The sequence below is a fragment of the Dendrobates tinctorius genome, unplaced genomic scaffold (genome assembly GCF_039654945.1).
Source record: "Dendrobates tinctorius isolate UK_male_01 unplaced genomic scaffold, ASM3965494v1 ptg000230l, whole genome shotgun sequence".
In the NCBI taxonomy this organism is placed as follows: Eukaryota; Metazoa; Chordata; class Amphibia; order Anura; family Dendrobatidae; genus Dendrobates; species Dendrobates tinctorius.
The window spans coordinates 8,326,478-8,470,656 of NW_027361897.1; the positions used below are offsets into that span (position 1 = coordinate 8,326,478).

At 45.3% G+C, this 144,179-nt stretch overlaps 1 long non-coding RNA gene across 1 annotated transcript; it reads right to left on the minus strand.

Moving 5' to 3' along the window:
* Positions 1-51,874: 51,874 nt before the first annotated feature.
* On the minus strand, positions 51,875-111,674 carry LOC141059703 (uncharacterized). Its single transcript, XR_012222584.1, has 2 exons — positions 111,181-111,674; positions 51,875-52,038 (listed from the first exon to the last, which is right to left on the minus strand). It is a non-coding gene; the product is annotated as an uncharacterized lncRNA (long non-coding RNA).
* Between the last annotated feature and the right edge of the window lie 32,505 nt (positions 111,675-144,179).

A 144,179-nucleotide genomic window follows, 5' to 3' on the forward strand; every position in this document is an offset into this window, starting at 1 on the left:
TTTTGATACTCAAGTAACGTTGCAGCTCTGAAATATGGCAAATCTGGTGGCAAATGGCATCTTGGCAGGTTGACACTTGATTTTCCACAATTGGGCAGTTATTTTGCACCTTTTTTTATCAACACGCTTCTTGCGACCCTGTTGACTATTTGCCATGAAACACTTGATTGTTCAGTGATCACGCTTCAAAAGTTTGGCAATTTCAAGACTGATGCATCCCTCTGCAAGACATCTCACAATTTTTGACTTTTCAGAGTCCGTCAAATCTTTCTTCTGACCCATTTTGCCAAAGGAAAGGAAGTTGCCTAATAATTAAGCACACCTTATATAGGGTGTTGATGTCATTAGACCACACCCCTCCTCTTAAAAGAGATGCAAATCACCTGATTTACATAATTGGCAGTTGGCTTTCAAACCTATACAGCTTGCAGTAGGACAACATATATAAAAAGGATGTGATCAAAATACTAATTTGCCTAATAATTCTGCACAGTGTATATATATATATATATATATATATATATATATATATATGTATATGTATAAATACGTGAGTGTGATCCCTTAAGCTGAGACCTTTAAAATCTAAACTGCCCCGGAGCAGACCCCAAAGGAATAGATAGTCCCCAAACATATATTGTCAGTGAGACAAGATGAAAACACAAAAGCAGACAGGAAAATAGACTGAGCAAGCAATGGGGTCCACACTGACTAGACAGGACAGGAAAGGAAAGACACTCTCTCTTATCACGCAAAAAACCCTGCAAAAAGTCCAACACGTCTGATGCACAAAAACACTGAAGTTGCACGACTTCGCCCCCACTATATCAGCACTCTGGCATATTCTGAAAGCAAAGCAAAAAGACACCAATATAACAGGGGACAAAACAAGCTGGCACATGCAGTAACATATGGGCGGTGATTCAGCACAGCCCCAGCCGGAGCTGGCTGACCCGCACAAAGCAGAGATAAACATAACCAGATAAAATGCAAACAGAATAACAAATGAACCACTTAGCTTAACATGCAGGGAAAGAGCAGGAGACATCAGACCTTAGAAGGAGCAGGAAGAAAATCACCAGCAGGGATAGAGGGAGTCAGCTGTCTTAAATCCCAATCAGAAACCCCAGCTCTCCAATCATCTTCCTCATTATCAGGTGGCAAGTCTCTGTCAATCAGATCAGCTCCACTACCTCGAGTAACCACCAGAGGGAGTCAAGAAAGAGAACTCGCAACCACCCTGTCAATCTGACTAGCTCAACTACCTTTAGTAATCACCAGAGGGAAGCCAGAGAGAGAATTCACAACACACAGGGCTCCGTACACCTCGTACACACACGGCTCCGCTCCATACACCTCATACACACAGGGCTCCATACACCTCATCCACACACGGCTCCGCTCCGTACACCTCATGCACACAGGGCTTCGTACACTTCGTCCACACACGGCTCCACTCCATACACCTTGTACACACAGAGATCCACTTCTTACACCTCGTACATGCAGGACTCCGCTCCATACACCTCGAACACACAGGACTCTGCTCCATCCACGCTATAAACCCCTCCTGACCCCACACATACACTGTGTTCCAAATTGTTATGCAAATTATATTTTTCTATGATTTTCCTAAATAGTCGGTACAAATGACAGTCAGTCTAATAAAAGTCATCACCTGTTAGATTATACATCGAATTTTATTGAATAAACCTCCCAATGATAACAGTATAATCTCCAAAATGAATAAAAACTCAAATTGCACTGTTCCAAATTATTAGGCACAGTAGAATTTCTAAACATTTGATATGCTTTAAAGAACTGAAAATGCTCATTTGTGGAATTTGCAGCATTAGGAGGTCACATTCACTGAACAAAAAAGCTATTTAACGCCAAAACATCCTAACAGGCCAAGTTATATGTTAACATAGGAACCCTGCTTTGATATCACCTTCACAATTCTTGCATCCATTGAACTTGGAAGTTTTTGGAGAGTTTCAGCTTGTATTTCTTTACATGGAGTCAGAATAGCCTCCCAGAGCTGCTGTTTTGATGTGAACTGCCTCCCACCCTCATAGATCTTTTGCTTGATGATACTCCAAAGGTTCTCTATAGGGTTGAGGTCAGGGGAAGATGGTGGCCACACCATGAGTTTATCTCCTTTTATGCCCATAGCAGCCAATGACTCAGAGGTAATCTTTGCCTCATGAGATGGTGCATTGTCATGCATGAAAATGATTTTGCTCCTGAAGGCACATTTCTGCTTCTTATACCATGGAAGACAGCTGTCAGTCAGAAACTCGATATACTTTGCAGAGGTCATTTTCACACCTTCAGGAACCTTAAAGAGCCCTACCAGCTGTTTCCCCATGATTCCGGCCCAAAACTTGACTCTTCCACCTCCTTGCTGATGTCGCAGCCTTGTTGGGACATGGTGGCCATCCACCAACCATCCACTACTCCATCCATCTGGACCATCCAGGGTTGCGCGACACTCATCAGTTAACAAGACTGTATGAAAATTAGTCTTCATGTATGTCTGGGCCCACTGCAACCATTTATGCTTGTGAACACTGTTTAGGGGTGGCTGAATAGTAGGTTTATGCACCACAGCAAGCCTTTGAAGGATCCTACACCTTGAGGTTCGAGGGACTCCAGAGGCACTAGCAGCTTTAAATATCTGTTTGCTGGTTTGTAATGGCTTTTTAGCAGCCGCTCTCTTAATCCGATGAACTTGCCTGGCAGAAACCTTCCTCATTCTGCCTTTATCAGCACAAACATGTCTGTGCTCAGAATCAACCACAAATCTCTTAACAGTACGATGATCACGTTTAAATTTTTGGGAAATATCTAATGTTTTCATCTCTTGACCAAGGCATTGCACTATTTGATGCTTTTCAGCAGCAGAGAGATCCTTTTTCTTTCCTAAATTCCTTGAAACCTGTGCCTTGCTTAATAATGTGGAACATCATTCTTAAGTAGTTTTCCTTTAATTGGGCTCACCTGGTAAACTAATTATCACAGGCGTTTGGGATTGATTTCAGTGATCCAAAGAGCCCTGATGCACAATACCATCTATGAGTTTATTTGAAAAACAAAAAATTACATCTTTATGACACTTAAATCCAATTTGCATAATAATTTGGAACACAGTGTAAACTTACCTTCATCCAGTACCATGACAACCAGCACACAGACAGCAGCGTCCGTCCTGTACACACTGAGGCCCCTGATCATGTGACCCCCTGACTCCTCCCCATCCTGTGACCTCATCACAGGTCCTGTGCAGTGTATGCACACAGAACAGCCAATGCCATCACCACTCCTGAATGCGTGCCTTCCCCCTGCCTCAGGGAGTGAGACATGTGGTGCACCACGGGCCGCAGATGCCTGCCTTAGGGTCCGCATGCGGCCCACGGGCTGCGTGTTTGAGACCCCTGCTCTACAGTCCCGCTGTCTTCCTTCCTCCACAGCCCAGCTCTCCATGCACCACAAGCAGTGACCAGGAGAGAGGTGCGCAGATTGTTCGTTCGGCCGGAGTGGGCAGAGCAGGACAGAGTGGGCGGAGCTAGAGAGGAGCTGCAGTGCATGTGATTGGGCAGCCTGTGGGGGGGCTAGTGTGGTGGCCGGAGTGGGTAAAGCTTGCCAGAGTAGGTGGAGCTAGAGCAGTGCTGCAGCGCGTGTGATTGGCAGCCTGTGGGTGTCATGGCCTAGCCCTGTAGTAGGCCGCTGTAGAAGCCAAGGACTAAACTTAGGCCGGGAAGCTGCAGGGGAGATAGCGCAGTTGGCGACGGGGAGCGCCGACTGTGCCGGGACAGGGATGGGAGGGTGCCAACACTATTCGGCCCCTATCCTGAAGACTGTCTTCCTCACAGCCCCGCTCTCCATGCACTGTCCTGCTGTATCCATCCTCAGCCCTGCTCTTCAACCATGTCCCACTCTGCTGCTTCGTGATTGGTTGGTGTCTCACTCTGCTGCTTCGTGATTGGTTGGTGATACACACACACATTCAGATTTTTATATAGAGATACACTGTGTTCCAAATTATTATGCAAATTGTATTTATGTGTCATAAAGATGTACATTTTTGTTTTTCAAATAAACTCATAGATGGTATTGTGTATCAGGGCTCTTTGGATCACTGAAATCAATCTCAAACGCCTGTGAGAATTAGTTTACCAGGTGAGCCCAATTAAAGGAAAACTACTTAAGAATGATGTTCCACATTATTAAGCAAGGCACAGGTTTCAAGGAATTTAGGAAAGAAAAAGGATCTCTCTGCTGCTGAAAAGCATCAAATAGTGCAATGCCTTGGTCAAGAGATGAAAACATTAGATATTTCCCAAAAATTTAAACGTGATCATCGTACTGTTAAGAGATTTGTGGTTGATTCTGAGCACAGACATGTTTGTGCTGATAAAGGCAGAATGAGGAAGGTTTCTGCCAGGCAAGTTCATCGGATTAAGAGAGCGGCTGCTAAAAAGCCATTACAAACCAGCAAACAGATATTTAAAGCTGCTAGTGCCTCTGGAGTCCCTCGAACCTCAAGGTGTAGGATCCTTCAAAGGCTTGCTGTGGTGCATAAACCTACTATTCAGCCACCCCTAAACAGTGTTCACAAGCAGAAATGGTTGCAGTGGGCCCCGACATACATGAAGACTAATTTTCATACAGTCTTGTTTACTGATGAGTGTCGAGCAACCCTGGATGGTCCAGATGGATGGAGTAATGGATGGTTGGTGGATGGCCACCATGTCCCAACAAGGCTGCGACATCAGCAAGGAGGTGGAAGAGTCATGTTTTGGGCCGGAATCATGGGGAAACAGCTGGTAGGGCTCTTTAAGGTTCCTGAAGGTGTGAAAATTACCTCTGCAAAGTATATCGTATATCGAGTTTCTGACTGACAGCTGTCTTCCATGGTATAAGAAGCAGAAACGTGCCTTCAGGAGCAAAATCATCTTCATGCATGACAATGCACCATCTCATGCTGCAAAGAATACCTCTGAGTCATTGGCTGCTATGGGCATAAAAGGAGATAAACTCATGGTGTGGCCACCATCTTCCCCTGACCTCAACCCTATAGAGAACCTTTGGAGTATCATCAAACAAAAGATCTATGATGGTGGAAGGCAGTTCACATCAAAACAGCAGCTCTGGGAGGCTATTCTGACTCCATGTAAAGAAATACAAGCAGAAGCTCTCCAAAAACTTCCAAGTTCAATGGATGCAAGAATTGTGAAGGTGATATCAAAGCAGGGTTCCTATGTTAACAAATAACTTGGCCTGTTAGGATGTTTTGGAGTTAAATAGCTTTTTTGTTCAGTGAATGTGACCTCCTAATGCTGCAAATTCCACAAATGAGCATTTTCAGTTCTTTAAAACATATCAAATGTTTAGAAATTCTACTGTGCCTAATAATTTGGAACAGTGCAATTTGAGTTTTTATTCATTTTGGAGATTATACTGTTATCATTGGGAGGTTTCTTCAATAAAATTCGATGTATAATCTAATGGGTGATGACTTTTATTAGACTGACTGTCCTTTGTACCGACTATTTAGGAAAATCATAGAAAAATATAATTTGCATAATAATTTGGAACACAGTGTAATCAGGAGAGTAAAGCAGTGTCAGATTAAGTTTAAAATGTAATACATACTTTTGACACTTTACCTTTATTTTTATTTTAATTTATACTTAATATAGTGTATACATTTTACATAATCACCCCTTAGTGGATGAGAGAATCCATATTGCCAGTGAACAAAACCACTGTACTGATTCCATTATTCCTACCATGAGGTATATATCAGTTCCTCACCAGTGTTCTAAAGAACTTAAACGTTCTTTCTGATCATAGATGTTAACTTTCCATTTTGTTCTCCATTTGGTTCAGGTCGCCATTATGACTTTTTTTCATCCATGACTTGTATCTGCAGAATATACAGTACTGGGCAAAAGTTATAGGAAAGTGTACAAGAAATGCTTGAAAAAAAAAACACTTTTTTTTCTCGTAATCCCAGGGTAGCATTTATGCTGTAGAATAAGTCATGAGCCAATCAGAAGCCTCGTTAATATTCCTTGCATGATGGATGAGTATCTGCTCATATTTTTTTCAGCATTTAGGACCCCAAGAAATTGGCAACATAGAAGAAGGTAGACACAGTTTTTGGCCAAGGAAACATAATGAAATAGAAGAAAGACACATCATGCTTTCTTCCCCTACAAATTGGAATATGTTCAGCAGTTCCAACCACTCAAGACTGTCAACAACCAGTGGGGAGCAACTACATCTATCTGAATCTTCAGAGAAAAGGTAGTTTCAAGAGAATAATGACTGTATTTTTTAATACTAATTTAGAATAGGCTGATGAACATCACAGGGTTTTGCAGAGTCAAATGCTCAGAAAGTGACTGATGCATTAAAAAAGTGATCGGTGCAAATCCTTACAAAATGTGTTGTACAAAATCAACATGAGAATCATGAAGTTTGGTCAAAGTTTAGAGATGGTACTCACAAAGTGTAAGTGTCATGTGCATAACTCCTGGCTGCTCTGTGCTCCTACCCCGACAGCGCCGTTTCACTAAAGAGCTTCTTCTTTCATTAGAACTTATAATTAGAGTTGAGCAACTTTTGTTTTTTTAGGGTCGCGTTTCGTTTCGTGAAACCCGACTTTTACAAAAGTCGGGTCGAGCAAGATCGTCCGATTATAGGGAAAAGTCGGGGTCGTCCCGAAACACGAAACTCAATGTAAGTCAATGGGGAATAAAAGTCGGCAGTGAGAGGAGGACAGGAAACACACCTACAGTGCCCATTTGAATGCCAAAAGCATCAATTCTTCTTACTTAAGCTTGTCAACCTTAATTAACTTCATAATACAAGTTACGCACTGAAAAATGGGGGTTATTTGGCTAAAGTTGTGGGGGGGGAGGGCTGGCTGCAGGTTTTCATGTGCCCTGGGCGAAAGAGCGCCCCTTTAACACATACCACAACTCATCATGCTCCGATACGGCAGAGAAATAGCGGTATAGTACAATGAAAAATACCTCACTTTTTACATCTCATGACGAGGCCCATCTATTTCTCCATACAGAATCATTGGTCCCATATAATGTTTGAAACAGTATATGATGAGCTCCACATAATGCTACAGTATATGTTGGTCCCCATGGATGAAGCTCCACTGTCTTATGGGCCCAAATAATGCTCCAAACATAATGGGCCCCATTTCTAATGCTCTAGTGTATAATGGGCCCTGTAAATGCTGCTCCAGTGTCTGATGTCCACCTTTGGAATGTTCCAGTGTATGGTGGGCCCCATCTATCATTCTCCAGAGTATAGTGCTCCCCAAAAATTGCTGTCCCAACATTGAAAACAATCAAATAAGTCTCCTCGCTAGGGAATCCCTGTACTAGTCTAGACTCCTCGTCGTCCCCATCTTCCATCTCACTGCACAGTATTTCAACTTTGCAAGTGCTGTGATCTTGGGCAAGCAGGGGGGGCCCACTCGTTGGCGACGGCACTGGCACAGGGCCCCTGATAGTACGGTGGTGTGTCTGATGGCGGGTGGGCCGAACCTGCACTTTCATCTGCAGCTTCCTCTTTGTCACCGTGTAAGATGGAACTGTATATGGGAAGGGTAACCTGAGTTTCATCAGGGTCAGATTCAGGCCGGGTAGCGTGCGAGGGGAATGTAGTGGTCTGGGTCAATGTACCAGCAGATTCATCGAGCAGTGGCTGGGCATCAGTGCACTTGTGTCGCCCCCAGGAGTACGGTCGCCACAGTGGCATTACCTTCTTCCTAGGGAGTGTGATGTCATGCTTGGGAGCAACGAAGGATCTCTCTAGCAGGTTAACTGATTGGGCGGCGTTATTCCCACGAGTCATGACCCTCCAAACAGTGTTCATGAAGGCAAAGTGTTTGTTTTACGTGGGCAGTATGGTTGCAAAGCTGAACCTTAAAGGAATGTCCAGAAGGGCACCACCAGGAGTGGAGCCTACGGTTAAATTCGACTCCACCTGGGAAACCTCAACCATGCCAGCTACAGAACAGATGCACACATTGCAAGCTTAATTCCGTTAACGAACGAGACTCCGTCATGCCCCGCGGTCTGAGTCCGGCTTACTAGAGGGACACGTGAGGCTCTGGCACATGAGATTGGCCAATAACTGGTGTGTCATGCCCTTACATGTCCGTGGCTGCATGTGCGCTACACTGAAAAGGCCAGCGTTTGTTGCTTACAAGTGCAGATAACCCGCTGAACAACGTTAGTGATGGGGATCACTGATTACAATTATTACCCGCGAACAATGATTTCCCAGTAAGTGCAGGTCAACCGCAGTTCCGGAATTAGGCCTAACCGTCATTCCTGAAAAAATGAAAAACTTACGTGTGCAAACCACAGGTGCTGTAGCTTGCTTAACAGCTCGCCAGCCGTTCTCACGCCCAGTATGGATTACACGTGGTTGCACAAAGGTGAGAAAGGGTACCGTATCCCCGAATAACATGTATGGATAGCGTACACATTGAAAATATATGTCTATACATCAGGAGGCAGGCTCAGACGGTGTTAGGCCCAGTATGGATTGCACGTGATTGCACAAAGGTTAGAAAGGGTACCGTATCCCCGGATAACATGTATGGATAGCGTACACATTCAAAATATATGTCTATACATCAGGAGGCAGGCTCAGACGGTGTTAGGCCCAGTATGGATTGCATGTGATTGCACAAAAGTTAGAAAGGGTACCGTATCCCCGGATAACATGTATGGATAGCGTACACATTCAAAATATATGTCTCAGGAGGCAGGCTCAGACATGTTAGGCCCAGTATGGATTGCACGTGATTGCACAAAGGTTAGAAAGGGTACCGTATCCCCGGATAACATGTATGGATAGCGTACACATTCAAAATATATGTCTCAGGAGGCAGGCTCAGACGGTGTTAGGCCCAGTATGGATTGCACGTGATTGCACAAAGGTTAGAAAGGGTACCGTATCCCCGGATAACATGTATGGATAGCGTACACATTCAAAATATATGTCTCAGGAGGCAGGCTCAGACGGTGTTAGGCCCAGTATGGATTGCACGTGATTGCACAAAGGTTAGAAAGGGTACCGTATCCCCAGATAACATGTATGGATAGCGTACACATTCAAAATATATGTCTCAGGAGGCAGGCTCAGACGGTGTTAGGCCCAGTATGGATTGCACGTGATTGCACAAAGGTTAGAAAGGGTACCGTTTCCCCGGATAACATGTATGGATAGCGTACACATTCAAAATATATGTCTATACATCAGGAGGCAGGCTCAGACGGTGTCAGGCACAGTATGGATTTGACGGCCCAGATTACACAGCGGAGGAGCAGGGAGAGGTAAAGATTGCAAATGCTGGGGCCCTGCCCAAGCAAGGGGGGCCCACTCGTGGGCGTCGGTACTGGCACTGGGCCCCTCATAGTACAGCGGTGTGTCTGACGGCGGGTGTGCACCACCACCGTCAGAGACACTTGATTGCACTATGCGGGACCCTGTGCCAGTGCCCGTGCCCAAGAGTCGGCCTACCCACCTGTCCAGGGCAACGGCACTCGCACGGTGTCGTGCGCTAGGTGGTGACCCCGGCCATGGGGGGGGAGGCAGCACAGTTAGGGAGTTTTAGAAAGTGGCATATGTTGATGTTGGACATTCAGCTGATGCAAAAGGCGAAATAGGTGAAGTACCAGGAAGAGGTGGACCAAAGCAAGCCATTTTTCTGTCACCCTATGTGTCATCAGGGGAAGGTGGGACAAAATCCTTGGAAACCCATGCATGGTTCATTTTAATGAAGGTTAGATCATCCACATTTTGGGTTGACAGACGGGTCCTTTTTTCTGTCAGGATTGATCCAGCTGCACTGAAGACTCTTTCCGATAGCACACTTGCAGCTGGGCAAGCGAGCTCCTGTAAGGCATATTGGGCCAATTCAGGCCAGGTGTCCAGTTTAGCGGCCCAATAGTCAAAGGAGAATGACCTGTGTGGGAGAACATCGATATGGGAGGAAAAGTAGTTTGTAACCATAGTTGACAACTGCTGTCTCCTGTCACTTTCCATCGATGCAGTATTACCAGTTGTATGAGCGGTATTTGAAAAATCAGTCCACAACATTGTCATGAAACCCCTGTCTCCAACGCCACTTCTGCTGTGTGCACCACGAACACCTCTGCCAAGCTGCCCCCGGCCCGTACGGCTCGTGTGAGAACCATCACCGCTGCTGTGTGCTGGGAATGCCTCAAGCAACCGATTTACCAGAGTTGCTTGTTTATTAGCCAATATTAGGTCAAGGTTCTCCTGTGGCATGATGTTTTGTAATTTGCCTTTATAGCGTGGATCCAGGATGCTGGCCAACCAGTAGTCGTCATCGTTCATCATTTTGGCAATGCGGGGGTCCCTTTTTAGGATCCGCAAGGCATAATCTGACATGTGGGCCAATGTTCCTGGTGTCAATGATGCACTGCGAGTGCTGGGAGGAGGAGCACTTTCTGGCAAATCCACATCCCTCCAGTCACGCACAAACCCTGTACCAGACCTTGCCACGCCAACATTTTCACTTGCCCCACGAGATGCATCCTCCTCCCCTAAGTAATCATCCCCATCATCATCCTCCTCCTCCTCTTCTTCCTCCACCTCGTCCAGGAGAGGTCCCTGAGCAGACAATGGCTGAAAGTCATCAAGGATTCCCTCCTCCTCTTCCTCCTCATCAACATTTGCTGCAGACGCCTGCTCCTTAAGGTGCGTCAAAGTTTGCATGAGCAGACGCATAAGTGGGATGCTCATGCTTAGGATGGCGTCGTCTGCGCTTACCAGCTGTGTGCATTCCTCAAAACACTGAAGGACTTTACAAAGGTCTTTCAGCTTCGACCACTGCACACCTGTCAACTCCATGTCTGCTCTCAAAATGCCTGGCCGTGTATCCTCCCACAAATGCATTATGGCCTGCCTCTGCTCGCACAGCCGCTCCACCATGTGCAGGGTGGAGTTCCACCTTGTTGAAATGTCGATAATGAGGCGGTGGTTGGGAAGGTGGAGCAATCGCTGCAGCTTCTGCATATGAACGGAGTGTACAGGCGACCGGCGGATGTGCGCGCACAGTCTTCGCACCTTCTGGAGCAGGGCTGTTAACTCCGGATAATTTTTGAGGAAGCACTGCACCACCAGGTTCAAGGTGTGAGCCAAGCAAGGTATGTGGCTGAGTTTTGAAAGGGCTATGGCTGCCACAAAATTACGGCCGTTATCACTAACTACCTTGCCTGCCTCAAGATGTACACTGCCCAGCCATGACTCAGTTTGTCGCTTCAAGTACTCGGCCAGCACCTCGGCGGTGTGTCTGTCGCCCAAACACATCATCTGCAACACAGCCTGCTGACGCTTTCCACTAGCTGCTCGATAAGGGGACACATCGTGTGCAACAGTGGCAGCTGCAGATGGAGTGCTCGTACGACTGCGCTCTGTGGACGAGCTTTCGCTTCTGGAGGAGGAGGAGGGTTGAACGCCTACAGCCAACTGCTTCCTATACCGTGGGCTAGGCAGCACTGTCCCACCACCGCTGTCCCCTGTGGACCCTGCATCCACCATATTAACCCAATGCGCAGTGATGGACACGTAACGGCCCTGGCCATGCCGACTGGACCATGCATCAGTTGTGAGGTGCACCTTTCCGCTCACTGACTGCTTGAGTGCATGGACAATGTGGTCTTTCACATGATGGTGGAGGGCTGGGATGGCTTTGCGAGAGAAGAAGTGGCGACTGGGTAGGTCATAGCGTGGTACTGCATAGGCCATGAGTTCGCGGAAAGCTGTGCTTTCCACCAACCGAAAGGGCATCATCTCAAACGAGATTAGTTTGGCAATGTGGGCGTTCAAACCCAGTGTATGCGGATGAGAGACTGAGTACTTTCTTGATCTACTCAAAGTGTCTGGGAGGGTGAGCTGGACTTGAGAGCTGCATATGGTGGAAGTAGCGGTGGACAGGGCGGACTGAGAGAGGGTTGATGATGGTGATGGAGTTGGTGTTCTTTCTGATGGCCTAGAATCAGTCTTTCGTTGATATAACAGTGGGATTCCCTGACTGCTGTGGTCTTGCAACGACACCTCAACATTTGCTGCTGTGCTAACCGGTGGGCTTACAGTGGGGGAAACAATGTAGCGTTGCTGACTACCTTCGTTGTGATCAGTTGCACATGTGGCACTTGAGGTTTGGTGTTGTGTCCACGCTTGCAAGTGCATGCTGGTTAAATGTCTAAGCATGCAACTGGTATTCAAATTTTTCAGATTTTTCCCTCGGCTAAAGGTCTTTGCGCACTTCTTACAGATAACCTTGGCCTGATCATGAGGATTTTGGTCAAAAAAGTGCCACACTGCACTCTTCCTACTTTGGCAGACATTTTGCGGCCTAGCACGCTGTGATCTTTTGACCCTCTGGACAAGCTGTCCAGCAACTCTTTTGATGTTTGGAACCTGTCTTTGGAGTGCTCCGGGCCTGCCAGATAACAGCTGTTGCGATGTCGATGTCTGCTGTGGATGCTCCTCATCTGAGCTATTGGAAGCAGCACCCTCTTCCCCCAATGGATGCCAATTTGGGTCAACAACTGGGTCATCCATCACCTCCTCTTCTATGTCATGTGCACCTTCCTCTGTGTCACCGTGTATGGTGGTATAGTGTGCGGGAAGGGGCACCTGAGTCTCATCAGGGTCAGAATCTGGCTCTGTACACTGCGAGGACAATGTAGTGCTCTGAGTGAATGTACCAGCAGAATCATCCATCAGCGGCTGTGCATCAGTGCACTCCATGTCAGATTCATCTTGGCCTGGGTAATTCACCATTTCACTTGATAATCCAGGCATGGTATGTGAAAACAGCTCCATGGAGTAATCAGTAGTATGGCCTGCGTCATCCTTCAATCTTGGTTGCGGTGAAGGACACAAGGAAAGGTGTGGTTCATGAACATGAGCCTCCAATGACGACTCAGTGCTTTTACTTTTTACAACTGAAGAAGAGGAGGCGATAGAGCTGGAGGCTGAGTCAGCAATGTAAGACAAAACTTTTTCCTGATGCTCTGGCTTTAAAAGTGGTTTGCCAACTCCTAGAAAACTAAGCGTTCGAGGCCTTATGTAGCCAGACGATGACGCAGGGTCAGCACCTCCTGCATTCGGTCCTATTTTGCTCTTGCCACTACCATCAGATCCACCACCAACACCATCATTACCAGCTGCCAACCCCCGCCCAATTCCACGGCCTCTTCCACCAGCCTTCCTCATTTTTGGTAGAAATGTAGACAAAATCCAACAAACTATATAGTAATGTAAAACAAGGTACAAGGTGTCTATAGGACAGGGGAGATTTTGAATTTCTGCAGACACTTGTGGACACTGGACACTTTTGGATTGTGTGAGGCCCACTGATATCTGAGCGCTATGTGACAGGCTCGATGGCACAGCTGTGACCAAAGTGACTAGAGGATAAGGGAGATTTTGAATCTCTGCATACACTTTTGGACACTGGACACTTTTGGATTGTGTGAGGCCCACTGATATCTGAGCGTTATGTGACAGGCTCGATGGCACAGCTGTGACCAAAGTGACTAGAGGATAAGGGAGATTTTGAATCTCTGCACACACTTTTGGACACTGGATGGACACTTTTGGATTGTGTGAGGCCCACTGATATCTGAGCGCTATGTGACAGGCTCGATGGCACAGCTGTGACCAAAGTGACTAGAGGATAAGGGAGATTTTGAAACTCTGCACACACTTTTGGACACTGGATGGACACTTTTGGATTGTGTGAGGCCCACTGATATTTGAGCGCTATGTGACAGGCTCGATGGCACAGCTGTGACCAAAGTGACTAGAGGATAAGGGAGATTTTGAATCTCTGCACACACTTTTGGACACTGGACACTTTTGGATTGTGTGAGGCCCACTGATATCTGAGCGCTATGTGACAGGCTCGATGGCACAGCTGTGACCAAAGTGACTAGAGGATAAGGGAGATTTTGAATCTCAGCACACACTTTTGGACACTGGATGGACACTTTTGGATTGTGTGAGGCCCACTGATATCTGAGCGCTATGTGACAGGCTCGATGGCACAGCTGTGACCAAAGTGACTAGAGGATAAGGGAGATTTTGAATCTCTGCACACACTTTTGGACACTGGACACTTTTGGATTGTGTGAGGCCCACTGATATCTGAGCGCTATGTGACAGGCTCGATGGCACAGCTGTGACCAAAGTGACTAGAGGATAAGGGAGATTTTGAATCTCTGCACACACTTTTGGACACTGGACACTTTTGGATTGTGTGAGGCCCACTGATATCTGAGCGCTATGTGACAGGCTCGATGGCACAGCTGTGACCAAAGTGATTAGAGGATAAGGGAGATTTTGAATCTCTGCACACACTTTTGGACACTGGACACTTTTGGATTGTGTGAGGCCCACTGATATCTGAGCGCTATGTGACAGGCTCGATGGCACAGCTGTGACCAAAGTGACTAGAGGATAAGGGAGATTTTGAATCTCAGCACACACTTTTGGACACTGGATGGACACTTTTGGATTGTGTGAGGCCCACTGATATCTGAGCGCTATGTGACAGGCTCGATGGCACAGCTGTGACCAAAGTGACTAGAGGATAAGGGAGATTTTGAATCTCTGCACACACTTTTGGACACTGGACACTTTTGGATTGTGTGAGGCCCACTGATATCTGAGCGCTATGTGACAGGCTCGATGGCACAGCTGTGACCAAAGTGACTAGAGGATAAGGGAGATTTTGAATCTCTGCACACACTTTTGGACACTGGACACTTTTGGATTGTGTGAGGCCCACTGATATCTGAGCGCTATGTGACAGGCTCGATGGCACAGCTGTGACCAAAGTGACTAGAGGATAAGGGAGATTTTGAATCTCTGCACACACTTTTGGACACTGGACACTTTTGGATTGTGTGAGGCCCACTGATATCTGAGCGCTATGTGACAGGCTCGATGGCACAGCTGTGACCAAAGTGACTAGAGGATAAGGGAGATTTTGAATCTCTGCACACACTTTTGGACACTGGATGGACACTTTTGGATTGTGTGAGGCCCACTGATATCTGAGCGCTATGTGACAGGCTCGATGGCACAGCTGTGACCAAAGTGACTAGAGGATAAGGGAGATTTTGAATCTCTGCACACACTTTTGGACACTGGACACTTTTGGATTGTGTGAGGCCCACTGATATCTGAGCGCTATGTGACAGGCTCGATGGCACAGCTGTGACCAAAGTGACTAGAGGATAAGGGAGATTTTGAATCTCTGCACACACTTTTGGACACTGGACACTTTTGGATTGTGTGAGGCCCACTGATATCTGAGCGCTATGTGACAGGCTCGATGGCACAGCTGTGACCAAAGTGACTAGAGGATAAGGGAGATTTTGAATCTCTGCACACACTTTTGGACACTGGACACTTTTGGATTGTGTGAGGCCCACTGATATCTGAGCGCTATGTGACAGGCTCGATGGCACAGCTGTGACCAAAGTGACTAGAGGATAAGGGAGATTTTGAATCTCTGCACACACTTTTGGACACTGGATGGACACTTTTGGATTGTGTGAGGCCCACTGATATCTGAGCGCTATGTGACAGGCTCGATGGCACAGCTGTGACCAAAGTGACTAGAGGATAAGGGAGATTTTGAATCTCTGCACACACTTTTGGACACTGGACACTTTTGGATTGTGTGAGGCCCACTGATATCTGAGCGCTATGTGACAGGCTCGATGGCACAGCTGTGACCAAAGTGACTAGAGGATAAGCGAGATTTTGAATCTCTGCACACACTTTTGGACACTGGATGGACACTTTTGGATTGTGTGAGGCCCACTGATATCTGAGCGCTATGTGACAGGCTCGATGGCACAGCTGTGACCAAAGTGACTAGAGGATAAGGGAGATTTTGAATCTCTGCACACACTTTTGGACACTGGATGGACACTTTTGGATTGTGTGAGGCCCACTGATATCTGAGCGCTATGTGACAGGCTCGATGGCACAGCTGTGACCAAAGTGACTAGAGGATAAGGGAGATTTTGAATCTCTGCACACACTTTTGGACACTGGACACTTTTGGATTGTGTGAGGCCCAATGAATATCTGAGCGCTATGTGACAGGCTCGATGGCACAGCTGTGACAAAAGTGACTAGAGGATAAGGGAGATTGGATTGCTTTTAAAAAAGCAGTTTGCGGAGCAGTGGGTAAACTGCAATGCAGGAATGTCAGGAAGCCTTAGAAGGCAGCCCAACAACCAACACCACTGATGCACCACTATATAGCCTCCCCTTGCACTGCACACACAGTGACTGGTGTGTTGTGCAGGCCAAATTGCTAGCAGCAGAAGCAGTTTTTTTTTCTTCTCAGCAGGACAAAAAAAAAAAATTGGGATTGCTTTTAAAAAAGCAGTTTGCGAAGCAGTGGGTAAACAGCAATGCAGGAATGTCAGGAAGCCTTAGAAGGCAGCCCAACAACCAACACCACTGATACACCATTATATAGCCTCCCCTTGCACTGCACACACAGTGACTGGTGTGTTGTGCAGGCCAAATCGCTAGCAGCAGAAGCAGTTTTTTTGTCTTCTTCCCTGCCTAACGCTCTCCCTACAGAATCAGCAGCAACCTCTCCCTATACTAAGATCGGCAGAAGTAAGGTTGCGGTCGGCGTGCACGCCCTTTTATACCCCCTGTGACGCCCACCAAAGCAAGCCAATCACTTGCATGCCCTTCTGAAAGATGGTGGTGACCCGTGCCTATGTCATCACGTTGCCCACAGTGTCTGTGGATCCTGATTGGCTGAAAAAGAGCGCAAAACAAACTTTTGAAACACGACTTTGGCGCGTAAGTCGCCGACCTCGTGGCCGACCTCATCCTAGGGTCGGGTTTCGTTTCATGAAACCCGACTTTGCCAAAAGTCGGCGACTTTTGAATTTTTTCGACCCGTTTCGCTCAACTCTACTTATAAGGTCCAATAAATCTTGGCTTAAACTTTGGAGATGCAACCTTCATAGGAATATTCTTAGACAACAACCAAATCATATCACCCACTTTAAACCGGGGACCAATGGTCCTATGCGGGTTGGAAAAATGCTGGGCTTTTTCCTGAGAGAGTGACAACTTTTCCACCACTTGGTCCCATATCTGCTGCATTCTCACAACCACAGTGTCCACACCTGGGCAGGATGAAGATTCCACTTGCCCTGAAGAGAATCGAGGATGAAACCCAAAATTACAGAGAAAGGGTGACATCAAAGTGGCAGAACTAGCTCTATTGTTGAGCGCAAATTCGGCCACGGACAAAAATGAGACCCAAGTGGTACAAGATGGACCATCTTCGAAAATCTAACACAAATCACCAAGATAACAGTGATTCTCTGAGGGACAGGAAGATCAGAAATAAAATCCATTGAGATATGGGTCCATGGCCTCTTGGGCACCGGCAGGGGCATCAGCAACCAACTAGAACGAGAACAGGGTTTAGACCGAGAACAAGTCCCACAGGACTGTACAAAATTCCTGATATCACGAGATAAGGCAGGCCACCAAAACGACCGAGTCACCAAATCTCTAGTACCAAAATTACCTGGATGACCAGCCAATGCGGAGCAATGGACTTCAGACATCACTCTCTTTCTCCACTGGTCAGGAACATACAATCTTCCCATAGGGCAATGCTCAGGTTTATCCTCCTGAAATTCCTCCAGGGCATGTCTCAAATTGGGCGAAATGGCAGAAAGAACTACCCCCTCACCTAGGATAGCAGTAGGCTTGGTCACATTAAGAGAATCAGCAAAGAAACTCCTAGAAAGGCTGTCTGCCTTAATACTCTTAGTGCCAGGAAGAAAAGAGTCCACAAAATTAAAACGCGTGAAAAACAAGGCCAATCTAGCCTGTCTAGGATTTAAGCGTTTGGCCGACTCCAGATAAATCAGATTCTTGCGATCGGTGAGGACCACAAATTGATGTCTAGCTCCCTCCAACCAATGTCTCCACTCCTCAAATGCCCATTTCATGGCCAACAATTCCTGATTCCCCACGTCATAGTAGCGTTCAGATGGGGAAAACTTTCAAGAAAAGAAGGCACAGGGATTCATCTTAGAAGTCACAGGGTCTTTTTGGGACAAAACAGCTCCTGCTCAAATCTCAGAAGCATCTACCTCCACTTGAAATGGAAGTGAGACATCAGGTTGCCGTAAAACTGGAGTTGAAGTAAATCTCGGCTTAAGCTCCTGAAATGCTGAGACAGCCTCAGGACACTAATTCAGCACATCAGCTCCCTTCTTGGTCAGATCAGTCAGTGGTTTGACAATACTAGAAAAATTACCTATAAATTTAAGATAGAAATTAGCAAAACCCAAAAACTTCTGCAGAGCCTTCAAAGAAGTAGGCTGAACCCAATCATAAATGGCCTGTACCTTGGCCGGGTCCATTTCAATAGTCGATGGAGATAAGATAAATCCCAAAAATGAAACCCTCTGTACGCCAAAGAGGCATTTCGATCCCTTAACAAATAGGGAATTCTCCCTCAAAATCCGGAACACAGTCCGGACATGTTCCACATGGGAATCCCAATCACTAGAAAAGATCAAAATATCATCCAGATAGATGATCCAAAACTTATCCACAAAGTCTCGGAAAATATCACTCATAAAGGACTGGAAGACAGAAGGGGCATTAGAGAGCCCAAAAGGCATCACCAGGTACCCAAAATGTCCCTCCGGGGTATTAAACGTCGTCTTCCATTCATCCCCGTGCTTGATGCGAATAAGATTATACGCCCCCCTGAGGTCAAGCTTAGTAAATCAGCAGGCACTCTTAACTCTGGAGAATAAATCAGACATCAGAGGTAACGGGTACTGATATTTAACCGTCATCTTATTAAGGAAACGATAATCAATACACGGTCTTAATGAACCATCTTTCTTGGCCACAAAAAAAAACAGCGCCTAAAGGTGACGAGGATGGTCTAATATGACCCTTCTCCAACGACTCCTTAATATAGGATCGCATAGCATCATGTTCGGGTACAGATAAGTTGAAAAGCCGACCCTTGGGAAATTTACACCCAGGCATCAACTCAATTGCACAGTCATAACTCCTATGAGAAGGCAAAGACGCAGAGTTACTCTCACTAAATACATCAGAGAAATCAACAAGATAATCAGGAATATCATGAGACTGAGGAGAGGTGGAGAAAACAGGAGCGTCCCTAAGAACACACAGACAACCCCAACTCACCACAGACACAGATTTCCAATCCAAAACTGGGTTATGAGTTTGCAACCAGGGGAAACCCAGAACAATAGTATCATGCAAATTATGCAGCACCAAAAATTTACAATTTTCTTGGTGGTCTGGGGCAACTCGCATTATCACTTGGGTCCAAAACTGAGGTTAATTTTCTGCCAAAGGAGTGGCATCAATACCCCTCAAAGGAAATGGCGTCTGCAGAGGAGTCATGGACAAACCACAACGTTTAGCAAAGTCCAAATCCATCAGATTCAGAGCTGCTCCTGAAGCCTTAGCGGAAAACGTGGACAAGGAGCAGATCAGAGTAATTGCCAAAAGGAACTTAGGTTGTACACTGCCCACAGCAAATGTGTGTGCAAAACGTTTCTCTCATTTAGGGCAGACAGAAATAGTATGAGAGGCGTCTCCACAGAAAAAACACAGCTTATTACGCCTTCTAAACTCCTGACGTTGCGCCCTAGACAACACCCCATTACATTGCATAGGTTCAGACATTTATTCAAAAGGTTGCATCGCCTCCCGTGTAGTTTTACGTTCACGTAAACGCCGATCAACTTGAATGGCTACTGACATAGAGCCATCCAGACCAGAGGGAACAGGAAATCCCACCATAACATCTTTTACGGTCTCTCATAAACCTTTCCGAAAGAGAGCTGCCAATGCACAATCATTCCATGTAGTAAGGACCACCCACATTCGGAATTTTTGACTGTACAACTCTGCAGGTTCCTGACCCTGGTCTAATGCCAACAGGGTTCTCTCAGCTTGATCAATGGCATTAGGTTGATCATACAACAACCCCAAGGCCTGAAAAAAGGCATGCACATTAGTCAGGATAGGATTTTCAGGTGTCAGAGAAAAAGCCCAATCCTGGGGATCGCCGCGCAGCAAGGAGATGACAATTTTAACCTGCTGCACAGAGCTCCCCGATGAGTTAGTCTTCAAGGCAAGAAATAATTTACAATTGTTCTTAAAATTCAGAAATTTAGACCGATCCCCAGAAAACACATCAGAAGTAGGGATCTTGGGTTCAGCAGCATGTGACTGAATGAGGTAGGTGGAAATTCCCTGTACTTCAACAGCAAGTTGCTCCACACGATCAGACAGTTGCTTAATTTCCATTAAGAGAAAAAAAAATCCTCCTACGGCCCCAGAAAAAAAGAGGAAAAAATATATAAAAAAAAAAATTCTGACACTTTTTTTTTCCTCTTTTTCTTTTAAACAATTTTTCCCTGCTTTTGAGTACCCTAGAATCTGCGGTATGGCTGGTGATTATGTTATGAATGGGTCACCGAGGAGGAAAGAAAACAACACAAGCTAAGTCTCAGAAAACCAGAGAGGTTGGTAACTATGCAGATCCCTGATTTTAACCACACAACTAGCAGCAGTCGTGGAGCGTAGCTACGATGATCCTAGACGCCTTGTCACAACCGGAGAGCCTAAAGCATGAAAAGAGGAAAACTAACTGCCCCAGAGCAGACCCCAAAGGAAAGACAGCCCCCCACATGTATTGACGGTGAAACAAGATAAAAACACAAACAAAGGCAGGAAAATAGACTGAGCAAGCAATGGGGCCAAACTAACTAGAAAGGACAGGAAAGGAAAGACACTGTCTGCAATCTGCCAAACAAACCCCACCAAAATAATGTCCAACACTTCTGATAGCAAATTTAACCCTGAAGTCACTAGACTTCTCACACTATATCAGCACTCTGAAATATTCTGAGACAGAGCAAAAAGAGGCCAATCTAATAAGGGACAAAAAAGGCAAATTGGCAAATACAGATAAATAAGAGTGGAAATTCAGCACAGCCCAGCCGGGGCTGGCTGACCACACAAAAAACTGAATTGACCAACAAGAGCAAGTGTGAACATTAGCAAAAACAAACTTAGCTTGAGAAGACTGGAACAGAGCTGAAGTCCAAGACCTGAGAAGCAGACTGAATTACCACCACCAGGATAGGGTGTCGGCTATCTTATATCCAGTCTGATACTCCAGAGATCCAATCGTTATCCTCCTCATCAGGTGGCAGATCACTACCAATTAAACCAACTTCACTTCCTCCTGTCACCACCAGAGGGAGAACGGAAGGAGAACTGTTATGAATGAGTCACCGAGGAGGAAAAAACAAAAAGCAAGCTAAGCCCAGAAAACCAGAGAGATTGGTAACTAGTGGATTGCAGACCCATGATCCTATTCACAACAACTAGCAGTAGCTGTGGAGCGTGCCCACGGTGGTCCTAGATGCCTCATCACGGTCGGAGGACTAAATAAGCCTAAAGAAAGAAAGGGAAAATCTAAACTGCCTCAGAGCAGACCCCAAAGCAATAGACAGCCCCCAACATGTATTGTCGGTGAAACAAGATGAAAACACATACACTGATAGAAAGATAGGCTGAGCAAATGATGGGGCCCTCACTAAGTAGAAAGGACAGGAAAGAAAAGCTGCTGTCTGTAATCACGCAAAAAACCCTGCCAAAAAATGTCCAACACGTCTGATAAAAAAAGGCCCTGAAGTCGCTAGACTTCAATTCCCTATATCAGCACTCAGGTATATTCTGAAGACAGAGCAAAAGAGATCAACTGATCAGAGACAAAATGGGAATTCAGCCCTGTCCCAGCCAGGGCTGGCTGAACACAAAAACTAAGAAAACCAAACAAAAACTCATATGAACAATAGCAGAGAAAACTTAGCTTTAAGAAGGCAGGAACCAAACTGAAAACCAGAAGCCACAGTCAGGAGAAATCACCAGCAAGAAACTAGGGAGTAGGCTGCCTTAAATCCAATCAGAAACTCCTGACATCCAATCACAGTCCTCTTCCTCAGGTGGCCGGTCTCTGCCATTTTGATCAGCTTCTTTACCTCCCTTCATCAACAGAGGGAGTCCAGATAGAGAACTCACTACTCCTTTGTCAGCACAGCCAGCTCCATAATCCTCACCAGAAGCCAGAGGCAAACCCCATAATGAGCTCACAACAGAGAACTCTCAACTGGTGGAGCAGAAAATGAGTTCACAACATAGACTTTGCAACAAGGTGGAACTCCATCCTGCACATGGTTGAGAGGCTCTGCGAACAGAGGCAGGCTGTAATGCATTTGTAGGAGGATACATGGGCAGGCAGTTTGAGGGAAGACATGGAATTGTCGCATGTGCAGTGGTCAAAGCTGAAAGACCTCTGTAAAGTCCTTCAGTGTTTTGAGGAATGCACACGGCTGGTAAGCGCAGATGACACCATCATAAGCATGAGCATCCCACTTATGCGTCTGCTCATGCAAAGTTTGACGCACTTTAAGGATCTGGCATCTGCAGCAGAGGAGGAGGAACAGGAGGAGGAGGAGGGAAGTCTTGCTGACAGTCAGCCATTATCTGGTCAGGGAACTGTCCTGGATGAGGTGGAGGAAGAAGAGGAAGAGGAGGAGGATGAGGGGGATGATTATTTTGGGCAGGAGGATGCTTCTCAGGGGGCAAGAGAAAATGTTGGCGTTCCAAGGTCAGGTACAGGGTTTGTGCATGACTGTAGGGATGTGGATTTGCCAGAAAGTGCTCCACCACCCAGCAGTGGCAGTGCATTATTGACACCTGGAACATTGGCCCACATGTGCAAATATGCCTTGCGGATCCTAAAAAGGGACCCCCGCATTGCCAAAATGATGAAGAATGACGACTACTGGCTGGCCAGCATCCTTGATCCACGCTACAAAGGCAAATTACACAACGTCATGCCACAGGAGAACCTAGAGATAATATTGGCTAGCAAACAAGCAACTCTGGTAAACCGTTTGTTTGAGGCATTCCCAGCACACAGCAGCGGTGCTAGTTCTCCCACGAGCCGTAGTGGGCACAATGGAAGAGGTGTTCGTGGTGCACACAGCTGAAGTGGCGTTGGAGACAGGGGTTTCATGACCATGTTGTGGACTGCTTTCTCAAATACCGCTCACACGACTGCTAATACTGCATCGATTAAAAGTGTCAGGAGACAGCAGTTGTCAACTATGGTTACAAACTACTTCTCCTCCCATATCAATGTTCTCCCTCACAGGTCATTCCCCTTTGACTATTGGGCCTCTAAACTGGACACCTGGCCTGAATTGGCACAATATGCCTTACAGGAGCTCGCTTGCCCTGCTGCTAGTGTGTTATCTGAAAGAGTCTTCAGTGCTGCTGGATCAATCCTGACAGAAAAAAGGACCCGTCTGTCGACCCAAAATGTTGATGATCTAACCTTCATTAAAATGAACCATGCATGGGTTTCAAAGGATTTTGTCCCACCTTCCCCTGCTGACACGTAGGTTGCCGGAAAAATGGCTTGCTTTTGCCCTCCTTTTCCTTGGACTTCTCCAATTCCTCCATTTGCAGCTGCTGAATGTCCATCATCAACATATGTCATTTTTTCAACTGCCTCGCTTTTGTCCTCTTCTTCCTCGGACTTGCCCAATTCCACCATTTGCAGCTGCTGAATGTCCAGCCTACATATCAACATATGCCATTTTTTAAACCTCCCTAACTGGGCTGCCCACCCCTCCTAAGGGCTGGGGTCAACACCTGGTGCACCCGGGCAAGTGCCGTTGCTCTGAACAGGTGGATGGGCCCACTGATGGCCGACGACACTGGCACAGAGTCCCTCATTGAACAATACAGTGTCTCTGACGGTGGGAGGGCCCACTCACAGTCAGACACACCAGCGTACTATGAGGGGCCCTGTGCCAGTACCGTCGCCCACGAGTGTGCCCCCCTGCTTGGTCATGGCCACAGCACTTGCAAGTTGCAATACTTTCCTCTCCCTGCTCCACTGCTATGTAGTCTGGGCAGTTGAATCCTTTACAGGGACGGCCACTAGAAATTTGGTGTATTGATCGATGATGGTTAAGATGTAGCTATGTCCTGTCCTGCTGGCCTTTACCTTCAGATGATCAATGGCTACCATTTGTAATGGACGTCAACATACAAGCGGATGCAGTGGTGCTTTATGAACACCTTTCACAGTTGTGATAGTCACAGATGTGTGACATTCCTGCCACCATTTTTCAATGTCTCCTCTCATGCCAATCCAATAGAATCGCCTACGGCCTGTGGCTAATGTCTTTTGCACTTCAAAATGACCAGATACATTATGATAGGCAGTGTGGACCATGTCTACATCTCTTCCTGTGATCACAATTTGATGGAGACGAGTAACGGTGATGTGATCCACGCTACTGCGATAAAGCAATCCTTTCTTCTCAAAGAACCATTTTCGCTGTCTCCACAGACACAGTAATTGAGGGTCTGCATCTCCACTGCAACATCTACCAGGAGGTTTTCCTGCGATGAATAATTCCCAAATTTCTGCAAACACTCGACTTTCCGTCTGTACTTGTATCCATGTAGTTTCCAGTAGCGGAGAGTCTCGACTGGCTTACTGAGATTGAAATATATACGAAGATTTAAAAGTACTACAACACTGTATACTGGTGTACGATTCGAATACCTTTCCCTTTTTCTACTTTTTAATTTCTGGTGTAATACATACTGAGCCTGTGCGTGTCTGTGACTGACTCAGGAAGTATAGATGGAAATTTACAATTACCCCTAGACTGGATACACCTGGTATGTGCTGATACAGTACCTTTGTTCATAATTTTTTATTATGGTATCATGGATAGTGAGTGAGATGTGTGGTTTACGCCTTCTATATATACGGTGAATCGGAGACACCAATTTTTACCCTATACTCAATATAAGATACAAGCTTATCTTGTTATACAGTACCTTTGTTCGACATTTATTATTATGGTCAAATCCATACTGAGTAAGCGTCTTAGAGTGACTACGGGACTATGTATACGGAGATTTAAATTGTACCCTATAATATATATATACTTGCTATCTTGTTATCCAGTACCTTTCTTACAACATTTTTTATTATGGTCAAACCCAGACTGAGTGAGCGTCTGAGGGTGACTCTGGAAATATATACCGAGATTTCAAATTTGGCGAACACTGCATACAGCTGTATGCTGCTGATACAGTAACCTTTTTTGTTATTTGGATTCTGGTGTAATTCATAATGAGCCTGTGAACATCTGTCTGTTACTCTGGAAATATATTTGGAGATTTAAGATTACCCCAACACTGTATACAGCTGTACTCTTGTGTTACATTACCCATTTACAGCTTTTCGTATTCTTGTGTTATCCATACTGGGCCTGAGAGCGTTTGTGTCTGCCTTCTGAAATATATACAGAGATTCAGAGTGTTTACACTATACTATATATACCTTGTATCTGGTGATACTGTACCCTTTTTCAACTTTTTATTTTATTGTGTAATCCATACTGAGCCTGTGAGCGTCTGTGTATAACTCATGAAATATGTACGGAGATTTACTGTTATCCTTAGACTGTATACTGTAGAGCTGTACGCTTCTGATACAGTACCATATATCTGCTGGTATTTTGGGTCCATTTTCCAAAACAAGAGGAAGTATGGTGGAAGAGGATGCAGACGTGGGCGTGGGGGGCCACCTGTTACTGATGGTGGTGCATCTGCTGGTAGTGCCAAAAACACAATAGCAGCTAAGGCAGGAGGTGTTGAGCCTGCATCATGGTATAGCTCCGGAAGGCCTGTAAGGCTCCCTTTTCTGGGAGTAGGTAGACTGCTTTTAAAGCTGGAGCATCAGGAACTGTTTTTGGCATACAATGCTGAAGCAGCCTCCAGCCCCATCACCTCCTCTTCTGAAGTTGTAAAAAATGCAGGCACAGAGTCGTCAGAGCAGACTTCTGGTAAGGAGCAACCCCTTTCCTTGTGTCCTTCACCCACACCAAAAGTAAAGGATACGGCAGCAAACACTTCAGATTACTCCATGGAGCTCTTTTCACATACCATGCCTGGGTTCATTAAAAATGGGGCCCATCATATACTGGAGCATTCCAAATGGGGGACATCAGACACTGGAGCAGCATTTACGGGGCCCATTATACACTGGAGCTTTAGAAATGGAGCCCATTTTATATGGAGCATTATTTTGGCCCATCATACACTGGAACATCATCCATGAGGCCCATCATATACTGGAGCATTCCAAATGGGGGACATTAGACTCTGGAGCAGCATTTACGGCTCCCATTATACACTGGAGCATTAGAAATAGATCGTCTGATCGGTGGTGGTGCGACTCCTAGGATCACTGACGATCACTTGTTCCCAGGGTTGCAGGCGGCCGGACCTGCTCAGTTACAGAGCTGCACAGCACTATTGACTTCATAGTCATCAAATTAATCAATAGAGAGTTGATATGCAATACCCGGAAGCAGCCACTATTCAGTTGATGAAGCTGTACACATTAAAGGGAATGTGTTAGAAAGATCAATCCCACAAAATCACAAACATGGGCATAGAGATCTTTGAAATATAACTCCACTGACACCTTTCTATCGTCTATCTGTTGCTGCATTCCTCATAAAAGTGCATTTTCATTCATATGCAAATAAGGATTTAAGTGCTTTGTGTGCTGTTCCATCTAAGTTATGCTTCTATGGTTTCTATAGATTATTATTTCCATTCTGTGTATAATTGTCTTGCATTTGCTCTGCTGCCAACTGCTGGTCTTTTTTCTGTATGGCAGCCTGCAGCTAATTAATCCTCATGCATGCCTTCCACTTCCGGTTCAAAGTTCGGCTCTCCTCTTCCTCCTTCCAGCCATTGTTAGTTTCACTTTCTCTGGGAGAGACATGCTTGTACCAAGCTGTGAAAGGCATCAGTTTTTTGACTACTTTGTTAACACTGCAAATCTAGAGAACTTATTGTATTACCAATCATGCGCTGTATGTCCAGAATTCCAATTAAACAAGTCTGGACTGTACAATCCCTGATGTGCATCATCTCTCCGGACACTGGGCAACATGGTCCTGTCTGCCCTGCATTAAGGAAACCAAGGTAGCACCTCTTCCAGCCCCTATTCACCAGCCACATCTTCATTCGCCTCATGCGGGGACAGAGCACTTTTAAAGTGACAGATCACATAACAAAACTCTGTCTCCCCAGGTTGTTTCTTAGTTCAGCAAAAGCCTCTTTGGCTTGACTGATAGTTCACAATCTGTGTGACATCAAGCACAAAGCAAAGAACTCAGACAGTGACCTATTAATCAAGCTAACGTGTCTGCTGCTGACTAGACAAGCAACCTCAATATTCAGGAGCTTGTTAATTGCTCTATCATGCCCAGAGCACTTAAAACCTAATTTGCATATGAATTAAAGCACACATTTCTGGGAAATGCAGTTAGAAGATGCAAGGAGTAAATGGATTTGCACTTTAAAGATCTGCAAACGCAAATATTCATGTTTGGGGAGGTGAGAGGGTAATTATAACATACACTTTGTCTCCAACAACTATTCACAATATACATGGTGTTTGTAGTTCCCAGCCATTAATTATAATATACATTCTACCCCCAGCACTTATATTATACATATTGCCTTATGCAGTTTGCTTTAAGGGGGTTTTACACATAGTGATATCGCTAGCAATATCGCTAAAGCATCACCGATTTGGTGACGCAGCAGCGATACCGCTAGCGATATCGGTATGTGTGATACCTCCGACCGGCTCCCCCGCTGCCTGTCGCTGATTGTGCGAGATTGCGCAGCTCCATTTCTCGTATGGCACATCCTGCTGGGCTTCCTGTTGGCGCCGACATACAGTATGGTTTAGTTCGTGCTTACCCAGTATTTTTGGGCATGCATGCTTCAGCAGCCATAGAGATGCACTTCTACAACTACAACTTTATATATCTATGACCACAAATAAACTTTATCACTTTCTTTAACATCTTTAATCCCTCAAAAAAATGTAGACTAGAAGAGAGGAACTAGTGCCCTCAGTTAGAGTTAAAAATCATATCGTCAAAGTTTAGCTTCCTTTTTTTAAGAAGTGGCTTTCTAGTTTTTTTTAGTCAAAGTGCTTACATTTGTAAAATCTCCAAATTACTAATTTAACTATAGCCATCGTGTAAATTATTATCTTCTGTAAAGAACAGCAATTTCTTCAATCCATTGTAGAAACTACAAAGATAAGTCTGAATAATGGAGAGATAAGTAATAGAAACTTGTAAGCTGACTTTATTGATTTTTTTCTACTAACAATATTTTAAAAAATTTGATTAGGATATGTGGATAAAATGACTAAAAGTTATTTGTTTATTAAAAAGTCAATGTATATTAAATGCTAAAAGCTTTCTTTTGTCAATTATAGTTTTCCAAAATGTTTCTAGGGCAGTCTTTTTTATTTATTTTTTTAAAGTTGAACAAATTGGCCATCATATTTTTTAATTAGAACATTTATAAATGGGATCTGCCGATATGAGTTTTAATGGCAGCAGCTAAGGGGCCTTATCCCTCAGCGCCGTTTTTTATTGGAGCAGATAAGTAAGGAAATAGTGCCCTCCAGCCTCAGAAAATCCAGGCAATAGGGAATTTTTCCTATTGGCTCCTTTTGATCACTGTGATTGAACCTATCACAGTGATCAAAATAAAAAATGTAAATGCATTCCCCCTTTGTCACTCCTGTTATGATTGAGTCACCGGAGGATGAAAACAAAAATACAGGCTAAGTCAAGAACACCGAGAGGTTGGTAACTAGTGGATTGCAGACCCCTGATCCTATATACCACAACTAACAGTAGCCGTGGGGGGTTCCTACGGTGGTCCTAGACCCCTCGATCACAGCCGGAGATCTAAATAAACGTAAAGAAGGAAAGGGGAAATCTAAACTGCCCCAGAGCAGACCCCAAAGCAATAGGCAGCCCCCAACATGTATTGACGGTGAAAACAGGAGAAGCACAAACACAGATGGAAAGACAGGCTGAGCAAACGATGGGGCCCTTGCTAACTAGATAGGACAGGACAGAAAAGCTGCTGTCTGCAATCATGCAAAACTCTACCAAAAATATTGCCAACCGTCTGATAGGAAAAAAAGCCCTGAAGTCACTAGACTTCTAAATACCTATATCAGCCCTCAGGTATATTCTGCAAACAGAGCAAAAAAAAGAGCATTTGATCAGAGACCAAAAATGGAGTCCAGCCAGTCCTAGCCAGGCTGGCTGAACACAGACACTAAGTAAACAAGACAAAATCTCATGAAACAACAGAAGAGCAAACTTAGCTTTAGCAGACTGGAATAGACTGGAGGCCAGAGCTCAGAGCAGATTGGAATCACCAGCAACCCAGCAGGGCGTCGGCAGCCTTATATCCACTCAGAAATTCCAGATGTCCAATCACACTCTACCTGGTCTCTCCCCTCCAGATCAGTTTCACTACCTCCCTTCACCAGCAGAGGGAGTTCCTCGGACATCAGAGGTGAAGGAGAAAATGAGCTCATAACAGGTGAAGGAGAAAATGAGCTCATAACAGTACCTCCCCCTTGAGGAGGGGTCACCGAACCCTCATCCTTGCCACCAGGGCGATCAGGATGGGCCCGATGAAAAGCACGAACCAATCTTTTGGCATGAATATCGGATGCAGAGACCCAAGAATTATCCTCCTGGCCATAACCCTTCCACTTAACCAAATACTGGAGTCTCTGTCTAGCCAGACGAGAATCCAGTATCTTCTCAACCTCGTATTCCATATTACCATCAACCAATACAGGGTCAGTAGGTGCCACCACAGGAACCACTGGCTCAACAAACCTCTTTAACAGAGACTTATGAAACACATTATGGATCTTAAATGTAACAGGAAGAGCCAATCGAAAAGAGACCGGATTAATAATCTCCAAAATCTTGTAAGGTCCAATAAATCTAGGTTTAAACTTTGGAGAAGCCACCTTCATAGAGATATTCTTTGATGACAACCAAACCATATCACCCACCTTAAACCGGGGACCAATGGTCCTATGCCGGTTGGAAAACCGCTGGGCCTTTTCCTGGGAGAGAGACAACTTATCCACCACTTGGTCCCAGATCTGGTGCATTCTCTCCACCACAGTGTCAACACCTGGGAAGGCAGAAGACTCCACCTGCCCTGAAGAGAATCGAGGATGAAACCCATAGTTACAAAAAAAGGTGACATCAAAGTGGCAGAACTAGCTCTATTATTTAAAGCAAATTCGGCCAAGGGCAAAAATGAAACCCAATCGTCCTGATCAGCAGAAATAAAACATCTCAAATAAGACTCCAAAGTTTGGTTTGTTCTCTCCGTCTGCCCATTGGTCTGAGGGTGAAACGCAGAGGAGAAGGACAACTGAATTCCCAGCTTGGAACAAAAAGTCCTCCAAAATTTAGAAACAAACTGAACTCCTCTGTCAGACACAATGTTCTCAGGAATCCCATGCAAGCGAACCACTTGGTGCAAAAACAAGGGCACCAACTCTGAGGAAGATGGCAACTTAGGGAGTGGTACAAGATGGACCATCTTAGAGAATCTATCGCAAATCACCCAAATAACAGTCATTCTCTGAGAGACAGGCATATCAGAAATAAAATCCATACAAATATGGGTCCATGGCCTCCTGGGCACCGGCAAAGGCATCAATAACCCACTAGAACGAGAAGAAGGTTTAGACCGGAAGCAAGTCCCACAGGACTGCACAAAATTCCTGACATCACGAGACAAGGCGGGCCACCAAAAAGATCGACTCACCAAATCTCTAGTACCAAAAACACCCGGATGACCAGCCAATGCGGAGCAATGAACTTCAGACATTACTCTCTTTCTCCACTGGTCAGGAACATACAATTTTCCAATGGGACAACGCTCAGGTTTGTCCTCCTGAAACTCTTCCAGAGCACGTCTCAAATCAGGCGAGATGTCAGAAAGAACTACCCCCTCACCTAAGATGGTAGCAGGCTTGGTCACCATAGGAGAGTCAGCAAAGAAACTCCTAGAGAGGGCGTCTGCCTTGACATTCTTAGTGCCCGGAAGAAAAGAGACCACAAAATCAAAACGTGTAAAAAACAGGGCCCACCTAGCTCTGTCTAGGATTCAAGCGTTGGGCAGACTCAAGATAAATCAAATTTTTGTGGTCAGTAAGGACCACGACTTGATGTTTAGCTCCCTCCAACCAATGTCTCCACTCCTCAAATGCCCATTTCATGGCTAACAATTCCCGATTTCCCACATCATAGTTGCGTTCGGATCGGGAGAACTTTCGGGAAAAGAAAGCACAGGGATTCATTTTAGATGTCACAGGATCCTTTTGGGACAAAACCGCAATTGCACCAATCTCAGAAGCGTCCACCTCTACCTGAAACGGAAGTGAGACATCAGGTTGCCGCAAAACCGGAGCAGAAGTGAACCTCCGCTTCAGCTCCTGAAAGGAAGAAACAGCCTCTGGAGACCAATTCAGTACATCAGCACCCTTCTTAGTCAAATCAGTCAATGGTTTGGCAATACCAGAAAAATTAGCTATAAATTTGAGATTAAAATTAGCAAAACCCAAAAACTTCTGGAGGGCCTTCAAAGAAGTGGGCTGAACCCAATCATAAATGGCCTGTACCTTGGCCGGGTCCATTTCAATAGTTGACGGAGACAAAATAAACCCCAAAAATGAAATCCTCTGTACACCAAAAAGGCATTTCGATCCCTTAACATACAGGGAATTCTCCCTCAAAATCCGAAACACAGTCCGAACATGTTCCACATGAGAGTCCCAATCCCTGGAAAAGATCAAAATGTCATCCAGATAGATGATCAGAAATTTATCCACAAAATCCCGGAAAATATCGTTCATGAAGCACTGGAAGACAGAAGGGGCATTAGTGAGCCCAAAAGGCATCACCAGGTACTCAAAATTTCCCTCCGGAGTATTAAACGCCGTCTTCCATTCATCCCCCTGCTTAATGCGAATAAGATTATATGCCCCCCTGAGGTCAAGCTTGGTAAACCAGCAAGCACCTTTAACTCTGGAGAACAAATCAGATATCAGGGGTAACGGATACTGATATTTAACAGTAATTTTGTTGAGGGAACGATAGTCAATACAAGGCCTTAATGAACCATCTTTCTTGGCCACGAAAAAAAACCAGCACCCAAGGGTGAAGAGGATGGTCTAATATGACCCTTCTCCAATGACTCCTTAACATAAGATTGCATAGCCTCGTGCTCGGGTACAGATAAATTGAAAAGTCGACCCTTGGGAAATTTACACCCAGGGCTCAACTCAATTGCACCGTCATAACTCCTATGAGGAGGCAAAGACGCAGACTTATTCTCACTAAATACATCATAAAAATCAGCCAAATAGTCAGGAACATCATGCGACTGGGGAGAGGTGGAGAAGACAGGAGCGTCACCGATAGCACACCGACAACCCCAACTCACCACAGACACAGATTTCCAATCCAAAACTGGATTATGAATTTGCAACCAGGGAAATCCCAGAACATTGGTATCATGCAAATTATGCAACACCAAAAATCTGCAATTCTCCTGATGGTCTGGGGCGACCCGCATTACCACCTGGGTCCAAAACTGAGGTTTATTTTTCGCCAAAGGAGTAGCATCAATACCCCTCAAAGGGATAGGCGTCCGCAGAGGTGTCATAGGAAACCCACAACGTTTAGCAAAATCCAAGTCCATCAGATTCAGGGCCGCTCCTGAATCCACAAAAGCCTTGGTGGAAAATGTGGACAGTGAGCAGATCAGAGTAATTGCCAGAAGAAACTTAGGTTGAACACCACCCACAGCAAATGTGTGTGCAAAACGTTTTTCTCATTTAGGGCAGACAGAAATCATATGAGAGGCATCTCCACAGAAAAAACACAGCTTATTACGCTTTCTGAACTCCTGACGTTGCGCCCTAGAAAAAACTCTATCACATTGCATAGGTTCAGACATTTGTTCAACAGGCAACATTTCTCGTGTACCTCTACGTTCACGCAGACGCCGATCAACCTGAATGGCTAAAGACATAGAATCGTTAAGATCAGAGGGAAAAGGAAATCCCACCATAGTATCCTTTACGGTTTCTGACAAACCCCTCCGAAAGAGAGCTGCCAAGGCACCATCATTCCAGGTAGTAAGGACCGCCCACTTTCGGAATTTTTGACAGTATAGCTCTGCAGAATACTGACCCTGGCTCAATGCCAACAGGGCTTTCTCAGCTTGATCAACAGCACTAGGTTCATCATACAACAACCCCAAGGCTTGAAAAAATGCATCCACATTAGCCTGAATAGGATCATCAGGTGTCAAAGAAAACGCCCAATCCTGGGGATCGCCGCGCAGAAAAGAGGTGACAATTTTAACCTGCTGCGCAAAGCTCCCCGATGAGTTAGGCTTCAAGGCAAGAAATAATTTACAATTATTCTTAAAATTCAAGAATTTAGACCGATCGCCAAAAAACACATCAGGAGTAGGAATCTTTGGTTCAGCAGTGTGTGAATGAGCCAGATAGGCGGAAATTCCCCGCACTTCAGCAGTCAGCCGCTCCACACGATCAGACAATTGCTTAATCTCCATTAAGAAAAAATTCCTTCTACGGCCCCAGAGAAAAAGAGGAAGAAATATACAAAAAAAAAAATTCTGACATTTTTTTTTTTTTTTTTACAATTCCCTCCTGCTATTGAGCACCCTAGAATCTGCGGTTTGGCTGGTGATTCTGTTATGATTGAGTCACCGGAGGAGGAAAACAAAAATACAGGCTAAGTCCAGACCACCAAGAGGTTGGTAACTAGCGGATTGCAGACCCCTCATCCTATACACCACAACTAACAGTAGCCGTGGGGGGTTCCTACGGTGGTCCTAGACACCTCGATCACAGCCGGAGATCTAAATAAACCTAATGAAGGAAAGGGGAAATCTAAACTGCCCCAGAGCAGACCCCAAAGCAATAGGCAGCCCCCAACATGTATTGACGGTGAAAACAGGAGAAAGCACAAACACAGATGGAAAGAAAGGCTGAGCAAATGATGGGGCCCTTGCTAACTAGATAGGACAGGACAGAAAAGCTGCTGTCTGCAATCACGCAAAACTCTACCAAAAATATTGCCAACCGTCTGATAGGAAAAAAGCCCTGAAGTCACTAGACTTCTAAATACCTATATCAGTCCTCAGGTATATTCTGCAAACAGAGCAAAAAAAAGAGCAATTGATCAGAGACCAAAAATGGAGTCGAGCCAGTCCTAGCCAGGCTGGCTGAACACAGATACTAAGTAAACAAGACAAAATCTCATGAAACAACAGAAGAGCAAACTTAGCTTTAGCAGACTGGAATAGACTGGAGGCCAGAGCTCAGAGCAGATTGGAATCACCAGCAACCCAGCAGGGCGTCGGCAGCCTTATATCCACTCAGAAATTCCAGATGTCCAATCACACTCTACCTGGTCTCTCCCCTCCAGATCAGTTTCACTACCTCCCTTCACCAGCAGAGGGAGTTCCTCGGACATCAGAGGTGAAGGAGAAAATGAGCTCATAACAGGTGAAGGAGAAAATGAGCTCATAACACACTCCCGTAGTTATATAAAAATTAGAAAGGAATTGGAATTTTTTCTATTCTTTGCAGTTCGGGTTGAGGTTGGGGTAAGGTTGTGGTTAGGGTTAGTGTTAGGTGTTATGATTGAGTCACCGTAGGAGGCAAAAGCAGAAATACAAGCTAAGTCCAGAAAACCAGAGAAGTTGGCAATTATCAGATTGCAGACCCCTGAACCTATCAACACAACTAGCAGTAGCCGTGGGGGGTTCCTACGATGCCCTAGACCCCTCGATCACAGCTGGAGAAATACATAGGCCTAAAGAAAGAAAGGGAAAATCTAAACTGCCCCAGAGCAGACCCCAAAGCAATAGGCAGCCCCCAACATATAATGACGGTGAAGCAAGATGAAAATACTAACACAGACAGAAAGATAGACTGAGCAAAGACGGGGCCCCAAAACTACCTAGATAGGAAAGGATAGGAAGGCTGCTGTCTGCAATCTGCCAAAACCCTATCAAAGACATAAGCCAACCAGCTGATATGAAAAAGGCCCTGAAGCAGCTAGGCTTCAAAAACTGAATCAGCACTCAGGTATTTTCAGAAGACAGAGCTAAATGAATTCAGCACACCCCAGCAGAGAATGGCAGAAATCCAGAAAAACAAAGCAAAAACAAAGTCAAAGCACAAAAGCAAAAGGCCGAGCAGCAAACTTAGCTTTGGAGGAGCAGGAATTCAGACTGGTCTCCAAGGATCCCACAGAGAAATCACCCGCAGGGCAGAAGGGCGTCGGCAGCATTATATCCAGTCCGTAACTCCACTCAGCCAGTCACAATCATCAGCCTCAGGTGTTTGACAATCAGGCTCACTACCTTTCTTTACCAGAAGAGGGAGTTCCTCGGGCCTCAGTAATGAAGGGGAAAATGAACTCACAATAGTTAGGGTTGGTGTTGGTGTTAGGGTTGTGTTAGGGTTATGGTTGTGTTAGGATTAGAGTTGGGGTTAGGGTTGGAGATAGAATTGGGGTTTATTCAAACGTAAAAGAAAAATGATGATGACATGATGGCTAGTGTTGAGCGCAAGTCCTTGCTACTCTAGTCTGCATTGGGAACTCATGATTTTAACTGCTGCAAAATATGCGAAGCAGGGACTCGAGCATGTCACTTGAGCATCCATGATATTCGGTACATGCCAGAGCACGCCATGCAAACTGGATTAGTAAGCACTTGCACTCAACACTAATGCAATGATGACATATTCAATATGACAACCTAATGTTATCAAATTCTGTGTCGTACCTGTGGGTTCGAAATGCTCACGATACCACTTGATAAAATCCTTGATGGGTGTAGTTTACAACATGGGGACATTTGTGGGGGTTTCCACTGTTTAGGCACAGCAGGGGCATCCAAACATGACATGGCATCTGCTTTTTATTCCATCCAATTTTGCATTCAAAATACGAAACGGTGCTCCTTCCATTCCGAACCCTGCCTTGCAACCCATCAGTGGATTTCCCCCATGTATGGGGTATCAGCATACTCAGGAGAAATTGACCAACATATTTTGTGGTCCATTTTCTCCTGTTACCCTTGTGAAAATAAAAATGGTTGGGTATAAAATGTTTGTGAAAAAAGTTAAATGTTCATTTTTCCTTCCTTGTTGCTTTAGTTCTCGTGAAGCAACTGAAGGGTTAATAAAAATCCTGATTGTGATTTTGAACACCTTGCGGGGTGCAATTTTTAGAATAGTGTAACTTTTGGGTACTTTCTGTCATATAGGCGCCTCAAAGTCCCTTCAAATGTGATGTGGTCCCTAAAAAAATTGTTTTGTAAATTTTGCTGGAAAAATTAGAAATTGCTGGTCAACTTTTACCCCTTCTAACTTCCTAACAAAAAAATATATTTCAAAATTTGTGCTGATGTAAAGTAAACATATGTGAAATGTTATTTAAGAACTATTTTGTGTGACATAACTCTCCAATTTAAGGGTACAAAAATTAAAAGATAATTGCAAAATGTTCAAATTTTTTGCCAAATTTCAGTTTTTTCATAAATAAATGCAAGTCATATAGAACACATTTTACCAATATTATGAAGTACAATATGTCAGGAAAAAAAATTTTCAGAATCATTAGGATCTGTTGAAGCATTCCAAAGTTATTTTCACATAAAGTGACACGGTCATTATTGTAAAATTTGGCTTTGTCATTAAGCTCAAAATTGGCTCAGTCACTAAGTGGCTAAGTCATAACATATCATAACCTTACAGTATTCTGGATATATGGTGCATGCTTTGAGTAATACATGCCCTTTCCTTGTTAACAATGTGTTATTGATTTTATAGTAAAACATAAAAAGATGCACTTGCATCTAAACATTTCTGTTTAAATAAATATATACTGTATTTTGCAGATTATAAGACACACCGGATTATGAGATGCACCCCAAATTTTGAGGAGGAAAAATGCGAAAACCCCCCCCTTTTTTTTTAATAAAATGATGGTGCCTCTTATAATCCATGCGTCTTATTGCTTACCGGGGGTGGTGACTGCGGTGAAGGGGGTCCCAGGGTCGCTGCTGAACACCAACAGTGTGTGCCAACTTTGTGAAGACTTACAGAAAACGTTTGACCTCTGTCATTGCCAACAAAGGATAAACAGTATAACAAAATATTGAGATGAACTTTTGTTAATGACCAAATACTTACTTTCCACCATAATTTGCAAAATAAATCTTGCCAAATCAGACAAGGTGATTTTCTGGATTTGTTTTCTCATTTTGACTCTCATAGTTGAGGTCTACCTATGACGTCAATTACAGTCCTCTGTCATCTTTTTAAGTGGGAGAACTTGCACAATTGGTGGCTGACTAAATACTTTTTTTCCCCACTGTAGGTTTTCCGGCACCTGGGGCAAGAATTCAGTATGGCTCCCCCTGACAAGCACATATGTGATTTGTGCACTTATAGTCACGTGCCAACTAGCTGCTCTTCCTAATTCTCTCAATATTCAGTGAAAAACTGAGGGAAGCAGGAAGAAAAGCTAGTTGTCATGTAACCGTAAGTATGAAAATCGCATATGAGTGTAGTGGCCTTATGATGACTGCTGGAACCAGCAAGAGCTGAATCCTGACATATTCATGCCATAATGGTACCTTATTTGTGCTGAATTTATGTGTGACAATCGAGTCCGAACATATTCGGCCATTTCTACTCCCAATAACTCCATTCACGTTTGACTGTGTTCGGCGAATATTGCCAATACAATATTCTCTGCCGATCATAATCGGAACCGAATTTTGAAAAATTCGCTCAACTCTAATAGCGTTTGTGCTGACACTTTTAGGATGGTCATGTGAGCACAAACATGAGATTTGAATACTTCTTCTATACATTACGACTAGACATGTCTGACCTCACTTAATTCATTTTCATTGAGAGAGGCCACGCATGTCCAGTCGCTATGAAAGGAGATGGCGGGGATCCTCATGTAACTTCTCTCTCCTTAATGCTGTTCACCTGTGTCACATGCGGCACCCTGATGTTTTATTAATGTTTTACTATTGGATGCACTGTAATGTAAATGTATTTGTCATGCGTTGCTTATAGGCTTAGGGAAAGATTAGGAAGTAGTGCAGGACCATAAGAGGATTAGAATAGAAGGGGCACAGTAGAGATAGAGCAATAGGATGGATAAGAGAGTTAGATACAGGCAACATAGGGGTTAAGCAGATGGGAGGAGTCACACAGCAGAGCAGGGAGGAATAGGAAAGGCACTTCCTGATTAGAGACAGATGCCCTGGCACCTTGCCCAAGGGCAGGACTTGTGAGCAGAGTATTCCAGGCCATGGGGATAAAGCTATTTCAGTAAGGGGCCCCAGGCTGAGAATCATGCAACAAAAATAAAGTGATGTTCCAGCTCCTTAAAAAATTAAACTTTATTGCTCCTGGTTAAAAAATGTTGCAGCGGTGAAAAAACTCCCTGTACAATGTGATTCCAAGGGGTAAAAGCGACGTGTTTCTATCTGAGACCTGATCTTTATCAAATCGTGCAGGCGTTCAACAGAACCATTCCAAGGAAGGATCCGAAGCTAGCAGCTGGGATTAGGAGGCAGCTGAGTCAGCTAGCCTGTTACCCTATAACTCGCAGTTGGACCAGGGAATTCGTAGGAAGTTGGTAGGCCTGGAGCACAAGTGGGACAGAAATTGTCCAGAAGAGTGACAGGGATTGTCCAATAGTGAGTCAGAGATTGACCAAGAGTAAGACAGAAGCTACACGGATATAGACAGAGGCTGCAAGGATATAGGCAGAGTTGACAGGAATAACCGAGTCTGCCTGGAAGGCAGGGAAAGATAAGAAGACCTGTGCTGCCTATGTGATAAATACACTGCTCTCTAGTAAAGTTAAGCTGCTAGAAAAAGACATTGTCTCTAAAGTGATTTGTGGAGCTCATGAATGTAGAGCCAACAAGGCAGCAACTGAGGGGAATCTGAGAGAGCCTGTGAGTGTGCTGTGGTGCATGCTGCACATACAGTACAAGGGACTTTATTTATATTTTCATGTGCAAGGTGCCAGGGTGCTCATTGACTGTGGCTTAGGAAACTTGCCCACGACTACCACCCAGTGCCACCTTGTTACATCCACAAAACCTACAAAATACAAAATGAAAAAAACCCTGCTATAATTAAATAAGTAAAAAGCAAAAGTGCATTAAAATCATACAGAGTTCTTAGTAATACTGTATTTGATCAAACATAGCATAAAAGCTGTCCCACCATCGACAAGGTGACTCTGTGGTCGGGGCGGTCCTACACTGTCTAGTATTAATAACCTTATCATGTGTCAAAGTTGACATCTGTGTGAATAAGGGCAGACAAGGACCGGGTCCCAACCAGTGGACACCAGTCAGGGGAAGCCTTTAAATACAATTTCCAGCTCAGGAGAGGGAGGCCACACCCCAACTTGCATAGAATGCAAAAATACAAAGAAAAAACACAAAAATTGAGCTTGGTTTGAGTTGGTACACAAGCAGCATATAAATGCATGTTCACATGGCCAAAGAGTATACAAAACCTACAAAAGACAAAATGAAGAAAAACCCTGCTATAATTAAATAAGTAAAAAGCAAAAGTGCATTAAAATCATACAGAGTTCTTAGTAATACTGTATTTGATCAAACATAGCATAAAAGCTGTCCCACCATCGACAAGGTGACTCTGTGGTCGGGGCGGTCCTACACTGTCTAGTATTAATAACCTTATCATGTGTCAAAGTTGACATCTGTGTGAATAAGGGCAGACAAGGACCGGGTCCCAACCAGTGGACACCAGTCAGGGGAAGCCTTTAAATACAATTTCCAGCTCAGGAGAGGGAGGCCACACCCCAACTTGCATAGAATGCAAAAATACAAAGAAAAAACAGAAAAATTGAGCTTGGTTTGAGTTGGTACACATGCAGCATATAAATGCATGTTCACATGGCCAAAGAGTATACAAAACCTACAAAAGACAAAATGAAGAAAAACCCTGCTATAATTAAATAAGTAAAAAGCAAAAGTGCATTAAAATCATACAGAGTTCTCAGTAATACTGTATTTGATCAAACATAGCATAAAAGCCGTCCCACCATCGACAAGGTGACTCTGTGGTTGGGCGGTCCTACACTGTCTAGTATTAATAACCTTATCATGTGTCAAAGTTGACATCTGTGTGAATAAGGGCAGACAAGGACCGGGTCCCTGACTGGTGTCCACTGGTTGGGACCAGGTTCTTGTCTGCCCTTATTCACACAGACGTCACACAGTTACCTTATAGACAATGTTATCTCTGATTGGCGTCATTTTCATTCATATGAGAAGACCAATACTATTACAGGCCTGTGATTGCTAGGGGCCCTGTGGGAGATTTTTTCTTTGGGGCAGCTGAATTTCAAGTCATATCAATGGTCCTATGGATACATTTAGTGTGGTTGATAGCTTGTAGGGCAAAAAAACTTTTGAGTGAAGACCACTAACTTGACGTGAATATCACCTAATTTCTGAGCCCATCATCCACAAAATGAAAAGGCCATCTCAAATGGCAGCCACCATGACTCTCCTAGTTGGGTGTCCATCTACTGGGTTGGCTGTAGTGGAAGAGATGTCGTTTCCCATTATACTATTTCTATTGTGGTAAAATTGATGCCACTATATTGGTGTTTGCCACTAATTTTTGGAAAAGTGTATACTCCTGGTTGGGTGTCCGTGAGCTGGGTTGGCTATATTGTCAGATGTGTCAGTCTCTATTACACTATTTCTACTCTTGTGATATTGATGCCACATTTTTGGGGTCTGCCACTAATTTTTGGAAATTTGAACACTCTTGGTTACGTGTCCATGTGCTGGGTTGGCTGTATTATCAGATGTATCGGTCTCTATTACACTATTTCTACTCTTGTGATATTGATGCAACATTGTAGGTGTCTGCCACTAATTTTAGGAAATGTGAACACTCCTGGTTGGGTGTCCATCTGATGGATTTGCTATAGTGGAAGAGATGTCGCTCCCCTTTATACTATTTCTACTGTGGTAACATTTATACCACTTTAATGGTGTCTACCACTAATTTTTGGCAAAATGTAAACTACTTGGATGTTCATCTGTTGAGTTCACTTTAGTGGAAGATTTGTCCATCTCTATTTCTATTGTCAAGAAATTGATGCACTTTGTTGGTGTCTGCCACTATTTTTTGGAAATGTGAACACTTCTGGTTGGGTGTCCATCTGCTTTGTTGGCTGCAGTGGAAGAGATGTCACTCTCCATTAAACTATTTCTACTGTGGTAAAAATTGATGCCACTTTATTGGTGCCTGCCACTAATTTTTGGAAATGTGTACACTCCTTGTTGGGTGTCCATCTGCTGGGTTGGCTGCAGTGGAAGAGATATCACTCCCCATTTGTCATGATACCAGTGCTGGGTGACCGGCACTTCTGGGGTTAATGTTCTGATCTCAGTGCAGACTCTCACCTGCACACCTGGGACCTATTATGGTGGCCTCTCATTGGTTCTGGGGAGGCTTCTTATAGCCTCAGGAAGCTCCCATCCCCTGTCAGTTATACTTTCGCCCTTGGCATTGTGTGGTGACCCCTGAGTGTGTTTGTGCTGTGTTCTGGTTACTTGATTCTCTGTGTACGACTCGGTCTGTTCTCTGGATATCGCTTTTGGATTCTGCCTGGTACCTCCTATGTCTGTTTGGTTTTGATCTCTGCTTGGCCCTGATTATCCGTTCTGTCTCCTCCCTGGTACTGTACTGATATCTTGTGTATGACTTTTGGCTTTGTCTGACCTCCCATCTGTTTATCCCTCCTGTACCTCGCTGGTCTGTACTGTGCATGACCTCTGCTTTGCCTGACTCTGAGTTCTCTAGCTTCTCTGAAAGCAGGACGCTAAGCCCCGTCCCCTTGAAGTCACATGACCGTTCACATGACCATAGGTCCTTTGCCGGCTTGCTGAACTTCAGCATCCACAGGTCCTGTGCATCGGTACTTTCTGGCTGTACCTGACCCCTGTACCCCTACATTGCGGGTGAGTACCTACTCAGCGGAGGCTGCACGTCGGCGCTGACAGGATCCTGACACTCAGGACACGCGCACTGGCTCAGTGAGCAAGTACAGTGCGGTGTTCTTGACACCAATATACTATTTCTACTGTAGTAAAATTGATGACACTTTATTGGTGCCCGCCACTCATTTTTGGAAATGTGTACACTCCTTGTTGGGTGTCCATCTGTTAGATTGGCTGTAGTGGAAGATGTGTCAGACCCTATAACACTATTTCTACTGTCATGAAATTCATTAATTTTTGGAAATGTGAACACTTCTAGTTGGGTGTCCATCTGATGGGTTGGCTGCAGTGGGAGAGATGCTGCTCCCCATTATACTATTTCAACTCTTGTGAAATTGATGCCACTTTGGTGGTGTCTGCTCCTAATTATTTTAAATTTTAAGACTCCTGATTGGGTTTCCATCTTCTGGCTTGCTGTAATGGAAGATGAGTCAGTCCCAGTTATACTATTTATACTCTTGTGAATTTGATGATACTTCAGTGGTGTCAGGCCCTCAATTTTTGAAATTTGAAGACTCCTGGTTGGGTTTCCATCTGCTAGGTTGGCTGTAGTGTAAGATGTGTCTGTTCATATTACACCTTTTTTACTCTCATGAAATTTATGCCACTTTGGTGGTGTCTGGCACTAATTTTTGGAAAAGTGAACACTCCTGATTGGATGTCCATCTGCTGGGTTGGCTGTAGAGGAAGAGATGCTGCTCCCCATTATACTATTTTAACTCTTGTGAAATTGATGCCACTTTGGTGGTGTCTACTCCTAATTATTTTAAATTTTAAGACTCCTGATTGGGTTTCCATCTTCCCGCTTGCTGTAGTGGAAGATGAGCCGGTCCCTGTTATACTATTTATACTCTCATGAAATTAATGTACTGAAGAAAAAAAAGGTGGCACTCACCATTTCTAAAATCCAATCTTTATCGTGACAAATTAAAACATCTTCGGGGGGGGTACAACGGGAAGTAAAAGTCGGGCGATGGCCGTTTCGTGCTCCCTTGCGCTTCTACGGGTCCTGTTGGTAATGGTAAGGGATGAGGCAGAACAAATACCCTATGGCAAATTAGGCCCTCCCCATTTTTTCTCTCTCTCTTCCACCTCACTCCCTTACAATTCCAAAAATACCTATAAAATACCTAATACATTGATTATATACAATTTCACTTTAAAAATAGCATGATCCATACACAGAACATCAAGGAAAAAGAGCTTGTACATTTTTCAAAGAAATTTACAGAAAAACTTAAAAAAAAAAATTCACAAAAAAACAGACATGTCTAATTTGTTATTGAAGCCTGTAGCTTCTAACACCCATGTACTCATTATCCACCTGGCTTCTCTTCTCAGGAGTAATTTGTATAAATCTCCACCTTGTGGTGGTAAGGTAACTCTTTCCAAACCTGCAAAACGTAGGACACCTGAATCCCCTTCATGTTGTTCTCTAATATGATTAATGAGTTGTGGAACTCCTTTACCTGTACGTATTGAATTCACATGTTCCTGAAATCTAATGAAAAAAGGGCGAATAGTTTTCCCAATATAAAAAAACCTGCATGGGCAAAATAAAACATAAACCACATAATTGGTCCTGCACGAAATGAAGTCCCGTATAACATGATGAATGAAACCTATTTATAAAGAATGACCTACAAGGTGTTGAGGACAAAAAGAACAGCGGCCACATTTAAAATTACCCTTAGGGATGCCCATCCCTAGCCAATCTTTTTTATTAGCTCTCATGCGATTGTGAACAAGTACATCTCACAGACTCGTATTTCTCTTACAAATAATCAATGGTCCCCTATTGGCCATTTCCGCTATGTCTGAATCTCGGTCTAAAATATGCCAGTTTTTTCTAATATTCGTACGAATCTGTCTGTCCATTGGACCATACTTGAAGCAAAATACAAATCTCCTAACATCGGAATTTTTCTATTTCCTCTTACTATCGTGTTATATCCACTGAATTATCTGATGTTTCTAAGGCTGTATCTAATAATTGTTTGGGATACCCCCTTTCCCTAAACCTGTCATATAACTCAGCAGATTGTTTTTTAAAACCTTCAACATTATTATTGACCCTCTTAAGTCTAAGAAACTGACTAAACGGTAAAGATTTTTTTTACATGCAGGGGATGCGCACTATTAGGCTGAGTGCAGACGTACTTTTTGGCCCTGCGGATTCTTCCGCGCAGAATGGAAGAAATCCTCAGGTCAAATGACCTGCATTTTTCCTGCGAATTTCTTCCATTTTTCATGTGGTTTTCTTGCGGTTTTCCCCCTGCGGATTTAGTGACAGGGGAGATGGAAAACCGCACAAAAGAAGTAACATGCTGCGGATTTTGTACCGCAGGAAAACCGCACAGAAAAATCTGCAGCGTCTGCACAGCGGTTTTTTTTTTCATTGATTTTAAGGCTACTGTACATCACAATGCGGATATGCAACGTTTCTGCGTGGTAAAATCTGCTGCGGATCCGCTGCTAATCTGCATCGTGTGCACACAGCCTTATAATGTAAAAGGGAGTTCATCAAGGTAGGCTTGCAATAAATTTCCGTAGTCATTATACCCTGATTGACGTGAATTTTAACATCCAAAAACTCAAGGGATGAACCTCCAAAATAACAAGTGAACTTCATGTTCATGGTGTTGGATAGATTAAGGTACACCACAAATCCCAGGAAATCCTCCCTGCTTCCATCCAACACCATGAACAAGTCATCCACAAATCGCATATATAATTTGATATGTTTCAAAAAAACTGTTTTTTTTTCACAATAAACATATCTCTCTTTGAAAACTGCCAAAAAAGGTTAGCAAACGTACATGCTACCGGAGTCCCCATCGCAGTACTTGTTCTTTGAAGGTACCATTTATCAATAAACTGGAAAGCGTTATGTTTCAAAATAAATTCTAACCCCTCACAAATAAAATCAACAAAAATAGAAGTTTTACCTGTGTTGGATAATGCCTCTCTAACTGTTCCTACGCCCGTATCGTGTGGTATTCTGGTGTAGAGACTCTCTACATCTATGGCTACTAGTTGAAAACCATCCTGCCATGTGAAATCTCTCAAAGAATCCAAAAAATCTTTTGTATCTTTTATATACGAGGGAACATCCTGTAATAATGGGTGGAGGAGCCAGTCCATGTATTGTGACAGGGGTTCAGTCAAGGACCCTATCCCTGATACGATGGGGCGTCCTGGTGGTAAAGTGCGGGATTTGTGAATTTTGGGAATATGGTACCAATATGGTTTACGGGGGAACTCCGGTAACCGTTTTTCTCCCTTTTTTTTTAGAAATGATCCCAATTTCAACATATCTCCTCAAGAAGGTGCACAATTCATTTTTGAATTTAAACGTGGGGTCCTGTTGTAAAATCTGATAAGTAACCTCATCCGATAGCTGTTTAAAGGCATCGGTAAGGTATTGGTCCCTAGACAACAAAACTGTATTACGGCCTTTGTCAGAAGCTCTAACAACCGAGTCTAACCAACCCTTTATTTCCATCAGAGCCTGTTTCTCTTGCAAAGTTAAATTAGAGGGTAATCTTTGGTATAACTGAGCCTCCATATCCTTGACTATATGTTTCTCTTTCTCTAATAAAAATATTGGAGCAAGAGAAACTAATCACAAACTACTAAAATGTTTCTATACTAATGCACAAAGCATGGGCAACAAACAAGGAGAATTGGAACTACTAACACAGGAAAAGAAATATGATGTCAATGGAATCACTGAAACTTGGTGGGCCAATACACATGATTGGAATACAAGACTAGAAGGATACAACTTATTTGTAAGAAACAGACTTGATAAACGAGGAGGAGGTGTCACATTGTATGTTAGAAACGCGTATATCTGCACCGAGATTGAAGCTTCAGAGACTGGGAGTTCTGTGGAAACTGTTTGGGTAAGAATACAAGGACAGAACAATGGAAAGGACACCATTGTAGGCATTTACTACAGGCCTCCTGTGCAAGCTGAAGATATGAACTCTTTATGCATCAAATGGCCAAGTTCTCCAAAAAATGTGACATAGTTGTCATGGGAGATTTCAACTATCCAGACATTTGTTGGGAATCTCTCTCAGGCAAAACTAACAGGTTAAGGAAATTCTTATCCTCTCTTGCTGACAACTTTATCTTCCAAAAGGTAGGGGAGAAAACAAGGGGAACTGCTACCTTGGATCTAATCCTTATAAACAGGGAGAAAAAATGGTTGAGGAGGTAAAAGTGGCTGGGACCCTAGGAGGTAGCAACCATGCTATTTTAGAATTTTGGATAACTTGAGGCGGAAGACCTGTGAAGACTCAGACGTCAAGGTTAGATTTTAGAAAGTCAGATTTTAAGGGATTCAGAAAGAGAATTGGAGGGATCCAATGGCTGGATATCCTTAAAAACAAAAATGTCCAGGGAGGATGGGAAATCTTGAAAAATGAAATTCTCAAAGCACAGTTGTTAACAATTCCGAAAAGAGGGAAGAATAGGAAGCATTTAAAGAAGCCAGGATGGATGAACACAGAACTTAAGCACATACTAAAAAGGAAGAAAAAAATGTTTATAAAATGGAAAGAGGGAGGCATATCTAAAGAAGAATATAATGTTGTCTGCAGAACCTGCAGGGCACAAATCAGATTATCTAAAGCTAACAATGAATTGAGGCTTGCAAGAGATGTCAAAAGCAATAATAAAGGATTTTGGGGATATGTCAAAAGTAAAAGAAAAGTCAAAGCTGCTATAGGATTTTTACAGGATGAAAATGATGAAATGGTAAGACAGGATGTTGAGAAGGCCGAACTTTTAAATTCCTATTTTGCATCTGTTTTCTCTCAGAAAGGAAATGTAACATCAACTGTTCTTCACTGTCCTATTAAGGGAATAGAAGAATCCAGGATATCTATAAACAGAAAGATAGTGAGGAAACACTTAGCTAACCTAAATGAATTCAAGTCTCCAGGTCCAGATGAATTACACCCCAGAGTACTGAAGGAGATAGCAGAATAAATTTTTGAACCCCTCTCCATAATCTTTGAAAATTCTTGGAGAACAGGAGAAGTCCCAGAAGACTGGAGAAGAGCAAATGTTGTTCCTATCTTCAAAAAGGGGAAGAAGGTGGACCCATGCAACTATAGGCCGGTGAGTCTGACTTCTATACCAGGAAAGATCTTTGAACAAATTATTAAACAACATGTATGTCAGTACCTGGATAAGAATGAAGTGATTAACAGAGTCAGCATGGGTTTGTAACTAATAAGTCATGTCAGACTAACTTAATTTCCTTCTATGACAGAATCACTGATTGGGTGGATCACGGAAATGCTGTAGATATAGTATATCTTGACTTCAGCAAAGAATTTGACAAAGTATCTCATGCAATCCTTATTGAAAAAAATGACTAAGTATGGAATGGACAAGGCAACTGTTAGGTGGATTCATAACTGGCTTAGTGATCGGACCCAAAGAGTGGTCGTAAATGGTTGCACATCCAGTTGGAAGAATGTCTCAAGTGGGGTACCACAGGGCTCTGTCCTGGGCCCTGTATTGTTCAACATCTTTATCAATGATTTAGATGAAGGAATTGAGGGTAAACTGATTAAATTTGCTGATGACGCAAAGATAGGAGGGATAGCTAATACTAGAGAAGAGAGAGAGAGGATTCAGAAAGATATAAATAAACTGGAGAAGTGGGCAGCAACTAACAGAATGGTTTTTAACAGGGAAAAATGCAAAGTACTACATCTGGGCAATAAAAATGAAAAAAGCATATGCAGAATGGGAGGAATAGGGCTAAGCAACAGCACATGTGAAAAAGACTTGGGTATACTAATAGATCACAGACTGAATATGAGTCAACAGTGTGATGCAGCAGCAAAAAAGGCAAATGCAATTCTTGGATGTATTAACAGAAGCATACAGTCTAGATCACGTGAAGTCATTATTTCCCTCTACTCCTCTTTGGTCAGACCTCATCTGGAATATTGTGTCCAGTTTTGGGCACCACATTTTAAAAAAGACATCAACAAACTGGAGCAAGTTCAGAAAATAGCGACGAGAATGGTGACTGGTCTGCAAACCCTGTCTTATGAGGAAAGGTTGCAGGATTTGGGAATGTTTAGTTTGCAAAAGAGAAGACTGAGAGGAGACTTAATAGCTGTCTACAAATATCTAAAGGGCTGTCACATTGTAGAAGGATCAACTTTATTCTCATTTGCACAAGGAAAGACTAGAAGCAATGAGATGAAACTGAATGGGAGGAGACACAGATTAGATATTAGAAAAAACTTTTTGACAGTTAGAGTGATCAATGAGTGGAACAAACTGCCACGAGAAGTGGTGAGTTCTCCTTCAATGGAAGTCTTCAAACAGAGGCTGGACAGACATCTGACTGGGATGATTTAGCAAATCCTGCTTTGAGCAGGGGGTTGGACCAGATGGCCCAAGAGGTACCTTCCAACTCTACTATTCTATGATTCTATGATTCTTTGACTACTTGGGCCTCAAACAGATCAATCACATTCCCCGGGGATACTGGTGGCATATAAGAGGATTTAACTCCTCCTGTGAAGGGGGAAAAATATTTTTCCTGCTGTACTGTGTTTTTCTCACTCACAAATGGATTAATTAATTCCAATAATAATGTTGCATCATCTCTTATGTCAGCTAGGGAATTAGTGCCTGCCATAAATCCTAAGGGACCCACTGTACATGGACAATCCCCTTTTAACTGTAAATCTGTTGCTTCTTTGGACAAAGCAAAAGATTTATAAAGATGGATTTTCCTTATAGTTTTAAATAAATCTACTTTGAAATCAGTAAAGTCAAAGTCATCCGGCAAACAAAAATTAAAACCTTTTTAGAGAACAGACAAATGTGTTTGATTCAAAATGTGATCAGTTAAATTAATCACAGAAACTGATGAAACACGCTGCTGATTCTCTATCTCATTCTCTATCTCTAGGAGACTTGTTTCCTTTTGTGATATTTTCCTCCAGTTCGACCTCTTCCCTCCTCTCCGTGTACTGTGTCCAGAGATCTTAAAAAAAAGTCGGATGGGATCGTGCTCCATCAGGGCTCTAGGAAATAGCAATGCCATCCTGAACGCTTGAGTCAGAGTCCGTTGTCAGATAATCCTTCACATTTCTCTTTTGTCTCAGATTCCTATGTCTGGAGGAATTATAGGTATTTTGGTAATTGTAAGGGAGTGAGGTGGAGGAGAGAGAAAAAAAAAGGTGGAGGACCTTATTTGCCATAGGGTATTTGTTCTGCCTCGTCACTTCTCATTACCAACAGGACCCGTTGAAACGCAAGATAGCACGAAACAGCCATCGTCCGACTTTTACTTCCCGTTGTACCCCCCCGCTGAAGATATTTTAATTTGTCACAATAAAGATTGGATTTTAGAAATTGTGAGTGTCACCTTTTTTTTCTCTTCAGTATATGGATTTATGCAATTGTTTATATGGGTTGGCACCCGCGAACCCGTAAGGGTGGTGTATTTGACGGGGTTATCACACGTAGTGGATATTTGGGCTCAGGAGTTGCAGCGGTGCCGGATTTTCTCCTCTACAGTATTACTCTTGTGAAATTGATGACACTTCGGTGGTGTCTGCCACTAATTTTTAGAAAAGTGAACACTCCTGGTTGGATGTTCATCTGCTGGGTTGGCTGTAGTGGAAAAGATGTTGCTCTTTGATATACTATGTCTACTGTGGTGAAATTGATGCCACTTTGTTGGTGTCTGCCTCTAATTTTTTGAAATATGTACACTCCTGGTTGGATGTCCACCTGCTGGTTTTTACTGTAGTGGAAGATGTGTCGGTCCCAATTTTACTGTTTCTACTCTCATGAAATTGATACCACTTTGTTGGTGTCTGCCACTTATTTTTGGAAATGTAAACACTCCTGGTTGGGTGACCATCTGCTGGGTTGGCTGTAGTGGAAGAGATGTCGCTCCCTATTATACTATTTCTGCTGTGGTGAAATTGATGCTACTTTATTGATGTCTGCCACTAATGTTTGGAAGTCTGTACACTCCTGGTTGGGTGTCCATCTGCTGGGTTGGGTGTAGTGGAAGATTTGTTGGTCCCTATTATACAGTTTCTACTTTTTTGAAATTGATGCCACTTTGTTGGTGTCTGCCACTAATTTTGGTAAATGTGTTGACTCCTGGTTGGGTCTCCTTCTTGTGTGATGCCTGTAGCAGTAGGCCTCCGAAACCTGCAGGCCACCACCTTTGAGTCAACTGCCCGTATTACAATTCTTAGATATTTCTGACAATAGTATTCTACAAAACTGATATTTTTACCACCTCAGTGTGGCTGAGCATGAAAGGTGGTTGAGCGGTTGCATGTTGTGAGAGCAGGATTTATATTTATCAATCCTGACTTCATTTTAGTTTCTTTCTACTAGTATTTATTTCCTTCCAAGATGGAGTCTGTGATCAGATAAGGGGTCTCTAGAATGTCTTTGTTTAACAGACTTAGTAGAAAACATAGGAGGGTGAGAGAAACGAAATTTAGGGGCTAGTATGACCCTTAGACCACAAGCTGGGTTTTAACAGTTTTAACTTAGCCAATTAGAAGTGCCGGGTGCGGAGGTGTGTGCCTGTAATCCCAGCTACCAGGGAGGCTGAGGCTGATGGATCACCTGAGTCCAGAAGTTCTGGGCTGCCTTGTGCAATGTCATTTGGGTGTCCGCTCTAGGTTCAGCATCAGTATGGTGACTGTGGGGGATCTCGAAGCTACCAAGTTTGTCTGTATGTATGCTAATGCCAGCACATATTTAGTGATAAGATGATACAATTATATTGTTGCATTGAAAGAATACTAATAAACTATAAAACTCCTGACCAAGGTATGTAACACTAAGAGATCCGCTTTGACTCAACGTATTAGAGTGGCTCTTCCACACACATATTTGAATTTGATATTTCAATTTAAAACAGGCCCAACGTCTCAGAACGTCCCACATTATGTGGTGATGACAATGTGGTATCAGGGCTCCCAGCACAGCAGGCCTACACTGATCCCTCACCCACCTCGTCTTAATTTGAATTTCAATTCAAGGCTATAAATGCTGGCCCAGACCCTGATACCTCATGCATGGCTGATTGCTGCACTGACATTCTAAAATTTATACTGTGGGTGAATTAAGGCCACTTTCCTGATGTCTGCCGCTAATTTAATGAGTTTCGGCAGCTTTTGGGCTAGTTTGAAGGGGTTGTGCATGCTTTTGTTTTGCCTCCCATTGATTTGAATGGCGTTCGGCTATGTTCGGCGAATATTTGAGGAATAAAATCGGCGAATATTGCAAATTTGTTGATCGCAATCCGAACCGAACATGGAATTATTTGCTCATCTTTAGTTGAAAGGAACTCTTAAAGAAGCATGTACAGGGCATTGTACCAGCAGTCAAACACTAAATAGACACAGAGACTGCTGCTTGGGATCAAATATATAGATACACATATATTTAAATATATGGCACTTATGGATCTTTTCAGTAGTTACAGTAGTTGAATTGGTAATTATGAAAATGAATGACACTCCCAACACTATTTATTACTTTTACTCAAGCTGGCATGTAGATTTATTAATAATATGGTAAGTTTCATTTGATCAGTTCTGATTAGTAATACACAATAAGTCTTCTATTATAAAATCATATAAGCTCTTCCAGTAGCATGTGTGGATTTGTCGCTTTTCATTCCAGGTTCAATTCCTAAAATAAAAAACATTATTAAAAAAAATGCAATTTTTATACATATACACAAGTATTTTACTTTTTTACTCACAATATGCTATATGTTGGCTGTGGAGGTTAATTTCTAAAAGCTATTTATGTTATATATTTATATGTGTTTACTGGCAGGGCCGGTTTTAGGCAAAGTTTAAAATGGGGTCCCAAATGCTAACATATTGCACATCACACAGAAGCATTTTGGTGGTAGTTACATGCGCTGAGCTCAGGCCACTAAACAAGCGTGATCAACAATACGGAAATTATTCAACACTTGTTTCCTGGCCTCTTTCCACCATCTGAGAAAGAATGATGGGGACAGAACAATCACTGTTAGATCAATCTGTCCCCATACAATATTATGTTATCAGCAGCACATCTACAGTTTACACCGGCGATGTGCTGCTGAGAACAATGATTTTTGTTCCGGCATAAACAATCCAATCACTCGATGAATATGCAGCATTTTGCTTGTTTAGAATAATACATCCCATAGTCCACCATATATTATAATGTGCACCACAGTCCTCCATATTGTAAAATGCAAACCCCATAGTCCTCCATATAACATAATGTGCCCCATAGTCCTCCATATAGTATAATACACTCCCTATAGTCCTTCCTATATTAAATACACTCCTCAGTCCTCCATATAGTATTATACACTTCCCATAGTCCTCTGTTATGAACGGGTAGCCGAGGAGGAAATAAAAAACAATACAAGCTAAGTCTCAGAAAACCAAAGAGGTTGGTAACTATGCAGACTGCAGACACCTGATCCTTACACGCAACTAGCAGCAGTCGTGGAGCGTTCCTACAGTGGTCCTAGACGCCTCATCACAACCGGAGAACTAAATAAGCCTAAAGCAGGAAAAGAGGAAAACTAACTGCCCCAGAGCAGACCCCAAAGGAGAGACAGCCCCCCACATGTATTGACGGTGAAAAAAGATGAAAACACAAACAAAGGCAGGAAAATAGGCTGAGCAAACGATGGGGCCCGACTAACTAGAAAGGACAGGAAAGGAAAGACACTGTCTGCAGTCTGCCAAAAAACCCTACAAAATGTCCAACACAACTGATAGCAAAATTAACCCTGAAGTCACTAGACTTCTCCCACTACATCAGCACTTTGAAATATTCTGAGACAGAGCAAAAAGAGGCCAATCTAATGAGGGACAAAAAAAAGGCAATTTGGCAAATAAGAGTGGAAATTGAGCACAGCCCAGCCGGGCTGGCTGACCACACAAAAAACTGAAAAGACCAACAAGAGCAAGTGTGAACATTAGCAAAAAACAAGCTTATCTTAAGAAGACTGGAACAGAGCTGAGTCCTAGACCTGAGAAGCAGACTAAATAACCAGCACCTGGATAGGACGTCGGCTGTCTTATATCCAGTCTGATACTCCAGAGATCCAATCATTATCTTCCTCACCAGGTGGCAGATCACTACCACTTAAACCAACCTCACTACCTCCTGTCACCACCAGAGGGAGAACGGAAGGGGAACTCTCAACTGGTGGAGCAGAAAATGAGCTCATAACAGTACCCCCCCTTGAGGAGGGGTCACCGAACCCTCATCCATGCCACCAGGCTGATCAGGATGGGCCCGGTGAAAAGCACGAACCAATTTATTGGCATGAATATCAGAGGCAGAGACCCAAGAATTATCCTCCTGGCCATAACCCTTCCATTTGACCAAATACTGGAGTCTCCGTCAAACCAAACGAGAATCCAATATTTTCTCTACCTCATATTCCATATTGCCTTTAACCAACACAGGGTCAGGAGGTGCCGCCACACAAACTACTGGCTCAACAAACCTCTTCAACAATGATTTGTGAAATACGTTATGGATTTTGAACGTAACTGGAAGAGCCAATTGAAAAGAAACAGAATTAAGAATCTCCAAAATCCTATAAGGTCCAATAAATCTTGGCTTAAATTTTGGAGATGCAACCTTCATAGGAATATTCTTAGACGACAACCAAACTATATCACCCACTTTAAACCGGGGACCAACGGTCCTATGCCGGTTGGAAAAACGCTGGGCCTTTTCCTGAGAGAGAGACAATTTATCCACCACTTGGTCCCATATCTGCTGCATTCTCACAACCACAGTGTCCACACCTGGGCAGGACGAAGATTCCACTTGACCTAAAGAGAATCGAGGATGAAACCCAAAATTACAGAAAAAGTGTGACATCAAAGTGGCAGAACTAGCTCTATTGTTCAGCGCAAATTCGGCCAAGGGCAAAAATGAGACCCAATCATCTTGATCAGCAGATATAAAACATCTTAAATAAGACTCCAAGGTCTGGTTTGTTCTCTCAGTCTGCCCATTGGTCTGGGGATGAAACGCGGAGGAGAAGGATAACTGAATTCCCAGATTGGAACAAAAGGCTTTCCAAAATCTGGAAACAAACTGGATCCCTCTATCGGACACAATGTTCTCAGGAATCCCGTGTAACCGAACCACCTGTTGTAAAAACAAGGGTACCAACTCAGCGGAAGATGGCAACTTTGGGAGCGGTACAGGATGGACCATCTTCGAAAATCTATCACAAATCACCCAGATAACAGTCATTCTCTGAGAGACAGGAAGATCAGAAATAAAATCCATTGAGATATGGGTCCATGGCCTCTTGGGCACCGGCAGGGGCATCAGCAACCCACTAGAGCGAGAACAGGGTTTAGACCGAGAACAAGTCCCACAGGACTGTACAAAATTCCTGACATCACGAGATAAAGCAGGCCAACAAAACGACCGACTCACCAAATCTCTGGTACCAAAAATACCTGGATGACCAGCCAATGCGGAGCAATGGACTTCAGACATCACTCTCTTTCTCCATTGGTCCGGAACATACAATCTTCCCATAGGGCAACGCTCAGGTTTATCCTCCTGAAATTCCTCAGGGCGCGTCTCAAATCGGGCGAAATGGCAGAAAGAACTACTCCCTTACCTAGGATAGTAGCAGGCTCGGTCACATTAAGAGAATCTGCAAAGAAACTCCGAGAAAGGGCATCTGCCTTAACATTCTTAGTGCCCGGAAGAAAAGAGACCACAAAATTAAAACACGTGAAAAACAAGGCCCATCTAGCCTGTCTAGGATTCAAGCGTTTAGCCGACTCCAGATAAGTCAGATTCTTGTGATCGGTGAGGACCACAAATTGATGTCTAGCTTCCTCCAACCAATGTCTCCACTCCTCAAATGCCCATTTCATGGCCAACAATTCCCGATTCCCTACGTCATAGTTAGGTTCAGATGGGGAGAGCTTTCGAGAAAAGAAAGCACAGGGATTCATCTTAGAAGTCACAGGGTCTTTTTGGGAAAAAACAGCTCCTGCACCAATCTCAGAAGCGTTTACTTCCACCTGAAATGGAAGTGAGACATCAGGTTGCCGTAAAACCGGAGCTGAAGTAAACCTCCGCTTAAGCTCCTGAAATGCTGAGACAGCCTCAGGAGACCAATTCAGCACATCAGCTCCCTTCTTGGTCAGATCAGTCAGTGGTTTGACAATACTAGAAAAATTACCTATAAATTTACGATAGAAATTAGCAAAACCCAAAAACTTCTGAAGAGCCTTCAAAGAAGTAAGCTTAACCCAATCATAAATGGCCTGTACCTTGGCCGGGTCCATTTCAATAGTTGATGGAGATAAGATAAATCCCAAAAATGAAATCCTCTGTACACCAAAGAGGCATTTCGATCCCTTAACAAACAGGGAATTCTCCCTCAGAATCCGAAACACAGTCCGGACATGTTCCACATGAGAATCCCAATCACTAGAAAAGATCAAAATATCATCCAGATAGATGATCCAAAACTTATCCACAAAGTCTCGGAAAATATCATTCATAAAGGACTGGAAGACAGAAGGGGCATTGGAGAGCCCAAAAGGCATCACCAGGTACTCAAAATGTCCCTCCGGAGTATTAAACGCCGTCTTCCATTCATCCCCGTGCTTGATGCGAACAAGATTAAACGCCCCCCTGAGGTCAAGCTTAGTAAACCAGCAGGCATTCTTAACTCTGAAGAATAAATCAGACATCAGAGGTAATGGGTACTGATATTTAACCATCATCTTGTTAAGGGAACGATAATCGATACACGGTCTTAATGAACCATCTTTCTTGGCCACAAAAAAAACCCCAGTACCTAAAGGTGACGAGGATGATCTAATATGACCCTTCTCCAATGACTCCTTAATATAGGATCGCATAGCATCATGTTCGGGTACAGATAAGTTAAAAAGCCGACCCTTGGGAAATTTACACCCAGGCATAAACTCAATAGCACAGTCATAACTCCTATGAGGGGGCAAAGACGCAGACTTACTCTCACTAAATACATCAGAGAATTCAGCCAGATAATCAGGAATATCATGAGACTGAGGAGAGGTGGAGAAAACAGGAGCATCCCTATGAACATACTGACAACCCCAACTCACCACAGACACAGATTTCCAATCCAAAACTGGGTTATGAGTTTGCAACCAGGGGAACCCCAGAACAATAGTGTGATGCAAATTATGCAGCACCAAAAATTTACAATTTTCCTGGTGGTCAGGGGCAGCTCGCATTATCACCTAGGTCCAAAACTGAGGTTTATTCTCCGCCAACGGAGTGGCATCAATACCCCTCAAAGGAATAGGCGTCTGCAGAGGCGTCATGGACAAACCACAACATTTAGCAAAGTCCAAATCCATCAGATTCAGAGCTGCTCCTGAATCCACAAAAGCCTTAGTGGAAAATGTGGACAAGGAGCAGATCAGAGTAATTGCCAAAAGGAACTTAGGTTGTATACTGCCCACAGCAAATGTGTGTGCAAAACGTTTCTCTCATTTAGGGCAGACAGAAATAGTATGAGAGGCGTCTCCACAGAAAAACCACAGCTTATTACGCCTTCTAAACTCCCGATGTTGCGCCCTAGACAAAACCCCATCACATTGCATAGGTTCAGACATTTGTTCAAAAGGTGGCAGCGCCTCCCGTGTATTTTTACGTTCACGTAAACGCCGATCAACTTGAATGGCTAATGCCATAGAGCCATCCAGACCAGAGGGAACACGAAATCCCACCATAACATCTTTTACGGTCTCTGATAAACCTTTCCGAAAGAGAGCTGCCAATGCACTATCATTCCATGTAGTAAGGACCGCCCATTTTCGGAATTTTTGACAATATAACTCTGCAGGATCCTAACCCTGGTTTAATGCCAACAGGGTTCTCTCAGTTTGATCAACGGAATTAGATTCATCATACAACAACCCCACGCCTGAAAAAATGCATCCACATTAGTCAGAATAGGATTTTCAGGTGTCAGAGAAAATGCCCAATCCTGGGGATCGCTGCACAGCAAGGAGATGACAATTTTAACCTGCTGCGCAGTTTCCCGATGAGTTAGGCTTCAAAGCAAAAAATAATTTACAATTATTCTTAAAATTCAAAAATTTAGTCCGATCCCCAGAAAATACATCAGGAGTGGGGATTTTGGGTTCAACAGCATGTGATTGAGCGAGATAGGCAGAAATTCCCTGCACTTCAGCAGTGAGCTGCTCCACACGATCAGGCAATTGCTTAATCTCCATTAAGGAAAAAATCCTCCTACGGCCCCAGAGAAAAAGAGGAAAAAATGCATATAAAAAAAGAATTGTGACAATTTTTTTTTCCCCTGCTTTTGAGTACCCTAGAATCTGCGGTATGGCTGGTGATTCTGTTATGAACGGGTAGTCGAGGAGGAAATAAAAAACAATACAAGCTAAGTCTCAGAAAACCAAAGAGGCTGGTAACTATGCAGACTGCAGACACCTGATCCTAACACGCAACTAGCAGCAGTCATGGAGCGTTCCTATGGTGGTCCTAGACGCCTCATCACAACCGGAGAACTAAATAAGCCCACAGCAGGAAAAGAGGAAAACTAACTGCCCCAGAGCAGACGCCAAAGGAGAGACAGCCCCCCACATGTATTGATGGTGAAAAAAGATGAAAACACAAACAAAGGCAGGAAAATAGGCTGAGAAAACGATGGGGCTCGACTAACTAGAAAGGACAGGAAAGGAAAGACACTGTCTGCAGTCTGCCAAAAACCCTACAAAATGTCCAACACAACTGATAGCAAAATTAACCCTGAAGTCACTAGACTTCTCCCACTACATCAGCACTCCGAAATATTCTGAGACAGAGCAAAAAGAGGCCAATCTAATAAGGGACAAAAAAAAAAGGCAATTTGGCAAATAAGAGTGGAAATTCAGCACAGCCCAGCCGGGCTGGCTGACCACACAAAAAACTGAAAAGACCAACAAGAGCAAGTGTGAACATTAGCAAAAAACAAACTTATCTTAAGAAGACTGGAACAGAGCTGAGTCCTAGACCTGAGAAGCAGACTGAATCACCAGCACCTGGATAGGGCGTCGGCTGTCTTATATCCAGTCTGATACTCCAGAGATCCAATCATTATCTTCCTCACCAGGTGGCAGATCACTACCACTTAAACCACCCTCACTACCTCCTGTCACCGCTAGAGGGAGAATGGAAGGGGAACTCTCAACTGGTGGAGCAGAAAATGAGCTCATAACAGTCCTCAATATAGTATAATACACTTCTCATAGTCCTCCATATATTAAAATACACTGCTCAGTCCTCCACATAGTATAATACACTCCTCATAGTGCTCCATATAGTATAATGCACCGCCATAGTCATCCATGTAGTACAATTCACTTCCCATAGTATAATTCACCCCATAGTTCTTCATATAGAATAATGTATTCCCCCCATAGTTCTCGATAGAGTATAATGCAGCGCACATAAAGCATAATGCAACCACCACACAGAATATAATGTAACCCCCCCAAAGAATATAATGCAGCCCCCCTCATATGGTATAAAGTAGGCCCCTCATAGGGTATGATGCAATCATCCCTCATAGAATATAATAAATATAATACAGCTCCCCAGAGAATATAATGTAGCCCCGAATAGAATAGAATACAGCCCACCTCCCCATGGAATATAATGTAGCCCCAAAGACTATGATGCAATCCTTCATCGTAAAATCTAATACAGCCCCAAAGAATATAATGTAGCCCCTATAGAATATAGTACAGCCCACCTCCCCATAGAATATAATGTAGCCCCATAGAATATAATGTATCCACCATAGTATATAAAACCGCCTCCCCCATATAATGTATAATGAACCCCCCATAGTATATAACACAGCCTCCACTATAGAATATAATGTATATTGTACCCCCTATAGTATATAACACAGCCTCCCCCATAAAATATAATGTATAATGTACCCCCCATAGTATATAACACTGCCTCCCCCCATAGAATATAATATACCCCCAATAGTATCTGACACAGCCACATAGTATATATCTGGCTGTGTTATATACTATGTGGCTGTGTTATATACTATGTGGCTGTGTTATATACTAACACAACCACATAATATATAACACCGCCTCCCACACAGAGTATAATATACCCCCCAATAGTATATAACACAGCCCACATAGTATATAACACAGCCCACTTAGTATATAGCACAGCCCACGTAGTATAAAACACAACCCATGTAGTATATAACACAGCCCATATAGTATATAACACAGCCACGTAGTATATAACACAGCCACATAGTATATAGCATAGCCATGTAGTATATATCACAGCCCACATAGTTTATAACACAGCCCACATACAGTACTATATAACACAGCCCACATAGTATATAGCACAGCCACGTAGTATATAGCACAGATCACATCTCCCCCGAGAATGGCCCAGTCCAGTACTCACTGTTAAAAAAAACCCACAATCCTCACCTCTCTTGTGCCCGCGCTGCTCCCGGCTCCTGTCTCAGCGACTGCACTGCCTGGCACACAGTGAGTGCGTGATGACGTCATTGCGCACCTGCAGTGTCAGAGGCAGAGCAGGGAATGATGGGTGAGGTAGCGCAGCTGATGCTCTCTCCTCCATCATTGTTTTGAGCTGTACCGGCAGACGCCAGTATAGTTCAATGCGACGGCGGGGGCAGTCGGCACTGCAGGCAGGTGGGCCCTCATGCCTCCCGGGCCACATAGCAGCTGCGTGATGTGCCGCTAGCTGGGGTTCCCTGGGGGAGCGAGGGCCCTGGTCTGCCTGCCCCTAACGCCGGCCATGCTTACTGGTGGGAGTAAATCACTTGTATTTGTTTGTCCTTTCAAACACATGAATGATCAAAAACATGCAAAATTTTAAAAAACAATTGTTACTTCCCTGAAAATGTTCTAAGCACAAAGTATCCAAGGCCTGAGAGATTACTTTTTTATGTGACATTTTACAAAATTTAACAATGCAGTGGTCAATAATGTAATTATCAAGGTGAATTGTGTACTGTTGAAAATAGTTAAAATGGCAAAAATTCTGGTTTAAGGACTGATCTTGTTCTTAAGAAACAATCTTGCGCATGTGAAAGGCATGCAAGCGGGGGACCTAAGGATTGTAGTCTCAGCAGCATTGGGGATGCCTTGCAGTGAAGCAGCCAACTCTTTCAGTGAGAGAGGTGCTGCGCTGTTCCTGTACCTCCAGCCTCTGCTTGTAACGTTGGCTTCAGTGTGGCAATGCTCGCTATTGTTAAAGATAAATCAGGTGTTACTCTGACAGTTGGGCACATAAAGCATGTGAGGCAGAAGTGAGCCTCATCCCAGCACCGCAGTGTTTGCTCTGCTTCTCAGCTCTCCTCAGTGACCTTGAGTTTGTTTAGTAATGTGTGATCTTCTGTTGACAAGGATAACAGTAAGATATATTGCAGAAAATTGCAGCCATCCTTTCAGGCTGTGTGGCTGCAGCCTTTTCTGCAATATATCTGAAAATTTTCCACTGAGCTTGTGCTGATGTCTGAAAGGTAAAGTGAGTTCATTGGCTGTGAACTCTCAAGACCTGTCTGATGGCACCGCAAGCAGGAGAACTTTCTCATGTTCACGGTGCCATCAGACAGGGAATAGGATTTCACAGGGAGACACTGAGCATACGCTGCTCAGTGTCTCTGCTAGATGACAGGCTGTATGGTCACTTCATGCAACCATGCAGCCTGCCATCTAGATGTAGCAGAGCTAAACCTGTCATAGGGACAAATGGATTATCATCTTTTCTGCAGAAAGGTGAGAAATATTGTTGTATTTTTTTAACTTTTGCAGAATACAATGACTTCGGTGGAATGGGGCAAGGTTGTAAGTATGGTTTAATTAAGATTCATAAAAGGAGTCTGTGTCATTCTTTCAATTAAAGAACTTTTTTATGGGTGTGTGTGTTTTCATACTATGGGATTGGTAAAGGAGGCGTCTTATTGATGCCTCTCTATTACTAACCTTGGGGCTTGATGTCACCTAATAATACAAAGGTGACATTAACCCCCCAACTATCATCCCACTTGCCACCTCTACAGGGCAAACGGGAAGAGCGAGGCTAAGCGCCAGAATTGGCACATCTTAGAGATGTACCTTTTCTTGGGTGGCTGAGAGCTGCTGTTTTTAGCCTGGGGGGCCAGCATCCATGGCCCCTTCCTAGGCTATTAATATCAGCATGTAGATGTCTGCATAGCCTTTGGGGGTTATTAAATATAGGGGGACCCTACTTAATTTTTTTTAGGTTCAGCCAGTTTAATAGCCAGTAAATGCTAAGTATACAGCTATGAGTTAATATTAATAGCCTGGGAAGCTCCATCGTAATTACCCTCTTCCCAGGCTGTAAACATAAGCCCACAGCTGTTGGCTTTGCCTCTGTTGGTTAAGAAAATAACACAGGAGACCACGTCATTTTTTCAGAAAAATAATCTTTAATTAAATACATGTACAGTAAGCTGAACACACTGTACTAATTGTATTTGTCACTGACATCTGTTAACTATCCTATTTGTATTTACTGTATGTATCCATCTCTTCTATCCTGTTGGCTCCTGCTGTGATTTTACAGTAGTAGTTGCTGAATTGCCGGCTTTTCATCACTGCTCTAAAGGAGAGATCTGCATGGAGGAATAGGCCAACATACCACCAACAGTGTGTGCCAACATTGTGAAGACTTACAGAAAATGTTTGACCTCTGTCATTGCCAACAAAAGATATATAACAAAATATTGAGATGAATTTTTGTTTGTGACCAAATACTGATTTTCTACCATAATTTGAAAAATAAATCTTGCCAAATAAGACAAGGTGATTTTCTGGATTTGATTTTTCATTTTGACTCTCATTGTTGTGGTCTACCTATGATGTCAATTACATGCCTCTCATCTTTTTAAGTGGGAGAACTTGCACAATTGTTGGCTGACTAAAGATTTTTTTACCCACTGTATATATGTGTGTCACTGATATCTAGACAGGGTGGGCCATTTATATGGATACACTGCAGTGTGTCTGCAGTGTGAATCCTATAAGTGTGTTTCTTACAAGTGTGTGAGATATGAATTAATCCAAAACGATGTATACAGAATGTGCCCTGCCATCTGCCACCATCGCACTCTAACCAGCATGTCTATCTATTCTCCCTACAGGTACATCACTCAGCTTTCCACACAGACATCTTACCTTTGCTCCTAGTATTCACTCTGTACGTCACTCAGCTTTCCACACAGACTTATTACCTCTGCTCCTAGTATTCACTCGGTATGCCTTTCAACTAACCACCTGCTTTACCTCAGTGTTATTTATGACCTTGTTTACTTTGGCTTGATCATAGGTATCTGGTCCACTCTTAATTGTCTGACCAAGATGAGCACCATCTGGTCCACTCTTAATTGTCTGACCAAGATGAGCACAGACCACTCCTCTCTGCTTCACACCTGAATGCACTTTGTAGCACATACATTGCCTAGCATAAGTCTGCCAAGACTTTAGTCTGCAGTGTGTATCCTATAAGTGTGTGAGATATGAATTAATCCAGAATTGAACCAGAAGGGAACTGAAGGTAACTGGATAGTCACTGTAAACAATGTTTCTGTTTGTTTCCACTCTAACCCCTTTAATCCTTCACTTTCTGCTAACCCTCCTAATTCCTACACCAAGCAAGGAACTGTTCATTTCTTCTTCAATCCTCCCCATCCATCTCACCTCTTCCTCAGATCTGTCCTCAACATGAGAGTTGACTGAAACGGGTCGGTCAAATTCATAAGTCGCCGACTTTTGCTGAAGTCGGGTTTCATGAAACGAAACCCGACCATAGCGTGAGGTCGGCCACGAGGTCGGCGACCAGAGTGCCATAGTCGCGTTTCAAATGATGCCTTCAGCACCCTTCTTGAGCCAATGATGGAGGACGCACACTGTGGGCAGCGCGATGACATGGGCATCGGTCACCACCATTTTGAGAAGTGCATGCAAGTGATTGGCTTGCTTTGTGTGGCGTCACAGGGGATATAAAAGGGCGTGCATGCCGACCGCCATCTTACTTCTGCTGATCTTAGCATTAGGGAGAGGTTGCAGCTGCTTATTCTGAATAACGGAGAGGCAGGGAAGAAGAGCAAAAAAACTGCTTCTGCTGGTAGCGATTTCCACTGTACAACACAACAGTTTGTGTGCAGTGACAGGGGAGGATATATTTTTGTGCATCAGCTCTGTTGGTTATTAGGCTGCCTTATAAGGCTCCCTGTTAGCTGCATTGCTGTTTGCACACTGCTGTGCAAACTGCTTTTTTAAAAGCAAAAATACTTTTCTTCCTCTTTTCTGCACAGTTACCAAGCGTTCATTTTTCCACACTTTTGTGTGCAGCAGTCCTGCTTATTAGGCTTTCTGCTGCCATACTTGGACTGAGAGCATCATTGACAGCCTCCTAAAATCTCTAGGGAGCTTCCAATTCTTCCCAATACTATATACACACCTTGTGCCTGGTCATACATCTGCCTATTTCAGCCTGTTAAATTGAGGTGTAATCTATAGTGGGCCTGCGATAATAGTTCAGCCTCCTAAAATCTCTAGGGAGCTTCCAATTCTCCCCAATACTATATACACCTTATACCTTGTTTTACAGTACCATATAGCTGGTGGTATTTTGGGTACATTTTTCCAAAAATGAGGAAGTATGGTGGAAGAGGCCGTGGAAGTGGGCGGGGGTTGCCAGTTGGTACTGATTGTGGTGGTGGTGGTGCATCTGCTGGTACTGGCAAAAGCACAAGAGCACCTAAGGCAGGAGGTGTTGAGCCTGCGTCTTCGTCAGGCTCCACAAGGCCTCGAAGGTAAACCGCTTTTAAAGCCAGAGCTTCAGGAGCAAGTTTTGGCTTACATTGCTGACACAGCCTCCAGCTCTATCGCCTCCTCTTCTAAAGTTTAAAAAAATAAAAGCACTGAGTCGTCAGTGGAGGCTCCTGGTCAGGAACAACACCTTTCCTGGGGTCCTTCACCCCTACCAAAAGTGAAGGATGTGGCAGGCCACACTACAGATTACTCCATGGAGCTCTTTTCACATACCATGCCTGGGTTATCAAGTCAAATCGTGAATTCCCCAGTCCAAGATGAATCTGACATGGAGTGCACTGATGCACAGCCACTTCTAGATTACTCTGCTGGTACATTCACTCAGAGCACTACATTGTCCTTGCAGTGTACTGAGCCAGAATCTGACCCTGATGAAACTCAGGTGCCCCTTCCCGCATACTATACCACCTTACACGGTGACACAGAGGAAGGTGCACATGAAATTGAAGAGGAAGTGATGGATGACCCAGGTGTTGACACAGATTGGCATCCATTGGGGGAAGAGGGTGCCGCTGCCAATAGCTCAGGAGGAGGAGCATCCGCAGCAGGCATCAACATCGCAACAGCTTTTATCTGGTATGCCCGTAGCAATCCAAAAACGGATTACAAAAACCAAAAGAGTTGCAGGACTTCTTGGCCAGACGGTCAAATTAACACAGCGTGCAAGGCCTCAAAATGTCTTCCATAGTAGGAAGAGTGCAGTGTGGCACTTTTTTGAACAAAATCCTAATGATCAGTCAAAGATTATCTGTAAGAAGTGCACAAAGACCTTTAGCCGAGGGAAAAATCTGAGAAATTTGAATACCAGTTGCATGCTTAGACATTTAACCACCATGCACTTGCAAGTGTGGACAGACTACCAAACCTCACGTACCACATGTGCACCTGCTCCGAATGAAGGTAGTCAGCAACGCTACATCGCTTCCCCCACTGTAAGCCCAGCGGTTAGCACACCACCAGCAGCAAATGTTGAGGTGTCATCACAAGGCCAAAGCAGTCAGGGAATCACATTGTTATTGCTACGAAAGACTGAATCTATGCCATCAGCAAGACCACCAACACCATCACCATCACCAACCCTCTCTCAGTCCGCCATGTCCACCGCTAGTTCCACCATATGCAGCTCTCAAGTCCAGCTCACCCTACCAGAGACTCTGAGTATGACAAGAAAGTACTCATCCTCTCATCCGCGTACACTGTGTTTGAACGCCCACATTGCCAAACTAATCTTGTTAGAGATGATGCCCTACCGGTTGGTTGAAAGCAAAGCTTTCCGCGAGCTCATGGCCTACGCAGTACCACGCTATGACCTACCCTGTCTGCACTTCTTTTCTCAAAAGGCCATCCCAGCCCTCCACCTGCATGTGAAAGATCGCATTGTCCATGCACTCAAGCAATCAGTGAGTGGAAAGGTGCACCTCACAACAGATGCATGGTCCAGTAGGCATGGCCAGGGCCATTACGCGTCCATCACTGTGCACTGGGTTAATGTGGTGGATGCAGGCTCCACAGGGGACAGTGGCGGTGGGACAGTGCTGCCTAGCCTAGCCCACGGTATAGGAAACAGTTGGCTGTAGGCGTTCGACCCTCCTCCTCCTCCATAAGCGAAAGCTTGTCCACAGAGCGCAGTCGCATCTGCAGCTGCCAGTGTTGCACATGAGGTGTCCCACTATCAAACAGCTAGTGGTAAGCGTCAGCAGGCTGTGTTGAAGATGATGTGTTTGAGCGACAACAGACACACCGTGGATGTACTGGCCGACTACTTGCAGCGACAAACTGAGTCAGGCTGGGCAGTCTACATCTTGAGGCAGGCAAGGTAGTTAGTGATAATGGCCAGAATTTTGTGGCAGTCATAGCTAGTGTTGAGCAATCCAATACTGCAAATATCGGGTATCGGTCGATATTCGCTGTATCGGAATTCCGATACCAAGTACCGATATTTTTTCAATATCGGACACCGGAATCGAAAGTCCCCATAATGCAATGAGCCACTGTTGTGGCTGTGATTGGCTGCTGAAATTATGTCATCATGATGCGCGGTCTGTGCCGACTGCCGGGGGTCTGTATGGGCCTGCCGGGGGTCCGTGCCGGCTGCCGGGGGTCTGTACGGGCCAGCCGGGGGTCTGTGCCGGCTGTCGGGGGTCTGTACGGGCCAGCCGGGGGTCTGTGCAGGCTGTCAGGGGTCTGTACAGGCTGCCAGGGGTCTGTACGGGCCAGCCGGGGGTCTGTGCCGGCTGCCGGGGGTCTGTACGGGCCTGCCGGGGGTCTGTGCCGGTCTGCCGGGGGCCTGTGCCGGCCTGCTGGGTGCCTGTGCCGGCTGCCGGGGGTCTGTACGGGCCAGCCGGGGGTCTGTGCCGGCTGCCGGGGGTCTGTACGGGCCTGCCGGAGGTCTGTGCTGGCCTGCTGGGGGCCTGTGCCGGCTGCTGGGGTTCTGTGCCGGCCTGCCGGGGGCCTGTGCCGGCTGCCGGGGGTCTGTACAGGCCTGCCGGGGGTCTGTGTCGGCTGCCGGGGGTCTGTATGGGCCTGCCGGGGGTCTGTGCCGGCTGCCGGGGATCTGTACAGGCCTGCCGGGGATCTGTACGGGCCAGCCGGGGGTCTGTGCCGGCTGCTGGGGGTCTGTTCGGGCCTGCCAGAGGTCTGTGCTGGCCTGCTGGGGGCCTGTGCCGGCTGCTGGGGATCTGTGCCGGCCTGCCGGGGGCCTGTGCCAGCTGCTGGGGGTCTGTACGGGCCTGCCGGGGTTCTGTGCCGGTCTGCCGGGGGCCTGTGCCGGCCTGCCGGGTGCCTGTGCCGGCTGCCGGGGGTCTGTAGGGACCAGCCGGGGGTCTGTGCCGGCTGCCGGGGGTCTGTACGGGCCTGCCGGAGGTCTGTGCTGGCCTGCTGGGGGCCTGTGCCGGCTGCTGGGGATCTGTGCCGGCCTGCTGGGGGCCTGTGCCGGCTGCCGGGGGCCTGTGCCGGCCTGCCGAGGGCCTGTGTCGGCTGTCGGGGGTCTGTACGGGCCTGCCGGGGGTCTGTGCCGGCTGCCGGGGGGTCTGTACAGGCCTGCCGGGGGGTCTGTGCCGGCCTGCCGGGGGCCTGTGCCAGCTGCCGGGGGTCTGTGCCGGCCTGCCGGGGTCTTGTGTGTCTGCAGGCATCGTCCGATGGGACTACAAGACCCATCGGGCTATGCCTGCTACAATGACAGTGATTGACACATTGACACAGTAGTAGTCCCATCATCCGGCTAATGTGTTGAATGTAAAAAAAACCAAAAAAAATGCATACTACATACATACTACATATATACAACATTCATACAACATACATACTACATACATACTTCATATATACTACATTCATACAACATACATACGTACTACATATATACTACATTCATACAACATACATACATTCTACATACATACTACATACATACTACATATATACAACATTCATACAACATACATACTACATACATACTTCATATATACTACATTCATACAACATACATACATTCTACATACATACTACATACATACTACATATATACAACATTCATACAACATACATACTACATACATACTTCATATATACTACATTCATACAGCGTACATATATACTACATTCATACAACATACATACAGTACAGACCAAAAGTTTGGACACACCTTCTCATTCAAAGAGTTTTCTTTATTTTCATGACTATGAAAATTGTAGATTCTGAAGGCATCAAAACTATGAATTAACCCATGTGGAATTATATAATTAACAAAAAAGTGTGAAACAACTGAAAATATGTCTTATATTCTAGGTTCCTCAAAGTAGCCACCTTTTTCTTTGATTACTGCTTTGCACACTCTTGGTATTCTCTTGATGAGCTTCAAGAGGTAGTCACCGGAAATGGTCTTCCAACAGTCTTGAAGGAGTTCCCAGAGATGCTTAGCAATTGTTGGCCCTTTTGCCTTCACTCTGCAGTCCAGCTCACCCCAAACCATCTCGATTGGGTTCAGGTCTGGTGACTGTGGAGGCCAGGTCATCTGGTGTAGCACCCCATCACTCTCCTTCTTGGTCAAATAGCCCTTACACAGCCTGGAGGTGTGTTTGGGGTCATTGTCCTGTTGAAAAATAAATGATGGTCCAACTAAGCGCAAACCGGATGGAATAGCATACCGCTGCAAGATGCTGTGGTAGCCATACTGGTTCAGTATGCCTTCAATTTTGAATAAATCCCCAACAGTGTCACCAGTATTGCACCCCCACACCATCACACCTCCTCCTCCATGCTTTACGGTGGGAACCAGGCATGTAGAGTCCATCCGTTCACCTTTTCTGTGTCACACAAAGACACGGTGGTTGGAACCAAAGATCTCAAATTTGGACTCATCAGACGACAGCACAGATTTCCACTGGTCTAATATTCACTACATTCATACAACATACATACATAGTACATACTACATACATACTACATACATACAACATGCTACAGACACACAACATACATACAACATACATACTACATACATACTACATACAATACATTCATACAATACATACATATAGACATACAGTACATATAACATAGAGTACATACTCACCATTACTTGTCACTCTGTTCCCCGAAGCCAGTGTCATCTGTGAAAAAAATGAAAATAACAAACAACCGATATACTTCCTGATCCACAGAAATCCACGAATGTCCCACGACGATGTCCTGCACTGCATCACTGACAGGTTACTATCGTTCACTGTTCTCACTTTATGGCAAAAGCTGCGTGGGAACTTTCTCACACAGCAATGCCAAAAGTGAGACTAGGGACTATTTTTTTACAGTGGCGGAGGAATACAGTGCGGAAGGATACCTACCTCCCGTCATTGTATTCCTGGAGCCCCCTAGAGAGCGGTCGCATCAGCTGATGCTGCTGTTCTCCACGGGAGATCGTCGTGGGATACTCGTGGATTTCTGCGGATCAGGGAGTATATAGGTTGTTTGTTACTTTCATATTTTTCACAGATGACACTGGCTTCGGGGAAAAAAGTGACAAGTAAGGGTGAGTATGTACTCTATGTTATATGTACTGTATGTCTATATGTATGTATTGTATGAATGTATGAATGTATTGTATGTAGTATGCAGTATGTATGTAGTATATATGTAGTATGTATGTTGTATGTCTGTAGCATGTTGTATGTATGTTGTATGTATGTAGTATGTATGTATGTATGTTGTATGAATGTAGTATATATGTAGTATGTATGTAGTATGCATGTATGTATGTTGTATGAATATAGTATATCTGTAGTATGTATGTAGTATGTAGTATGCATGTACAGTGGGGAAAAAAAGTATTTAGTCAGTCAGCAATAGTGCAAGTTCCACCACTTAAAAAGATGAGAGGCGTCTGTAATTTACATCATAGGTAGACCTCAACTATGGGAGACAAACTGAGAAAAAAAAATCCAGAAAATCACATTGTCTGTTTTTTTTTCATTTTATTTGCATATTATGGTGGAAAATAAGTATTTGGTCAGAAACAAGCAATCAAGATTTCTGGCTCTCACAGACCTGTAACTTCTTCTTTAAGAGTCTCCTCTTTCCTCTACTCATTACCTGTAGTAATGGCACCTGTTTAAACTTGTTATCAGTATAAAAAGACACCTGTGCACACCCTCAAACAGTCTGACTCCAAACTCCACTATGGTGAAGACCAAAGAGCTGTCAAAAGACACCAGAAACAAAATTGTAGCCCTGCACCAGGCTGGGAAGACTGAATCTGCAATAGCCAACCAGCTTGGAGTGAAGAAATCAACTGTGGGAGCAATAATTAGAAAATGGAAGACATACAAGACCACTGATAATCTCCCTCGATCTGGTGCTCCACGCAAAATCCCACCCCGTGGGGTCAGAATGATCACAAGAACGGTGAGCAAAAATCCCAGAACCACGCGGGGGGACCTAGTGAATGAACTGCAGAGAGCTGGGACCAATGTAACAAGGCCTACCATAAGTAACACACTACGCCACCATGGACTCAGATCCTGCAGTGCCAGACGTGTCCCACTGCTTAAGCCTGTACATGTCCGGGCCCGTCTGAAGTTTGCTAGAGAGCATTTGGATGATCCAGAGGAGTTTTGGGAGAATGTCCTATGGTCTGATGAAACCAAACTGGAACTGTTTGGTAGAAACACAACTTGTCGTGTTTGGAGGAAAAAGAATACCGAGTTGCGTCCATCAAACACCATACCTACTGTAAAGCATGGTGGTGGAAACATCATGCTTTGGGGCTGTTTCTCTGCAAAGGGGCCAGGACGACTGATCCGGGTACATGAAAGAATGAATGGGGCCATGTATCGTGAGATTTTGAGTGCAAACCTCCTTCCATCAGCAAGGGCATTGAAGATGAAACGTGGCTGGGTCTTTCAACATGACAATGATCCAAAGCACACCGCCAGGGCAACGAAGGAGTGGCTTCGTAAGAAGCATTTCAAGGTCCTGGAGTGGCCTAGCCAGTCTCCAGATCTCAACCCTATAGAAAACCTTTGGAGGGAGTTGAAAGTCCGTGTTGCCAAGCGAAAAGCCAAAAACATCACTGCTCTAGAGGAGATCTGCATGGAGGAATGGGCCAACATACCAACAACAGTGTGTGGCAACCTTGTGAAGACTTACAGAAAACGTTTGACCTCTGTCCTTGCCAACAAAGGATATATCACAAAGTATTGAGATGAAATTTTGTTTCTGACCAAATACTTATTTTCCACCATAGTATGCAAATAAAATAAAAAAAAACAGACAATGTGATTTTCTGGAATATTTTTTCTCAGTTTGTCTCCCATAGTTGAGGTCTACCTATGATGTAAATTACAGACGCCTCTCATCTTTTTAAGTGGTGGAACTTGCACTATTGCTGACTGACTAAATACTTTTTTTCCCCACTGTATGTATGTTGTAGGAATGTAGTATATATGTAGTATGTATGTAGTATGTATGTATGTTGTATGAATGTAGTATATATGAGGTATTAATGTAGTATGTATGTATGTTGTATGAATTTTGTATATATGTGGTATGTATGTAGTATGTAGTATGCATGTATGTATGTTTTATGAATGTAGTATATATGTAGTATGTATGTAGTATGTAGTATGCATGTATGTATGTTGTATGAAAGTAGTATATATGAAGTATGTATGTCGTATGTATGTATGTTTTATATATGTAGTATGTATGTAGTATGTAGCATGTATGTTTTTTTTTTTTTACATTCAACACATTAGCCGGATGATGGGACTACTACTGTCCCATCATTGGCTATTGTGTCAATCACTGTCAATGTAGCAGGCATAGCCCGATGGGACTTGTAGTCCCATCGGACGATGCCTGCACACACACATGACCCCCGGCAGGCCCGCACAGTCCCCCGGCAGCCGGCACAGGCCCACAGCAGCCGGCACAGGCCCCCGGCAGGCCGACCCAGTCCCACGGCAGCTGGCATAGGCCCCCGGCAGGCCCGTACAGACCCCCGGCAGCCGGAACAGGCCCCTGGCAGGCCCACACAGACCCCCGGCACAGGCCCCCGTCAGTCCCGCACAGACTCTCGGCCGGTGGCACAAACCCCCGGCAGGCCCGCACAGACCCCCGGCAGCCGGCACAAACCCCCTGCAGGTCCGCACAGACCCCCGGCAGCCGGCACAGACCCCTGGCAGGCCCGCACAGACCTCCAGCAGCCGACACAGGCCCCCGGCAGGCCTGTACAGAACCATGGCAGGCCCGCACAGACCCCGCCCACAGACACACACAGTGTCCGCCCACGCACCGCCCACACTCTTCCCCCCTCCCGAACTGGATGTGCAAGGAAAGAAAGGGGGTTTTTTAATTCCGATATTTCTGTCCCATTGACTTGAATTGGCGATACCCGATACTTTTTGGGTATCGGGCTGATCCAATCCGATCCGATATTTCTCAATATCGGATGGTATCGCTCAACACTAGTCATAGCCCTTTCAAAACTCAGACAGATACCTTGTCTCGCTCACACCTTGAACCTGGTGGTGCAGTGCTTCCTCAATAATTATCCGTAGTTAACAGCCCTGCTCTATAAGGTGCGAAGACTGTGCTCGCACATCCGCCGGTCACCATACACTCCAGTCGTATGCAGAAGCTGCAGCGATTGCTCCACCTTCCCAAGCACCGCCTAATTATTGACGTTGCAACAAGGTGGAACTCCACCCTGCACATGGTTCAGAGGCTGTGCGAACAGAGGCAGGCTGTAATGCATTTGTGGGAGGATACACGGGCAGGCAGTTTGAGGGCAGACATGGAGTTGTCTGGTTTGCAGTGGTCGAAGCTGAAAGACCTCTGTAAAGTCCTTCAGTGTTTTGAGGAACGCACATGACTGGTAAAACGTAAACGACGCCATCATAAGCATGAGCATCCCACTTATGCATCTGCTCATGCAAACTTTGACGCACATTAAGGAGCAGGCGTCTGCAGCCGAGAAGGAAGAGGAGGAGGGAAGCCTTGCTGACAGTCAGCCTTTGTCTGGTCAGGGAACTGTCCTGGACGAGGTGGAGGAAGAAGAGGAATAGGAGGAGGAGGATGATGGGGATGGTTATTTAGGGGTGGAGGATGCTACTCAGTGGGCAAGAGAAAATGTTGGCGTGGCAAGGTCAGGTACAGGGTTTGTGCGTGACTGGAGGGATGTTGATTTACCAGAAAGTGCTCCTCCACCCAGCACTTGCAGTGCATCATTGACACCTGGAACATTGGCCCACATGTGTGATTATGCCTTGCAGATCCTAAAAAGGGACCCCCGTAGTGCCAAAATGATGAATGATAACGACTACTGGTGGGCGAGCATCCTGGATCCACGCTATAAAGGCAAATTCCAAAACATCATGCACAGGAGAACCTAAATCTAATATTGGCTAACAAACAAGCAACTCTGGTAAACCGTTTGTTTTGAGGCATTCCCAGCACACAGCGCCGGTGATGGTTCTCCCACGAGCCGTAGGGGGCAACATGGAAGAGGTGTTTGTGGTGCACACAGCCGAAGTAGCGTTGGACACAGGGGTTTCATGACCATGTTGTGGACTGATTTTTCAAGTACCGCTCACACGACTGGTTATACTGCATCGATTGAAAGTGACATGAGACAGCAGTTGTCAACTATGGTTACAAACTACTTCTCCTCCCATATCGATGTTCTCCCTCACAGGTCATTCCCCTTTGACTATTGGGCCTGTAAACTGGACACCTAGCCTGAATTGGCACAATATGTCTTACAGGAGCTCGCTTGCCCTGCTGCTAGTGTGCTATGCGAAAGAGTCTTCAGTGCTGCTGGATCAATCCTGACAGAAAAAAGGACCCGTCTGTCGACCCAAAATGTTGATGATCTAACCTTCATTAAAATGAACCATGCATGGGTTTCAAAGGATTTTGTCCCACCTTCCCCTGCTGACACGTAGGTTGCCGGAAAAATGGCTTGCTTTTGCCCTCCTTTTCCTTGGACTTCTCCAATTCCTCCATTTGCAGCTGCTGAATGTCCATCATCAACATATGTCATTTTTTCAACCTCCCTAACTGGGCTGCCTCACACCCAGAGCCGGAGTCACCACCTGGCGCACGCACCCATGCGAGTGCCTTTGCCATGGACAGGTGGGTGGTCCCACACTTGGGCGACGGCACTGGTACAGGGTCCCTCATAGTACAATCAAGTGACTCTGACAGTGGGGGTGCACACCCGCCGTCAGACACACCGCCTTACTATGAGGGGCCCTGTGTCAGTACCGCCGCCCATGAGTGGGCCCCCCTACTTGCTCAGGGCCCCAGCACTTGCAGTACTTACCTCTCCCTGCTCCACCATTGTGTAGTCTTGGCTATTAAATCCTTCACTGGGACTGCCAATACAAATTTGGTGAACTGATAGATGATGGTTAAGACGTAGCTATGCCCTGTCCTGCTGGGCTCTATCTTCAGATGATCAATGGCTTCCATTTGTTATGGACGTCGACTCACAATGAGATGCAGTGGTGGTTTATCATCAGCTTTTACGGTTTTCCTACTCACAGACGTGTGACATTCCTCCCCACATTTTTAAATGTGTCCTCTCATGCCAATCCAATAGAATCGCCTACGGCCTGTGGCTTCTGTCTTTTGCACTGCAAAGTTACCTGACAGATTATGGTAGGCAGTGAGGACAATGTCTGCATCTCTCCCTGTGATCACAATTTGATGGAGATGAGTAACGGTGATGGGATCCATGGTACTGCGATACAGCAAACCTTACTTCACAAGAACTGTTTTCGCTGTCTCCACAGACAAAGTAATTGAGGGTCAGCATCACCTCTGAGAATTCTCCCGGGAGTTTTTCCCGTAATTAGTAATTCCAAAATTTCAGCAATCACTCGACTTTCCGTCTTTACTTGCATCCATCTCGCTTCCACTTGCGGAGAGTCTGGACTGTCTTACTGAGACTGAAATATATATGAAGATTGAAAAATACCCCAAAAGTGTATACTGGTGTATGTTTCAAATACATTACCCTTTTTCTACTTTTTAGATTCTTGTCTAATTCATACTGAGGCTGTGAGTGTCTTTGTCGGACTACGGAAATATACACGGAGATTTTTAATTTTTAAACTATGCTACATATATACCTGTTATCCGGTGATACTGTACCCTTTCTCAACTTTCTACAATCTTGTCGAATCCATACTGTGCCTGAGACCGTCTGAGTCTGCCTCCTGATATATAGACATAGATTTTTAATATGTAAACTATGCTATATATACCTGTTATCCGGTGATACCGTACCCTTTCTCAACTTTCTACAATCTTGTTGAATCCATACTGGGCCTGAGACCGTCTGAGTCTGCCTCCTGATTAGAGATGAGCTGTGTTCGAGTCGACCTGTTCGCCAAGTTCAAATTCGAGCTGTTTTGGGAGGTGTTCGAGCCGTTCGTCGAACTCGAACACTTTGCTTAAAATTTGGCTGTTCGAGGTTCCGTTCGAGAACGGTTCATTCACCAAAAGTGTAACTTTATTTTCACATTAATATTGGTTTTCAATGTTAATAGACAGTTTCATGGCATAGTAGTGGTGTCTGGTAGCCAGCGGTGTAGTACACCTGTCAAGGAGCTACACCATGTGTGTTTCTAATAATTTTTTACCGCATCTTGTCCAGAAAATCCTTTTGGGTCTTGTAGAACTGTCTGCTAATCAGCAGAGGAGCCCACCCATGAACCTAGCTATGCCGCCTGTTTACGAAAGAATCAGTTTTTGACTGCATTTAGCCCAGTTAATACTTTGGTCCTTGTAACTGTGTCTGCTACTCAGCAGAGAAGCCCACCCGTGAACCTAGCTATGTCCCCTGTTTATGAAAGAACCAGTTTTTGACTGCATTTAGCCCAGTTAATACTTTGGGCCTAGTAACTGTGTCTGCTACTCAGCAGTGGAGCCAAACCTTGAACCAAGCTGTGCCGCCTGTTTATGTAAGAACCATTTTTTAGCTCTATTTAGCCCAGTGAACTTTGTCTACTGCTCAGCAGAGTTGCCCACCCGTGAACCAAGCTATGCCACATGTTTATGTAAGAACTGTGTGCTACTCAGCAGAGGAGCCCAGCTGTTAAGCAAGCTACAGCATCTGTGATTTGGACACTTAATTTTTTCACATTTTTTCTGGAATGCCGGTTAGGCCTAATTCCGGAATTCCGTTTGACCTGCACTTACTGGGAAATCCTCGTTCGCGGGGAAGAATTGGAATCCCAGATCCCCATCACTAACGGGGTTCAGCGGGTTATCCGCTCCTGTAAGCGACACACGCTGGTCCTTTCAGTGTAGCAGACCTGTTATTGCTCAATCTCGCATGCCAGATGCCAGAGCCTCGTGTGTCCCTCTAGTAAGCTGGACACGGACCGCGGGGGCATGCCGGAGTCTTGTTTGTTAACGGAATTAAGCTGACAAATCGCTAGCACAACTAAAAACGGCCATGCACAACCACCCACAGAATCGACAAGGCTTGCAATCTGTCCATCCTTTCCGTGGCTGGCATGGTTGAGGATGCCCGTGTGGAGTCCAATTAAGCCACAGACTCCACTCCTGGTGGTGCTCTTAAGGACATTCCTTTAAGGTTCAGCTTTGCAACCATACTGCCCCCGGAAACCAAACACTTTGCCTTCATGGACGCTGTTCGGAGGGTCGTGGGAATAACGCCGCCCGATCGGCAGTTGACATAATTTATGGTGGGAAGTCTGACGGTATATGATCATCTTCGATTTTAGAATTTTAGATTTTTTTTTATTTTAGATTTTTACTCCAGCCTTTCTTGACTTTATAAGGGCATGACATGCCTATATCTGTGTCTCTTCCTCCTTTTACTCCTCCACCTCTTTTCTATATGTAGTTGCCCTTTTCCATGTTATTTGTGTCTTCTGAGCATTTTGTCTGCTTTGGGACACCGTTTAAGGTGTTTTGTAATCGTTTTCTATGTGTTTGTATGTGTTTGTGTTTGCCTGCCATTCGACGAACTTGCCTCCTGTTACTAACTAACCGAACCGAACTCGAACACTAGCGGGGTGGCTCAACACTACTCCTGATATATAGATGTACATTTTTAATGTTTAATCTATGCTATATATACCTGGTATCTGGTGATACTGTACCCTTTCTGCCAGGAAGTCCTCCACCCACCACTCTAATGTAAGTGTATCATTGACACCTGGAACATTGGCCCACATATGTGATTATTTCTTGTGGATCTTCTTTTTATATTGTGGTGTGATCCATCCTGAGCGTGTGAGAGTCTGTGGGTTACTCCTGCAATTTATATGTAGATTTAAAAATTACCCCAACACTGTATACAGCTCTACGCTTGTGATACATTACCCATTTACTGCTTTTTATATTCTGGTCTAATCTAAACTGACCAAGTGAGAGTCTATTTCTGACTGTGGAAATAAATACTGAGATTGACAATGACCCCTACACTGTGTACAGCTGTATGCTTCAGATCCATTACCGTTTTATGGCTTTTTATATTGTGTTGTAATCCATACTAAGCCTGAGAGCGTCTGTGTCTGCTTCCTGAAATATATACAGAGATTTAGAATGTTTAAACTATACTATATATACCTGCTATCTGATGATACTGTACCCTTTTTATATTCCTGTCTAATCCATACTGAGCCTGTGAGCGTCTGTGTGACTCATGAAATATATAGGGAGATTGACAATTATCCTTTGACTGTATAGAGCTGTACACTTCTGATACAGTACCATATATCTGATGTTATTTTGGGTAGATTTTCTCCAAAATTTGGAAGTATGGTGGAAGAGGCTGCGGACGTGGGAGTGGGGAGCCAGCTGGTACTGATGGTGGTGGTGTATCTGATGGTAGTGGCAAAATCACAATAGCAGCTAAGGCAGGAGGTGTTGAGCCTGCGTCATGGTCTGGCTCCGGAATGCCTGGAAGGCTACCTCTTTTGGGAATAGGTTAGTAGAGCATCAGGAACTGGTTTTGGCTTACATTGCTGAACAGACTCCAGCTAATATGTCCTCCTCTTCTGAAGTTTCAAAAAATGCAAGCACTGAGTCGTCAAGTGCTGGCTCCTGGTCAGGAAGAACCCCTTTCCTTGTGTCCTTCACCCCCACCAAAAGTGAATGATGCAGCAGGCCACACTTCACATTAGTCCATGTAGCTCTTTCTCACATACTGTCACATCTGCCATGTCTGTTTTGCTTCATGACCCTGGAGCGGTGTGCACACGCATCTCATGTCTGCTATCCTGCATGTTCTCTAGAGCATTGTGCACACTCACCTCATGACTGTTGGGCTGTAAGATGCCTGCGTTCTGCTCTGCCTTCTGCAATCATCTCTGCATGTCTGAAATCTCTGATCATGTGACCTTTCCTAGGATCCTGCATTGTCTGGTTCTGTGATCATCTCATCATGTCTGAAACCCTGATCATGTGACCTTTCCTAGGATCCTGCACTGTCTGGTTCTGCAATCATCTCGTCATGTCTGAAACCCTGATCATGTGACCTTTCCTAGGATCCTGCACTGTCTGGTTCTGCAATCATCTCCTCATGTCTGAAACCCTGATCATGTGCCCTTTCCTAGGATCCTGCACTGTCTGGTTCTGCAATCATCTCTGCATGTCTGGAACTCTGATCATGTGACCTGCCTAGGTTTCAGCACTGGTTCAGCAAACATCCCCGCATGTCTGGAATTCTCATCATGTGACTGCGCTCTGTGATCCTGGAGCATCTGAACTGGAAGTTCTCCCCTGGTCCTGACCCAGAAGAGGAGATGCTATGCCCTATATCAGACCACCCCTTCCTATGCTCAGGGCCTGAGTATTGTGTTGCTTCCCTTCATGACTGTTTGGTCTGCTGGGTTGCTCCCTCTATTCTGTGCCTGTGCACTCTGTCCTGTCGTGCGTCTTTGCACACGCTCTGTGCTCGTACTCTGCCTCTTGTCTCGTGCCATGTCTTGTGTTGTCTCTCGTGCCATGTTTGTCTTTGCCTTGTAGTACTTCCGTTGTTTTCTGCCATAGTCTGTTTCCTATGTCTCACCTTAGCTATTCTTTGACTTGTAGTCCTTCCTCTGTTATCTGTCTTGCCTGTTTCACTATGTCTGGTCTTTGCTATTCTGAGCCTTGTAGTACTTCTAATGTTCTTGTCTCAGCCTGGTTTTCTGCACTCTGTCCTCTGGTGCTCTCTTGCACATTTCCAAGTCTAGTCCCAAGGTCTTCCCTTGGCCCGGTTCTGGGCTTCTGCCTACGCTCCGTTGCTAGACTCTGTCCTCGCTCTGACCTGGCTCTGTTTCTGCTTATGTTCCGCTCCGTGTTCTGCTCCGTGTTCCGTACCTTGTTTCTTGCCTAGTCTTGCCTTGCTCCTTGCCTTGTTCCTTGCCTTGTCCTTGCCTTGAACCCCGGCGTGGGTTCCCCTTGGCCATCTCCTGTGCCGTGGTAGGTGCCTCGTGTTTGTGTACAGCCGTGTGCACTGGCCAGTTAGGCGTGCCTCCTGTGTGGCTCCTAGCACGCAGCCCTTCCTTGGACCTTGGCGTGAGTCCTAGCACGCACCCTGCCTTGAACCCTGGCGTGGCTCCTAGCACGCACCCTGCCCTGAACCCTGGCGTGGCTCCTAGAACGCACCCTGCCCTGAACCTGGCGTGGCTCCTAGCACGAAGGTTCCTTTGCCCGCCTCCTGTGCCTTAGTCATGTCTCATGCTGGCGTTACAGCCGTGTGCACTGGCCAGTGATTTGTGCGTCCCGCGTGGCTCCTAGCACGCGTCCTGCCCTAAACCTTGGCGTGGCTCCTAGCACGCACCCTGCCTTGAACCCTGACCCTGGCGTGTCTCTTTGCACGTGCAGGACTGTCTTTTACCTTGTTCTTTGGCATGTCTCTACACACGCACTCTGTCTTGTACCTTGTGCTTTGGCATGGCTCTACACACGCACCCTGTCTCATTTTGTGAACCCTGGCGTGTCCCCTACACACGCACCTTGCTTGCACCTCGCTTTGAACCCTGACATGTCCCCTACACACGCACCTTGCCTTGCACCTAGCTTTGAACCCTGGCGTGTCCCCTACACATGCACCTTGCCTTGCACCTAGCCTTGGACCTTGGCGTGTTCCCTAAAATGCACCATGCCTGGATATCTGTCGTGCCTCCTTGCCTGAACCCTGGTTTGCCTGCCGGATTCCCGGAACCTGCCGATCGCTGCCAGAGATCGTAAGCTGGTCGACTGCGGCCTGATGTCCGGAGCTGATGTCCGCAGCCTGATGCCTTGATCATTTCGATCGTTGCCAGCGGTCCGGAGTCCGATGCCATTGTGCCTTTACCTGTACCTAGGTGTGCTACCTGGCACATACTATGCTATGGACCTTGGCGGGCCCACGCGCGCACCTTGCATGTTTTGCTTGTTTTCGTTTGCACTGAATGTTATCCTGAAGATCTTAATGAAGACACCTTGCACTTACATCTTGTCTTGTCTTGTTTCCTGCTTGCACCTGGTCGTCATACACTCCCATAGTGTCCCCTGAGCCAGCCGTCTGGTCCCAGCAGTCGTGGTGGCTCACCCCCTTGGTCTTGCCCCTGACACTCCCTGTATAGGTGGTGGATTCTCACAAGGTCAGCTCGCCCTCGGTGGGTGGGTGTCATGACCTAGAGGGCCCACTCAAAAAATGGGCTCAGCAGAAGCTGAGTCCGTCACACATATCATGCCTGTGTTATTAAGTCAAATAGTGAATTCCCCAGTTCAAGATGAATCTGACATGGAGTGTGGGTAGCCAGCCAGGGCAGTGGGGTTAATCGGTATCAGGCCGGTGTCTCAGAGGGATATGTTATGGTGGTGGTGACCCGGTCCGTGGCCCTAGGCGTCCACGCAAAGGGGTGAATAATGTTTATAGGTGAATGATATGTGACACCACCTGTGGTTTCTGATCAGATTGCCCAGCATTGCAGTGTCACTTCCCTGGGACAGATGTTGTGGTGCAGCTAAGATTTAGAAGCCCTGCACAGGTAGGGCCGTAGTCGCAGGGCAGATGAAAGAGTTGGTAGATGGTGTGCAGTGCAGGATGTAGCAGAGCCGTGCGGCAGGCGCAGGAAAAGGTGAAAGACACAGTCGTGCAGTTCCTTTACCTGTACTTGTTAAGTGCTGTCCAGGACCAAGAGTACAGATGGAGAAGGAGTTGGTCAGCCTGGAAGCAAATTAGGAATTATCTCTCTGCAGATAGGTAGTGTGGCCTCCGTTCTAGTGCTTATCTGAGGTACTCACAGTACTGAGTTCACTGAAGTTCCCCCTGTTGACTCTCTTTTGGAACTTTCTCGTATGGCAGGCAGCCGTAGCCTTTTCCTTCTGGCTCACACAAGTCGCTGCTGGGGCCGCCGAGCCTTAGTTGGGAACAGAGCATTTACAGCTGCTACTTCCTCCGGTTTCTGCTGCAGGACCATCAGAGTTCCTACAAACTCGGAGACCGGAATCCAGACCATGCACTCCAGCTAGGAGTGAGCCTTAACTCTGCTCATCCTCCAGCTCCCCTTCTCACGTCCACACACTTCCTCTTCCCTTCACAGACTGCCCTAACTTCCCTCCTCCTGACCACAGAGAGCAGCTCCTCAGCAGTCAGTTTCAGAGCTCTCCCTGCTGGCCTGGAGTGGGTACTGAGTTGTGTGTTGGTTTAACTGCTAGAGAGATCCTTCATTGCTCCCAAGCATGACATCACACTCCTTAGGAGGAAGGTAATGCCACTGTGGCAACCGTACTCCTGGGGGCGCCACAAGTGCACTGATGCCCAGCCACTGCTAGATGATTCTGCTGGTACATTGACTCAGACCACTACATTCCCCTCGCACTCTACACAGCCAGAATCTGACCCTGATGAAACTCTGGTTCCTCTTCCTGCATACTATACCACCTTACACGGTGACAAAGAGGAAGGTGCAGATGAAAGTGCAGATTCCTTGAGCAGGTGGGGGGGCATACACATGGACGATGGCACTTGCACAGGGCCCCTCATAGTACGCAAAAGTGTCTCTGCCGGTGGGAGGGCCCACCCGCCGTCAGACACACTGCCGCGCCCCACCCGCCGTCAGACACACTGCCGCGCCGTCAGACACACTGCCGTACCATGAGGGGCCCTGTGCCAGTGCTATCGCCAATGAGTGGGCCCCCCTGCTTACTCAGGATCACAGCACTTGCAAAGTTGAAATACTTACCTCTCCCTGCTCCACTGCCGTGACGTCTTCCACATTTGCTGACAGTGACATTCTGGTCAGAGAGCGCGATGACATCACGTCTGTACGCCCTCTGCCTAAACAGTCCAAGTGCAGAGAGATGGAAGATGGGGCGACGAGGAGTCCAGACTAGTACAGGGATTCCCTAGCGAGGAGACTTATTTAATTGTTTTAAAGGTTGGGAGCAATTTTTGAGGAGCACTATACTCTGGAGAATGATATATTGGGCCCACCATAAACTGGAACAATCCAAAGGTGGACATCAGACAATGGAGCAGCATTTACAGGGCCCATTATACACTGGAGCATTAGAAATGGGGCCCATCATATATGGAGCATTATTTAGGCCCATAAGACAGTGGAGCTTCATCCATGGAGACCAACATATACTGTAGCATTATGTGGAGCTCATCATATACTGTATCGAACATTATATGGGACCAATGATTCTGTATGGAGAAATATATGGGCCTCTTTACTCTGTATAGTGCACTATGCGGTGGCCATAATACTGTATGGAGTAATATGCTGTCCATTTTTGGAGCTACTGGAGAATTTAAAATGGATATCAGTCATGAGATGTAAGAAGTGAAGTATTTTTCATTGTACTATACCGCTATTGTTGTTTAAATACATGAACATATATGGGCGTCCGACCTAAGGTGACTTAAGAATCAGATGATATACTGGCCCTTGTATTCCAATGTCAGCAAGTCTACAATATCGGCTGGACCAACTGGCCTAAACTTCCTCTTCTGTGTGTCTGGAGACATGTCACAAGGCAATGCTATCATGAGATCACATCAGCTCCCCAGACTCTTGCATGGGGGGGGATAGCAGGTTATTTCCACCAACTAGCTATAGAGTTCAAACTGTAAATATGTATCTGTGTGCAGTATGGCTATATAAGAATACATGAGTATATAGCAGTATATGGAGTATATAGTAGTATATTGCCTATAGCAGGCAAATGACATCTAGATGAAATATATACATATATATATCCATAACACTATTTCTCTACCATATCAGAGGATCATGAATTGTGGCATGTGTTAAAGGAGCCCATTGACACTCTTTGGCCCGGGGCCCATGAAAATCTGGAGCCAGCCCTACCCACCCCCACAACTTTAGCCAACTAACCTCCAGTTTTCAATGCCTAACTATTATTATAAAGTAAATTATGGTTGACAAGCTTAAGTATCAAGAACTGATGTTTTTGGCATTAAAATGGGCACTGTAGGTGTGTTTTCTGTCCTCCACCCACTGCCGACTTTTCTTCCCCATTGACTTGCATTGGGTTTCGTGTTTCAGTTGGCCTTCGACTTTCAAGATAATCGGCCTATTGCGTTCGACCCGACTTTTGCGAAAGTCGGGTTTCGTGAAACCCGACTCGACCCGAAAATAGGCAAAGTCGCTCATCTCTACTCAACATACAATCCTCTGTCTCCAAACACAGACAGCCCTCTCATGCCCTCTCCTGCTCCCACCTGCTAACACTATCTCTGCACCTCCTCACTGCCGACGATATCTCTCCAAATCTTGGTCCTCCTCACCACATTCCCTCAGTCATTTCTACCTCCCATCCACACTCTATCACAACTTTCCGTAACCTCTCCAACCTTATACACATTCACCCGGTCCCAGCTTCCCCAGTCCCACTAACAGGAGCTCTGTGGAACACTTGCTCTGTCTGCAACAAACTTTCCTTCATCAATGATATTTTTATTACTAAAAAATTTTCTTTCCTCGCCATCACCGAAACCTGTCTCACCCCCTCTGACACAGCCTCTCCTGCTGCACTCTTGTATGGTGTTTCATCCCTTCCAACACCCCCCGCCCCAGCAGCAAGCATGGTGGAGTAGTTGATTTTCTCCTGTCAGATAACTGCTCCTTCACCCCAATCCCACTGCCACCCTCTGTTACCCTCCCTTCCTTTGAAGTGCACGCTGTGCGCATCTACTCCCCCTCCAACCTCCAACTGGCTGTCATTTACCATCAACCAGGTCCAGCCACCACCTTCTTTGACCACTTCACCACCTGGCTACTTCATTTCCTTTCCACTGACATCCCCACTATCATCTTGGGCAACTTAAACATCCCCATTGACACTTCCCTCTCAGCTGCCACTAAACTTCTACAGTGGAGGCCAAAAGTATTGGCACCCCTGCAATTCTGTCAGATAATACTCAGTTTCTTCCTGAAAATTATTGCAAACACAAATTCTTTGGTATTATTATCTTCATTTAATTTGTCTTAAATGAAAAAGCACAAAAAGAATTGTCCTAAAGCCAAATTGGATATAATTCCACACCAAACATAAAAAAGAGGGTGGACAAAAGTATTGGCACTGTTTGAAAAATCATGTGATGCTTCTCTAATTTTTGTAATTAACAGCACCTGTAACTTACCTGTGGCACCTAACAGGTGTTGGCAATAAGTAAATCACACTTGCAGCCAGTTGACATGGATTAAAGTTGACTCAACCTCTGTCCTGTGTCCTTTGTGCACCACATTGAGCATGGCGAAAAGAAAGAAGACCAAAGAACTGTCTGAGGACTTGAGAAACCAAATTGTGAGGAAGCATGAGCAATCTCAAGGCTACAAGTCCATCTCCAAAGACCTGAATGTTCCTGTGTCTACCGTGCGCAGTGTCATCAAGAAGTTTAAAGCCCATGACACTGTGGCTAACCTCCCTAGATGTGGACGGAAAAGAAAAATTGACGAGAGATTTCAATGCAAGATTGTGCGGATGGTGGAAAAAGAACCTCGACTAACATCCAAACAAGTTCAAGCTGCCCTGCAGTCCGAGGGTACAACAGTGTCAACCCATACTATCCGTCGGCGTCTGAATGAAAAGGGACTGTATGGTAGGATACCCAGGAAGACCCCACTTCTTACTCCAAGACATAAAAAAGCCAGGCTGGAGTTTGCCAAAACTTACCTGAGAAAGCCTAAAACGTTTTGGAAGAATTTTCTCTGGTCAGATGAGACAAAAGTCGAGCTTTATGGGAAAAGGCATTAACATAGAGTTTACAGGAAGAAAAAAGAGGAATTCAAAGAAAAGAACACGGTCCCTACAATCAAACATGGCAGAGGTTCCCTGATGTTTTGGGGTTGCTTTGCTGCCTCTGGCACTGGACTGCTTGACCGTGTGCATGGCATTATGAAGTCTGAAGACTACCAACAAATTTTGCAGCATAATGTAGGGCCCAGTGTGAGAAAGCTGGGTCTCCCTCAGAGGTCATGGGTTTTCCAGCAGGACAATGACCCAAAACACACTTCAAAAAGCACTAGAAAATGGTTTGAGAGAAAGCACTGGAGACTTCTAAGGTGGCCAGCAATGAGTCCAGACCTGAATCCCATAGAACACCTGTGGAGAGATCTAAAAATGGCAGTTTGGAGAAGGCACCCTTCAAATATCAGGGACCTGGAGCAGTTTGCCAAAGAAGAATGGTCTAAAATTCCAGCAGAGCATTGTAAGAAACTCATTGATGGTTACCGGAAGCGGTTGTTGGCAGTTATTTTGGCTAAAAGTTGTGCAACCAAGTATTAGGCTGAGGGTGCCAATACTTTTGTCTGGCCCTTTTTTGGAGTTTTGTGTGAAATGTTCAATGATTTGATTTTTGCTTTATTCTCGTTTGTGTTTTTTCCTTACAAACAAATTAAATAAAGATAATAATACCAAAGAATTTGTGATTGCAATCATTTTCAGGAAGAAAATGAGTATTATCTGACAGAATTGCAGGGGTGCCAATACTTTTGGCCTCCACTGTAAAATCTGGTTTCCGGCCACACCACTCCACTGAAACTGCCTTAACTAAGGTCACCAATGACCTATTAACCTCCAAGGCCAAGCGACACTACTCTGTCCTCCTCCTCCTGGACCTGTCCTCTGCCTTTGACACAGTGGACCATTCCCTATTACTACAGACCCTCTCATCTCTTGGTATCACAGACTTGGCCCTATCTTGGAATGCATCATACCTAACAGACCGGACATTCAGCGTCTCCCACTAGCACACCACCTTCGGCCTGGGACAGCTTATAGAGTCTCACGGCTTTCAGTATCACCTCTATGCTCATGACACACAGATCTACATCTCTGGACCAGATATCACCACCCTACCAAACAGAATCCTTCAATGTCTGTCTGCTATTTCATCCTTCTCCGCTAGATTTCTAAAACTTAATATGGACAAAACAGAATTAATCATCTTTCCCACATCTCACGCAACCCCCCCAATGGACCTATCCATTAAAGTAAATGGCTGCCCACTCTCTCCAGTCCCACAAGCTCGCTGCCTTGGGGTAATCCTTGACACTGATCTCTCTTTCAAACCACATACCCAAGCTCTTTCCACTTCCTGCCGACTTCAGCTCAAAAATATTTCATGGATCTGTACATTCCTCAACCAAGAATCTACAAACCCTAGTCCATACCCTCATCATCTCCCGCTTTGACTACTGCAACCTCCTGCTCTGTGGCCTCCCCTCTAACAATCGCACCCCTCCAATCTATTCTAAACTCTGCTGCCCGACTAATCCACCTGTCCCCCCACTATTCCCCAGCCTCTCCCCTCTGTCAATCCCTGCACTGGCTCCCTATTACCCAAAGACTCCAGTTCAAAACCCTAACCATGACATACAAAGCCATCCACAACCTGAGTCCTCCATAAATCTGTGACCTCGTCTCCTGCTACTTACCTGCACAAAACCTCCGATCCTCACAAGATCTCCTTATGTACTCCCCTCTTATCTACTCTTCCCACAATCGCATACAAGATTTCTCCTGAGCATGCCCCCTACTCTGGAACACTCTACCACAACATATCAGACTCTCACCTACCATGGAAACCTTCAAAAAGAACCTGAAGACCTACCTCTTCCGACAAGCCTACAACCTGCAATAACCACCGATCCACCAAACCGCTGCACGACCAGCTCTACCCTTGCCTACTGTATCCTTACCCATCCCTTGTAGATTACAAGCCCTCGCGGGCAGGGTCCTCTCTCATCCTGTACCAGTCGTGACTTGTATTGTTTAAGATTACTGTACTTGTATTTATTATGTATATCCCTCCTCACATGTAAAGTGCCATGGAATAAATGGTGCTAAAATAATAATAATAAGAATAATACACCTAAATAAAATGGGAAGGGTTGGTGACCCAGACCGGCAAGCTGAATTTGCAGAATGGGCAAAACAAAAATTGGAACAGGATCCTCAGTTAACACAGAACATTATGTTCAGTGATGAGGCAAACTTTTTTGGGTGGGCCATTTATATAGATATACCTAAATAAAATGGGAATGGTGACAGTTTTCTTGCATAGGGTGTTGTCATGATCCAGGACGGGATTTCGCTTTGACCCGTCCTGGTTAGACTATGGGTTAATTGTGCTGCATCTCTCTGGCAGCAGGAGGCTATTTAGTGCTCACTGGACCTGGGTCCGGTGTCAGTTATACTCCTGCCCTCGGCTGAGTTAAGTGACCTCTTGTATACGTGTGCCTTGTGCCTGATATCTTGCTTGCTTGTTCGGTTGTGATCTGGTTCTGTCCCTGTTACGAGTTCTGCCTGACCCTCTTGTACTGCGCTACCTCTCGTGTATGACTCTCTGCTTGTGACCCGATTTCTCTCTGCTCGTCCCCTTGGTACCACGTCGCCCTCTTGTGTATGACCTTTGGCTCTGTCTGACTACCCGTATGTTTGTCCCTCCTGTACCGCGTTTGCCTGTACTGCTGTGACCTCTGTTTTGCCTGACTCTGAGTTGTTGTATGGTGCCCTGTCCTATCTGAATACAGGACGCTAAGCCCCGCCCCATTGCAGTCACATGACCATAGGTCCCGTGCAGACTATTCAGTTTCAGTGTCCGCAGGTCCTATGCCTCTTTACTTTCCAGCGCTGACTGGACCCTGACACTATTAGCCTGAAGCACGCATGGTCACCTCTGCTGCCCGTCTCTACAGGTAACTTTCAGCACTGCTTCTGTACTCAGGACACGCGCACTGGCTCTATGAGCAAGTGCAGTGCAGTGTCTCTGACAGGTGTCATGCATTGAAATCTGCTACAATAACCCGGGTACTGGGTTTACCAGACATCAACTAAATTTCTATCCGCTCCTCACGTGTTAACCTCTGCGACATGTCAATGGCTGTAAACAAAGAGAAACTTGTAAATAACTTATGAAAGAATGTTAAGTTAAAACCAAGCACACCTTTGTTTTCTTGTGAAATTCTCAATAAGTTTGATGTTTCACATGACCCTCTTCTCATTGAAAAAATAAAGTTGGATCCAAAATGGCCGACTTCAAAATGGCCGCCATGGTCACCACCCATCTTGAAAAGTTTTCCCCCTCCCATATACTAATGTGCCACAAACAGGAAGTTGATATCACCAACCATCCCATTTTATTTAGGTGTATCCAAATAAATGGCTTACCTTTTATATCTATCTATTCTATGTGTATACAGTATATCTATTCTACCTTTTCTATTCTAACCTGTCACTCTGATTTTACTTCATGCAGCAGATGAATTGCTGCTTTTCAAAGGACATCAGTGCGTAAAAATCGGATATCACTCACATGGTCCGAGTGCTGTATGATTTTTTTTCTCACACCCATAGGCTTGTATTGGCGAGTCTCGGTGCCAATCGCAGTATGGTGCGATTTTACATGCACATCGAATATGCCCGAGAAAAAGACGCTAATGTGAGCTGCCCCATAGACTAACACTGGGCAGAGTGCTAAGCAATGTTTTCTCGCACAGCACTCAGCCGTATTTTACGGTAGTGTGACGCCGGCCAAATGCTGCAATACACGCTGCCAGCAAATCAGAGGCCAGCAGCTGACATCAGTGTACATGTGACTGAGGGAACATGGCAGTGACATCATGCGCTTCTATCGCTTGTACGCTGAAGTCAGCTGCCAACTTCAAAAGAAGTCGTTTCGCAGTGGGGGAGTAAGGGAAAGTGAGTAGGATCATTTATTTTTTTCCTATGCATGAAAGAACAGCTGCAGAAAGGGGGATATATACCAAGATGGGGAACATGCCAGGATAAGGGACATATATACTGTGGGGAAAATAAGTATTTGATACACTGCCGATTTTGCAAGTTATTACATCTACAAAGAATGCAGGGTCTATAATTTTTATCGTAGGTACACTACAACTGTGAGAGACAATCTTAAAAAAAATCCAGAAAATCACATTGTATGATTTTTACATAATGAATTTGCATTTTATTATATGAAATAAGCATTTGTTAAAAAAACAGAACTTAATATTTGGTACAGAAGCATTTGTTTGCAATTAATGAGATCAGACGTTTCCTGATGTTCTTGACCAGGTTTGCACACACTGCAGCAGGGATTTTGGTCCAATCCTCCATACAAATCTTCTCCAGATCCTTCAGGCATTGGGGCTGTGCATCATTGAGTTTAGGCTCCCTACAAAGATTTTCTACTGGGTTCAGGTCTGGAGACTGGCTAGGCCACTTCAAGACCTTGAAATGCTTCTTACGGAGCCACTCATTAGTTGTCGTGCCTGTGTGTTTTGGGTCATTGTCATGCTGGAAGACCCAGCCACGACTCATCTTCAAATCCCTTACTGAGGTAAGAAAGTTGTTGTACAAAATCTTGCGATATATGACTCCATCTCTCCTCACTTCATTGGTGCAGTCATCCTGTGCCCTTTGTAGGAAAGCATCCCCAAAGTATGATGTTCCTCCACTGTGATTCTCAGTTAGGATGGTGTTCTTGGGGTTTAACTTATTCGTCTTCTTCCTCCAAACACGGTGAGAGTAGTTGACACCAAAAAGATCTATTTAGGTCTTATCTGACCACATGACTTTCTCCCATGCCTCCTCTGGATCATCCAGATGGTCATTGATGAACATCAAACAGGACATGAACATGTGCTGGTGTGAGCAGGGGGACCTTCGTTCCCTGCAGGATTTGATTCCATGAAGGCATAGTGTTTTACTAACAGTAATGTTTGAAACCGTTGCTCCAGCTCTCTTCAGGTTATTGACCAGGTCCTTCCATGTAGTTCTTGGCTGATTCCAGACATTTCTCATAATCATTCTTACCCCATGAGGCAAGATCTTGCATGGAGCCCCAGGCCGAGGAGGAAGATTGACAGTCATCTGTGATTCATTCATTTCTATTAACTGTGCAAAATTTGCTGTCTTCTCATCAAGCTGGTTGCCTATTGTCCTGTAGCCCATCCCAGCCTTGATATAGACCCTGTTTACAGCTGAATTCTTCACATTTGCGAAACATGGATCTGCGCTGAAAGAGTTTTCACTTCAACTTGGATCTGGACATCAGGATGGCTCAGGCTTATGCAGTTGCTTGCCATCAACAAAGGGAGAGAGAGAGACGGCGAAGACAGCAGCAGCGGCGTGTGTGGATACATCCAATTGTTGAACTCCGGGAGAGCCGTGGAGCATACCACACCCTCTACAGCAAGCTCCAGGCAAACCCTGAGAAATTTACTGATTATACCCGGATGTCTGGACAAAGCCTCTGGGATTTGCTTGATCGTGTCCAAGATGCTATCCGGAGACAGGACACACAGTTCCGTCGTGCGATTCCTCCTGAGGAATGGCTCCTGGTCACAATATGGTACGTAGTATTGCAAAACCAATGCCTGCATAATTTTCTTTGTTCTGACATGTACTATTCCAAAGTTGGCAGAATTATTGTTCTGCCATGTAGTTGAGCAAAGGCTGCAGTATTATTTTTATGCCATGTAGTAAACAAAAGGCTGCAGATTTATTTTTATGCCTTTTTTTTATTTTTTGGTGTAAAAATACATATACAAAAATATTAATTTTTGTTCTTTCTTGGTTTACCAGATTCCTGGCTACTGGAGAGAGCCTCTCTTCACTCCACTTCCAGTACCGGATTGGGAAATCCACCTCGTCTGGAATTGTTGCGGACACCTGCCGGACTTTGTGGGACGTTCTCTGTCCCGAATTTATGCCCTTGCCCACCGTGGAAAAGTGGATGGAAATTGCTGAAAGATTCTGGACAGTCTGCAATTTCCCAAACTGTTTAGGTGTGGTGGATGGGAAACACATCCAGATTATTAAACCAAAAAGAACTGGATCTGAGTACTATAACTACAAAAAGTATTTTTCTACAGTACTTATGGCCATTTCGGATGCAGACTGTATGTTTGTTGCAGTGGACATTGGGGCATTTAGCTGTTGGAATAACTCACAGGCTTTTAAAAACTTGGACATGGGCTGAAGGTTGTATGGCAACCAGTTCAATTTCCCCATGCCACGGCCTCTTCCCAACACCGAAGGTCCGCCACAGCCCTTTGTAATGGTTGGGGATGAGGCATTCCAGATGTGCCAAAACCTGCTCAAACCCTACTCCAGCCGGGACTCGGACCACACCAAAAAAAATTTTAATTACAGGCTGACCAGGGCCAGAAGAACTGTAGAGTGTGCCTTTGGTATACTTGTCTCCAGATGGCGCATTCTAGGCACAGCCATTAATCTGAAACTGGAAACAGTGGATGAGGTGGTGAAGGCCTGTGTGGTTCTACATAATTTTGTGATGGTTAGAGAGCACCCGAACTTTGAAATTGATGATGCAGCTCCTAACCCATTGCCTGAATTTACTCAGCACCCTCTCAGGTCATCTGTTGAAGTTGGCCAAATGAGGGACCAATTTGCAGCCTACTTCAACTCAGATGTAGGACTGGAGGTATGGCAAGATCAAATGGTGTAAAAATGTTTTCTTTTGTGTGTATGTTAATAAAAATCCTGTTTTGATACCTGTACCGAGTGCACTCTGTCTTTTTACACTTCAATGCAATAATCAAATGGCCAGGTGTACCAGTGAATTCATGTTGCTGTATTTTGTGCATCATGAATTTACTAGTACTCCTGACCAGGTGACTATACATACACACAAGTTGTATGACCTTTATCATCTCTACAGTTTGTGTTCAATTTGCAGCGACGGTGGAGATAATACAACTAATATTAGTGTAACCAGGCGTGATGTTACAAATAGTGATTTGGGGATGCACTAGCATCCGTCACTCTTTATGACAACTGACCATGTGACTTTAAATATTATTGGTAGTATCATCACTGTCTCTTCAGTTTGAATGCAGACTGGAGACATAATAAAGTTTATACAACTGCTACAATACCCCAGCCTGGTGTCATGCTGAAGTGAGGACACCCAAACTAACGCATCCTGACTTCAGAAGGTTATCACACATGGGCAGGAAAATACACATATTAGGTAAACTGCAACATCGCTACAGTCTGCTTGAAATATATGCAGACTGAAGCGACACTACAGGTTAAAACTCATTTGTATTCACCTGCCCAGGTGTGATAGTTATGATACAAGGCCAGGGTATTCTAGATATGACGTGTATTTTCACCATCATCTCCTCAGTTTATCAACACACACTGAATAGAGGATGAGGTTAATTACAAGGTATATCTAGAATCCCCTTGCCTTGTCTCACAAAAAGATAAATGATGATTGTAAAAACACACCATAGTCAATTAACTTTTTATGATACCAGTCAAGGTAACAATAGATAGGCCTTGCACTCAACACCATCCTCTATTCAGTCTGTGCAATATTTGCTGACTAAAGAGACTGGTGTGGAAAATACAAGTCATATATTTGTGTTTTTGACTACACATATCTCCAAGACTGACACAAGAAATATCTGTCAGTAATGGAGCTATGTGGTGGCAAAAACGCAAAGTGTACGGCACTGTGTTTGTACGGCGCAGTGTGTGTAGGCGGCGAAAGACACATTAATCAAACCGCATTTTTTGAAAGCATAACTGCACATTTATTTAAAAAAATTAAAAATTTATTGTGAAGGACGTTTGGGGGAAGAGTGGGATATTTTGGGGGTGTGGAGAGACGAGGAACAGCTGGAAGTTGAGGAAGGGGTTCTAGGGGAAGGGGCGACGAAAGTAGTGGGGGAAGGGAGCTCAGGGAGGGAAATGGAGGCAGGTTGAGAATCATGAGAAGGTGGGGGGGAGGGACAAACAAAGTCTTTTGTTTTTTTGCTTCTTTGTGGCAGAAGTCTCCTGCCTGGACCGACTACAACCATGTGACTGCCTTACATTGCTTGACAGCCTTGAGCTGGTGGACCATGTCCTTGATGAGTAAAAGAGTGAATGTGGGTCACCCCTCTGATGCTCGGTGGTGGCGGTGCTCCAAGAAGGAGAAGTGGTGTTGGTGCTCCTAGAAGGAGAAGTCGTGTAGGTGGTCCCAAGAGGAGAAGTGGTGGCGGTGCTCCTAGGAGGAGAAGTGGTGGCGGTGCTCCTAGTAGAAGTGGTGGCAGTGCTCCTATGATGAGTGGTGGCAGTGCTCATAGGAGTAGAAGTGGTGGCGGTGCTCCTATGATGAGGAGTGGTGGCGGTGCTCCTATGATGATGAGTGGTGGCAGTGCTCCTTGAATGATGAGGATTGGTGGCGGTGCTCCTATAATGCTGATGAGTGGTGGCGGTGCTCCTAGACGGAAAAGTGGTGTCGGTGCTCCGAACAGGAGAATAGGTGGCGGTGACCCAAGCAGGTTGTGCGGTGGCGGTGCTCCAAGATGGTGGACGGGTGGCGGTGGTGGTGCTCCAGACAGGAGGAGCACTTGCCATGGTGGTGGTGGGGGTGGAGTGTCCAGCAGCACTTGGCATTGGTGTGGTGTAGTGGTGTCCAGCTTGGCTAGGAATGCAGGTGGTCGTGCAGTGGTATGCAGCAGAAGTCGGTACTGTGGTGAAGCGAGTCAGTGGTGGCACAGGTGGAAAGGACACCACTGACGGCTGCACGTACTGATACTGCTGCATAGCCTGAAAGTAAGCAGTGTTGCAGGCCTGTAACACATTCAGCTGTTGCTCAGGACTAAGTTGTTCTGACATGCCCCGTTCGATTTTACTGAAGAAATGGTGTGCTGGTTTGTTGAGGTCGGCCTCCAGCCGGTCAAGGCGCTGGTCGGCAGATTGGAAGCAGTGTTCCATGTGGTTAAAACCACGTTCCATGAGTGAAAAACCGCTTTCCACTCTGTCTGACAGCGCCGTGAGGCTGGCATGAAAGGCCTCGCTCAAGTGCATGAACTCGGGCAAGACAGGCCTGTCCGAGGCCCTCTGCCGCTGGCGGGAAGTGCCTGCATAACTAGTGGCAGAGACCTGGGACAGGGGAACACCTGATTTACCAGCTTCCTGGTCATCAGCTGTCTGTATTGCTGACCTGCAAGTTGCTTCCTGGCTGTCAGATGGCTGGGATAGGTCCAAGGTCATCCGATGAAGGGCCACGTCAGGGACAGGTTGCAGAGTGCTGCTCCAGGTGCTGTGGAAAGAAAATAAAAACATTACTATCATGCATTTACAAGAACCATCCGCTGTGGAATAGAAAAGCACAGATTTAAAAAAAAAAATAAAAAAAATAAAAAAACACTTACGCTCTGGTGGCAAGGACCGGTCTTAGGAATGCCAACTCGCGATGATAGCGGTACTTTATTCTGGTCCTTGCCGCTGAACCACTGTGCACCTGACCCTCAGTATGAACATCAGTGTTGAAGTGGTCCTTCATCGAGCGACAACATGTGCAGACTTTGTTCACTGTTGGAAAAAACAACAAAAAACTTTATACAATGCACTGAAGGCAACATCAGTATCATCACACACACACCTGAGTGAACTTGGCAAACAGTCAATGTGAAAAGATTTCAATAGACAATGCAGTCACTGTTGCTCCTGAGGACACTGTTATGTTTCCTGCTAGAATATATCTATCAGGAAACACAACAGTATCCTCAGGAACAAGATTCACGGCAGGATCAATACAGCAGTACAACACAATATGCATTCACGGTTGCTCCTGAGGACATTGTTGTGTTTCCTGATAGAAGGTATCTATCATGAAACACAACAATATCCTCAGGAATAAGAGTCAAGGCAGCATCAATACAGCAGTACAACACAATATGCATTCACGGTTGCTCCTGAGGACATTGTTGTGTTTCCTGATAGAATATATCTATCAGGAAACACAACAGTATCCTCAGGAACAAGATTCACGGCAGGATCAATACAGCAGTACAACACGATATGCATTCACGGTTGCCCTGAGGACATTGTTGTGTTTCTTGATAGAATATAGCTATCATGAAACACAACAGTATCCTCATGGACAAGCGTCAATGTGGCATCATAGAGCAGGGAAATACTTACTAAACATGTTTTTGGATGTTGCAGAGGCGCTATCCCAGCCATCCATCAACGCTGCGGCCACCTCATTCCAGAGCTGCCAGGTCACCACAATGTCCTTGTACTGCTGGTCACGGCTGTCCCACAACGGGATGCGCTCCTGGACCAGGCGGAACAGGGCGTTGTTGTCGAGATAGATGTCTTCATCCCGTTGTGGAACCTAGAAAAAAAATTATAATCTTGGAAATTTTGGAGAATGAAAAAGATAGAAAAAAAAACAGAAAAGAAGAAAGATAGAAGATGAAAAACATGACAGAAAAAAAGGCAGAGAAAAAAATCAAATTTAAAAAAAGGGACATTCAAAGACTGGATACTTACTTTACGTCTCCTCGCCAGTACTTGGCTAGGCTGCTCCCGCTGTTCTGCCTCACTTGCCAGGTCCAATGATGAGGTCTGTAAAAATTGTATTACTCATTTGTAGAGGCAGCTATACTTACGCAAAGGCAGCAAGATCCTCACCTCACGCTCTGCTTGGGCCAGTTCTTGCTGGGAAGGAGAATATTCCGATCAAGAAGATATGCTGGAATCTAAACAAAAAAAACATTAGTACATAATAAATTTTAAATGGCAGGCAGACATTAGGTTGAATACTCACATTTTGGCTGCTGCAGCTTGTATCCAAAGTTGGAAGGCTCTTGTCTCTTGCTGTGTGGGTGTCTTGTCTCTTGCAGGGTGTCATCTTTTCAAGGATGTCTGTAGATTAAGTGGTCTGGCACTACAGACACATTCTTTTATGTACACTCCTCCCAAACAATGTTGCTTGTGTAGGAGGTGGTTTAAACCAGTGTCTAGACATTGTTAACTCAAAAATCACGTGCGCACAAAAAGCGCTGACACGCGCACGTCACAGCGCACGCCAGCGACACCATAGACTGTAATGTTATTTTTTTGCGCATTGCGTGCGCACACGTGCACATGCGCTTATTTGACGAGGTTGGACGGAACAAAAAATGTAACATGTAGCGTCTGGTGCATCTGGCTGCACACCTGGAAAATGCGCAGCGCACGAAAATGCTGATGCATGCGTGCAAGCGCTAGACACTGCGCCCGCCATTTTAAAGAAAGGGGAGCATTGCACGTGCGACCGATAGCGCATGATGCACTGCGCGATAAAACGCTAGTGTGAAACCAGCCTTAGAGCGAGAATTCTTGCTAGTTCATAGATGATCAAATACTTATTTAATGCAATAGAATGCAATTTAGTTAACTAAAAATCATACAATCTGAGTTTTCAGATTTTTTTTTAGGATTCTGTCTCTCACAGTTGAAGTGTACCTATGGTAAATATTACAGACCTCTCCATTCTTTGTAGGTAGAAAAACTTGCAAAATTGGCAGTGTATCAAACACTTATTTTCCCCACTCTAAGCCAGGATTAGGGATATATATAGACCAGGATGGGGAATGTTTTTACAGCTCTCGCAAAAATCAAGAGACCACCACATCAAAACCCTGTCGTGGCCAGCCCAATCTCCAGACCTGAACCTGATTGAAAACCTCTGGAATGTAATGAAGAGGATGATGGATATTCACAAGCCATCAAACAAAGAGCTGCTTACATTTTTGAACCAGAAGCAGTGTGAAAGACTGGTGGAAAGCGTGCCAAGACGCATGACAGCTGTGATTAAAAATCTTCCCAAGTTGAAACATTAGTATTGTTGTTTCTAAATGATTATGAACTTGTTTTCTTTGCATTATTTGAGGTCTGAAAGCACTGGTTCTTTTATTTAATTTTGACCATTTCTCATTTTTAGAAAAAAAATACAAAATGTATTGCTTGGAAATTCAGAGACAGTAGTTTATAGAATAAAAGAACAATTTACATTTTACTCAAAAATATACCTATAAAGAGAAAAATCAGACAAACTGAAAATTTTGCAGTGGTCACTTAATTTTTGCCAGAGCTGTATACACTATGATCGGGCATAGGATAAGGACATATATACCAACATGGGAGAAAAAATAAATAAATATATATATATATATATATATATATAAGCAGGATGGAGGGAGGAAGGGGTACATATACACCTGTTCATTTAGTTTGTGTGTATCGAAACAATACAGAAAACAGAAAATTGGACATAATTTCACCCAAAATACCAAAAATTGGCCTGACAAAATTGATGGCACATTTCCAATCTGTGGGTAAACAACTTTGTTTCAAGTATGTGATGCTCGGTCAAACTCACATATGGCACGTGACAGGTGTGGGTAATATGAAAATCACACCTGAAACTGGATAAAAGGGGTAGAAGTTAATTCAATCTTTGCATTGTGTGTCTGTGTGTGCCACTCTAACCGTAGAGATCAGAAAGATGAGAAGAGAACTCTGAGGACTTTACAACCAAAAGTGTTGAACAATATCAACAATCTCAAGGTTATAAGTCCATCTCTGAAGATCTTGATGGTCCTTTGTCCACAGTGCACAACATAATCAAGAAGTTTACAATCAACAACACTGTACGTGGGCGGCAGATAAAAATTGATGAAAAGCTGCAACACTGGATATTTAGAATGGCAGATAACAGCCTCAATGAAGTTAAAAGAAATTCAAGCTGTCTTTTAAGCTCAGGATGCATCAGTGTCAGGGCAAATTATACATTAACATATGAATGGAGACCCAGGAGGACCCCACTGGTGACTCAGTCATAAAAAAACTAAACTGCATATTGCCAAAATGTACATCAGTAAGCCAAAATCCTTCTGGGAAAGCATCTTGTGTACAGATGAGACCATGATAGAGCTTTTTGTAAAGCACATCATTCAACTGTTTACCAAAACAGAATGAGAAAAGAACACAGTACCTACAGTCAAATATGGTGGAGATTCAAATATGTTTTGGGGTTGTCTTGCTGCCACTGGCACTGGGTGCATTGACTGTGTGCAAGGTATCATAAAATCTTCAGATTACTAATGATTTTGAATCACAATGTAGTGCCCAGTGTCAGAAACCTGGTTTTATGGCCTATGTCATGGGTCTTCCAGCAGGACAATTGCCCCAAATATACTTAAAGAAGCGCCCAGAAATAGATGGAACAAAGTGGTGGAGAGTTCTGAAGCGGTAAGCAATGAGTCCGGATCAAAATCCCATTGAATACCTGTTGAGAGATCTGAAAATTGCTGTTGGGAGAAGGCACCCTGCAAATATGAGAGACATGAAGAAGTTTGCAAAAGAGTCATCCAAAATTCCAGTGAGAGCTGTAAAAAGCTTGTTGTTGATCACAGTTATTTATTCCAAAGGATGTACAACCAAATGTTAGGTTTAGGGTGACAGCAGTTTTCTCTAACACATTTTTGGAGTTGTATTTGAAATTATGTCCAAATTGCCTTTGTCTCTTTAATTTGTCTGTGCTGTCTCATTACACACAAAGGAAATAAATATGTGTATAGCGAAAAATGTGTAATTACAACAATTTTAAGGTAGAAAAACTTAATTTTCTGGAACAATTTCAAGGGTACTAACATTTTTTGCCATGACTGTATATATACACAAATATATATATACTAGCTGAAGAGCCCGGCGCTGCCCGGGCATAGTAACTAATTGTGATTAGTTATAACAAATTATAATTATCTTCCATCCCATAGTCCCGTGCCCATATACCCATCACACATCCTCCATCCCATAGTCGAGTGCCCATATACCCATCACACATCCTCCATCCCATAGTCCCATGCCAATATACCCATCACACATCCTCCATCCCATAGTCCCATGCCCATATACCCATCATACATATTCGCCATCCCATAGTCGAGTGCCCATATACCCATCACACATCCTTCATCTCATAGTCCCATGCCCAAATACCCATCATACATATCCTCCATCCCATAGCCCCGTGCCCGTATACCCATCACACATCCTCCATCCCATAGTCCCATGCCCATATACACATCACACATCCTCCATCCCATAGTCCCATGCCCATATACTCATCATACATATTCGCCATCCCATAGCCAGGTGCCCATATACCCATCACACATCCTTCATCTCATAGTCCCATGCCCATATACCCATCATACATATCCTCCATCCCATAGTCCTGTGCCCATATACCCATCATACATATCTGCCATCCCATAGTCCCATGCCCATATACCCGTCATACATATCCTCCATCCCATAGTCCAGTGCCCATATACCCATCACACATCCTCCATCCCATAGTCAACCATTAAGACATCATAATGAGCGGTGGCAGGGCTTGCAACCTATGATGACATCAGCGTCGCCATGGCAACCATTGTGACATCATAATGAGGGGCGTGGCTTGATACGCACACGCTGCTTCCCCAGTATGCAGATAGGGACATTATGACATCATAATGAGGGGCGGGGCTTAACATGCACACACTTTTTCCCCAGTATGTAGATAGGGGCAAAATTGTTTGGTGAATTGGAACGCGCAGGGTTAAAATTTCACCTCACAACATAGCTTAGGACGCACTCGGGGTCCAGACATGTGACTGTGCCAAATTTTGTGGCTGTAGCTGCGACGGTGCGGATGCCTATCCCGGACATACACACATACATACATACACACTTTGAGCTTTATATATTATATATATATATATATATATATATATACAGCGTCGGACTGGCCCACCGGAGAACCGGTGGATTCTCCGGTGGGCCCTGGCATCTGGTGGGCCCTGGCACCTGCAGGCATACAGGGCCAGCAGTTGCCTAGGGCCCCCGCTGCTCCAGGGGCCCCCAGCCAGTGGTGTGTCGCACACCATGCAGCTGCTATGGGGGCCCCTGCCAGCGGAGCAGCAGCGGGTGACAGGAGGCAGGAGCCCCTGTCCCCGCTGCTAAAGAGAAATGAATATTCACTGCGAAGCAGTGAATATCATTTCAGGTCTCCACACCCCCAGAGGCCCCGCCCCCAGCCCAGTAAGCTGCGCTGCAGACTACAGCTGTAAATCAAGGCCGGCGCCGCCCTCAGTCCTCTCTGCTCCTGGCTCTCAGCCAGTGCGCAATGACGTCACTACATCGCGCACCCGCTGTGTGTCTGGCAGAGGGGGTAGCTCCTGACACTGAAGCCGGGATCAGCGTGGGAGCGAGGAGGAGAGGTGAGTATTGTGTTTTTTTTTTTATATCTCTCTCGCTCTCTCTATCTGTCTCTATCTATCTATCTATCTCTATATATCTCTCTCTATATCTCTCTTATATCTATCTATCTTTCTATCTCTATCTATTATCTATATCTATCTATTTCTATATCTATCTCTATCTATCGCTCTATCTTTATATCTATCTTTCTATCTCTACATCTATCTCTATATCTATCTATCTATCTCTATATCTATCTATTATGTCTATCTATCTCTATATCTATCTATCTTAGGCTACTTTCACACATCAGGTTTTCGGCGTCAGGCACGATCCGGCGTCGTGCCGGAATGCCGGATCCGGCAAATGTTTTGTAAAACCTGATGTGCCGGATCCGGTTTTCTGCCGGATCCGTCTTGTTCTTGACAGACAAAACCGGATCCGTCTCATCCGGTTCATCCGTTTTTCTATCCGTTTTTCGACGGATTACGCCGGATCTGGTTTTTAAAATTGACCCTTGTGGCCTTCCGAACGGGATTGGCTACTGGAAAACTATATATAGCGTGTTCCTACAGCCCTTCTTTGACAGGTTGTAGAGGAGAAAGTGCAGGTTGGAGAGAAGAGCAAGTTACTGGCGAAGATGGATGTTGTCATTGGAAATATTACCACTAGAAGTTCTGTGACGGTTTCAGTAATGAGGGACAATTTTGCACTATACTTTGTCACCTCAAGGCAGAGTACACTGGCAGGATGACAGAGTGTGAAAGATTTGTGCCCTAACCAAACTTGTGTACCTTCTGGACCAACAGTATATACCTTTGCCAACCAAAGTTGGCTATCTTGTCATGGTCTTACTATTTTTAGCTTTAGGCCACAGGTGTGTACCTGGTTGTGTTTTATGCAAAGTATTTCACCTTTTAACAAAAGTTGTGTACATTGGTAGGAAATCACCAACAATAAACACAACTTTTCAGGTGAAATACTTTGCTTCAAACACAACCAGGAACACAACTGTGGCAAAAAGCTAAAATTTACCCACAGTTATATACCTGGTTTTGAATACCTTTTTACCTTTTAAATACCCTGTATTTAACCTTTTTTTTAAACATATTTCGCCGCAGAAAGAAATGACAGACAACCAGTGTAAACAATAATTTAACTTTTATTTAAAATATTTTTTTTTGTATAAACTGTTTTTAAAGTTAAAAAAACTTTTTTAATAAAGGTTTGAAACCAACCAAATGGGCATTTTTATTACAAAAAAAACATTATAACTCGGTGTAGTGTGGGGTGGAAATACTGCTGGAGGGGCTGCGGGACACTTCGACAATGGGAGTGTGGAGAGAGGACTGGGATCGTGGTGGGGAAGGTACAGTTAGAGGTGATGGTGTGGAAAAAGCTACAGAATGGGTGGACATGTGGGAGGCAGAAGAGGTGGTGGGCGGTGGAGTGGAGGGTTGGGCAGGGACTGTAGGAGCAGATGATGTTGATGGAAAGTTGTATGGGGAAGGAGTTTGGTACGGGGAAGGAGTTTGGCACGGGGAAGGAGTTTGGTACGGGGCAGGTTGCTGGAAGTGGGGAGATGTCTGGTACTGGGGAGGTTGCTGGTACTGGTGAGGTTGCTGGTATGTAATAGAAGGGGGAGGATGGAAAGTGGCTGGAGGGGGTGCAGATGTAATAGGAGGGGGAGGATGGAAAGTGGCTGGAGGGGGTGCAGATGTAATAGGAGGGGGAGGATGGAAAGTGGCTGGAGGGGGTGCAGGTGGAGGAACTACAGTGGTGGGAGGTGGAGGTTGGGAGGTAACCTGCTGTAGAGCACCGTGGCACGAATGCATTACATGCATCTTGCGCTCCACAACAGACCTGAAAAAGGTGTGGTTTGGCGAAGATCTTGCTTCTGAATGCATGGTTTGCAGAAGTGTCTTCACCTCCAGAATGCTGGAGTTGATCTGCTGAAAGCCTGCGGAGATTTGCTCTGACAAGACTTTTAGACAGTTCTGGAAAGATGCATTCAGATGCAAGAACTCTGGCGCATAACTCTTTTCCTGACCCCTCTGCCGCTGCCGCCCAGTACCCGCAGGTGTACTAGAGGTGGCAGGGGCAGAAGGGTGGGGTAAAGGGAAAGCGATCTCCTCACCAGCAACTTCATGTAATGTAGGCGGCCACGATGCTCCTGTGCTGGTGGATGGGACAGATGGGTCGAATGTGTGGGAAGGCTGGGAAGGTGCAGATGTACCGGGGCGGTCGAAGTGTCCCTCGGTGCCGGTCTCCTCAGGGATCGCCTCAGAAGGGTCCAACCGTGCAGGCTCCCGAGTGCTGCTCACCGTGCTGTGGAATAAAGAGAAAAAAAAACAATTAAAATACTGACATGGTATGGCCCTGGCTGAAAAAAAAAAGTTACATCTAACATTTTTTTTCACATGTGGTGTGTAATATTTACCTTCTAGTGACCATTGTTTCCCGGAGGAACGACAGGGCTCGTGCGTACTTGTACTTGCTCCTGCGTCCTCCAGATCCACTCGGGGCCCGCATCTCTTTATTGAACTCCTTCTTGAAACGATCCCTCACAGACCGCCACCGATTCACAATTCTGTTCCCTGAAACGAGAAAGGAGTGGTTAGTATACAACATCAGTGTTTCACAAACTCCAGTCCTCATGGTCCCCAGGGGTCATGTTTTCAGGATTTCCATAGTAAATAGAAATCCTGAACACATGATCCGTGGGGACCACGAGGACTGGAGTTCGGGAAACACTGGTTTACATCAAGCAACCGGTACTGTATATACTTACGCTCTTTAATCTGGGCCCGAGCATCGAGGTCCTCCCAGCGGCCCACAAGGAGCGAACAGATTTCCTCCCAGAGTCGTCGGGTAACGATAAGGTCAGCGTGGCGGCGGTCAGCCATATTCCAGAGCGGCTCCCTTTCTCTGACGAGATCGATGAGGTGGTCCACATCAATCCCTCCATCCTCACCGTCAGAGTCGGGAGCACGCTGTGAAGGCTGTTAAAGAAAAAGACAAAAATAACATAATTAGCCTCCACAAAAGAAATGAAATAAAAAGTGCAAAAAAACAAAGCAAAAATATTTATAATTACACGCTGGTGACCGCCGCGTTGGTGTCGCCGACGACCCTGGGAGGCACTGCGAGGACCTCTTGGCCGAGCACCAGATTGGGAAGACTAGAGAAGAAAACAAAAAATGTTATGTCTTTGGATGTAGGCATTTGTTTGCTGTGTGTGGTCTGCAGAACATTGTTTTCTATGTGTTGTGTGTAGTGTGATGTTGTGTTTCTGCGTTTGATGCAAAAAACTTACCAATTGTGAGCCCACTCCAAGTGTCTGTCCACCCCTTCCTTCTTCTTCTGGGAGCTCCTCTTCATCTTGTGAATCCTGTCTTGAAATAAAAGGCAATGAATAGACATATATTACAGAGATGATGGATTTTGGAAATAAAAACTTACCGTCAAACGCTGACGATGCGAGGGAGGGCTCCCAGAAGATGATGTGCTGTCCTGTTGATGGCCAGACTCCATGCCTGTGGGTGGTGTTCCAGCTGCTGCCATTGCTGCTGCTGCTGCTGCATCTATTGGGCGGCTGTTGAATAAAGAAAAACAAAGGGCCAATGAATATCTTGATATTCAATAGCCCTAGTTTGGAGGAATGGGGGATTTGATAATTACCGTCTCTCATCTGCTGCTGGCCTCCCCTCCTCAGCATGTTCCATTTGCTGCTCCATTTGGGGTGGTGGTGGTGCTGATGGTGCTGCAGTGGTCTCCTGCCTTCTCCTGCTGCGTTTGGTTGCTTTCTTGGGTGGCATGTTGGGTGTGGCTGTGGGTCCCACTGTCTTGCTTTTATATATGTCTTGTGGGCAGAGCTACTGAGCATGCTCAGACCAAAAAAAACGGATCCGGCTACCGGATCCGGCTTTCGCCGGATCAGGCGCATTGCGGCGCTCATAGGCTTTCATTGTATGAAAAAGCCGGACGCGCCGGATCCGGCGTGTCCGGCTTTTTCGCCGGAGACAAAAAACGTTACAGTAGCCGTTTTTTCCAGACGCCGGATCGCGACACATTGCCGGATCCGGCGAAAACCGGATGAAACGCATGGCCATCCGGCGTGATCCGGCGCAAATGCAAGTCAATGGGGGGGAAACCGGATCCGGCATTGCATTTCGCCGGATCCGGTTTCTGTCAAAAGCGCTGGATCGCGCCTGACGGCGAAAACCTGATGTGTGAAAGAGGCCTTACTCTATCTATCTCTATATCTATTATCTCTATATTTATTATCTATCTAGCTACCATCTATATCTATCTATCTTTATCTATATATATATCTCTATCTAATATCTATATCGATCTGTCTCTATACCTATCTATCTATTTATCTATCCGTTATCTGTCTCTATATCTTTTCTCTGTATCTATCTATCTCTATATCTCTCGCTATCTATCGCTCTATCTCTATATTTATCTCTATATCTATCTTTATATCTATATCTATATATCTATCTCTATCTATCTCTATATCTATCTCTATATCTATATCTATTTCTCTCTATATCTATCTCTATATCTCTCTCTATAGCTATCTATCTATATATCTCTATCTATCTCTATATCTATCTCTCTGTATATCTATCTATCGCTCTATCTCTATATCTATCTTTCTATCTCTATATCTATCTATATTTCTCTATCTATTTATCTCTATATCTTTTCTCTGTATCTATCTCTCTCTATATCTATATCTATCTCTATATATATATATCTATTATCTCTATATCTATATCTATTTCTCTCTATATCTCTCTCTATATCTATCTATCTATTTATCTCTATCTCTATATCTATCTCTCTGTATATCTATCTATCTTTCTATCTCTATATCTATCTCTATATCTATCTATCTTTCTCTATCTATCTATCTATTTATCTCTATCTATTATCTATATCTATCTCTATCTATCTATCGCTCTATCTCTATATCTATCTTTCTATCTCTACACCTATCTCTATATCTATCTTTCTATCTATCTCTATATCTATCTATATCTATATCTATCTATTATGTCTATCTAGCTATCTCTATTATCTATATCTACCTATCTCTATATCTTTCTATCTTACTCTATCTTTATATCTATCTGTTATCTCTATATTTATTATCTATCTTTATCTATCTATCTCTATCTATTATCTATATCTATATCTATCTCTCTATCTATTTATCGATCTCTGTATCTATCTCTCTCTCTATCTACCGCTCTCTCTATCTCTATCTATCTTTATATCTATATCTATCTCTATATCTATCTATTATATCTATATCTATCTATCTCTATATCTATCTCTATATCTATATCTGTTTCTCTCTATATCTATCTCTATATCTCTCTCTCTATAGCTATCTATATATTATCTCTATATCTATCTATCTATATATTATCTCTATATCTATCTATCTATCTATCTATCTCTATATCTATCTATCTATCTCTATATCTATCTATCTATCTATCCCTATATCTATCTGTTATCTCTATATCCATATCTATCTCTATATCTATCTATCTCTATATCTATCTTTCTATCTAACACTATATCTCTATATCTATCTCTATATCTCATTATCTATCTATCTATCTCTATCTCTCTCTTTATCTATCTATCTATTGATCTATCTCTATATCTATCTCTATATCTATCTATTACATCTATCTATTATCTCTGTTATCTATATCTATCTATCCATCTAGCTATCTCTATCTATCTCTATATCTCTCTCTATATCTATCTATCTTTCTAACTCTATATCTGTCTATCTCTATATCTATCTCTATATCTATCTATCTATCTCTATCTATTATCTCTATATCTATCTATCTCTATATATATATCTCTATATCTATTTTTATTTATAGCCATCTATCTATATATATTTATCTCTATATCTATCTATATATGTCTATATTATTATTATTATTATTATTATTATTATTATTATTATTATTATTATTATTATTATTATTATTATATCTGTATATCTCTATCTATTATCTATCTCTATCTATTATCTATCTCTATCTATATATCTATCTCTCTATATCTTTCTATCTATAGCTATGTATCTCTATATCTATCTATCTATCTATCTATCTATCTATCTATCTATCTATCTATCTATCTATCCATTATCTATTTTCTATCTATCTCTATCTATCTCTATCTATCTCTATGAATCTTTCTATCTATATCTATCCATTATCTACTTTCTATCCATTATCTACTATCTATCTCTATATCTATCTATTTCTACATCTATCTTTCTATCTATATCTATCTAACCCTATATCTATATATCTATATAGCATTATTCCCTATGAGGGGGTGCATTATTCCCTATGAGGGGGCAGCATTATACCCTATGAAGGGGGCAGCATTATACCCTATGAGAAGGCAGCATTATACCCTATGAGGAGGCAGCATTATACCCTATGAGGAGGCAGCATTATTCCCTATGAGGGGGGCAGTATTATACCCTATGAGGAGGCAGCATTATACCTTATGAGGAGGGCAGCATTATTCCCTATGAGGGGGGCAGTATTATACCCTATGAGGAGGCAGCATTATACCCTATGAGGGGGTGCATTATTCCCTATGAGGGGGGCAGTATTATACCCTATGAGGGGGCAGTATTATACCCTACGAGGAGGGCAGCATTATTCCCTATGAGGGGGGCAGTATTATACCCTATGAGGAGGCAGCATTATACCCTACAAGGAGGGCAGCATTATTCCCTATGATGGGGTGCATTATTCCCTATGAGGGGGGCAGTATTATACCCTATGAGGGGGGCAGTATTATACCCTATGAGGGGGCAGCATTATACCCTATGAGGGGGTGCATTATTCCCTATGAGGGGGGCAGTATTATACCCTATGAGGGGGTGCATTATACCCTATGAGGGGGTGCATTAAACCCTATGAGGGGGTGCATTATTCCCTATGAGGGGGCAGCATTATACCCTATGAAGGGGGCAGCATTATACCCTATGAGGAGGCAGCATTATACCCTATGAGGAGGCAGCATTATACCCTATGAGGAGGCAGCATTATTCCCTATGAGGAGGCAGCATTATTCCCTATGAGGGGGGCAGTATTATACCCTATGAGGAGGCAGCATTATACCTTATGAGGAGGGCAGCATTATTCCCTATGAGGGGGGCAGTATTATACCCTATGAGGAGGCAGCATTATACCCTATGAGGGGGTGCATTATTCCCTATGAGGGGGGCAGTATTATACCCTATGAGGGGGCAGTATTATACCCTATGAGGAGGCAGCATTATTCCCTATGAGGGGGGCAGTATTATACCCTATGAGGAGGCAGCATTATACCCTACGAGGAGGGCAGCATTATTCCCTATGAGGGGGGCAGTATTATACCCTATGAGGGGGGCAGTATTATACCCTATGAGGGGGCAGCATTATACCCTATGAGGGGGTGCATTATTCCCTATGAGGGGGTGCATTATTCCCTATGAGGGGGGCAGTATTATACCCTATGAGGGGGTGCATTATACCCTATGAGGGGGTGCATTAAACCCTATGAGGGGGTGCATTATTCCCTATGAGGGGGGCAGTATTATACCCTATGAGGGGGGCAGTATTATACCCTATGAGGGGGTGCATTATACCCTATGAGGGGGTGCATTATTCCCTATGAGGGGGCAGCATTATACCCTATGAAGGGGGCAGCATTATACCCTATGAGAAGGCAGCATTATACCCTATGAGGAGGCAGCATTATACCCTATGTGGAGGCAGCATTATTCCCTATGAGGGGGGCAGTATTATACCCTATGAGGAGGCAGCATTATACCTTATGAGGAGGGCAGCATTATTCCCTATGAGGGGGGCAGTATTATACCCTATGAGGAGGCAGCATTATACCCTATGAGGGGGTGCATTATTCCCTATGAGGGGGGCAGTATTATACCCTATGAGGGGGCAGTATTATACCCTATGAGGAGACAGCATTATTCCCTATGAGGGGGGCAGTATTATACCCTATGAGGAGGCAGCATTATACCCTACGAGGAGGGCAGCATTATTCCCTATAATGGGGTGCATTATTCCCTATGAGGGGGGCAGTATTATACCCTATGAGGGGGGCAGTATTATACCCTATGAGGGGGCAGCATTATACCCTATGAGGGGGTGCATTATTCCCTATGAGGGGGTGCATTATTCCCTATGAGGGGGCAGTATTATACCCTATGAGGGGGTGCATTATAACCTATGAGGGGGTGCATTAAACCCTATGAGGGGGTGCATTATTCCCTATGAGGGGGCAGCATTATACCCTATGAAGGGGGCAGCATTATACCCTATGAGGAGGCAGCATTATACCCTATGAGGAGGCAGCATTATACCCTATGAGGAGGCAGCATTATTCCCTATGAGGAGGCAGCATTATTCCCTATGAGGGGGGCAGTATTATACCCTATGAGGAGGCAGCATTATACCTTATGAGGAGGGCAGCATTATTCCCTATGAGGGGGGCAGTATTATACCCTATGAGGAGGCAGCATTATACCCTATGAGGGGGTGCATTATTCCCTATGAGGGGGGCAGTATTATACCCTATGAGGGGGCAGTATTATACCCTATGAGGAGGCAGCATTATTCCCTATGAAGGGGGCAGTATTATACCCTATGAGGAGGCAGCATTATACCCTACGAGGAGGGCAGCATTATTCCCTATGATGGGGTGCATTATTCCCTATGAGGGGGGCAGTATTATACCCTATGAGGGGGGCAGTATTATACCCTATGAGGGGGCAGCATTATACCCTATGAGGGGGTGCATTATTCCCTATGAGGGGGTGCATTATTCCCTATGAGGGGGGCAGTATTATACCCTATGAGGGGGTGCATTAAACCCTATGAGGGGGTGCATTAAACCCTATGAGGGGGTGCATTATTCCCTATGAGGGGGCAGTATTATACCCTATGAGGGGGGCAGTATTATACCCTATGAGGGGGTGCATTATACCCTATGAGGGGGTGCATTATACCCTTTGAGGGGGGCAGTATTATATTCTATGAGATGGCTGTATTATATTCTATGAGATGGCTGCATTATATTCTATGAGGGGTCTACATTATATTCTATGAGGGGGCTGCTTTATATTCTATGAGGGGGCTACCCCAACTCCTGCTACATAATTAAGACATGTACAACCTTATATTATACCCGGATATTAGCGTGTTTTACCGCACAATTGGTGGTCTGGTATTTAACTCTATGCAGCTACATAGTGGGCCCCAAGAATGATTTTCTCTGGTGGGCCCAAGGTGTTCCAGTCCGACGCTGTATATATATATATATATATATATATACACCTGTATATATACTGTATATATTACACTAGGACAGACTCAATATAGGGGACATATGTATATCAGGAACTTCATATTTCTCCATAATGGGGTAGGAGGTACAATTTACATGGTTTTACAGTATTTAGAGCACTGCAAGGCCCATACATCTGACCAACAGACGGCAGGAGTGAGGCCTTGTCCATATCTTGCACTGGGGCCCATCAGATTCTAGTTAAGCTACTGTTCTACATGCAAGCATATTGTGTTAACGGTCAGGAATGATTCTGGACATGGATAGTAGTGGTGTTATAGTTGATTAAACTAATAGACGTACCAATTCCTTAATGCACCATTCCAGTGGTTTTTTATTTTATGGCTGGAGTGATGCTTTGAATCTATTGAATCTAAGGTCCGTGCACCCCCAGTCTGATACTTACCTGCTGACATCTTCACTGCTGCTCCGGTCGGTCTCCAGCAGTTTGTGACCTGCCAGATAGCTCCAGTGTTTCATGGAGCAAGCTGGTGATCACAACTCAATACAAGTCTAAGAGCCTCATTCTGGTTCTCATAGACTTGCATTGAGAGCTTGTGACATAACTTATGACTTCAGGACAGTCAGAAACTGCAGTCACAAGATGGCATTGCGGGACCGTTGCAATGCCGAAAAAGTGAAGACGCCAGAATTCGAACATAAGTCTGGGTTCAGAGACATTACAGTAGAAGCACCACTCCAACGCTGAAAAAAAATCCCGCTGGATGGAGTGGTGTTTTAAACGATATGGTATTAACGGCTTCTAGAGACATTCATTTTTCTCATACGACTGCTATCCTTTATTTTTTTCATGGAAAACAATCATACATATAATATTCTACAGGGCTGTTCACATGTCCAATTTTTTCACTCAGACCTAGTGGTCCATGAAAAATTGTGGAGACATTTCTGATATGGATCCAAGTATCAAATCAAAATCAACAATGCAAATCTATGGGCCAATGAAACAATAGGACAGCACTCGGAAGCTATCTGTGTCCTCTCTGTTTTTCACTAACTGATAGATATTAGAAGGGAGAGAAAGTTTTTTTCTCATCATTAAAAACTGATGAAACTTTGACCAAATTGTGATGAAAATCACAGATGAAACTGAAAATCACCAATGAAGCTCAGTCCTTTTTTCTCGTAAATTTAGAAAAAATGAATTCTGAAAGATGCCTAAGACCCAATCAGGGATTGAGTTGCTGAAAATTTCTGCAACTTTACTGTTCGTCATTCTGCTGTTCAAGATACTGTGCTTATCAAGTGTATTAAATACCATCAAGATTTGTTCTTCATCTACAAACTGGAACAATTACATTTGTTTTCCACTAAAAATTACAAAAAGCACCAAAATTCACATGCATCATTTTGAGAAAATATATGTTTCCACACCGGTACATTCATCATATACTGTATAGTTTTCATACTCACCAGTATTTACCAGCTTCATCCTGCCACAGTTTTCCATATTCAGCAAAGCGGACCATGCCATTATTAGTGACTATGATGGAGCGATCTGAAGGGATCTTCAGGTTCATGCACATCAACTCCTCCTTTTCATTTCCTCGATTGCAAGTTATGGTTATATACAGATTTCCCTGACTTGGAATATTCACAACATTCTTGGGAGCACATCTTAAGTATTGAATCCTCGTGTCAGGTTTTAAGAGGACATTGAGTTTTTGTCCACTCTTTAAAGAGGCTTTTGGATCACTGCTTACTTGTACTCCTGCTTCTGTTAAAACTTCTAAAGCAATTTCCTGAATTTGCAATTTTGTTGACTGAAAGAATATCTTTATCTCGCCGCTGCATGCATTGGCAACGTGTGTATTTTCATTGCCCATTTCTAAAATGAAATCACAAAATAATATATAATATAACATGTATATCATTATTCATAGGTAATAGATTTTGAATAGAGATGAGCGAATGTAACTAATTCCTTTCAAACAAATAAATTTTTATATGAAAATGTGCAAGTTGACCTGCACTATAGGACTCAGGAAAATAAACAATGATTAAATAATAGAAATGATGAAAAACAGCCAAAATAACAACCCACTCTTAAATATATAAAGGATGCATAGATAAAATATATATATATATATATATAAAGTATTAACATATACAGTATATATAACGTATCACTCACCAATACGAGGCAGATGAATAGATGTGATGCAAATTGGCTGCTGTGACTGCTGATCTTTGACGGTGATGAGAAGGAACTCAGCAAGTGTCTTGCTACAAGGAGTTAAATGAGCCATGCTCCTTATCAGTGCAAATGACAGCTTGTAAAACCTGAAGGAGGTGAGCACTTCTAAGGGTACCGATACACATAGCGATGCACCAGTGATCCTGACAACGATATGGATCGCTGGTGCATCGCTAAGTGGTCGCTAGTGAGCTGCCACACAGGCAGATCTCACCAGCGACATCGCAGGGGTCGGGGGTCGCTCCTTACCTGTCAGACAAGGCGATCCTGACGTCCTCCGCCCGCGTCCACGCGTCACTCGTCGGCGCCACAGGAAGCCCAGCAGGAAGCTGACGACGAGAAATGGTCCAGGACGTTCTCGCATGATCAGCGATAATCAGCGGGGAAGCCGGTCGGAGGTAAGTATCACATGTAGCGATATCGCTAGCAATATCGCTGCTACGTCACAAAACCAGTGACGTTACAGCGATATTGCTAGCGATATCGCTACATGTAACGGGCTCTTAACAGTGACCTGAAGCCTGATACGCTCTAAGGCAGTGAGGCTATAATGAGACCAAGCACAGGGAGCGAACTGCCGAGAGACGCTGGCTATCACAGAGTGGAAGAAGGGCGGGAGATTGAGAGTGCAAGGTAAGAATAGGGAACGCTCCGGCCGAAGGCGCCCCGGAATCCCAATTGAAAGCAGCCGCCCGAAAGTACCTGAGCGTGTGACGTCACAGCCCGTACAGGGCAACACAAGGATCAAAAAGCTGACCAACGCGTTTCAAAGGCCCAAGCTGCCTTCTTCATCAGGGTGCCTGTAATCCTGAAATGACGCCCATAAATACCCTCGGTGACTGCTGCATTAACCCTTGCCGTGCCTCGGTGAAATTGACACCATGGAAATGTAGCAAACCACCCATTTCCTAATGTAACGCTAAGTTTGGAATAGGCTGGGAATTTACAAGTTATTGTAATATTTTACTTAACTAAAAATACTTTATTATTAATACTCTCTAAAAACAGTTAAAAACGAGGTGCAATTAAGAATGCCCAAGAGGCAAGAAAAACATCATTCCAAACACATATATATGCATATATAATTGTATACATGCAGGCGCTCAAAAATTGTGAGGAATAAACTCAAAATAGACAATAACAATTGCACTAACACAGGGCGCACTGACCATCGTAGTTATTTAACAGGTACAAATAGTTTCAATAAAATAAATTGATATTCATAATTATACCTACATTCCAAAGAAAACCAATTAATTGTACATAAGCATCTAAAAAATAAACTAAAAATAACAGTAGAAAATGTATTTAAAATGTGTTTAGAATATATAAGATATAGAATATAAAATGTCTGTAGACATAAACAGACACTAGCGCATGGTTATGGACTGCAATGAGTTACTGGAAAGCAAAAATCTCCAGTTCCTGATTAATACAGTGGGGCAAAAAAGTATTTAGTCAGTCAGCAATAGTGCAAGTTCCACCACTTAAAAAGATGAGAGGCGTCTGTAATTTACATCATAGGTAGACCTCAACTATGGGAGACAAACTGAGAAAAAAAAATCCAGAAAATCACATTGTCTGTTTTTTTTTCATTTTATTTGCATATTATGGTGGAAAATAAGTATTTGGTCAGAAACAAAATTTCATCTCAATACTTTGTGATATATCCTTTGTTGGCAAGGACAGAGGTCAAACGTTTTCTGTAAGTCTTCACAAGGTTGCCACACACTGTTGTTGGTATGTTGGCCCATTCCTCCATGCAGATCTCCTCTAGAGCAGTGATGTTTTTGGCTTTTCGCTTGGCAACACGGACTTTCAACTCCCTCCAAAGGTTTTCTATAGGGTTGAGATCTGGAGACTGGCTAGGCCACTCCAGGACCTTGAAATGCTTCTTACGAAGCCACTCCTTCGTTGCCCTGGCGGTGTGCTTTGGATCATTGTCATGTTGAAAGACCCAGCCACGTTTCATCTTCAATGCCCTTGCTGATGGAAGGAGGTTTGCACTCAAAATCTCACAATACATGGCCCCATTCATTCTTTCATGTACCCGGATCAGTCGTCCTGGCCCCTTTGCAGAGAAACAGCCCCAAAGCATGATGTTTCCACCACCATGCTTTACAGTAGGTATGGTGTTTGATGGATGCAACTCAGTATTCTTTTTCCTCCAAACACGACAAGTTGTGTTTCTACCAAACAGTTCCAGTTTGGTTTCATCAGACCATAGGACATTCTCCCAAAACTCCTCTGGATCATCCAAATGCTCTCTAGCAAGCTTCAGACGGGCCCGGACATGTACAGGCTTAAGCAGTGGGACACGTCTGGCACTGCAGGATCTGAGTCCATGGTGGCGTAGTGTGTTACTTATGGTAGGCCTTGTTACATTGGTCCCAGCTCTCTGCAGTTCATTCACTAGGTCCCCCCGCGTGGTTCTGGGATTTGTGCTCACCGTTCTTGTGATCATTCTGATCCCACGGGGTGGGATTTTGCGTGGAGCACCAGATCGAGGGAGATTATCAGTGGTCTTGTATGTCTTCCATTTTCTAATTATTGCTCCCACAGTTGATTTCTTCACTCCAAGCTGGTTGGCTATTGCAGATTCAGTCTTCCCAGCCTGGTGCAGGGCTACAATTTTGTTTCTGGTGTCCTTTGACAGCTCTTTGGTCTTCACCATAGTGGAGTTTGGAGTCAGACTGTTTGAGGGTGTGCACAGGTGTATTTTTATACTGATAACAAGTTTAAACAGGTGCCATTACTACAGGTAATGAGTGGAGGAAAGAGGAGACTCTTAAAGAAGAAGTTACAGGTCTGTGAGAGCCAGAAATCTTGATTGCTTGTTTCTGACCAAATACTTATTTTCCACCATACTATGCAAATAAAATGAAAAAAAAACAGACAATGTGATTTTCTGGATTTTTTTTTCTCAGTTTGTCTCCCATAGTTGAGGTTTACCTATGATGTAAATTACAGACGCCTCTCATCTTTTTAAGTGGTGGAACTTGCACTATTGCTGACTGACTAAATACTTTTTTGCCCCACTGTACCTTTTGGGGCCAAGCAGTCAAGAGTAGAGATGAGCGACTTTGCCTTTTTTCGGGTCGAGTCGGGTTTCATGAAACCCGACTTTCTCAAAAGTCGGGTCGAACGCAATCGGCAGATTATCGTGAAAAGTCGAAGGCCGACTGAAACACGAAACCCAATGCAAGTCAATGGGGAACCAAGGTTGGCAGGGAGTGGAGGACAGGAAACACACCTACAGTGCCCATTTTAATGCCAAAAACATCAATTCTTATTACTTAAGCTTGTCAACCTTAATTTACTTTATAATAATAGTTAAGCATTGAAAACTGGGGGTTATTTGGCTAAAGTTGTGGGGGGGGTAGGGCTGGCTCCAGATTTTCGTGGGCCCTGGGCCAAAGAGTGTCACTGGGCTCTTTTAACACATGACACAATTCATGATGCTCCGATACGGCACAGAAATATAGGTATAGTACAATGAAAAATACTTCACTTCTTACATCTCATGACTGATATCCATTCTAAATTCTCCAATAGCTCCAAAAACGGACAGTATATTACTCCATACAATATTATGGCCACCGCATAGTGCGCTTTACAGAGTAATGAGGCCCATATATTTCTCCATACAGAATCATTGGTCCCATATAATGTTTGAAACAGTATATGATGAGCTCCACATAATGCTACAGTATATGCTGGTCCCCATGGATGAAGCTACACTGTGTTATGGGCCCAAATAATGCTCCATATATAATGGGCCCCATTTCTAATGCTCCAGTGCATAATGGGCCCTGTAAATGCTGCTCCAGTGTCTGATGTCCACCTTTGGAATGCTCCAGTGTATGGTGGGCCTCATATATCATTCTCCAGAGTATAGTGCTCCCCAAAAATAGCTGTCCCAACATTGAAAACAATTAAATAAGACTCCTCGCTAGGGAATCCCTGTACTAGTCTGGACTCCTCGTTGTCCCCATCTTCCATCTCACTGCACTTGGACTGTTCAGGCAGAGGGCATACAGACGTGATGTCATCGCGCTCTCAGATCAGAATGTCACTGTCAGGAAACGCGGAAGACGTCACAGCGGTGGAGCAGCGAGATGTAAGTATTTCAACTTTGCAAGTGCTGTGATACTGAGTAAGCAGGGGGGCCCACTCGTTGGTGACGGCACTGGCACAGGGCCCCTCATAGTACGGCGGTGTTTCTGACGGTGGGTGGATGGCCCTCCCACCGGCAGTGACACTTTTGCATACTATGAGGGGCCCTGTGCCAGTGCCATCGCCCATGAGTATGCCCCCCCATCACCTGCTCAAGGAACCTGCACTTTCATCTGCACCTTCCTCTTTGTCACCGTGTAAGGTGGTATAGTATGCGGGAAGGGGAACCTGAGTTTCATAAGGGTCAGAATCTGGCTGTGTAGAGTGCGAGGGGAATGTAGTGGTCTGGGTCAATGTACCAGCAGAATCATCTAGCAGTGGCTGGGCATCAGTGCACTTTTGGCGCCCCCAGGAGTACGGTCGCCACAGTGGCATTACCTTCCTCCTAGGGAGTGTGATGTTATGCTTGGGAGCAGCGAAGGATCTCTCTAGCAGTTAAACCAACACACAACACAGTTCCCACTCCAGGCCAGCAGGGAGACCTCTGAACCTGACTGCTGAGGAGCTGCTCTCTGTGGTCGGGAGGAGGTAAGTTAGGGCAGTCTGTGAAGGGAAGGGGAAGTGTGTGGATGTGAGAAGGCGAGCTGGAGGATGAGCAGAGTTAAGGCTCACTCCTAGCTGGAGCGCATGGTCGGCATTCCGGTCTCCGAGTTTGTAGGAACACTGACGGTCCTGCAGCAGAAACCGGAGGAAGTAGCAGCTGTAAATGCTCTGTTCCCAACTAAGGCTCGGAGGCCCCAGCAGCGACGTGTGTGAGCAAGAAGGAAAAGGCTATGGCTGCCTGCCATACGAGAAAGTTCCAAAAGAGAGTCAACAGGCGGAACTTCAGTGAACTCACTACTGCGAGTACCTTAGATAAGCGCTAGAACGGAGGCCACACTACCTATCTGCAGAGAGAGAATTCCAAATTTGCTTCCATTCTGACCAACTCCTTCTCCATCTGTACTCTGGGTCCTGGACGGCACTTACCAAGTACAGGTAAAGCAACTGCACAACTGTGTCTGTCATCTTTCTCCTGCGCCTGGCGCACGGCTCTGCTACATTCTGCACTGCACACCATCTACCAACTCTTTCATCTGCCCTGCGACTACGGCCCTACCTGTGCAGGGCTTCTGCATCTTAGCTGCACCACAACATCTGTCCCAGAGAAGCGACACTGCAGCGCGGGTCAATGTGATCAGAAACCACAGGTGGCATCACGTATCATTCACCTATAAACGTTATTCACCCCTTTGTATGGACGCCCAGGGCCGCAGAACGGGTCATCACCACCAACGTGACACATCCCTCTGAGACACCGGCCCGGTACCGATTAACCCCACTGCCCTGGCTGGCCACCCACACTCCATGTCAGATTCATCTTGGACTGGGGAATTCACGATTTGACTTGATAACCCAGGCATGGTATGATAGAAAGAGCTGGACTAATGTGAAGTGTGGCCTGCTGCATTCACTTTTGGTGAGGGTGAAGGACGCAAGGAAAGGGGTTCTTCCTGACCAGGAGCCAGCACTTGACGACTCAGTGCTTGCATTTTTTGAAACTTCAGAAGAGGAGGGCATATTTGCTGGAGTCTGTTTCGGCAAAGTAAGCAAAAAACAATTCCTGATGCTCTGGGTTTAAAAGCGGTTAACTTGCTCCCAGAAAAGGTAGCCTTCCAGGTGTTCTGGAGCCAGACCATGATGCAGGTTCAACACCTCCTGCCTTAGCTGCTATTGTGCTTTTGCCACAAGCAGCAGATGCACCACCACCATCAGCACCAGCTGGCCCCCCCACACCCACATCCGCGGCCTCTTCCACCAATCTTCAAAATATTGCAGAACATGAACCCAAAATAACATCAGATATATGGTACTGTATCAGAAGCGTACAGCTCTATACAGTCAAAGGATGATTGTCAATCTCCCTATATATACCATCAGTCACACAGAGATGCTCACAGGCTCAGTATGGATTAGACAGAATACAGTATCATCAGTTAGCATGTATATATAGTATAGTTTAAACATTCTCAATCTCCGTAGATATTCCAGGAGGCAGACACAGACGTTCTCAGGCTCAGTATGGATTACAACACAATATAAAAAGCCGTAAAACGGTAATGGATCTGAAGAGTACAGCTGCACACAGTTTAGGGGTCATTGTTGTCAATCTCAGTATTTATTTCCACAGTCAGAAAATAACTCTCACTTGGTCAGTTTGGATTAGACCAGAATATAAAAAGCAGTAAATGTGTAATGTATCACAAGCGTAGAGCTGTATACACCTCTGCAATTCTGTCAGATAATACTCAGTTTCTTCCTGAAAATTATTGCAAACACAAATTCTTTGGTATTATTATTTTCATTTAATTTGTCTTAAATGAAAAAGCACAAAAAGAATTGTCCTAAAGCCAAATTGGATATAATTCCACACCAAACATAAAAAAGAGGGTGGACAAAAGTAATGGCACTGTTTGAAAAATCATGTGATGATTCTCTAATTTGTGTAATTAACAGCACCTGTAACTTACCTGTGGCACCTAACAGGTGTTGGCAATAAGTAAATCACACTTGCAGCCAGTTGACATGGATTAAAGTTGACTCAACCTCTGTCCTGTGTCCTTTGTGCACCACATTGAGCATGGCGAAAAGAAAGAAGACCAAAGAACTGTCTGAGGACTTGAGAAACCAAATTGTGAGGAAGCATGAGCAATATCAAGGCTACTAGTCCATCTCCAAAGACCAGAATGTTCATGTGTCTACTGTGTGCAGTCTCATCAAGAAGTTTAAAGCCCATGGCACTGTGGCTAACCTCCCTAGATGTGGACAGAAAAGAAAAATTGACAAGAGATTTGAACGCGAGATTGTGCGGATGTTGGATAAAGAACCTCGACTAACATCCAAACAAGTTCAAGCTGCCCTGCAGTCCGAGGGTACAACAGTGTCAACCCGTACTATCCGTCGGCGTCAGAATGAAAAGGGACTGTATGGTAGGATACCCAGGAAGACCCCACTTCTTACCCCGAGACATAAAAAAGCCAGGCTGGAGTTTGCCAAAACTTACCTGAAAAAGCCTAAAACATTTTGGAAGAATGTTCTCTGGTCAGATGAGACAAAAGTAGAGCTTTTTGGACAAAGGCATCAACATAGAGTTTACAGTAGAAAAATAGAGGCATTCAAAGAAAAAAACACGGTCCCTACAGTCAAACATGGCGGAGGTTCCCTGATGTTTTGGGGTTGCTTTGCTGCCTCTGGCACTGGACTGCTTGACCGTGTGCATGGTATTATGAAGTCTGAAGACTACCAACAAATTTTGCAGCATAATGTAGGGCCCAGTGTGAGAAAGCTGGGTCTCCCTCAGAGGTCATGGGTCTTCCAGCAGGACAATGACCCAAAACACACATCAAAAAGCACTAGAAAATGGTTTGAGAGAAAGCACTGGAGACTTCTAAGGTGGCCAGCAATGAGTCCAGACCTGAATCCCATAGAACACCTGTGGAGAGATCTAAAAATGGCAGTTTGGAGAAGGCACCCTTCAAATATCAGGGACCTGGAGCAGTTTGCCAAATAAGAATGGTCTAAAATTCCAGCAGAGCATTGTAAGAAACTCATTGATGGTTACCGAAAGCCGTTGGTCGCAGTTATTTTGGCTAAAGGTTGTGCAACCAAGTATTAGGCTGAGGGTGCCAATACTTTTGTCTGGCCCATTTTTGGAGTTTTGTGTGAAATGATCAATGTTTTGCTTTTTGCTTCATTCTCTTTTGTGTTTTTTCATTTTAGACAAATTAAATGAAGATAATAATACAAAGAATTTGTGTTTGCTATCATTTTCAGGAAGAAACGGAGTATTATCTGACAAAATTGCAGGGGTGTCAATACTTTTGGCCACAACTATATATATATATATATATATACTACATACTACATACATGCTACTAGGGTTGAGCGATACCATCCGATATTCAAAAGTATCGGATCGGAATGGATCGGCCCGATACACAAAAAAGTATTGGGTATCGCCGATTCCGATTCCGATACCGGAAGTCCCATTAAAGTCAATGGGACAGAACTATCGGAATTAAAAAAAACCCTTTTGGGAGGGGGGAAGAGTGTGGGCGGTGCGTGGGCGGTCACTGTGTGTCTGTGTGTGCGGGCGGGGTCTGTGCGGGCTTTCGGTGGTCTGTACAAGCCTGCTGGGGGCCTGCACCGGCTGCCGGTGGTCTGTGCTGGCTGCTGGTGGTCTGTACGGGCCTCTCAGGGTCCTGTGCCGGCTGTTGGTGGTCTGTACGGGCCTCTCGCGGGCCTGTGCCGGCTGTCAGTGGTCTGTACGGGCCTCTCGGGGGCCTGTGCCGGCTGTCGGTGGTCTGTACGCGCCTCTCGGGGGCCTGTGCCGACTGTTGGTGGACTGTGTCGGCTGCCGGGGGCCTGTGCCGGCTGCCAGTGGTCTGTACGGGCCTCTCGGGGGCCTGTGCCAGCTACCGGTGGTCTGTACGGGCCGCTTGGGGGCCTGTGATGGCTGCCGGTGGTGTGTACGGGCCTCTCAGGGGCCTGTGCCGGCTGTCGGCGGTCTGTGCCGGCTGTCTGTGGTCTGTGCCGGCTGCCGGTGGTCTGTAAGGGCCTCTTGGGGGCCTGTGCCAGCTGTCGGTGGTCTGTATGGGCCCCTCGGGGGCCTGTGTTGGCTGATGGTGGTCTGTGCCGGCTGCCGGGGGCCTGTGCCGGCTGCAGGTGGTCTGTACGGGCCTCTCAGGTGCCTGTGCTGGCTGTCGGTGGTCTGTGTCAGCTGCTGTTGGTCTGTACGGGCCTCTCAGGGGCCTGTGCCGGCTGTTGGTGGTCTGTGCCGGCTGTCTGTGGTCTGTGCCGGCTGCCGGTGGTCTGTAAAGGCCTCTCGGGGGCCTGTGCTGGCTGTCAGTGGTCTGTACGGGCCTCTCGGGGGCCTGTTCCGGCTGTCGGTGGTCTGTGCCGGCTGCCGGGGGTGTGTGCCGGCTGCCGGTGGTCTGTACGGGCCTCTCGGGGGCCTGTGCCGGCTGTCGGTGGTCTGTGCCGGCTGCTGGTGGCCTGTGCCTGCTGCCGGTGGTCTGTGAGGGCCTCTCGGGTGCCTGTGCTGGCTGTCGGTGATCAGTGCTGGCTGTCAGTTGTCTGTGCCGGCAGCCGGTGGTCTGTACGGGCCTCTTTGGGGCCTGTGCCGGCTTTCGTTGGTCTGTGCCGGCTGCCGGGGGCCTGTGACGGCTGCCGGTGGTCTGTACGGGCCTCTCGGGGGCCTGTGCCGGCTACAAGTGGTCTGTACGGGCCTCTCGGGGGCCTGTGCTGGCTGCCGGTGGTCTGTACGGGCCTCTCAGGGGCCTGTGTCGGCTGTCGGTGGTCTGTGCCGGCTGCCGGTGGTCTGTACGGGCCTCTCGGGGGCCTGTGCCGGCTGTCGGTGGTCTGTACGGGCCTCTCGGGGACCTGTGCCGGCTGTCGGTGGTCTGTGCCGGCTGCTGGGGGACTGTGTCGGCTGCGGGTGGTCTGTACGGGCCTCTCGGGGGCCTGTGCTGGCTATCGGTGATCTGTGCCGGCTGTCGGTGGTCTGTGTCGGCTGCCGGTGGTCTGTACGGGCCTCTTTGGGGCCTGTGCCGGCTTTCGTTGGTCTGTGCCAGCTGCCGGGGCCTGTGCCGGCTGCCGGTGGTCTGTACGGGCCTCTCGGGAGCCTGTGCCGGCTGTCGGTGGTCTGTGCCGGCTGCCAGGGGCCTGTGCCTGCTGTCGGTGGTCTGTACGGGCCTCTCGGGGCCTGTGCCGGCTGTCGGTGGTATATGCCGGCTGTCGGGGGCCTGTGCCGGCTGCCGGTTGTCTGTACGGGCCTCTCGGGGGCCTGTGTCGGCTGTCGGTGGTCTGTACGGGCCTCTCGGGGGCCTGTGCCGGCTGTCGGTGGTCTGTTCCGGCTGCCGGGGGCGTGTGCCGGCTGCCGGTGGTCTATACGGGCCTCTCGGAGGCCTGTGCCGGCTGTCGGTGGTCTGTGCCGGCTGCCGGGGGCGTGTGCCGGCTGACGGTGGTCTGTACGGGCCTCTCGGGGGCCTGTGCCGGCTGTCGGTGGTCTGTGCCGGCTGCCAGGGGCCTGTGCCGGCTGTCGGTGGTCTGTGCGGGCCTGCCAGGGGTCTTGTATGTGTTCAGGCATCATCCGATGGGACTACAAGTCCCATCGGGCGATGCCTGCTACACTGACAGTGATTGACACATTAGCCAATGATGGGACAGTAGTAGTCCCATCATCCGGCTAATGAGTTGAATGCAAAAAAAATAAAATAATACATACTACATACATAGTACATGCATACTACATACATACTACATACAGTATATACAACATTCATACAACATTCATACAACATACAGTACATACTACATACATACTACATATATACTACATTCATACAACATACATACATACATACTACATACTACATACATGCTACAAATATACTACATTCATACAACATACATATATACTACATACTACATACGTGCTACATATATACTACATTCATACAACATACATATATACTACATACTACATACATACTTCATATATACTACATTCATACATACATACTACATACATACTACATATATGCTACATTCATACAACATACATATATACTACGTACTTGCTACATATATACTACATTCATACAACATACATATATACTACATACATGCTACATATATACTACATTCATACAACATACATATATACTACATACTTGCTACATATATACTACATTCATACAACATACATATATACTACATATATGTAGCATGTATGTAGTATATATGCATGTTGTATGAATGTAGTATATATGTAGCATGTATGTAGTATGTAGTATATATGTAGTTGTATGAATGTAGTATATATGTAGCATGTATGTAGTATGTAGTATATATGTATGTTGTATGAATGTAGTATATATGTAGCATGTATGAATGTAGTATATATATAGCATGTATGTAGTATATATGTATGTTGTATGAATGTAGTATATATGTAGTATGTATGTATGTAAGTTGTATGAATGTTGTATATATGTAGTATGTATGTAGTATGTATGTAGTATGTATATATTTTTTTTTTTTACATTCAACACACTAGCCGGATGATAGGACTACTACTGTTCCATCATTGGCTAATGTGTCAATCACTGTCAGTGTAGCAGGCACTGCCTGCACACAAACAAGACTCCCAGCAGGCCCACACAGACCACCGACAGCCGGCACAGACCACCGACAGCCGGCACAGGCCCCCGAGAGGCCCGTACAGACCACCGGCAGCCGGCACTGGCCCCCGGCAGCTGGCACATACCACCGACAGCCGGCACAGGCCCCTGAGAGGCCCGTACAGACCACCGGCAGCCGACACAGGCCCCTGCAGCTGGCACAGACCACCGACAGCCGGCAATGGTCCCCGAGAGGCCCGTACAGACCACCGGCAGCCGGCACAGGCCTGCAGCAGCCAGCACAGACCACCGAGAGGCCCGTACAGACCCCCCACAGTCGGCACAGACTGCGCATCATGATGCGCACAGACCGCGGATCATGATGACATCATTTCAGCAGCCAATCACAGCCACAACAGTGGCTCATTGCATTAATGGGACTTCCGATTCCGGTATCCGATATTGAAAAAATATCGGTACTCGGTATCGGAATTCCGATACAGTGAATATCGGCCGATACCCGATATTTGCAGTATCGGAATGCTCAACACTAATCACTAGTGTTGAGCATTCCGATACCGCAAGTATCGGGTATCGGCCGATATTCACTGTATCGGAATTCTGATACTGAGTCCCGATACTTTTTTCATATCGAATACCGGAATCGGAAGTTCCCATAATGCTATGAGCCTGCTCAATTTGATTCAGCCAATGGGAATCCTCAGAAGTGTTTGCACATCCTGTTAGGCATGTAGGCATGTTAACTATTGGCATGGCTGTGATTGGCTGCTGAAATGATGTCATGATGCACTATAAAAGCCGCCGCCGCCATTTCTGGTCACTCTGCTGTGAATTCAGTTAGGGACAGGCTGCTGTTGAAGACTGTGAGGGACAGTTAGAAATAGCGATTATACAAAACATATTGTGCTTTACCCAGGCTACATAAACCACCACTGTAGCTTTCTTTTGACTAGCAGCAGTGTTCACAGCTGTCTGCAAGGGCTGTGTGAGTGCAGCTCACGCTGTGTAGTGGGTCCTGCAGCCACGTCTGGTTGTAGGCCGCCCAGCGTGCGTCACTGCTGCCTCATACATATTTTTCTTTTTGAGCTGCTTATTTTTCAGAAATTCTATCTAATGTGCTTCCATCCGTATCCATATACGTTGGTTGCAAACACTAGTAGTAGACAGCGGACCCTCTCTGCAGCCTTTCAGTGCTAGTGCCCACTTATCTGCACTGTTCACGGCTGTCTGAGAGGTCTCTGACTGTGTGTGAGTGCAGCTCACGCTAAGTAGTGTGTCCTGCAGCTACGTCTGGTTGTAGGACGCTCAGCGTGCGTCACTGCCTCACACATATTTTTCTTTTATTGCAGCTCATTTTTTCTTCTACTACTAGTGTGCATCCATCCGTATCCATCTACATTGGTTGGTTGCAAACACTATATAGGAGTAGATAGAGGAGCCTTTTTTCTGGCTTGTGCCCTTCAGCTGCAGCCAGATTAGTATTACCCAATTTTTTGGAGCCTCATCTTTTGCATTGTAGGTTACCTGCCTGCATTGTAATAGCTCCAAAAAGTTGGTGATATTATCACTTTCAAATCTTTGGTCACATCCTTTTAGTTTTTTTTCACAAAAAAAACAATAAAGTTCACCAAACACTGCATTTGACAGTTGTGTAAGCCACATTAGCGCCTATTAAAGTGTAGTCCACAGACACTTCATAAAATTAGTGTTTCTTATACCTGTAACCAGCTGTTCAGGAATAAGCACACTAAGCCCCCCCTTTGTACTTTTCTGCCTATCTTTATCAGTCTAGCAAGATGAAGAAGGCAGTGAGTAAGGCACGTGGGCGTGGGCGTGGAGTTTCAGCAGGGAGAGGATGTGGGGATTCTGCAGGGAGAGGACGTGGGGATTCTGTGCCTGCTGCGGGCACCAGTGAGTCAGCATCCCCCAGTTTTAGCAGGCAACAGTCCTTTATGTGCAGCTTTGTAGGACCTCGCCGTACCCCACTGCTGCGGGAGGAACAAATTGAAGCCGTTGTCGGATTGATGGCAGCTAACGCATAGACTTCAATTACTTCCACATCCTCTCAGGGCCAGAGCACCGAAGAGCAACCATCTGTCTCTTCACCACCTGCCAAAGTGCCCAGGCAGACAGAGAGCCCTGGACAGGAGCCATCACAGTCTCTACTTCTGTTCTCGGAATCTGTTGGCTTGGAAAGAGGGGGCCAGCCAAGCAGCATTCAAGAATGTGAAGAAGAGGGAGTATACAGTGATGCGCAACTTCTTCGTCCCTCGGAATCTGAAGAGGCGGGTGGGCCAGTGCCTATGGTCAGCACACCTCAGTATGCATCAGATGATGACGAGACTCAGGTGCCACTTTCTGGTGCATACGGTGCTGGCGAGACAACCCAGGAGAAGCAGGTGTTTGAAGAGGGGAGTGTAGATGATGAGGTCCTTGACCCATCATGGCGTGAGGAACAGGAAGGTGGTGGCAGCAGCTCTGAGGAAGAGATTCCCCGAATGGCCAAAACATGAGGGAGAGGGAGGGGTCAGACTTGGTTGCCTGTAGCCTCCACTTCGGCACCCGTTAGGAGCATTCCTCTTTCAAAAGGCAAAACAGGCGCTCCCAAGACTTGCAGTGCGTGGTCCTTTTTTGACACAGTTGCAGATGACATTTGCTTTGTCAAATGCAAGCTGTGTCATCAGAAAGTCAAAAGAGGGAAAATTGTCAGCAACCTCAATACCACAAATATGTGGAAACATGTGCGGACCAAGCACGAGGTGGAGTTACACAGACACACTGAAGACGTAGGCCAACATACAGCACCACCTACTACCTCTTCAGCTCGTGTTGGGGCCTCTTCCTCCAGCTCACACATAGCTGGTTCGGCTTCCTCACAGGATCGCCAAAGAAGAACCTCTGGCACTGTTGTCCATAGACCCTGTGACATTCCACCCACAGCTCCACGTTCCCAGTCATCCTCACACTCCCAGGCCACTCTACAGCCATCGGTAGCACAGGCATGGGATAAAAGGCGGCCATACTCAGCAAACCATCCTCGAGCACAGGCTCTGAATGCTGGCATTGCCAAACTACTGGCACTTGAAATGCTCTCATTCAGGCTGGTGGAGACTGACACCTTCCGGGACTTCATGGCATTGGCAGTCCCACAATACACCGTGCCCAGCCGCTTTTATTTCAGCAGGCGAGCCATCCCTGCACTGCAAAAACATGTGGAGGGAAAAATAAAACATGCGCTACTAAATGCCGTCAGTAGCAAGGTCCACCTGACCACCGATGCGTGGACCAGGAACCATGGACAGGGACGATACCTTTCCCTCACTGCCCATTGGGTCAATGTTGTGGAGCCGGGTACAGATCTGGAGAGTGGCGCTGTATGTGTTCTGCCAACTCCACGGATTGCAGGATTCTAGTCTGTACACATAGACTCCTCCTCATACTCCAGTTCCTCAGAATCAGCGCAGCAGGAGACTGTTACGACCGATATGAGCACAGCCGTGGCCAAACGTCAACAGGCCGTACTCAAATTAATTTCTTTGGGGAATCGAAGCCACACAGCACAGGAGCTCTGGAATGCCATCAAGCAGGAGAGCGACGTGTGGTTTTTGCCAGCGAATCTCCAGCCAGGCTTGGTAGTGTGTGACAATGTCCGAAATATGGTGGCAGCTCTTGGCCTAGGCAACCTCACTCACATCCCATGTCTGGCACATGTGCTGAACTTGGTCGTGCAGAGCTTTCTGAGGGACTATCCGGATCTTGATGCACTGCTGCACAAGGTCCGCATAGAGTGCGCTCACTTGCGTCGATCCAGCAAGGCAAGATCGCGCCTTGCTGCTCTGCAGCGCCGATTACGCCTTCCGGAACATCGCATCATATGTGACCTACCCACCAGGTGGAATTCAACGTTACATATGTTGGAGCGGTTGTGTGAGCAGCAGGCAGCAGTCATGGAGTACCAGCTGCATCAGGCGCAAACAAGTCGCACTGTGTGCCGGTCACACTTCAGCACCACTGAGTGGGCCTCTATGAAGGACATCTGCCTCGTTTTGCGTGCCTTCGATGATTCCACGCGGATGGCAAGTGCAGATGATGCACTAGTCAGCATGACTGTCCCCCTTATCTGCCTGCTTCAAAAAACACTGCAAGCACTAAGGGAGGAGGTTTTGGAAGAGGTGGAGGATGAGGAGTCCCAAATGCCATCTGCTTCTTGACAGTATGCGCTACATGGTTCCTCACAAAGGCCTAGGCAGGGGACACTTTGTGAGGAGGATGAGGAGGAGTCGATGGAGGAGGAAGACATCTCTCCAGAGGAGGGAGGTACACAAAGCTCTAGTCAGTATGTACAGCGAGGGTGGGGTGATGCAGAGCAGGCAGAGATCACGCCTCAAGCAGGGGACAACGGTTCTTTGGCAGTTGGGAGTCTGCAGCACATGGTTGATTTCATGCTGCAGTGCCTGAGAAATGATCGCCGCATCGCCCACATTCTCTACACGGCTGATTATTGGGTGTACACCCTCCTAGATCCTCGCTACCGGGACAACTTACAAAGCCTCATACCAACGTTGAACCGGGAGCGTAAACTGCGGGAGTACCAAGACACACTGGTGCAGTCCATCATGTTTTCCATTCCACCCGACAGCAGTGGTGCTAGTGCTTTACAAAGCAGCTCTGTGCGTAGAGGCAGTGGAGGAAACTCGGCACAAAGAGAGAGCAGAGGCAACGCCTCAGCACAAGGCAAGACCACTATGGCCCAAATGTGGCAAAGTTTTGTGTGTTCGCCACAATTGTCTACACCATCACAGACGGCTCCAGTCAGCAGGAGGCAACGTTTCCGTCAGATGGTGACAGACTACATGTCTTGCCCTGTCAGTGTACTCCCAGATGACTCTTCCCCCTTCAAGTTCTGGGTCTCTAAGCTGGATACATGGCCAGAGCTTAGCCAGTATGCATTGGAGGTGCTGGCTTGCCCTGCTGCCAGTGTATTATCGGAACGCGTCTTTAGTGCCGCAGGTGGTGTACTAACAGACCGTCGCACGCGACTATCTTCCGATAACGTCGACCGGCTTACTTTTCTGAAAATGAACAAGGCCTGGATCTCTCCAGAATTTGCCAGTCCTCTTCCTGACTAAATAATTGGTTATCAACTGTATCCAGGTCTCCTGTTGTGTTCATGTTTCTACCACCTGAACTATAATCCTTGGGCTTCAACACAGCCAGTTGTCGCTTAGATGTGTAGTCTGCACAGAGAAAAACACTAGCTCCTGTGGTAGTGGGGTTCAGTAACGCCAGCTGCTCCCCTGCTGTGTGGACGGCAAAGTCTCCTGCTCCATCCACATTCAAACTACTACTGATTTTTAACCCTGCTCCACTTAGGCCTCTGTCTCCACTGTCTCTAGTATTTCCCCTGGCCTCCAATCCTGCCAGTTGCTGCTCTGAAGTGGCGTCTGCACAATCCTCACTTGTTCCTGTGTTACTGGGGCTCAGTCACGTCAGTTTATCCCCTGATGTGTGTCCGGCAAGGTCTCCAGCTCTGTCCACATTCCCATTACTAGTAGTGTGAATAAGGAGAGAGCAGGAGACCTTGCCAGACACACATCAGGGGATCAACTGACGTGACTGAGCACCAGTTACACAGGAACAAGTGTGGATTGTGCAGACGCCACTTCAGAGCTGTAACTGGCGGGGTTGGAGGCCAGGGGAAATACGAGAGACAGTGGAGCCAGAGACCTAAATGGAGCACGGTTACAGTCAGTAGTAGTCTACAACCTCTATAAAACCAGCTGCAAGTTGGCCTCCGCCTGCTGCATGCCTCATCCTGGCCTCCAACAACGCCAGTTGGAGCTCAGAAGTGCCGTCTTCACAGAGGAAAACACACTAGCTCCTGCGTTAGTGGGGTTCAGTAATGCCAGCTGTTCCCCTGCTGTGTAGACGGCAATGTCTCTTGCTGCCTCTACATGCCAAAAACATCAGGCCTATCCCTGCTCCATGCCTCATCCTGGGCTCCAACAACGCCAGTTGGTGTTCAGAAGTGCCGTCTTCACAGAGGAAAACACACTAGCTCCTGTGTTAGTGGGGTTCAGTAATGCCAGCTGTTCCCCTGCTGTGTAGACGGCAATGTCTCCTGCTGCCTCCACATGCCAAAAACATCAGGCCTCTCCCTGCTCCATGCCTCATCCTGGGCTCCAACAATGCCAGTTGGTGTTCAGAAGTGCCGTCTTCACAGAGGAAAACACACTAGCTCCTGTGTTAGTGGGGTTCAGTAATGCCAGCTGCTCCCCTGCTGTGTGGATGGCAAAGTCTCCTGCTGCCTTCAAAATCACACTACATCTTATTTTCTACTTGCTCCAAGTAGGCCTCAGCCTGCCCCTAGATTGATCCTGGGCTTCAACACAGCCAGTTGTAGCTTGGAAGTGCCGTCCGCACAGATAGACACGCTCGCTCCTGTGTCAGTGGGGTTCAGTAACGCCAGCTGCTCCCCTGCTGTGTGGATGGCAAAGTCTCCTGCTGCCTACACAGTCAGTCACACTACTACTGATTTTTAACCGTGCTCCACTTAGGCCTCTGGCTCTACTGTCTCTAGTATTTCCCCTGGCCTCCAACTCCACCAGTTGCTGCTCTGAAGTGGCGTCTGCACAATCCACATGTGTTCCTGGGTTACAGGGGCTCAGTCACGTCAGTTGATCCCCTGATGTGTGTCCGGCAATGTCTCCAGCTCTGTCTCCATTCCCATTACTAGTTAATTGAGAAAAATTGACAAGAGATTTCAACGCAAGATTGTGCAGATGTTGGATAAAGAACCTCCACTAACATCCAAACAAGTTCAAGCTGCCCTGCAGTCCGAGGGTACAATGGTGTCAACCCGTACTATCCGTCGGCATCTGAATGAAAAGGGACTGTATGGTAGGAGACCCAGGAAGACTCCACTTCTTACCCCGAGACATAAAAAAGCCAGGCTGGAGTTTGCCAAAACTTACCTGAAAAAGCCTAAAACATTTTGGAAGAATGTTCTTTGGTCAGATGAGACAAAAGTAGAGCTTTTAGGGCAAAAGCATCAACATAGAGTTTACAGAAGAAAAAAGAGGCATTCAAAGAAAAGTACACGGTCCCTACAGTCAAGCATGGCGGAGGTTCCCTGATGTTTTGGGGTTGCTTTGCTGCCTCTGGCACTGGACTGCTTGACCGTGTGCATGGCATTATGAAGTCAGAAGACTACCAACAAATTTTGCAGCATAATTTAGGGCCCAGTGTGAGAAAGCTGGGTCTACCTCAGAGGTCATGGGTCTTCCAGCAGGACGATAACCCAAAACACACTTCAAAAAGCACTAGAAAATGGTTTGAGAGAAAGCACTGGAGACTTCTAAGGTGGCCAGCAATGAGTCCAGACCTGAATCCCATAGAACACCTGTGGAGAGATCTAAAAATGGCAGTTTGGAGAAGGCACCCTTCAAATATCAGGGACCTGGAGTAGTTTGCCAAAGAAGAATGGTCTAAAATTCCAGCAGAGCATTGTAAGAAACTCATCAATGGTTACCGGAAGCGGTTGGTCGCAGTTATTTTGGCTAAAGGTTGTGCAACCAAGTTTTAGTCTGAGGGTGCCAATACTTTTGTCCAGCCCATTTTTGGAGTTTTGTGTGAAATGATCAATGTTTTGCTTTTTGCTTCATTCTCTTTTGTGTTTTTTCATTTAAGACAAATTAAATGAAGATAATAATACCAAAGAATTTGTGTTTGCAATCATTTTCAGGAAGAAACTGAATATTATCTGACAGAATTGCAGGGGTGTCAATACTTTTGGCCATGACTGTAAAACTCACTCCAAGTTGGCCTCGGCCTGCTGCATGATTGACCCCTGGGCACCAACATCACCAGTTACTGCTCAGAAGTGTCTTTGGAATTGGTACTCCCTCCTGCCCAGCCTGGTTCCAGCACGCCTGCTGTTTCTGGGTAGTGTCAACCTCACTTTGCCACCAATACGATGTCCTGTCGTGTTGCGTTCGGGTTAGCCGAGTCTATGGTGCCTGCAGTTTCTGTGCTTCCTATGTGGGCTGCGGGTTCTGGTAATAAAGGCTGGTTCTGTAGTGCCAATAGGACAAGCACCCCCTGTTGGACTGTGGGTTTCGGTAAATGCGGCCTGCTCGCGGCCTTGAAACTTTGTTTATCATGGGTACCTTGTTCTACCCATCCGGGTTCCAGCACCGTCAGCTGGTTCTAGGCTGAGCCTTTGGTCTAGGTGCCTCCTTCATGGTATTCGAGTTCCAGCACCGTCAGCTGGTCCTTGGTAGTGTTTTGTAGCACAGGTACCTCCTGCTTAGTAGCAGTGTTCCAGCACCGTCAGTTGGTCCACGGTTGTGCCATTGGCTCTTGTTCCTTCTGCTACCCATCCGGGTTCCAGCACCGTCAGCTGGTTCTCGGCAGAGCCTTTGGCCTAGGTGCCTCCTTCTCGGTATCCGAGTTCCAGCAATGTCTGCTGGTCCTTGGTAGTGCTTTGTAGCACCGGTACCTCCTGCTTAGTAACCGTGTTCCAGCACCGTCAGCTGGTCCACCGTTATGCCATTGGCTCTTGTTCCTTCTGCTACCCATCCGGGTTCCAGCACCATCAACTGGTTCTCGGAAGTGTCTTTGGCATGGGTAATCTCTCCTGCCCAGCCTGGTTCCAGCACGCCTGCTGTTTCCGGGTAGTTTCAACGTCACTTTGCCACCAATACGTTGTCCTGTCGGGTTAGCCGAGTCTATGGTGCATGCAGTTTCTGTGCTTCCTATGTGGGCTGCGGGTTCTGGTAATAAAGGCTGGTTCCGTAGTGCCAATAGGACAAGCACCCCCTGTTGGACTGTGGGATTCGGTAACTGCGTCCTGCTCGCAGACTTGCAACTTTGTTGATTATGGGTACCTTCTGCTACCCAGCCGGGTTCCAGCACCGTCAGCTGGTTCTCAACAGAGCCTTTGGCCTAGGTGCCTCCTTCTCGGTATCCGAGTTCCGGAAACTTCTGCTGGTCCTTGATAGTGCTTTGTAGCACAGGTACCTCCTGCTTAGTAACTGTGTTCCAGCACCGTCAGCTGGTCCACGGTTGTCCCATTGGCTCTTGTTCCTTCTGCTGCCCCTCCGGGTTCCAGCACCGTCAGCTGGTCCTCGCTAGTTTCATTTGCTCTTGCAGCTTCTGCTACCCATCCGGGTTCCAGCACCGTCAGCTGGATCTCAGCAGTGCCTTTGGCCTAGGTGCCTCCTTCTTGGTATCCGAGTTCCAGCAACGTCTGCTGGTCCTTGGTAGTGCTTTGGAGCACAGGTACTGCCTGCTTAGTAACCGTGCTCCAGCACCGTCAGCTGGTCCACGGTTGTGCCATTTGCTCTTGTTCCTTCTGCTGCCCCTCCGGGTTCCAGTACCGTCAGCTGGTTCTCGGCATTTCCTCAGCCTTCTTGTACCTTCTGCTACTTTTCCAAGTTCATGCTTGTGGAAATGGTTTTTGATTCTCACTCTGGATCTCCCTGACAATGACCCTGAATACGATGACCCTGAAGACCACACAGAAGAATACCTAAAAGATGACCCTGAAGAAGATGACCAAGAGGACAAAGAACATGAAGATAACCACCAAGATGCAGAACAACAAGAGTCAGAAGACCAAGAAGCATACAAACCAAAAGCAGAAGAACATTAAGCATAAGACTAAAAATCTGAGCAAATGATATTATCTAAATTATAAGCAGAAGAAGTCTAAGCAGTGTATGGGGGTGAGTCCGTTCCTCCTAGTGGTGCCCCTGGAAAATGCCTGCTGCTGCAGGCCAAACTGAACGCGGACAAATCCGGTTGTAAATCTTTTGTGACAGGCAGAACGGAAGGTGTAATCTTCAAACTTTTATAGATAACAACTACAGGAATGCCCATCACAAATAAGAATATGATGAAGAAGAAGAAGAATAGGAAGAAGTAGAATATGAAGAAGAATAATAGTTGAATAAGAAGAATATGAAGAATGTAAAAAAAAAAATAATAGGAAGAAGGTGAAAAAGAAGAAGAAGAAGATGAATAAGGTGAAGAAGAAGTTGATGAAAAAGATGCTGCTGCTGAGGATGATGAAGTAGAAAGTGTGGGAGAAGTAAAAAAGAAGGTGAAGAGCATGGAAGTAGTGTAACATGCATATCTGACAAAATATTAAAGACTTTAACATAGTCAATATCTTTGTAACTATGAACGTCTTTAAAAAAAAATTAAAAAATCCTGCTATTCCATTTGATAGGGCTAAACCTCTATGGCTTTAATGTCTCCTACACCTCCCACAATACATTCTACATTATTATTAGTTGTTTTTCTTCATGTAGAATTAACCTACAGGGAAAGAAAGGGTTTTTTTTAATTCCGATATTTCTGTTCCTTTGACTTGAATGGGACTTCCGGGATCGGAATCGGCGATACCCGATACTTTTTTTTAGATCGGCCGATCCAATCCGATCCGATATTTTTCAATATCGGGCGGTATCGCTCAACACTACTAATCACACAACAATATAACAAGAAGATGTGCAAGAAATAATCACACATGTGGGACAATGTTCCAGGTGTCAATGATACACTTAGAGTGGTGGGTGGAAGAGGACTTCCTGACAGAAAGGGTACAGTATCACCAGATACCAGGTATATGTAGCATAGTTTAAACATTAAAAATGTATGTCTATATATTCAGGAGTAGTGTTGAGCCACCCCGCTAGTGTTCCTGTTCGTTTTGGTTCGTCGACCACGAGACAAGTTCGTCGAATGTTTGTCGAACGTTCAACGAACAACGTCGAATACCATTGAAAACAATGGCAGGCAAACACAAACACATACAAACAAATAGAAAACAATTTCAAAACACCTTAAAAGGTGTCCAAAAGCAGACAAAATGCTCAGAATACAAAAATAACATATGGAAAAGGGCAACTACATATAGAAAAGAGGTGGAGGAGTAAAAGGAGGAGGAGGAGGAGACACAGATATAGGCATGTCATGCCCTTATGAAGTCAAGAAAGGCTGTAATAAAAATGTAAAATACCAAGAAACAGTAAAAATCTGAAATCGAAGACGATCATATACCGTCGGACTTCCCACCATAAATTAGGCCAACTGCTGATCGGGCGGCGTTATTCCCACGAACCTCCGAACAGCGTCCATGAAGGCCAAGTGTTTGGTTTCCGGGGGCAGTATGGTTGCAAAGCTGAACCTTAAAGGAATGTCCAGAAGGGCACCACCAGGAGTGGAGCCTGCAGCTTAATTCGACTCCACCCAGGAAACCTCAACCATGCCAGCTACAGAAAAGATTAACAGATTGCAAGCTTTGTTGATTCTGTGGGTGGTGGTGCATGTCCGTTTTTAGTTGTACTAGCGATTTGTCAGCTTAATTCCGTTAATGAACGAGACTCCGGCATGCCCCCGCCGTACGCGTCAAGCTTACTAGAGGGACACACGAGGCTCTGGCACGCGAGATCGAGCAATAACAGGTCTGTCATGCCCTTACATGTCCGGGGCTGCATGCGCGCTACACTGAAAGGTCCAGCGCGTGTCGCTTACAGGTGCAGATAACCCGCTGAACCCCATTAGTGATGTGGATCTGGGATTACAATTCTTCCCCGCGAATGAGGATTTCCCAGTAAGTGCAGGTCAACCTGAATTCCGTAATTAGGCCTAACCGGCATTCCAGAAAAAATGAAACAAATTAAGTGTCCAAACCACAGGTGCTGTAACTTGCTTAACAGCTGGGCTCCTCCGCTGAGTAGCACGCAGTTCTTACATAAACAGGCGGCATAGCTTGGTTCACTGGTAGGCTCCTCTGCTGAGTAGCAGACAGTGCTACAAGGCCCAAAAGGATTTTCGGAACAAGATGCAGTAAAAAATAATTAGAAACACACACGGTGTAGCTCCTTGAAGGTGTACTACACCGCTTGCTACCACACGCCGCTACTATGCCATGAAACAGACTATTAACATTGAAAACCATTATTAATGTGGAAATGAAGTTACGCTTTTGGTGAACGAACCGTTCTCGAACGGAACCTCGAACAGCCGAATTTTAAGCAAAGTGTTCGAGTTCGATGAACCGCTCGAACACCGCCCAAAACATCCGGAATTTTAACTTGGCGAACAGGTCGACTCGAACACCACTTATCTCTAATCAGGAGGCAGACTCAGACATTCTCAGGCCCAGTATGGATTCGACAAGATTGTAGAAAGTTGAGAAAGGGTACAGTATCACCCGATAACAGGTATATATAGCATAGTTTAAACATTAAAAACCTATGTCTATATATCAGGAGCAGACTCAGAGGGTCTCAGGCCCAGTATGAATATGACCTGATTGTACAAAGTTGAGAAAGGGTACAGTATCACCGGATAAGAGGTATGTATAGCATAGTTTAAACATTAAAAATCTGCTTGTATATTTCCGGAGTCCAACAAAGACACTCACTGCCTCAGTGTGGATTAGACAAGAATCTAAAAAGTAGAAAAAGGGTTATGTATTCAAAGCGTACACCAGCATACACTGTTGGGGTATTTTTCAATCTTCATATATATTTCAGTCTCAGTAAGACAGTCCAGACTCTCCGCAAGAGGAAACGAGATGGATACAAGTACAGACGGAAAGTCGACTGATTGCAGAAATTTTAGAATTACTAATCATAGTAAAAACTCCCGGGAGAATTCTCAGAGGCGATGCTGACCCTCAATTACCTTGTCTGTGGAGACAGCGAAAACAGTTCTTGTGAAGAAAGGTTTGCTGTATCGCAGTACCGTGGAACCCATCACCGTTACTCATCTCCATCAAATTGTGATCACAGGGACAGACGTAGACATTGTCCTCACTGCCTATCATGATCTGTCAGGTAACTTTGGAGTGCAAAAGACACAAGCCAAAGGCCGTAGGAGATTCTATTGGATTGGCATGAGAGGACACATTTAAAAATATGGGCAGGATTGTCACACGTCAGTGAGTCGGAAAACCGTGAAAGCTGATGATAAACCACCACTGCATCTCTTTGTGAGTCGACGTCCATAACAAATGGAAGCCATTGATCATCTGAAGATAGAGCCCAGCAGGACAGGGCATAGCTACGTCTTAACCATCATCTATCATTTCACCAAATTTGTATTGGTAGACCCAGTGAAGTATTTAACAGGCCAGACTACACAATGGTGGAGCAAGGAGAGGTAAGTATTGCAAGTGCTGGTGCCCTGAGCAAGGAGGGGGGGGCCCACTCATGGGCGGCGGAACTGGCACAGGGCCCCTCATAGAATTGCTGGTGTGTCTGACGGCGGGTGTGCACCCCCACCATCAGAGACACTTGATTGTACTATGAAGGACCTTGTGCCAGTGCCGTTGCCAAAGAGTGTGCCCACCCACCTGTCCAGGGCAGCGGCACTCGCATGGGTGCGTGCGCCAGGTGGTGACCCTGGCCCTGTGGGGGGAGGCAGCCCAGTTAGGGAGGTGGAAAAAATGGCATATGTTGATGTTGGACACTCAGCAGCTGCAAATGGAGTAATTTGTGAAGTCAGCGGAAGAGGAGGACAAAAGCAAGCCATTTTTCTGGCAACCTACGTGTCAGCAGGGGAGGGTGGGACAAAATTCTTTGAAACCCATGCATGGTTCATTTTAATGAAGGTTAGATCATCAATATTTTGGGTCAACAGATGGGTCCTTTTTTCTGTCAGGATTGATCCAGCAGCACTAAAGACTCGTTCAGATAACACACTAGCAGCAGGGCAAGCGAGCTCCTGTAAGGCATATTGTGCCATTTCAGGCCATGTGTCAAGTTTACTGGCCCAATAGTCAAAGGGGAATGACCGGTGAGGGAGAACATCGATATGGGACGAGAAGTAGTTTGTTACCATAGTTGTCAGCTGCTGTCTCCTGTCACTTTCGATCGATGCAGTATTACCAGTCGTGTGAGTGGTACTTGAAAGATCAGTCCACAACATGGTCATGAAACCCCTGTGTTCAATGCCACTTCGGCTGTGTGCACCACGAACACCTCTTCTATGTTGCCCCCATGGCTCGTTGGAACAACAGCACCGCCGCTGTGTCCTGGGAATGCCTCAAACAAACGGTTTACCAGAGTTGCTTGTTTGTTAGCCAATATTAGCTCTAGGTTCTCCTGTGGCATAATTTGGAATTTACCTTTATAGCGTGGATCCTGGATGCTGGCCAACAAGTAGTCGTCATCGTTCATCATTTTGGCAATGCGGGGGTCCCTTTTTAGGATCTGCAAGGCATAATCAGACATGTGGGCCAATGTTCCAGGTGTCAATGATGCACTGGAGTGCTGGGTGGAGGAGCACTTTCTGGCAAATCCAAATCCCTCCAGCCACGCACAAACCCTGTACCAGAACTTGCCACGCCAACATTTCTTCTTGCCCCCTGAGAAGCATCCTCCTCCCCTAAATAATCATCCCCATTATCCTCCTCTTCCTCTTCTTCCTCCACCTCGTCCACGAGACTTCCCAGAGCAGACAATGGCTGACTGTCATCAAGGCTTCCCTCCTCCTCTTCCTCCTCGGCTGCAGACGCCTGCTCCTTAATGTGCGTCAAAGTTTGCATGAGGAGATGTATAAGTGGGATGCTCATGCTTATGATGGCGTTGTCTGCGCTTACCTGCTGTGTGCATTCCTCAAAACACTGAAGGACTTTACAGAGGTCTTTCAGCTTCGACCACTGCACACCAGACAACTCCATGTCTGCCTGCAAACTGCCTGCCCGTATATCCTCCCACAAATGAATTACAGCCTGCCTCTCTTCACACAGCCTCTGAACCATGTGCAATTAGGCGGTGCTTGGGAAGGAGGAGCAATCTTTGCAGCTTCTGCATACGACTGGAGTGTACGGGTGACAGGCGGATGTGCGAGCAGAGTCTTCGCACCTTATGGAGCAGGGGTGTTAACTCCGGATAATTATTGAGGAAGCACTGCACCACCAGGTTCAAGGTGTGAGCCAGGCAAGGTATGTGTCTGAGTTTTGAAAGGGCTATGGCTGCCACAAAATTCCAGCCGTTATCACTATCTACCTTGCCTGCCTCAAGATGTAGACTGCCCAGCCATGACTCAGTTTGTTGCTGCAAGTAATCGGCCAGTACCTCTGCGGTGTGTCTGTTGTCGCCCCAACACATCATCTTCAACACAGCCTGCTGACGCTTACCACTAGCTGTTCAATCTTGGAACAACTCGTGTGCAACACTGGCAGCTGGCGATGGAGTGCTCATGCGACTGCGCTTTGTGGATGAGCTTTCGCTTCTGGAGGAGTAGGAGGAGGGTCGAACGCCTACAGCCAACTGTTTCCTATACCGTGGGCTAGGCAGCACTGTCCCACCGCCGCTGTCCCCTGTCGACCCTGCATCCACCACATTAACCCAGTGCGCAGTGATGGACACGTAACGGCCCTGGCCATGCCTACTGGACCATGCATCTGTTGTGAGGTGCACCTTTCCACTCACTGATTGCTTGAGTGCATTGACGATGCGGTCTTTCACATGCACATGGAGGCCTGGGATGGCTTTTCGTGAAAAGAAGTGCCGACGGGGTAGGTCATAGCATGGTACTGCGTAGGCCATGAGCTCGCGGAAAGCTTTGCTTTCTACAAACCGGTAGGGCAACATCTCTAACGAGATTAGTTTGGCAATGTGGGCGTTCAAAGCCAGCGTACACGGATGAGAGGATGAGTACATTCTTGTCCTACTCAGAATCTCTGGTAGGGTGAGCTGGACTTGAGAGCTGCATTTAGTGGAACAAGCGGTGGACATGGCGGAATGAGAGAGGGTTGGTGATGGTGTTGATGGTGTTGCTGATGGCCTAGATTCAGTCTTTCGCAGCAATAACATTGTGATTCCCTGACTGCTTTGCCCTTGCGACGACACCTCGACATTTGCTGCTGGTGGAGTGCTAACCGGTGGGCTTACAGTGGGGGAAGCGATGTAGCGCTGCTGACTAAATTCATTCGGAGCAGGTGCACATGTGGTACGTGAGGTTTGGTAGTCCATTCACGCTTGCAAGTGCATGGTGGTTAAATGTCTAAGCATGCAGCTGGTATTCAAATTTCTCAGATTTTTCCCTCGGCTAAAGGTCTTTGCGCATTTCTTACAGATAACTTTTGCCTGAGCATTAGGATTTTGTTCAAAAATGTGCCACACTGCACTCTTCCTACTATGGAAGACATTTTGATACCTTGCACGCTGTGCTAATTTGACCGTCTGGCCAAGCTGTCCTGCAAATCTTTTGGTTTTTGTTACATGTTTTTGGACTGCTACGGTCATGCGAGATAACAGCTGTTACGATGTCGTTGCCTGCTGCTGATCCTCCTCCTCTTCTGAGCTATTGGCAGCAGCATCCTCTTCCCCCAATGGATGCCAATCTGGGTCAATAACTGGGTCATCCATCACCTCCTCTTCAATTTCATGTGCACCTTCCTCTGTGTCACCATGTAAGGTGGTATAGTATGCGGGAAGGGGCACCTGAGTTTCATCAGGGTTTGATTCTGCCTCAGTACACTGTGAGGACAATGTAGTGCTCTGAGTGAATGTACCAGCAGAAAAATCTAGCAGTGGCTGTGCATCAGTGCACTGTATGTCAGATTCTTCTTGGACTGGGGAATTCACGATTTGACTTGCTAACTCAGGCCTGGTATGTGAAAAGAGCTCCATGGAGTAATCGGTAGTGAGGCCTGCCACATCCTTCACTTTTGGTATTGGTGAAGGACACAAGGAAAGGTGTTATTCCTGACCAGGAGCATCCACTGACACTTTTATTTTTTGAAACTTCAGAAGAGGAGGCGAGAGAGCTGGAGGCTGTGTCAGCAATGTAAGCCAAAACTTGTTCCTGAAGCTCTGGCTTTAAAAGTGGTTTACTTACTCCCAGAAAAGAGAGCCTTCGAGGCCTTGTGGAGCTAGACAATGATGCAGGCTCAACACCTCTTGCCTTAGGTGGTATTGTGCTTTTGCCACTACAAATAGATGCAACACCACCACCACCACCACCATCGGGACCAGCTGGCTACCCCCGCCCACTTCCATGTCATCTTCCACCATACTTCCTCATTTTTGTGAAAATGTACCCAAAATACCACCAGCTATATGGTACTGTAAAAACAAGGTAGAAGGTGTATCTACTATTGGTGAGAATTTGGATCTCACTATAGATTTGAGGACGCTGTACTATTGTCTCAGGCTCAGGAGAGATTACACCTCAATGTAACAGGCTGAAATTGGATGGTGTATGACAAGGTGGAGGGTGTCTATAGGATTGGTGAGAATTTGAATCTCAATATAGATTTGAGGACGCTGAACTATTGTCTCAGGCTCAGGAGAGATCACACCTCAATGTAACAGGCTGAAATTGGATGGTGTATGACAAGGTGGAGGGTGTCTATAGGATAGGTGAGAATTTGGATCTCACTATAGATTTGAGGATGCTGAACAATTGTCTCAGGCCCAGGAGAGTTTACACCTCAATGTAACAGGCTGAAATTGGATGGTGTATGACAAGGTGGAGGGTGTCTATAGGATTGGTGAGAATTTGAATCTCACTATAGATTTGAGGACGCTGAAGTATTGTCTCAGGCCCAGGAGCGATTACACCTCAATGTAACAGGCTGAAATTGGATGGTGTATGACAAGGTGGAGGGTGTTTATAGGATTGTTGAGAATTTGAATCTCACTATAGATTTGAGGATGCTGAACTATTGTCTCAGGCCCAGGAGAGATTACACCTCAATGTAAGGCTGGTTTCACATTTGCGTTTTTTTGCTCTGTAAAAAAACGCATATGTGCACATGCGTTTTTCCCTATATTTAACATGGGTGCGCATACGTGCGCATTGGCATGCGCACGTATGCGTTTTTCGTGCTCTGCGTTTTTTTGAGTGTGCGTTTTTTTTTTCAAGACACTACATGTTGCATTTTTTGGTCCGGCCAACCGCTTTAAAAAAACACATGCGCACGTATGTGCACGTTTTGCGCAAAAAATGACCATTATGGTGTATGGGTGCGCATACATGCGCATTGCCATGCGCATGTATGCATTTTTTTGCGCATGCATTTTTTTTTGGTGTCCACTGGTTAGACATGTTATAAAATTCCCAACCCCCAAAAAAACCATGTCTATATAAAGGCGGTGTCTGTTAACACTGTACCACAACTATAGTAACAGACTGGAGAGCAGAAATTCAGCTGTGAACCAATCTTCAATCCCAGCTTTAGTGTCAAGAATGTGAGTATTATTACATCTAATAATGTATGCCTGTCCTTTTAAATTGTATATGTACTAATGTGTTTTATTAATTTTACATGCAGTATGTCTTCGGAATCAGAATATTCCCCATCACGGCAGGAACTGGCGCAAGCTGACCGTGAGGTGATTATTTTCGTGCGTTTGGTAAGTATATCTGCTGCTTCTCCAAATCTCTTACGTTTTTTTTTTTTTCTTTTTCAGACATCGTCATCTTCTGCGGACGTGACTAGTGAGGGCGAACAGCAGGAGCAGCCAAGCTAAGTCCCGGTGGTGATACGGGATGTAAGTATGAAATGATTTGTAATGTCCTTTATTTTTGGTCTTCTATATTTCCTCTTTTCTGTATCTTTTTTGTAACTTTTTATTCTCTCAGAATTCGAATATTCTAATGAATATGTTTTGTCTAGGTTCCACAACGGGATGAAGACGTAAACCTGGATAATGAGCAGATTATCCGCCTGGTCCAGGAGCGTGGCCCGTTGTGGGACAGCCGTGACCGGCTGTACAAGGACAATGTGGCGACCCGGCGGCTATGGAATGAGGTGGCCGCAGCGTTGATGGATGGCTGGGACAGCGCCACTGCATCCTCCAAAAAGGCGTTTAGTAAGTATTTCCCTGCTCTGTTATGCCACAGTGACTATTGTTCTTGATGGCACTGTTGGGTTTCGTGCTAGATATATTCTAGCAGGAAACCCAACAGTGTCATCTGGCTCAACAGTGACTGCTTTGGGTATTGTATTGCTGTATTGTGCCGCTATGACTATTGTCCTTGATGGCACTGTTGGGTTTGGTGAAAGCATATGTCGTGCATCAAACACAATTGTTCATGTTGTTGGTTTGTTTTTCCAACAGTGGACAAACTCGGAACACATTGGCACTCGATCAAGGATCGCTTCAACAGTGATGTTCGTGCTGAGGGCCATGTTCGCAGTGGATCTGCGTCAAGGACAAGAACAAGATACCGTCACTATCACGCGTTGCAGTTCCTAAGACCGGTCCTTGCCACCAGATCGTAAGAATTATAATTTTTGGGGTTTTATTTTTATTAATCTGTGTTTTTCTAATCCGCAGCTGATGCTTCTTGTAAGGGCATGATAGTAATGATTTTTCTTTCTTCCACAGCACCTGGAGCAGCACCCTGCCCTGGAGTGGTCCTTCATCAGACGTCCTCTGACCCGTCCCAGCCATCAGACAGCCAGGAAGCACCTTGCAGGTCAGCCACACAGACAGCTGTTGACCAGGAAGCTGGTCCATCAGGTGTTCCCCTGTCCCAGGTCTCTGCCACTGGTTATGCGGGCTCTATCCGCCAGCGGCAGAGGGCCTTGGACAGGAATGTCTTGCCCGAGTTTATGCACTTGAGCGAGGCCTTAATGCCAGCCTCAAGTCGCTGTCCGACAGAGTGGAAAGCGGTTTTTCACTCATGGAACGTGGTTTTAACCACATGGACCACCGCTTCCTTTCTGTCGAACAGCGCCTTGACTGTCTGGAGGCCGACCTCAACAGACCAGCGCACCATTTTTTTAGTAAGATTGAAAAGGGCATGGCGGAACACCTTAGTCCTGAGCAACAGCTGAATGTGCTGCAGGCCTGCAACAATGCTTTCTTGCAGGCTATGCAGCATAATCGGTATGGGCAGCAGTCAGTGGTGTCATTTCCACCTGTGCAACCATTGACTCGCTTCACCTCACTACCGACTTGTGCTGCATACCACTGCACGGACACCTCTATTCAAAGCCAGGACACCCACCATTACACCACAAGTCTGAGTGCAGCTGGTCACTTCACCAACACCACCATGGAAAGCGCTGCTCCTGTCTGGAGCACCACCGCCACACCCATGCATGCTTGGAGCACAGCCACCACTCTGCAAACGTGGAACAGCCCTGCCGCTACAACAACATGTAGTAGCCCTGCCACCACCACTCCGCAAACCTGGACCATCACTGCCACCACCAGTCTTCCTGCAAGGACGAGCACTGCCACCGCCACCACAGAGCATCAGCAGCAGCAACAGCATCAGCAGCAGCCACAGCAGCAGCAACCGCAGCAGCAGCCACAGCAGCAGCAGCCACAGCAGCAGACGGGGGACCCACATTCAATATATGCCACAAGTTCAAGGCGCCATCAATCAAGGTGGGCATTGGGCCCAAGTAGGTCCAGGCAGACAAGCATGCGTAGACAAGCACTTCGGACCAGTGTACCTGAACCTCTTTCATCTCCTCAAACTGTTTCTACTTCAAGTCCCATAACTGGACTAGAACACCTTCTTCAACTGTAAGTTCTGCATCTTCCCTGCACACCCCCAACTTGCAACCATCTGCCCCCAAACGCAGAAAAAAATAAAGTTTTCTTTAATTTTTCTGGTTCAAAATAAATTTAAATTTCTGGTTCACCATAAGTTTGATTAATGTTTTTGGCGCCGCTCACACACACTGCGCCGTACACACAATGCGACTTAAACTTTGCAAGGTGTCATAAAAAATGTTTGGAGGATTGGCTGTTTTTACCATCCTCATTTCACTTATTGTGATTCTAGACAAGGGGGATTATTGATATACCTTGTAATTAACAACATACTCTTGTGTGTTGAATCCACTGATGGGTAAAAAACACGTC